The following is a 144,179-nucleotide window of genomic DNA, read 5'->3' as shown; positions in this document are numbered from 1 at the left end:
CTATAGCCCAAAAATTTGAATCCTTTGACTCAACTCAGATTTCTTTGAACACCATCAGTCATAAAATTCTCTAGAGCACTCCATATAAAGTCTACAAAAACTGCTTGTTACTCCCTTTTTTGCTGCTAAAGCTTCCTAAGTATACTCTGATCCACCATTATATACCTTTACTAATTCATAAGGACCACACACTAGGTAAATGAAAGTGATATTTATTGTCTCACAGTTCTGAAGGTCAGCAGTCTAAAACTGAAGTGTCAGCATGGACATACCCTCCTGGAAGGCACTTGGGAAAGACCTGCCTTGCCTCTTCCACCTTCTGTGGCCCAAGGTGATCATTGGCTTATGGTAGCAAAACTGCAGTCTCTACCATGCCTTCACATGACATTCTCCTTGTGTCTTTTTATCATTGCCCCTCTATGCTTGCTTGTTTGTGTCCAGATTTCCTCTTAATAGGACCACCAATCATAGTGGAGTAGCATCTGTCCTAATGATGCCTTTTTAACTTGATCACCTCTCTGAGATCCTATTTCTAAATAAGGTTACATTTTGTAGGATGGGAGTTAGGACTCCAGCCTACTTTTGGAAATGGGGGTAGGATGGACATTGTTCAACCCATTATGTCATCTGAGCAAGTGAAGCTCTTATATCTACTGCTCACTGTTCAAACCATTTTTCTCACCTGAATGTTAATCTTTCCTACCTATTGCCCTCAGCTATGCCCTCTCTCCCATGCCACCAGTCCACCTGAGTCATCCTTCCCCACTCCTGAAGTCAGGTATCTTGACCAGGGATTTCATAGTTTTATAACCTGTATTTTGCTCCCCAAAATTATTAAGCATCTCCAGGGTTCTCTGTGTGGAACACAGGCCCTCAGAGCGAACATGATGACCAGTACAGAGACAGATGCATGGACACAGAATGATGCCCTCGGATGTAGTAAGATTAGACGTAGAGGCCAAGAAAATATGCTTGATGCATGTTATGGAGTGTGTGTGTGTGTGTGTGTGTGTGTGTGTGTGTGTGTAGGATGATTAAGTGCCACAAAATATTCAGGGAAAAAACTGATCCCTCTGCATCTGTGGTTTCTGCATCCATGGATTCAACCAACAGCAGATAGAAGAAAAAATTTTAATTGTACCTGTACTGAAGTTGTACAGACCTTTTTTGCAATTATTCCCTCAACAATGCAAGAGGACAATGATTTATATATTTACCTTTTATTTGGTATTATAGGTAATATGCAAATGATTTAAAATATACAGGACAATATGCATAAGTTATATGCAAATACTAAACATTTATATAAGAGATGAGCATCTGCAGATTTCAGTATTTATGGGAATTCCTGGAACCAATTCCCTATGAATATGGAAGAGCAACTGTACTGTGAATATTCACAGTGGCAGCAGAAGCTAGAGAAAGTAAACAAATAAGATTAAAAAACTTTGGTCTTAGGAAAGTTACAAATAATAGCTGTTTTGAACTTCTTACCACTTATTCAAATTGCCATGTAATACAGTGACATCATGTTTGTCCTTAAATGTGCTAGGTTATTTTTGTTGGTTTTTTTCCTCCTCTGGTTTGTAAGAGTAAAATCTGTATCTGCATCTAGTATTTATATGCTTGGTTCATGGAAGATGGTTGTTAGCTCTCCCCAAATTAAAATAATTGGAAGAATCATTATTTCAAGGGCTGGAGTGGGGGATGAAATAAACTATTCAAAAGTCTCCTTTTTTTAATCATTTTTCTTCTTGTCATGTTTACATCCTTAGTATTTCTACTTCCTTCTTTGTTCTGGCCCAGACCTGTTCTGTTGTGCAGAGAAAACTGCGTCACTGGGGAGGAGAGAAGTTGAGGCTCTGTGGAGACCAGTAGTTGCTACTGCTTGTCCCAGACCAGGGTCAGCACAGCAGAAGCTGGGGAGGCACAGGGGCTGCTCACTGAATCTCCATGTGGCTTGGAAAAGCCCTGACACTTCTACCTGAAGGTGACAGGCTCACTAAAAGGCAGGAGTACAGCCCAATAGAAAGGCCACATTAAAGAATCTTTTTCTGAACTTTTATTTTTCCTTTCCATTTTTAAAGCTGCAGTATTAAAGCTGTGCTGTTTGAAGAAAGAAGTATACATGAATGCAATTGGTGTTAATATAAACCAGGGAAAAATGGAAAACATACCAGGCAAAGAAGTTGGCTGCCAGTTGTCAGTTTTGATTTGTTTTCATTTATAAATTCTATTTCTACCAATAAGGATGAAATATTAAGGAAATTTGTAACAGTTAAAAATAAAAGATTTGGGGGTTTTTTGTATATCCTTTTATTAGTACATTTTAGGTGTACAATATAACATTCATCATTGGAGATATGGACCTTTACATACTCTCTTGGTTCTTATTTTTCTCCCTTCCCCTGCCCTCCCTTCAACCCCTCCACCCCTCCCTATTTACAAAGACTTTGTTTCCTTTTTTTCATTTTCTCATATTAATTCCATTCCCTTCTTTCCTTTCCCCTACCCCTCAAGAGTTGGTATTTTTGAGGATGTTTGAATGCTACATTTTATTCCACTACTTTCTTTCATTTCATACTTTTCATGACTTGGGACTTATTGTGAGCCTTAAAAAAAGCCCTGATGAATATGGAAAAATAATTTGGAAAACACAGAACTAAAATTAGCACATCATTCATGTGACATGAAGGACACCATTAGTTTTTTTGTTTGGTAAAATGTAAAAGGAGGCAGAAATGTTCATAAAATTCTCTTTTGCTAAAACCTTTCTGATTCATTCCCCCCTTTAAATAATTGTACAAGTAAAAATAAATGAACATAATATATCAAAATAAAACAAAACATGCACAGAATAATTTTGAATATTCTGCTATATTATAAAGATGAAAATATTTATGAGTAGAGATCATCTGTGTTACTATAATATGTGTCCTTATATTTACTTAATACATAAAAGGTATTTTTCACAATTTGAGATACTTCTTTTCTCTTTTTAGGATATTTTTTGGTTGGTTTGGTTTGGGGTTGTTTTGTTGTCTAAGTACTCAGGTTGAACCCAGAGCCTTCACACTGAACTGTATCTCCAGCCCTTTTTATTTTTTGTTTTGAGACAGAATCTCATTAAGTTGCTAATACCCCTGACTAGGCTGGAAAGATGTAAATCTTTCTGCCTTATCCCCCCAGAATGCAGGAATTAGAGGCATGTGCTGTCATCCCTAGCTTAACATATGTCTTTGTGGACCACTTTTGTGGTCCACAAAACAACTGTGCATCCAACAAATACTCAAGGGAAACCATCATAATAAGCATCCCTTTTAAGAGCTGCTGAGACTGCAGGACCCACCATCAATACTCCTTCACACTGAGTCTTTCTTACTTGGCAACTTCTGCCTGTTATTTTGTTGTTCAGGTTACCAGATCACAGGGAGAAAAGATCACTGTGCTGGTAAAAGTATTATATCCCCCATTAGATTTATTTTCTCTAAATAACTGCATTATAAGTTGTAATTTGATTTACATATCCTGATTTCTCAGAATCTTCTCCTGTAAAATGGAGCTGGTCCTAGTACTGTTAAAATCAGATTTCTGGATCTGAAAGACAAAGGCTAGACACTGCCATGAGATGAAATCATCAAAATAATGCAAGAAGCTGATTGAACCTGAGCCAGCTGGCATTCCCAAGACAACAGTGCTAGACCTTCCCAATAGCTCAGTACAAATGTGTTTTTCTGCAGACATTTTGCTATTTATTTTTCAGAGCAGGCAGATTGTCTATGAATAAACTAGTTTCAAAAGTTAAAAAATATGGTATCACCTCATTCTGCTGGCCTCTTCATTTTGAAAATGCTCTTTAAACTATGCTCCTAACCTGAGGGTAGGAGTTTTCTGCAGTCTATCAAGGACCAAGAGAGGTATAAGAGACACAGTAAGGCAATGAGGGAAGAAGTCTCTCCTTAGGGAAAGTGGTCTCCTCTTCCTGTACTTCCCCACCAGGATGTCTCCACTGGGTTTCATGTATGCTCAAAGCAGTACAACTGAATATGGATATTTCCTATTACAGAAACAGAGTTAAGATCACATAATCTCTTCACTGAGATTTTTCCCAATTTGGGAGAAGAGGGACAGCAGAAAATTTACTGAGAGAAATGACAATAGTTATATTATATTAAACAGGAAAAAGTGGAGATGTAATGAAAACAGTGTTTCTAGTTTTCCATCTCAATGAGGGGATCATTTCTCTGATCACTAGATAAAAAGGGACCAGAGATCATTCATGATTTTGTTTTCACTTTACATCTAAAATAATATTACAGTCAATTAAATGCATCACAGAAATGTAATCAGTTCAGTTCAAGGTAGTGATTATCACTGTAATGTCTACAGACATGTCCAACAATGTCCTGGCTGTCAAAGATTGGTGCTGGCAGAATATCTGACTTAGGGTAAGAGAAGATGTACTTAGTTTCTCTTTCTCTCTCTGCTGACCTCCTTCAGTGAGAAGGGCAGGAAAAAAACAGGATAGAAAATATTTTTTAATTGTGTGTGGTCCTAGGATAGCTATGGACTCAATGGGCCTTTCTCCCATGGGTTATTCTGTTAACTCTTGTGGACCCTCTGGCCACAACTTCTCAGCCAGGGACTGTCTTTTCTGCTAGCCACTTTCTTCTATCCATTCCCAAGCATGGAGGGGTCTTATGAGGCCAGTTACCTGCCTTATTTTCCCTGGTGTTGGTGGTAGCATAGTTAGGTCCATTCTCTAACTCTACTCTTTGACAGTTCCAAAATAAGTAAGTGGGCACAAGAGTCATAGAGCTGGTCCTTGAATAATCAACTCTAAAGCTTCTTTCAGAGTTGTTAGGCTTGCAATCACTTCAATACCACCTTTGTTGAAACTTGATTTAACATTCTGTTACATGTTTACTCCATATTTTAATACTTAATTTAATAAACACTTATTGACAACTATTTATGTGCCAGGCTACCTAAGCGATAAGGTAAAAAATTAAACATGGTACCTATCTTTCCTTGAAAGCACTCAGTCTTTGGAGGATGAAAGTATTGGAAGGATGGGTCAAAGCATATTCATTAATAATTAAATATGACCTTTAAGTGCTGTAGAAAGAGAATGAGCATGCCCACCAGCTTCTAGCTTGGCCATGAGCACGGGCAGAGCAGGCGTGGGCTGAGTGCGTGCTGCTCAGTCCGGCTAGCTCTGCCCATTTTTGACCAAGAGACCAAGCTGGTGAGGACCCCCAGGCATGCCCACCAGCCTCCAGCTTGGCCCCATGGGCACCTGCAACAATCCCCCCCGTCTTTCTTGGCTGAATAGCTACTTGGATCCACATTACACAGGCACAGGGGAGCATAGAGGACACTGTCCTGAGCTGTAAAAGTGAACAACAGAGAGAGGCCCTCTCTCAGGCTCCCTGATGAAAACTGAAGCCCACTGGGAAACTGAAGAGAATCTCTGCAATAAAGGCACACCAGACCATTGTGCTTGGTAAGTTGGAGAGATCATCACGTCCCATTGGAACCTGGACTATTTTCAGGGGAAAGGCACCTGGAACCTGCACTAGAAATTTGCAGAGTTCAACCCTGCACGAGGACAGGGAGTTCAACTTGGGACTTGCAGCCAGAAATATGATTGAATCTCATGGGTCTGTGACTGGACTACAGGGACTCATTGACTTATAACTGCATACTGCTGCCCACATTGTCTATTGTGACAGCAGAGACATACCCTGAAGGAGGTCCTTCATTTTTATCTTTTATTTGTTATTTTCAAAATTATTACTTTTTTTGCTCTTATTTTTAATTTTTTTCTTCTTTTTCTACTCTTAAAATTGTATTTTTCTCTTTCTTCTTTCTTTTCTTTTTTTTTCTCTCTCTCTCCCTCACTCCCTTTCTGTCCCACGTTGTGCATCATCTCCCTTTGTGTTCCTATAATGCACCTAATTCATATTTCTTCTTTATTTTTGTTTCTTCTCTTTTTCTTTCTCTAGTCTGTGTCTGCTGGCCTCACTGCTAACCTTCCCCTGTCCTTCTATTTACCTATTGTTCCCTCCCCAACTCCAACTTCCCATCCCAAAGGGTAAAGTTGCTATATTGAAGAGTTTATTCACTATAAACATATGTTGGGTTGGTCCTTGATTTTGATTTAATTCACACAGTTAAAAGTGATAGATTAATAACTACCACAAATTGTCATTTTCTAAGAGGTACTTGAGCCTATGGTGTTGCTGATTGTATCACTTGGGCTAAGGAGTTGTGATTGATCTCATCAGTTGTCCTTCCTGGTATAATGAAAATGAGACAGCCTCAGAGTCATTAGAGACTCAAAACCTAAAGACCAGCTATATCTGGACAACACCTCTGAGAAGCAATCATTCCATAAGGGTTCTAACTACAAGCAACAAAGATACTTACAATAAGCAACTTCAAAGTATCAACTCAGGAAATAAACCAAGAACAGTACCAAAAACAAAAATGAAAAGACACTTAACCAAGGCACAGACTGAGACTTCCAGCCCACAAAAGGCAAATTCTGGGGGAAACAAGGTGGAAAAGTCTGATAATCAACCACCTGGACAACCTGAACTGATAGCACAGCAAGTAACAAAACAGATGAATGAGGCTTTAGAAAAATTCAAAGCAGAAATAATCTCCCAGGTAACTACAGAGATGGTGAGCAGAGTGAAAGATATGATTAGAGGTTCTAGAACACAAAAGATTAAATAAATAGATGAGCTCAGAAATATGCTGTAAGCCATGAATGCCCGGCATAAGAAAGAAATGGAAATCATGATCACCCAACATAAGGAAGAAATGGAATCCATGAAACAGATTCAAACAAACACTCAGGAGATTAAAAATTCCATTGAAAGCATGCAAAGCACATTAAGGGAATCTGAAGATAGAATATCAGTGCAGAGCAAATTAAGAGAATGTGAAGATATTCATCAAATATAGAAGATAAGATTGAGGTTAAGGACCATTAAAATGGAGATCTCTTCAAAAAACTAAGGGACCATGAGAAATCAATCCACCAGCTGCTAGATGATGCAAAGAAGAATAACATAAGACTGAAAGGAGGCAACAAAAAAGCAGGACAAAGTACAATTGACATAAAAAATCTGTTCACAGAAGTAATAGTAGAAAACTTCCCAGACAGAGGTACAGAATAGGACATATAGATAAGTGAGGCATACAGAACTCAAAATAGCCATGATAATAAAAAAAATCTACACCTAGACATACAATAGTCAAGATACCAGAAATGTAACAGAAGAACAAAATCCTACAGGCAGTTAGAGAAAAGAAACTAATCACCTACAAAGGAAAGCCCATCAGAATCATGGCAGACTTCTCAACACAAACCCTCAAATCAAGGAGAGCCTGGAGTGAAGTATTTCAAGCCCTAAAAGAAAATAACTTTCAATCTACACTGTTGTATCCTGAAAAATTATCTTTCAAAATTGATGGGGAAATTAGATACTTCCATGACAAAGAACACCTGAGAAATTTCATGAACACCAAACCAGTACTCCAAACAATTCTAAGCAATATCCTAGAAAAAGACAATGAAGGTCACAACTCCATGAGGCCCAACAGAGGGAAGCCACAAGGCAAGGTACGAAACTCAGGGGAAAGGGGGAAAAAATAAGAACTAAAAGAGCCAACAACAGCAAAACATCATGACAAGGATAAATCAATATCTATCAATTATAACCAACAATGTTAATGGCCTCAATTCAACAATCAAAATAGACTGACAGAATGGATTAAGAACCAAAATCCAACAATATACTGTATACAGCAAACACACCTAACTCAAAAAGAAATTCATAGACTGAAAGAAAAAGGATAGAAAACAGTTCTCTACATGACAGGAACCCAGAAAAAATCAGAGGTAGCAATCTTATTTGCAAACAAAGTAGATTTCAAACCAAAACTAATTAACAGAGACAAAGATGATCACTACATCCTTGTGAAGGGAACAATCCAACAGGAAGAGATGACAATCCTAAATATATATGCACCAAACACAAGTGCCCACAACTATACAAAACAAATATTAATGGACATGAAACACTAAATAAGCACTAATACAATTGTATTGGGGGACCTCAATAACTCACTACCACAAATAGATAGATCATCTAGAAAAAAATTAACAACGAAATTCTAGAACTGAACCAAGCTATTGAACAAATGGGCTTAATAGATGTTTACACAGGGTTCTACACCACAAAATCAGAATACACATTCTTCTTGGCTGCACATGGGTCATTCTCCAAATTAGACCACATGCTAGCTCATAGGACATGTCTAAGTAAATGTAAAAGAATTGAAGTTACCCCCTGTATATTATCAGACCATAGTGCAATAAAATTGGAGATCAATAACATAAGAAACTGCAAAACTCTCACAAACACATGGAAATTGAAAAACACCCTCCAGAAAAACCAATGGGTCACAGAGGAAATTAAATAAGAAATTAAACAGTTTCTACAAGTAAATAATAATGCCAGCACAACATACAGGAATCTATGGGACATAATGAAAGCAGTTCTACTGTGGAAATTCATAGCAGTGAATGCCCATATTAGGAAAACAGAGAGATCTCAGATAAATAATCTAATGCAGAATCTCAAGTTCCTAGAAAAAGAAGAGCATAAAAAACCCAAAGCTCATAAAAGAGAGGAAATTATAAAGATCAGAGCAGAAATCAATTCAATGGAGGCTAAGAGAATGATACAAAAAATTAATGCATCAAAGAGTTGGTTTTTCGAAAGAATAAATAAAATCAATAAAACTTTAGACAACCTTATCAAAAAAAGAAAAGACTCAAATACATGAAATTAAGAACGAAAAAGGGGAAGTCACAACAGATCCAGCAGAAATCCAGAGGATCATCAATATCTAGTTTGAGAACCTGTACTCTAATAAAAAGGAAAACACAGAAGAAATGGGCAGATTCCTAGATACATATGAATTGCCAAAGTTAAATGAAGAAAATATAGAAATTCTAAATACCCCAATTACAATGAGTGAAATTGAAAATGTAATAAAAAATTTAAAAACAAAGAAAATCCCAGGTCTTGATGGCTTCACTGCTGAATTCTACAAGACATTTATAGATGAACTATCAACATTAGTCTTTAAACTCATCAACGAAGTTGAAAGGGACGCAAAGCTTCCAAATTCATTCCTGGAAGCAAGTGTTACTTTGATTCCAAAACCAGGGAAAGACCCAACCCAAAAAGAGAACTACAGGCCAATCTCCCTAATGAACATAGAGGCAAAAGTCCTCAACAAGATATTGGCAAAAGGAATACAGAGGGTCATCAAGAAGATCATACACCCTGACTAAGTTGGATTTATCCCAGGGATGCAAGGATGGTTCAACATTCGTAAATCAATAAATGTAATACACTGTATCAACAGAGTCAAGGACAAAAACCATATGATCATCTCTATAGATGCAGAAAAGGCATTTGACAAAGTCAAACACCCATTCATGATAAAAATGCTAAAATAAAATTGGAATAGAAGGTCTTTATCTCAACCAATTAAGGCTGTTTATAAAAAAGCAACAAGAGCCAACATCATAAGAAATGGTCGAAAACTGAAAACTTTCATGCTAAAATCAGGAACAAGACAAGGATGCCCACTATCACCACTCCTGTTCAATATAGTTCTGGAAATATTGGCCACAGCAATTAGAAAAGAGAAAGAAATAAAAGGAATAAAGATAGGAAAGGAAGGAGTTTAACTGTCATTATTTGCAATGATATGATACTTTACATAGAAGACCCAAAAAACTCAGCCAAATGACTTCTAGACCTAATTGAAAGATTCAGTAGAGTAGCTGTATACAAGGTCAACACTCAAAAAACAATAGCCTTCTTATACACAAATACCAGACTCACAGAGAAAAATTCAGGAAATAATTCCTTTCACAATAGCATCCACAAAAATGAAATATCTAGGAATCAACCTAACAAAGGAAGCAAAAGACCTCTACACTGAAAACTACAGCACTCTGAAAAAGGATATCAAGGAAGATATAAGAAAATGGAAGGACATTCCTTGTTCCTGGTTAGGAAGAACCAATATAGTGAAAATGGCCATACTTCCAAAACTACTATATAGATTTAATGCAATGTCAATTGAAATTCCAACAATATACTTCACAGAACTAGAGAAAACAACGCAAAAATTCATTTGGAACCAGAAGAGACCTGAAATAGCAAAAGCAATTCTAGGCAACAGAGACATGGCTGGGGGTATCACAACCCCCAACTTGAAACTATACTACAAAGCTACTGTGATAAAAACAGCATGGTACTGGCAAAGAAACACATCCGAGGATCAGTGAAATAGATTAGAAGATACAGAAACAACTTCAGACACACTCTGCCACCTCATGTTTGACAAAGGAGCCAACCGCCCTCATTGGAGGAAAGATAGCCTATTTAATAAATGGTGTTGGAAAAACTGGATTTCAATCTGCCAAAGATTAAAACTAGACCCATACCTATCATCATGCACTAAACTAAGATCAAAGTGGATTAAAGATCTAAATATTAAGACAGAAACATTAAACTTGCCAGAAGATAAGTTAGGTAGAACTCTTGAAGAGATTGGCATAGGAAAAGACTTTCTGAAGAAAACCTCAGTAGCACAGGAACTAGCACAAAGAATCAACAACTGGGATCTCATCTCATTAAAAAGCTTCTGCACTGCAAGAGAACCCACCAACAGAGGTAAGAGACAACCTACAATATGGGAAAAAAATTTTAGCAATTCTAACTCGGACAAAGGTCTACTATCTAGAATATATAAAGAATTTTTAAAAATCAGACCCTTCAAATTGAAAGACCCAATTCAAAAATGGGCATCTGAAATAAACAGACATTTCTCAGACAAAGAAGTAAAAGCAGCAAACAAATATATGAAAAAATGTTCAACATCACTGGTCATTCAAGAGATGTAGATGAAAACAACACTGAGATTCCACCTCACCCCAGAAAGAATGGCTGCTATCAAGAAATCAACAAATAACAAATTCTGGAGGGAGTGTGGGGAGAAAGGAACCCTTCTCCATTGTTGGTGAGAGTGCAGACTGGTGCAACCACTATGGGAATCAGTATGGAGATACCTCAAAGAACTAGGGCTAGAGGTCCCACCCATTTCACCCAGCTATTCCCCTGCTGGGGATCTTCCCAAAAGAATTAAAAGAATCATACCACAGTGATATATGTGCATCCATGTTTATAGCAGCACAGTTTGTAATAGCTAAAGCTTGGAAACAGCCCAAGTGCCTATCAACTGGAAACTGGATAAAGAAGATGTGCTTTTTTTTTTTTAATAAAATGGAGTACTACTCAGCCATAAAGAACAAGAAAGTAGAGACATTTATAGCTGAATGGATGCAGATTGAGGCCATACTCTTAAGTGAAATAAATAGGACACACATGTGTAAATACCGAATAGTTTCTCTAGTGTGAGAAACTGAAAGTGTAAATAAAGATTAAAATGATTGAAATGAATAATTGATCATTTGAAATAGGAAGAAAAGGTCCAAAGGAGTAGGGGTGTTGGGAGGGGAAGGGGAAAGGAAAGAAGGGAAATGAAAAATTATGAGAAAAGAGAAAACAATGGAAACAAAATATATGTAAATAGGGAAGGGTGAGGGGGTGAAGGGCACACAGGTAATGGGGAAAAAATAACCAAGATATATCATGTACAGGTACAAGCACCCAATGATAAAGGTAAACATATTGTGTACCTAAAATGTACCAATAAAAGAATTTTTTAAAAAAAGAAAATGAATCATATGGTATTGGAGCACTAAGAAAAAAACAATACATTCTTAGAGAATAATATTGTTGTCTTCTGTAATTTTTCCATTATGGCATTATTATTCCTCCTTAAAATAAAAGAAAAGCTTGTCTTACATGTAGTGAACTCTAAGTTAGAGTTCATTTATAAAATGCACAAGTCTAGCTTTTTTGTATATGCAGAAACCTCTCTGCATTTCTAAATACCTCAGCTCTCAAATTCTAGATAAACCTCTTTCTAAAAAGGTCTGTTAAGAATACTGAAAAGCCAACACAAATGGGGCAAATAAACATATTTGTCAGACCGTTTCAAATTTGGGCCCAGAAAATGTCACTCACTGTATACATGAATTACCTGATAATTTAACACTTCTTTCACATTTGTTCTCTCAGTAATAGTTCAAAACCTAACATTTTGGAAAAATCCAGGTTATCCCCTAGTATCAATTATAAATGTGTTTTGGGAGGTCTTATTTTGTAATGCTTTATTCAAATTAAATATATCACCAATCAAATGGAGTAAAGTCTGTGCTCAGAATAAGATTTAACAAACATGAGAGTTCATTGATAATATTTCACTTTTTCCTACAATGGAGTATTCTTTTGAATCTACAGACATAGTTTTCTTGTCAGTTCAGGAGAATATCTCAATACACTTGAGTACATTTACTATCCCAGCTGTTGAACTCTCTGCATTAGGGACACCATTTATCCTTTTGTTGGAACATCTTTATTACTTCTTTGTCTCTATTAAGGTCTCTTTAATTGCTTCTCTTTCCATTAAATTTTCTTGTACTTTTAGTTTAACTAAGTCTTTTTACTTAAGTCTTTTGTTGTGATAATAAACTTCCAGCCATTACTAGCCTATATGATATTTTTACTAGTTCCATAATTGTGATTCTTTATCTCCAATTTGTTTCCTTTCCTGTGCAATCTTTTATGTTTCTATTCTCAGTCTGATTTTTATATTCTTATTTTGCTAAATTCTGATTTTTTTGTAAATTCTTCAGTGATAAGATGCTTTCATGCCAATATTTCTTCTTTTCTCCGGGTTACTTTTTTCCCCAGTACTGGGACTAGAATTCAAGTCCTTATGCTTGCCAGACACGCATGGCACCACTGAGCTACAATCCCTGGTCTCTCTGGATGATTACTTTCATACTTTCTTAAAATTTTTAATTTGCCCACAATTATTTTTTCTTTCTTTTCCTCCCATTTGTTCTCTAATATATAGAGAGAATTTATTTACATAAATGCAGACTCATTTTTGTTTGTCTCACTTATACAATGTGATTGAGGAGCTAAAGGGGTGATTGAGGAACTAAGCCAAGAGAGCCTGTTTAATCTGATAGAGTTAATGAATAATTCTTAACTCTTGTTTGATGGGCAGTTTCTTTGGGGCGGGGCAGGGGCCAACAGGATCTTGCTATGTAGCCTAGCCTGGCCTCAAGCTCATAGTTATCCTCCTGCCTCAACATTCCCAGTGCTGGAAAATCAGGCATGCACCACCACATCCAGCTCACACTGAAGTTTCATAGTTCCATTACAATAGCCTCTAACCTTATTACTGAGGTTTGAAGAAAAGTAAGTTTCTGCTGAGACCATGAGCTCATGGGATTCAGGAGACCCTGGGTTCACGCCCTAATACCAAAAATAAAAGAGAGACCTCATATTAGACTTCCTCTTCTTCCTGTTTTATCTCCTGATCTCTGTTAATTCCTGAATTACTAGGTATTTATTATTTTAGGATACTTTTGTCTTCTTTCTTCCTTTTTAATCCCAACAGAGAGCTCATAAAATGGTTAAACTCTTATTTTTCCAGACATTGGAAGGTGAAATGAAAAACAAGAAGAAAGTTATTAATTTAAAGCACTAAATGGTGCTTTGGACTTTTCAAAATTGTGCTTGTCCACAGCCCTCTCTCTGCTTCCATTTCCATGCTGACCTTCACAGCCAATGCCTGTGAGAAACTTAGGAACTGCTCTGAGGTTCCCCAAGAAATGCCTCACTCTCAGAAACTCTGTTCTTTTTCAGGCCATAAGCCTTTTCTTTGCATTAACTCATGCTAGCATTTTTTGTACCAGGTTCCTTTTCATGATTTTTTATTTATATTCATAGGTTTTGGAAGGGGGAGATTTTTCAATAAAATTTTACTATCATAAGTATGAAGTCATTTATTATGATATAATGTATCATAACAGAATGTAGATGATGAGTCCCTGCTCCTTGAAAATACATACATGGGTTGGAAAACTAGCAAGAAGTTTGAAAAACATTGCATACATCTCAAAGAGTCCAAAAATGAATTTACAATTATAAGCTTTCTGAAGTATGTGTTCTGAGAAAGGGGAGTTCAGGGACCTAGAATTAAGAAGTTTTTGTCAGTTTTAATCAAGCTGAGAAGAACCATGAAAATGATTTGATTATCTTATCTGGAACCACCTGTAGTATCCTATGATGTAAAGACCTCTAAATCCCTGTTCTAGTCTTAATTTGTTTACTTTGTATAATTTAATACACAACTGAATGATCTTTAAGGCCACAAAATAATAAAATGATCAAAAAATAATTTCAGTAGTTTATATAATTATGTAGTGACTGTAGATAGCACAACAAAGATAAAAAGAAAAGTAAAATTGCATTAAAGGAAGAAAATGTTTCAAATTTTCATTTGAAAATAAGTTTGCTACCTCAGACTGTCATAGTCAATATAACCAAATATTCCCATTTTCTCCCCTGAGATCTGATTAAACCCTGACTTGTTCAGAAAATAGGCAAACACAGAAAAGCATTTATAAGTAATAAAGTTTTTTACATCTTTTTTCTCCTTATGTAAAGTACTTTCTTAGATGAGAACAAAAGTTTAAAACCCATCTCAGGTTGTCAAGCCTAAGCAGCAGAATTACTCTCTAATGCTCAAAAAATTAGACATTCTTTTACATGTTTTTAAAGTATGTTCTTATCTTTTAATCTCAAGTATATGAAACTAATTTTTCTTGAATACTTATACTAATAAACAAGAGAAAATGTAATATATATATAGTATATATAAAGTATTTTAATTACCTTCAAAATTGTTTTCTAAACATACACTGAAGAAAAGATAGTGGCTTTAACAAATGGTGCTACAAAAACTGGCTATACATTGCAAAAGATTGACTCTAGACCATATCTCTCACCATGTACTAAAATAAAAGAGAAATGGAACAAAGATCTAAATATTAAAATAGAAACACTTAATCTGCTGGAAATAAAATAGGTAAAATTCTTGAAGACATAGACATAGGCAAAGAGTTTCTAAACAGAACTCCAATTACACAAGAAATAACATCAGGAATCAACAAATGAGTTTTATATCAAAGTTAAAAGCTTCTGCACAGCAAAGGAAACATTCAACAGAGAAAAAGGGATAACCTACAAAATGAGGAAAAATTTTTGTCAGCTACTCATCAGACAGAGAACTAATATCTAGACTCTATGAATAACTCAAGTATATTAGAATCCACAAAATAAAAGACCCAGTTAAAAATGGGCAACTAAAATGAATAGACACTTCTCAGAAGAATCACGAATATCCAATAAATATGTGAATGTTCAATATCTCTGAACATTAGAGAAATACAAATTAAAACACTGAGGTTCCATTTTACTCCAAAAAGAATGGCTATCATCAGGAAATTAAATAATAACAAATGCTGGAGAGGCTGTAGGAAAAAGAAGCCCTCCACATTGTTGATGGGAATGTAAACTAGTACAACCACAGTGGAAATCAGTATGGAGATCCCTCAAAAAACTGAATATAGAAATTCCATTTGACCCAGCTATTCTCCTGTTAGATATCTTCCTGAAAGAGTTAAAGTCATCATGTCACTGTGATATATGGATACTCATGTTTAGAGCACCACAACTCCTGATAGCTAAATCTTGAAAGTGGCTTATATGTCCATCAACAGATGAATGGGTAAAGAAAATGTGATATTTATATACAATGAAGTACTAATATGTCATAAAGAAGGATAAATGAGGCATTTTTAGGAAAATGGATGCACCTTGGGACCACATAGTAAGTGAAATAAATCAGACACCAAAGCTTAACTGTCATATGGTTTCTCTTATATGAGAAATCCAAAATATAAATAAATTAAAAACCAAAACCAAAGATAGATAATATGAAACAGGGAGATAAATCTTTTGCAAATGGGAAAGATACCCAAAAAATGGAAGAAGGGTAGAGAATGGAGGGGAATAGAACATAAGAAGCTTTAAGATGTATTATGTACCTGTACCAACTCCCCATGATGAATGTAATCATTATGTACTATAAACATATACTAAAATAATTGTGAGCACTGAGAAGCAGAGCCCCCTCCCCAGCATAGAAGCGGTGGGCCTCCTCTCAGGCCACTGTACCACTGCCCCAGCGCACCAAGGAGCAGAGCCTCCCCCAGAGCAGAGGAGGTGAGCCACATGGGTGCCAGCACACACACACACACACACACACACACACACACACACACGCCGGGGCTGTGCCCAGCCATTACTTGGATCCACACCCCAGAATTGCAGGGGTCATAAAGGACATTGTTCTGAGCTTGAGAAGATAGAGCAGAGGTGATCAACAGAAAGAGGGCCTCTCTGAGGCTGGTTGATGAAAAGTAAATCACACCAGAAAAGTGAAGAAAATCTCTGCAATAAAGGCACAGCAGATCACCTTAGTTGGGGGAGCAGCAGTGTGGACCAGAGTGGCGCAGCTGCAAGCAGACCCCATCCAGGAGTCTGCCCCAACCCAAGAGGCTGGGGCACACTGGCTCAAGCCAAGGTCCCACCTATAAAAGAGCTGCACAAGTACACAAGCCACAGCCAGAGGTTCACCCTGATAGCATCACTAAGTGTGAGAAACCCTAGCCAGAAGCTTGCTTACACAACAGGAACTGGGGTGCACAGCCCTCAGCCAAAGGCCCTCCCAGACAATAGCTACATAGGAGCCCTAGCCAGAGGCACACCTAGATACCATCACAAGTGTGCACAGACCCTAGCTAGAAGCCCACCCACACAACAGGTCAGCTGAGGGATCCAGAAGGCCAACTTTCTGAACCCAGGAATTAGTGTACTGGTGAGCAACAGAGAAAAGGCTGTGCAGTGTCTTGCTGAGAATTAAAGACCACAGAATAAGGAAAAAGTTGCCCCAACAAAGGCACAGTGGTCTGCATCTGTTCAAATGAGAAGAAATGTAAACAAGTCTTAAAACCAGACTTCCAGATCACCTAAGGCAACCCCAAAGGGAAAAGATGGAACAATCTATTATTCAACCACCTGGACTCCCTGAACTGGCAACAAAAGATGCTTTGGAAAAAATGAAATAAGAAATAATTTCTCAGATAACAGCAGAGATTGAGCTCATAGTACAAGACATGATTAATAAATCTAGAATAGACACAGATAAAAAAAATAGAGGAGCTGAGGAACATGATGGAATCCCAACATAGGAAATAAATGGAATTCCTAAAGCAAATGCAAACAGATTTCCAGGAGATTAAAAACTCCATTGAAAGTTTACACAGCAGAATGAGCCACTGCGAGTACAGAAGTGCAGATAAAGAAGATAAGATTGCAATTAGTGATCAGGGAAAGAAACATTGCTTCAAAATTGTAAGGGACCATGAGAAATCAATTCAGCAGATGCTAGATGATACAAAGAAGAATAACATCAGACTGATTGGAGTCAACGAGGAAACAGGAGAGAGTGCAGATGACATAAAAAAAAAAAAAAAAAAAAAAACTCTTCACAGAAGTGATGGCAGAAAACTTCCCAAGCAGAGGAAAAGAACTTGACATACATATAAGTGAGGCATATAGGACTCCAACGAGCCTTGATCAAAAAATAAACCTACACATAGGCATATAATTGTTAAGATTCCAGAAACCCAACAGAAGAACAAAATTCTACAAGCAGTTAGAGAAAGAAACAAATCACATACAAAGGAAAGCCCTTTAGAATTACAGCAGACTTCTCGATGCAAACCCTCAAGGCAACAAAAACTTGGAGTTATATATTTCAAGCCTTAAAGGAAAATAGCCTCCAACCCAGATTGATGTACCCTGCAAAACTATCCTTCAAACTCGATGGTGAAATAAGATACTTTCATTACAAAGAGCACCTTAGGAACTTCATGAATACCATCAAGCACTCCAAAACATTTTAGACAATATCCTAGGAAAAGACAATGAAGATCAAAACCCCAGGAAGCCCAGAAGAATGAATCCACTGGGTACAACAAGAAATTAAATGCAAAGGGGAAGAATCCAACAAAAAGAAAGTCATGACAAGGATAATTCAATACATATCAGTTAAAACCATCAATGTTAATGGTCTCAATTCACCAATCAAAAGAAATAGACTGGCAGAAGAATAGACTGGTCAAGAAGCAACCTCCAAAAATATGCTGCATACAAGAAACACACTTAATACAAAAAGAAACTCATAGATTGAAAGTTAAAGGGTGGAAAACAATACTCCATGTGACAGGAACCCGAAAAAAAGCAGGAGTAGCTATCCTCTTTGCAGATCAAGTGGATCTCAAACCAAAATCTGAAACACTTCTTGTCTCAAGAATGTCTAAGGGAAAGTCAACTTGTAAGGACAAATCTATTGTGAACATGTGTTTTCCTTCCTCTTAAGTAAAAACTTAAGAACAGAACTGTTGGTTCTTAACAATAATACAAGAAATTTCTAAATTGTTTTCCAAAATGGTTTTATTATTTTACATTAATATTAGCAGTTTTAGAAAGTTCTAACTGGTTCACACCTAAGTTGACATTCGTTCTTTTAAAAACTTTTAACTTCAACTCCCTAATGAGTATGTAATACAATCTTGTTATTGTACTGATTAGCGTTTTTCTGATTCTAGTGTTGCACGGGTTTCCTTGTGTTGTACTGGCTATTTATCATCCTCTTGTATCTACTTTTTAATTGGGTTGTCTATTAATGAGCTGTAAGAGTTCTTTATATATTCTGGCCATAGGTTATATTTATTATAAATATGTACTCTTTAAGGACTACTTTTCATTTTCTTAATGATGTCTTTTAGAGTTGTAAATTTTGATGGAATCTCATCATTTTTTTTCTTTTATACATCATGTTTTTTATATCTGAGGAAATTCTTCCCTACCCTAAATTAATGAATATTTTCCCTTATAATTTCTTCTTAAAGTTTTATAGTTTTAGTCTTTCATATTTAGGTTCATAGATCCTTTCAAGTTATTTTTATGTATGGAAATAAAGGGTTGAGGTTAATTTTTTACATACGGATACCAGGTGTTCTACTACCATTTGCTGAAAACACTATCTTTCCCTCTGCTCTTGAGTTGAGTTTATGTTCCATAAAATGTTAATGTTAAATAATCTTTCAAAACTCAGTGGACCATATATGTGTGGTTCTATTTCTAGATTCTCTGTTTTATTGTATTGATCTATATGTCTTTCCTTATGCCAACATTGCCTTGATTACTGTAGCTTTATAATAAGTCTTAAAATTAGGTGCTAAATGTCTTCCAACACTTTTTTTTCTTTTTACTTTTCTAGGTTCTTTGTACTCCTACATAACTTTCAAATTTCAATGTCCAATTCTTCATTTATAGCAAGTATACACAGACCTGAATTTTATATGGACCTTGTATTTTCTAATCCTGATAAATTCAAATACAAGTTCTAGGGCCTCCTAGAGATTTCTTAGTATTTTCTCTGTAGATGATCATTTCATCTACATATAAAGATTTTGCTTCTACCTTGCCAATCCTATGCTAATTGTGTCTTTTTATTGCCAGACTATTTTGGTTTGGGCCTATGTTTCAAAGTTTAATGAACAGATGAAGAGTAGGCATATCTGCCCTTGTTCCCCACCTTAGGGAGAAAGGCTTGTATCTTTTCTATTCATATAAGGCATTTTTGCTGGAAGTATGGAGTACATGTCTTATCTGTTGAGAAGCTTCTGTTCTACTTCTAGTCTCCTGATAGCTTTTACCATGAACAGCTGTATAATTTAGTCCAATACTTTTTCTGCAACTACTGACAGGATCATATGGCTTTTTCCTTTCCTCGGTTAAAATGATGACTTATGGGGGAGAATCTTCCAATGCTGAACCAACACTGTCATCCGTATAAGAAAACCACTTTCTACCTACTGCCAGATCTGACTTCTAGTCATTTGTTTTGTTAAACAAATATTTATCTATGTTCATACTTTTTTTCTTGTATTATCTTTATCCAGTTTTAGTCTTAACACAATGTTGATTTCCTAAAATGAGGGGAATACTTCTCCTTTAAACATTTGATATAATTTTTCAGTTAAAATGTATATGAGCCTGTTGTCATATAGGTTGGTTTTCAAGCTAAGAATATACTTTCTTTAATAAGTGCTATTCAAATTTTATATTTCCTCCAGAGAGTTTTCTGAGGTACTTCATAGAAGTTGTCAACTTTATCTCAAAAAAGATTTTTGTAATATGCTTTCTATAACCTTTTATATTCTGTAAACTCTGTGGTAATGTCTTCTAAATCTTGACATTATAATTTTTAAAATGTATAATTGATATTGTGTAATAGGAAGAAAATGTCTCAAGAAGTAGGGGAAGGGGGGGTAAGGGAAAGGAAAGAAGGGAAAAGAAAAATATGAGAAAAGGAAAAAAATAGAAACAAAGTCTTTGAAAATAGGGAAGGGTGGATGGGGTGAAGGGAAGGCAACGGAAGGAGAAAATAATATGAATGAAGATATATTATGTAAAGGTACAAGATCCCAATGATGAATGTAACTGTATTGTATTCCTAAAATGTACCAATAAACTTAATGAAAACAAGTCATTAAAACAGCAGCTGTCAGAGGCAGCTTATCAAACGCCTAAGCATTCAGTAAGAACTTGGCAAGTCATGCAAAGAAATGCCCGTGGGTAGAACCACAAGTTCATCAGAAAGACTCCCGCACAATGGAATAAATGGAGTAAGTTCCTATGTAAAGAACACCAAATACATGTGTCATCTATGATAATCAAAACTTTGAGAAACACAGTTATGTGATACTCATTAATTTACTATGGCTTCAGTGTATTAAACGTTTTAAGAGCATCTAAAGAATAAAATGTACCAGGTAGTACACTGATGTCACATAATTAACACCACTATCACTTAGCCATATTACTTCTTAAAGAGAACTATTTATACATTCTTAAAGGTTTATTTTAAATTTAATTTTAAGGTACTCTAAAATGTTAAACTTTCATCTGCGTTAACGCTATAGATAATGAAATAATTACAGTTATATGGAAGATTAACAATATAACATGGTATTTATGAAGATAAATGAAGCTTTGAAATATCAGTGGGTTCCAGCACCAACTCAAAATGTGCAGAAAACCCTATGAGAATGGGAAAAGCTTAAATATATACCTGGACTGTGTGACAAAAGATGCAGTCATTTTGTATTTTCTTTTTGCAGATTAAGTGATACAGTATGGTTTATTCTAAAAGCTTTTCTAAAACATTTTAAAGATTTATGTGTTCCTAAATAGATATTAAAATGTTCTGGACTAATTCTTTTCTTCTGTCTCTCCATAGGAAATTGAAAGCAAAAAATCTTTTTAAACATTTCAAGTTGTTCTTTGAAAATTAACAGAAAACAACAGGTTTAAACATCACTAAGACAGCCTGGATACAGAGAGAATTTACTCATTCTCAAATACTAGATAAGAAATGTTAATAATTTTAGCTGACAAAAGAGCAGACCTAGAAAGATGAATTGAGCACTTACCAACATAAAAATGAGGAAGAAAATTTAAGCACAGTGTGACAATTTTTACAATGAAATAAGAAAAAATTGAAAAACAAAAACTGAAACCTGCCCAGACATAGGTAGAAAATAGATTTTAAGAGAGAGAGACTGACCACCCATAGAATTGAAGTTAGTGGAATGAGAACTTGCCTCATGGTACTTCCAAAAAGCACAATTTCACAAGATTCTATCTGATATTCTGTAAAGGGTTTCAAAGTTTAGGAAATAAGACAGAAAGATACCTTTTGTTTTTTATAAATTAATTAAATGTTTGTTATAAATTTTCAATGGAAAGATACAGAAATGCATTCCCCAAACTCCTTTGGTCATAAAATGCTAGAAAATTTCAATCACATGGCTTACATCTGAATGATACGTCATGTTAAAATTAACTAATCATGGATTCTGCTTCTATATAAAAGAACTTTATATCTTAAATGACAAATAAAATAGGGATAATTATGATGAATTTTAAATTACTTTCACACTATACCAAAGAACTTTCATGTATCTGAATGTTTAATCCCCACTATGACCAATCTCTATATTGATCTCTGCCCTGCTGGAGACCCTGTAGTCAGGTTCCATACCCATCTGCCCAGTATATGGTGCAGGCCTGAGAAAAAAATACACTAAGAAACAGAACTAGGAGAGAAAAAGTGGGGTGCCAGGATGACCAATGTCAGGACAACCAACAAAGGCCCTGGACAGTTCCAGACATGGACTTTTATTGACAATCAAGTGGGTTAAAGGTGAGCTATGAGTGGTTTCTATGGAAATTAATACAAACAAGGCTCATAAAGGACAAAACAAAGCAATCTCAAATTAGGAACAGAACAGACAAAATATATGGTTCCAATTAGAACATCATCCTTCTAGTCAGAAGGTTTTAGTTGTGGGAAGGGAATTTGGGTGCAAGTTACTCTGACCTTGGCATGTAGGCTTCTCAAAACAAGCCAATTGTGGGGTTAACTCTTTATAGCCTGCTTTGGGTATGATCAGTATTATAGTCTTCTGCAAAGTATTGAAAAATAAAATATTTATGAATGTTTTGTTTCCATTTTCTCATATTTTTTTTCTTTCCCTTCTTTCCTTTCCCCCCACCCCCACCCCCCATAGGGAGGGAAGGGGAATGAGAAAAAACAAGAACTAAGATATATCATGTACAGGTACAAATTCCCAATGATGAATGTGATCATAATGTGTAGGGAACAGGGAAAGCGACATTACTAGAACCTCTTCAGTAAGTCCTAGTCTCCTGCAAGCCACAGCACCACAAGGCGAATTACAGGAAAGATAGAAAAATGAGACTTTGAGAAGAACCTGAGCTTTGGGTCTGATCAGTGCTGCTCTGGGCAGCAAAGACGAAAGCCCCCAGTTTACCGCACCTTTTATTCAGTACATCGGGAGAAACAAATGTAACAAATGACTTGCAGAGAGTTCAGTACATCCGCGTAAACAAGATGTAACAATCCAAGAACAATGAGGAACTGAGTAGATGAAGATTTTGTTCCTCCCAGGATGTCTACAGCTGGTGTAATCTTGTCCTGGAGAATCACAGCATCACTGGATCATTGAGGTCTCAGTTGTGACGAGAGGCCAAAATGGAATTATGTCTCGGAATTCCATAGCTGGGCTGTAGGCAGGAGAACTAGGCTAACCAAATGATTTTTCCCTAAAATTATGTAGCACTGCTCCTGACAATAATGTATACCTAAAATGTACCAATAACGTTAATTTTTTTAAAAAAAGAAAATATTAAAATCACGTTTCAATCTCTACATGTATATAAAGAGATTATATATATATATAAAGCTTTCAAGTTCTAAATGTCTCCCCTAAATGTTTAAATTATTTTCCCAACTCTTGTTTTTTACAAAGGAAAAATTGAAATCCAATGCTTCAACTAATTGCCAAAATTTTACAGTTTTCACAGAACTGGCAAAAGAAAAATAACACAAATATTTAAAAATATGTTTATTTTTATACTCATATTTCAAAAGTCAAACATGCTTATTGCAAAATAAAGGATAAAACACATTTTTAAAGTGAAAAAAATTAAAAATCACCAATTATTTCATTAGCATTTAGTCACTACTGACACTAATCTTTTTTGTAATTATATTCATAATACTGAAAATGCTGTGTATCCTTTTGCAGACTAGCATAAACATTTTACAACAAACTTTTAAAACTAAAATTATTCATGCATTAAAATTTGATTAAAAACATAATAGTCCATACAATACACAGTGCCCTCAAATATATCTGTAATGATAAACATTTAGGTTCTCTCTTGTGAAATAAATGCAATTAATTAGGGCATAGGAACTGTTTTGAGATTACTAATTTGTATTGCCAAAATGATTTCCAAAAAGTTAGAAAAATTCCCACAGGACTCTGCAAAAGCCTGTTTCATCACAACCTCATCAATACAAGGGAAACTCATCTTTTTCCAAAGTTTGAAAATTAAATTCCCCTATGTGACAATTGTTTAATAATGATGTTAACTTTTTAAAAAGCTATCATCAATTTTCTTTTTTACTAAGGTGCCCCATTTATATAAAAAATACAAATTTTTGTACATTATAAAGGAAATTAAGAAAAAGCTATTTTATCACATTTGTTTATTTTAATACCTTTTCTTTTCATATATTTTAGGTGAAAGGCAAAACTTTGAGTATTCAGCCATTTGTCTATTTCACATCCTTGTATATCTCTTCCCCTCCATCAGTGGAAAACCCAACCTATGTGAAAAATGGTCTAGAGCCTTCCAAAATAAATGTAATGTTCATGCCAAGTTTTTAGAATTGGGGTGATCTATTATATTCTCATATACAGTAGAAATTATTCAGAGAATGATGGTCCAGAATTATAACTTGTAAGAAATTGTCAGAATGCTATCATAATTAAGGTTCCTTTAAATAGAACACACACCATGACATGATACAAGTCAGGTAATTCCATACCTTAACTCCACACCACCTATGTGGAAAATCTTCACTTTCTTTCTCCAAATCCTTACTCCTTGTTGCTCTGTCTCTCCAAAAGGCTGACTGGTGTGGAAAAACTCCAAAAGGGTTCCACATCATTGGGCTTCTTGTTGGATTCAGCCAATGAAGAGACTAGCCAGGTGATTGGCAGAAGAAAGGAAGGTCAATCAGAGGATTTTCATGGGTGTATCCCTTTAAGTTCACTGTGCTGCTCAAAACTGCCATCTCTACACAACTTCCTCCTGGATTCCTCCTCTTATTGTCTCCACAGTAGAAGCGATTAGCTTTCTACTCCAGGTAATACACTATTCCCATGGCACCCTTACACTCTGTCCAAACTTTTAAAAATAGCTGCTACTTTGTAAGTTGGAACCTCACTGTCCCATCTGCTAATGTAGATACCAAATAACAGAAGCAAGAATGAAATACCTTCCAAGCTGAAATAAGTTGTTTATTAGAAATATCTCTTTAATTATTGAACCAAATACTTTTAACCTTAAACTCACTGGCTTCTTTTTACTCATTTTAAATGTAGCAGCATCTGGAAACTGGCTCCAAGAAAAGAATAGAGTACCCAACATGTTTTCACAAATATTTAACAATTAAACCAGATGAGTGATCTCAAATTGATAAAAAGAAATGCTAAGACACTAAAAATTCAACAGAAAAAGGACATGAAAACAATTTCAAAAAGGAGAAAGGACATTAAAATGCTACAGAAAATTGGAATAGGAGGTATTTATCTCAACCCAATTAAGGCCATCTATGAAAAACCAACAGCCAACATCATACTAAATGGTCAAAAAACTAAAACTTTCACACTAAAATCAGGAACAGGACAAGGATGCCCACTATCACCACTCCTGTTCAATATTGTTCTGGAAACATCAGCCATAGCAATTAGACAAGAGAAAGAAATAAAAGGAATAAAGATAGGAAAGGAAGAAGTGAAACTGTCATTATTTGCTGATGATATGATACTTTACATAGAAGACCCAAAAAAACTCAGTCAAAGGTCTTCTAGACCTAATTGCCAGATTCAGTAGAGTAGTTGGATACAAGGTCAACACTCAAAAAACAATAGCCTTTTTATATGCAAATAGCAGACCCATTGACAGAGAAATTCAGGAAATAATTCCTTTTACAATAGCATCTAAAAAAATGAAATATCTAGGAATCAGCCTAACAAAGGAAGCAAAAGACCTCTACACTGAAAATTACAGCACTCTGAAAAAGGAGATTGAAGAGGATATAAGAAAATAGATAAAAAGATATCCCTTGTTCCTGGGTAGGAAGAACCAATATAGTGAAAATGGCCATACTTCCAAAACTACTATATAGATTCAATGCGATGCTAATTGAAATTTCAACAATATACTTCACAGAACTGGAGAAAATAATCCAAAACTTCATTTGGAAATAGAAGAAACCTAGAATAGCAAAAGCAATTCTAGGCAACGGAGACATGGCTGGGGGCATCACAATCCCCAACTTGAAACTATACTACAAAGCTACTGTGATAAAAACAGCATGATGCTGGCAAAGAAACAGACCCAAAGATCAGTGGAATAGATTAGAAGATGCAGAAACAACTTCAGACATACTCAGTCAGCTCATCTTTGACAAAGGAGCCAACCACCCTCATTGGAGGAAAGATATCCTATTTAATAAATGGTGTTGGAAAAACTGGATTTCAACCTGTCAGAAATTAAAACTAGACCCACACCTATCACTGCACACTAAACTAAGATCGAAGTGGATTAAAGATCTAAAGTCAGAAACACTAAACTTGCTGGAAGATAAGTTATGTAGAACTCTTGACGACATTGGCATAGGAAAAGACTTTATGAACAAATCTTCAGTAGCAGGGGATCTAGCATGAAGAATCCACAACTGGGATCTCATCATATTAAAAAGCTTCTGCACTGCAAGAGAAATGACCAACAGCGTTAACAGACAACCTAAAATGTGGGAAAAAATATTTAGCAGCTGTAGCTCAGACAAAGGTCTACTATCAAGAATACATAAAGAACTGAAAAAAATCAGACCTCCCAAATTCAAAGACCCAATTCAAAACTGGGCATCTGAAATGAACAGACATTTCCCAGACAAAGAAGTAAAAACAGCAAGTAAATATATGAAAAAATGTTCAACATCACTGGTCATTTGAGAGATGCAGATGAAAACAACACTGAGACTCCACCTCACCCCACAAAGAATGGCTGCTATCAAGAAATCAACCAATAACAAATGCTGGCAGGGGTGTGGAGAGAAAGGAACCCTTCTCCATTGTTGGTGGGAGTGCAGATTGGTGCAACCACTGTGGAAATCAGTATGGAGATACCTCAAAGAACTAGGACTACAGGTCCCATTTGACTCAGCTATTCCCCTACTGCGAATCTTCCCCAAAGAATTAAAAGAATCATACCACAGTGATATATGTGCACCTATGTTTATAGCGGCACAATTTGTAATAGCTAAAGCTTGAAAACAGCCCAATTGCCCATCAACTGGAAACTGGATAAGGAAGATGTGGTTTTTTTATAAAATGGAGTACTACTCAGACATAAAGAATGAGAAACTAGAGACATTTATAGCTAAATGGATGCACATTGAGGCCATACTCTTAAGTGAAATAAATAGGATACACATGTGTAAATACCAAATAGTATCTCTAGTGTGAGAAATTGAAAGTGTAAATAAGGATGAAAATTATTAAAATGAATAATTGATAATTTGAAATAAGAAAAGGTCCAAGGGTTTGGGGATTGTGGAAGGGAAAGGGGAAGGGGAAGAAGGGAGAGAAAAAAATTATGAGAAAAAAAAATGGAATCAAACTCTGTGTAAATAGGGAAGGGTGGAGGGGGTGAAGGGTGCACAGGTAATGGGAGAAAAAATAAAAACTAAGATGCATCATGTTCTGGTACAAACACCCAATGATAAATGTAAATGTATTTTATACCTAAAATGTACCAATAAATATATATATTAAAAAAAAAGAAAAGAAAAGAAAAACAAAAGCCTGGAATGAAAAAGAGAAAGGCCACTATTTCTTATATATGAGAGGTGGTGTAAAAATACCATTTTGTGGAAGTTTGGCAATGCATGTCAATATAATTAATGTCCACTAACTTTATAAACTATACTTGATAAAATAATGTTAATACCAACAAAAGTTTTTAAACATTATATTTAGAAAACTGAAAATTGTCTAAATAATTAGTGATACAGAAATAAGTAAATTATAGGCCTGCCCTCAATGATTATCCAGGTATTTTATTTAATGACTTAAGAAGTCCATGTAATAACATAAAAAACAATTTTGTCTAATTGAAGAAAGTTATTTAATACTTATGTAACACGATTTTGTAAAAAAAATTTATGCACAGAAGAAAATGACTAAAGAGATAGTTGAACAATATGTTATTTGGCCAGGATCAATATATGATGATTTGTATCTAACTTCTCCTAATTTCTAAAAGTTTTTCTAAGCATCTACATTTGAATTATGACATTTGTTTCAATAAGTACATCAAATAAATATCAATAGCCTCTTCCATCTAAATTCTTCCAGGACCAATAATACTACAAAGATGTATTATCATCAGACTGAACTACCAAAACATAAAATTATATAAATTAATCATTGTATAGTAATCAACATTTCATTCCATCATAATTCATCCATATTGCAATAAAGCTTCTGATTTTATTATTTCAATAACACATAAAAATATTTTCCAGTTGAAAGTTGTGATTGAACACTGCAGTTCACAGATACTGAGTACATGTGGGGAAATAATATGTGTGTTTTAAAAAAATTTCTCTTTAAATGATAATACAAACATAGATGATCTACTTAAGTATTAGAACATACAATGCATGCACCCACTCATAGCAATATAAAGTCATGATGTAAACAGGAAATCTAGCCAATGATATTCATATCACACATATGTTAAGAATAGACTGCAAGCTTTCAGATTATGGCTACAGTTTTTATAAACCTTGCTAAGCCTTCTTGGTATATTGTTCTCTGTTATCATTTTTCCATAGCTTATCATACAGTGAGCACTCAGTAAGCACTTGCTGAGTGAATAAACAAATGAGCATTCATTTTTCTCATTATTTACATACATATAAAAACCACACTCAATTCTAAAGATATACTTAAGCAGCAAATTTTTCAAGTAAAATTGATCACAATACAAATATTATTAAAATGGACACTATAATGTATGCAAATTGTGGAAAATTAGAATTAGTGTAAATATTTTCTATGTACGAACATGCATTAAAATAATTAATAAAAGTTGGGCATGGTGGCACATACCTATATTCCCAGCTACTCTAGAGACTGAAACAGAAGGATTTTTTGACCTCATGAGTTCAAGACTGGACTGGACAACAAACAGAATGAGACCCCATTCTCAAAAAAAAGTTTCTGGCAGGCCAGGGATTTAACTCAGTGGTTCCACTGCCTGCCTCTCAAGCTCAAGGTCCCAAGTTCAATTCCTGGTACCAAAAAGAAAGGTCTTGGATTCTGTTCTGGGGGCCCAAATGACTATGCTGCAACCTCTATTGTCCTCCAGTGGTGGTAGATCCAAAGGGAAAACACTGGAAACTCTGGAAATCAAAAATGCTATACTTCCAAAATCCTTTATGTGATTCCAAGAGCAAAGAAATTTATCCATCTGTGGAGCGCTAGAAGCTGAACCTAGGATCCAGAAAATTCCAAGTGAAAACTCATATGGAAACATAACCACAATCCAGGGCACATCACAAAAGGAAAGTCACTTAGCAGAAAGATCTCTGCATCAAAGCATAAGGATATCCTTTCCAACTGAGCTGCAAACCTCAACACAGATACACAACTAAAATGAGAAAACAAGGCAAAAAGATGCCTCCAAAAATACACAGCACCCCAGAAGCTAATATCATACATATGAAGTTGAAATTTCAGATGACTTTCTAAAAACTGACAAAATGATGAAAAAAGACAAGTAATCTACTGAATGAACTAATAACTAAATTAATCAATGAGCACAAAGAAGAAGCAAGTAATCAGCTGGATGAATTAAGGAAGACAGTGCAGGATATGAAAGATCACTTAAGTAAAGATAGAAGTTCTGAAAAAGAACCAAGTAGAAATCCTGGAAATGAAAATCTCAATGAGTAAAATAAAAAATCAATTGAAATTCTATGCACTAGAAAAGATCAATCAGAAAAAGATAATCAGGAGTTGAAGAAAGCATGAAAGTACTACATCATTCAGCCAGGAACAAGGAACAAAGTGAGAACCACTGAACAGACCATGCCAGAATTTCTGGGCAAATACAAATGAAAGAATTTACAGCTCATTGCCTTAGAAGATGGCATTAAAATACAGGGTAATGGTTATAAAAATATATCCACTGAAATTATAGCAGAAAATTTCCTGAAACTGTGGAATGAGATGGATAATTAGATATTACTCTTGATCTTAGCCAAAAGGCTGAGAAGTGATAGATGGATGATTAGATAAAGGGGGTATTTAGAACCCCAACTGGACAAAACAAGAAAAGAAGCTGGCCATGACATAATAGTCAAAATTCCAGAAATTCAGAAAAAATAAACAATATTAAAAGCTGGTAGAGGGAAGGGACAAATCATTTATAAGGGCAAATCCATCAGAAAAACATGAAATTTCTCAGCAGAAACCTTAAGGCAGAAGAGTTTGGAATGAAGTCATTCAAAGCCTGAAGGAAAATAATTTCCAACCCAGATTTACCACATTCTACAAAGCTATCTTTCAAAATTGAAGGAGAAATAAAGACCTTCCATGATAAGTATAAACTTGAGAAATCCATAACCACTAAGTAAACATTACAGAGAATATGTAAGGGAATCTTAAACACAGACCAAGAAAGCAACAACTACAAGACAAGGGAAAAAAGTAAAGCTCACTGAGAGAGATTAAGAAGTAAAAGAAAAGAAGCAAACATCAGAAAAATAACAAAACAAAAAAATAAAAATAACAAAAAAATAAGAATTACCACACACCTTTCAATAATAACACTTAATGTAAACAATCTCAACTGTCCAACTAAAAGACATAGATTGGTAGAATGGAACAAAATACAAGACCTATCTTTATGTGTAAGAAACACACCTCATCTGCAAAGACATATTCAGACTGAAAATGAAACAATGGAAAATGATTTTCCAGGCAACTGGTGCTCCAAAACAAGCAAGAGTAGCTATATTAATTTCTGACAAGATAAACTCTAAAGCAAAACTGATCAGAAAAGACAAAGAAGGCCACTGTATATTGCTAAAAGAAAGAATCCACTAAGAAAGATAACAATTGTAAATGTATATCCACCTAACATTTATGCACACAAAATTTTATTTTAAAAATGCTACTTTTCATAAAAGGACAGATAGACACCAATACAATTATAGTTAAGGATTTCAATACTCAACTATCATAAATGGATAGTTAAACTAGAGAAAAAAGTCAATAAGGAGACATCAGTACAATAAATTCAATAAGTCCCCAACTTACAAACATTCTAGTTGTGAACTTTCACAGATATGAATGAATTTTGCATTATTAACATTTGTAGATGTAAACCAGTAACAGTAAAAGTAAAAATTGTTTATTTACAGTTCTACTGTATAGTACGACCATTTTAAGATAATTTCAAAAGGAAAAATAGTTTAGAGTATTTGTGTCTGTGTTTGGTTTTTTATGCTTTACATTGTGTTTTTTGTGTCAAATGTGTATAAAACTTACTTTGTTGGACTTACAAACAAATCTGACTTAGAAACATTTTTCCAGAACAGAACTCATTTATAAGTTGAAGGTGTATACTACAGAATAAATTGAATTAACCAATATCTACAGAGTGTTTTATTCAACATCAGCAGAATATACTTTCTTTTCAGCATGTAACAGAATATTCTCCAAATTAGACCATACTTTAGGCCATAAAGCAGGTCTGAATGAATAGAAAAAAATTGAAATAATCTCATGCACCCTATCAGGTCACAATGAAACTAGAATCTCAGACTGCAACTAGAAATCAATACCAAAAGAAACCACAGGAATACATGGACAAATAGGCATTGAAAAATACACTCATAAACAATTGAGGAAAAAAATTAAAATTCCTAGAATTGAATAATATTGAAAACACTACAGATGAGCATCCTTGGGGCACAGTGGAATCAGTTCTAAGAGGTAAGTTTATAATCCATGAGAGCCTACATTTAAAAAGAGTGGGCTGCGTCTCAATATCCTAGAAAAATAAGAACAAATTAAACCTAAGATCAGAAGAAGGAAACAAAAATAAATATCAGAGAAGAATTAATGAAATTGAAACATAAAAACTACAAATGTTTAACAAATCAAAGAGTTGGTACAATAATACCTTGGTTCTTGAACACTTCTGTTTGTGAAAAATTTGGTTCAAGAAGAGAGGAGTCCAGCAAAATTTTGCTTCTTTTGTTGAACTCCACATCAGGTGATGAACACAACCGTAGTCATCTTCCCCACACTAACATGAGGTCTGGCTTCCTCTAGTTGAGATTATGGTCACAGACATACCTGTGCATGCTTGCTAAGAGGCTTCTTTTTGTCCTTTTTAGCACATATGGTACTGCACAGTATTATTCAACCCAGCATGGCTCCAAAGAAAGTTCAGACCAAACATAGTGGTAAAAAGAAAGTAAAGAGCAATAATGAATGTGACAAGAATATGCAGAATGGTAATGAAGGTAACCAGAATGTGGAGAGGAATAATAAAGGCAACAAGAAAATGCAGAGGAAGAATGGTAAGAAGATGGTTTTGAATTGAAGAAGGAAATTGTAAAAAAGCATGAGTGTGGTATTCAAGTGACTGATCTGGTCTCAGAGTACAAGATGGCAAAGTCAACAATCACAACTATTTTGATGAATAAAGATGCCATTAAAGGAGCTGATGTGGCAAAAGGAGTAATGATGTTAACCAAGCAGAGGACACAAGTGCTAGAAGATTTGGAAAACTTTTTTAGTGTTTTTGAATGAGAAACCGATGGCAGGTGATAGCATCAATGAAGTTATGATCTGTAAAAAAACCAGGAAATTGCAGTCATTTACTGTAAGAAAACCACGTCCAGCAGATTATGCAGCACAGGAAAAAAACAAGTGACATTAGATAGATTTTTCATCAAATTGACCCTGCAGCTAAAAGACAAAGAAGAGAGGAAATCCCTGAAGGCAAGTTCCTTGATATCCTTAGGAAGGGGACTCTGTCCAAACAACAAACTCTTCCTGACCCAGCTTTCTGTCCTCCACACTAGAAGTTATGATAAGCAAGGTTAGTGTTTTCTCTCTTTATACTCTACAGTACTGCACTTTGTTTCATATTTTGTGGTTAAAAAATATGTTGGCTCAAAATGGATATACTTTATTTACATTGAACCTTATGGGAAAATTTGATTCCGTTTGTGACCAATTCAGTTTGAGACCAGAATTACAGGGTGAATTAAGTTCATGAACCAAGATACTACTGAACCTTGAAAAGATAAACAAGATTGGTGAGCCTTTAGCCAAATTTAAAAGAAAGAGAGAAAAGCCTCAAAATTAATAAAAGTATAAATTAAAAATTTAAAATTACAACAGATACAACTGAAATAGAGGATCATCAAAAATTATTTTCAAAATTCATATTTGAAGAAACTGGAGAACTTAGAAGAAATGTTTAAAATCCTAGACACTTATGACCTACCTAATTTGATCTAAGAAGATAATACAAAATCTCAACATATCAATAACAAGCAAGCCCAGAGGAGACTTTCAGGTCAGCACACCGTGGCTCCCAGGCAGGAGGAGGCTTCTGGGTGGGCGTGGCCCAGCTCTCAGAAGAAAGCAGGCTGCCTGGTAGGCATGCAGTGGCTCCCAGCACAGGGGAGGTGAGGCATGTGGTGCCAGGAACACCACCCCGCTGTGTCAAAATGAGAAGACAAGTAAACAAGCTACAGAACCAGACTTTCAGATCACCTACAGCAACCCCAAAGGGAAATGAGATGGAACACGCTTATACTCAACCACCTGGACTCCCTGAACTAGCAACGAAAGAGGATCTGGAAAAAATGAAATCAGAAATAATTTCTCGCATAGCAGCAAAGATTGTGCCCATACAGCAAGACATAGTTAATAAATCTAGAGAGGATACAGATTAAAAAAAAGAGTAGCTGAGAACATGATGGAATCCCAACATAGGAAACAAATGGAATCCATAAAACAGATGTAAACAGGTTTCCAGGAGTTTAACAACTCCATTGAAAGTCTATGAAGCAGAATGAGCCAATGTGAAGACAGAATTTCAGATATAGAAGATAAGATTTCAATTAGTAACCAGGAAAATAAAAAATTCCTTAAAATTTTTAGGGACCATGAGAAATCAATCCATCACCTGCTGGATGATGCAAAGAAAAACAACATAAGACTGATTGGAGTCAATGAAGAAACAGGAGAGAGTGCAGATGACATAAAAAATGTTTACAGAAGTGATGGAAGAAAACCTCCCAAGCAGGGGAAAAGAATTTGACATACAGACAAGTGAGACATGTAGGACTCCAACTAGTCTTGATCAAAAAAAATCTACACATGGGCATATAATGGTTAAGATTCCAGAAGCCTAACAGAAGAACAAAATTCTACAAGTAGTAAGAGAAAAGAAACAAATCACATACAAAAGAAAGCCCATCAGAATCACAGCACACTTCTCAGTGCAAACCCTCAAGGCAAGAAGAGCATGGAATGATGTGTTTCAAGCCCTAAAGGAAAACAACCTCCAACCCAGATTGATGGAACCAGCAAAACTATATTTCAAAGTTGACAGTGAAATAAGATACTTACATGACAAAGTGCACCTTAGGAACTTCCTGAATACCAAATCAACACTCAAAAAAAATTTAGACAAAATCCTAGGAAAAGACAATGAGGATCACAACCTCAGGAAGCCCAGCAGAATGAATAAACCAGGCATAACAAGAAATTAAAAGCAAATGGGGAGGATCAAATGAAAAGAAAAAGTCATGACAATCATAACTCAATACATATCAGTTTTAACCATCAATGTTAATGGTCTCAAGTAACCAATAAAAAGAAAGAGACTAGCAGAATAGGTCAAGAAGCAAGATCCAACAATATGCTGCATACAAGAAACACACTTAATTTCAAAAGAAACTCGTAGACTGAAAGTTAAAGAGTGGAAAACAATACTCCACGTGACAGGAACCCAAAAAGAAGCAGGAGTAGCTATCCTCTTTGAAGACCAAGTGGATTTCAAACCCACACTGATTAAGAGAGACAAAGAAGGACATTATGTCCTTGTAAAGGGAACAATCCAAGAGGAAGAGATGACAATCATAAATATCTATGCACCAAACACTAGTGCAGCCAACTATATAAAACAAATACTAATGGACATGAAAAACCATATAAGCACTAATACAATAGTAGTGGGGGACCTCAATACTCCATTGTCATAAATAGATCAACTAGACAAACAACAAGCAATGAAATACTAGAACTCAATTAAACTCTTGAACATATGAACTTAAGAGATGTTTACAGAGTGTTTCACCCCACAAAATCAGAATACACATTCTTTTCAGCTGCACATGGGTCATTCTCCAAAATAGATTACATAATAGTTCATAGAACATATTTAGGTATGTGCAAAGGAATTGAAGTTATCCCCTGTATATTATCACACCATAGTGTTATGCAATTGGAGATCAACAGCAAAAGAAACTGCAAAATCTTCATAAACACATGGAAATTGAACAACACACTTCTGAATAACCAATGGGCCACAGAGGGAATTAAAAAAGAATTCAAACAGTTCCTTCAAATGAATTACAATGACAATACAACATATCAGAATCTATGGGACACAATGAAAGCAGTCTTAGGAGGGGAATTCATAGCACTGAATAATCACATTAGGAAAACCAAGCAAGCCCAATTAAACAAGCTGATGCTGAACTTCAAGCTTCTAGAAAAAGAAGACCAGGACAAACCCAAAGCTCATACAAGGGAGGAAATTATAAAGATCAGGGCAGAAATCAATGCAATGGAGACTAAAAAAAATACAAAATATCAATGAAACCAAGAGTTGGTTCTTGGAAAGAATAAACAAAATGGACAAAACCTTAGCCAATCTTATGAGAAAAAGGAAAGAAAAGGCCAAAATCCATGCAATTAGGAATGAAAAGGGTGAAATTACAACAGACCCAGCAGAAATCCAGAGGATCATCAATAGCTACGTCCAGAACCTATATGCCAATAAGATGGAAAACACAGAAGAAATGGACAGATTCCTAGACATGTATGAGTTATCAAATTTGAATGAAGAAGACCTAAAAGTTCTAAACAACCCAAAATCAATCAATGAAATTGAAAGCATAATTAAAACTTACCAACCAAGAAAAGGCAAGCTCCTGATGGCTTCACCAATGAATTCTACAAGACATTTATAGAGGAGCTACTGTCACTACTCTTTAAACTCTTCAACGAACTTGAAAGGGAAGCAATATTCCCCAAATAATTCTGGAAGCAAACATCATCTTGATCCCCAAAGCAGAGAAAGATACAACCAAAAGAGAGAACTATAGGCCAATCTCACTAATGAACATAGATGCAAAAATCCTGAAGCCACTGGCAAATAGAATGCAGAAAAACATCAAGAAAATCATACACCCTGATCAAGTGGGATTCATCCCAGAGATGAAAGGATGATTGAACATACACAAATCAATCAATGTAATACACTATATCAATAGACCCAAGGACAAAAACCATATGATCATCTCAATAGATGCAGAAAAAGCATTCAACAAAATCCAACATACATTTATGATAAAAACCCTACAAAAAATCAGAATAGATGGTCTCTACCTCAATCTGATAAAAGCCATCTATGAAAAACCAACAGCCAGTATCATACTAAATGGTCAAGACCTGAAATCCTTCACACTAAAATCAGGAATAAGACAAAGATGTCCCCTATCAACACTCCTGTTTGATATAGCTTTGGAAACATTAGCCACTGCAATTAGACAAGAGAAAGAAATAAAAGGAAAAAAGATAGGAAATGAAGAAGTCAAATTGTCATTATTTGCAAATGACATGATACTCTACATAAAAGACCCCAAGAACTCCACAAAAAGTCTTCTAGACTTATGCAAATTCAGTAAAGTAGCTGAATACAAGGTCAACACACAAAAATCAATAGCTTTCCTCTACATGAACAACAGACTCACTGAGAGAGAAATAGGGCCAACTATTCCTTTCACAATAGCATCAAAAAAAAACTGAAATACCAAGGAATCAACTTAATAAAAGAAATCAAAGACCTCTTCTCTGAAAACTATAGCACTTTGAAAAAAGATATTGAAGGGGATATCAGAAAATGGGAAGACATTCCTTGCTCCTGGGAAGGAAGGATCAACACAGTGAAAATGGCTATACTTCCAAAATTGCTATATAGATTCAATGCAATCCCAATTGAGATCCCAGCAGCATTCTTCATAGACCTTGAGAAAGCAATCCAAAAATTCATTTGGAACAAGAGACTCAGAATAGCAAAAGCAATTCTAGGCAACAGAGACATGCCAGGGGGTATCATAACTCCCAACCTGAAACTATACTATAAAGCTACTGTGATAAAAACAACATGGTACTGGCAAAGAAACAGACCCGAGGAACAGTGGAACAGATGAGAAGATGCAGAAACAACTCCAGACACACTCAGCCACCTCATCTTTGACAAAGGAGCCAAACACCCTCACTGGAGGAAAGATAGCCTCTTTAATAAATGGTGCTGGAGAAATTGAGTTTCAACTTGCCAAAGATTAAAACTAGACCTATATCTCTCACCCTGCACTAAACTAAAATCAAAATGGATTAAAGATCTAAATATTAAAATAGAAACGCTGAACCGGCTGGAACAATGGTTAGGTAGTACTCTTGAAGACATCGGTGTAGGAAAAGACTTTATGAACAAAACCTCAGTTGCCCATGAACTAGCACAAACAATCAACAAGTGGGATCTCTTTTTACTATAAAGCTTCTGCACAGCAAGAGAAACCATCAGCAGTGTGAAGAGACAACCCAAAATGTGGGAAAAAATTTTCACCAGCAGTCTCTCAGATGAAGGTCTACTATCTTGAATCTATAAAGAACTTTAAAAAATCAGACCTCCCAAATTTAAAGACCCAGTCCAAAAATGGGCATCTGAAATGAACAGACATTTCTCACACAAAGAAGTAAACATGGCAAATAAACATATGAAAAAAATGTTCAACATCACTCATCATTTGAGAGATGCAAATGAAAATAACACTGAGATTCCACCTCACTACAGAAAGAATGGCTGCTACCATGAAATCAACCAACAACAAATGCTGGTGGGGCTGTGTGGAAAAACGAACACTGTTCCACTGCTGGTGCGAGTGTAGACTGGAGCAACCACTGTGGAAATCAGTTTGGAGATACCTCAAAGAACTAGGACTGGATGTCCCATTTGACCCCGCTATTCCACTGCTGGGGATCTTACCCAAAGAATTAAAGAATCATACCACAATGATATATGTGCACCCATGTTCATAACAGCACAGTTTGTAATAGCTAAAACTTGGAAACAGCCCAAATGCCCATCAACTGGAGACTGGATAAAGAAAATGTGAGGTTTTTTAATAAAATGGAGTACTACTCGCCATCAAAAATGAGAAATTAGAGACATTTGTAGCTAAGTGGATGCACATTGAGGTGATACTCTTAAGTGAAATAAACAGCAGATACATGTGTAAATACCCAATAGTTTCTCTAGAGTGAGAAACTGGAAGTATAAATAAGGACTAAAAGGTATAATAGATGATGTGAAATAGGAAGAAAAGGGGCAAAGGGAAAGGGGGAGTGGGTCTGTAGGGGAAAGGAAAGCAGGGAATGGAATTAATATGAGAAAATGAAAAAATGGAAACAAAAGGAAACAAAGTCTTTGTAAATAGGGAGAAGTGGAGGGGTTGAAGGGAGGACAGGGGAAGGGGGAAAAAATAAGAACCAAGATAGTATGTAAAGGTGCATTTCTTCAATGATGAATGTCATTATATTGTACATCTAAAATGTACCAATAAAAACATATACAAAAAAAATAACAAGCAGAGAGATTGAAGCAGTAATTAAAACTTTTCTGAATAGGAAAAGCCCAGAACCATATGGATTTACTGAAGCTATCAGACCTTTAGAGAAGAACTAATATCAATACTCTTGAAACATTTCCTTTGAAAGAAAAGGAAGGTATTCTCACAAATTCATTTTATGAAACCAGCATTACACTGATAGCAAAACTAGATAAGTACTCAACTTTTATTTTCTAAGGAAAATAAAAGACCAATATTCTTGACAAATATAGATACAAAAATCCTCTATAAGATCCTCACTAAATAATAGAACATCACATTAAGAAGTTCATACATCATAAAATCCATATATCACAAACTCACAGCCAATATAATATTAAATGGGGAAAAATGGAAAGAATTCCTTCTAAAGTGTGGAATGAGACAAAGGTGTCCACTATCACCACTTATGTTCAGTATAGAACTCAAATTTTAACTAGAACCATCATGCTAAAGAAAAATAGAAGAGAAATTTGAAAGGGAGTAGTCAAATCATCCTCATTTGCAGACAATATGCTTCTTTACAAAGATGACACCAAAAACTCCATCAGAAGTCTTTTAGATCTGATGAACAAATTCATCAATTGCAGAATACAAAATTAGTACACAAAAATCAGTTGCATTCCTATACACCAATAATAAATCCAACAAGAAAGATATCATGAAAACAATTCCAGTTACAATAACTTCAAATAATTAAACTGAGGAATCAAGGAGGTAAAAGCTTTCAATAATAAAAATTATAATAATAAATTGAAAAGAATATGAGAAAATGGAAAGACATCTCTTGTTCTTGTATTAGCAGAAATAATACTGTTAAAATGGCTGTACTAAAGCACCCAGTTTATAGGGAAGCAGTTTAAACCTTCATTTTAATCCCTATTAAAATACAAACAATATTTTTCACAGAACTAGAAAAGAAATCCTGATCTTCATTTGCGATTTAAAAATACTCAGAATAGCCAAAGCTACCCTGAGCAAAAAGCAGTGCTAGAGTCATCTCTATAATGGACTTCACCTATACTATAGAGCCATAATAACGAAAATAATATGGCACTGGGAGAAACAGAAATATAGATCAATGAGATAAAACAGAACACACAGAAAAAGAATCCAAGTGCTTATATCCTGCTAATGTTTTATAAAAAATCAAAAATATTTATGCTTGACAAAAGACAGTTTCTTTAACAAATGGTGCTAGGAAAACTGGGGAGCTACTACCACAGAAAAAATTGAAACTAGATCCCCACCTCTCTACTAAAACTAAATAAAAATGGATCAAAGACCTAGAGATAAAACTGGAAACATTTAAACTGCTGGAAAACAACATAGGGAAAACACTAGAAGCTATAGACACAGGCAAAGACTTCAAGAACAGGTCACCAAAAGCACAGAAAATGGTATCAAAAATCAGTGATCTTTATCAAACTAAAAACTTCTGCACAACAGGAAAAATAATCAACAAAATGAAAAGGCAAAGTAGAGAATGGAAGAAAATTTTGGCTAGCTACTCTTCTAATAGAGGAATAATATCTAGAATATATAAAGAATTTATATTAACACTCATAAAACAATCCAATTAAAAAGTGGGCAAATGAATGAAATAGATACCTCTCAAAATATCAAATAGCCAAAAAGTATTAAAAAAATTCACCAGTTCTAGCCATCAGAGAAATGCAAATTAAAACTACATTGAGAAATCGCCCCCAGTGCCAAGGAGCAGAGCTTCCCCCAGTGTAGAAGAGGTGAAACTTCCTGGCCACTGTACCACTGCCCCAAGCACCAAGGTGCAAAGCAGCTCACAACCCAGAGGAGATGAACCTTCCAGGCCATCATACCACTTCTCAAGTGCCAAGGAGCAAAGCTGCCCACAGTGCAAAGGAGATGTACTTTCTGGGCAGCAGTATAATTACCCCAGTCCCAAGGAGGTGAGCCATGTGGGTGCCTGCAGCACACAGCCCTCCCCTTACCTGGAAATGAGAAGACAAGTAAACAAGTCTCAAAACCAGAATTCCAGATCACCTAAAGCAACCCAAAAGGGAAACAAGATGGAACAATCTAATACTTAAACAACAGGACAAAACAGGACCTGGAAAAGATGAAATCAGAAATAATTTCTCAGATAGCAGACATTTTGCCCATAGTGCAAAATATGATTACAAAATCTAGAACAGACACAGATAAAAAAAAAATAGAGGAGCTGAGGAACATAATGGAATCCCAACATAGAAAACAAATGGAATCCATAAAACAGATGCAAACAGATTTCCAGGACATTAAAACCTCCACTGAAAGTCTAGGCAGCAGAATGAGCCAATGTGAGGTCAGAATTTAAGATATACAAGAAAAGATAGCAATTAGTGACCAGGAAAAAGAAAATTATTTTCAAAATAGTAAGGGACTACAAGAAATCAATCCAGCAGCAGCAGAATGATGCAAAGAAGAATACAATAAGACTGATTTGAGTCAATGAAGAAACAGAAGACAGTGCAGATGAAATTAAAAAACTGTTCACAGAAGTTATGGCAGAAAACTCCCCAAGCAAGGGAAAAGAACATGATATACAGACAAATGAAGCATATAGGACTCCAACTAGCAATGATATAAAAAAACTACATGTAGTCATGTAATTGTTAACATTCGAGAAACCCAACCAAAGAACAAGATTCTACAAGCAGTTAGAGAAAGGAAACAAACCACATACAAAGGAAATCCCATCAGAATCACAGCAGATTTCTCAATGCAAACCCTCAAGGCAAGAAGAGCTTGCAGTGATGAATTTCAACCCCTAAAGGAAAACAGCCTCCAACCCAGACTGACGTACCCTGCAAAACTATCTTTCAAAATTGTTGAAGAAATAAGATACTTTCAAAGAGCTATGTAGACTAAGAGAACAATACAAAAAAATCAATGAAGCCGAGTTCATCCTTTGAAAGAATAAACAAAATTGACACACCCTTAGCTAACCTTATCAGAAAAAGGAAAGAAAAGGCCCAAATCCATGCAATTAGGAATGAAAGGGGTGAAATTACAATTGACCATGCAGAAATCCAGAGGATCATCAGTACCTACTTTGAGAACCTATATGCCAATGAGATGGAAAACACAGAAGAAATGGTCAGAATCCTAGATATGTATGAATTACCAAAGTTGAATGAAGACCTAAAAATTCTAAACGACCCAATCTCACACTAAAATCAGGAACAAGACAAAGATGTCCACTATCACCACTTTTGTTAGGTATAGTTTTGGAAACGTTAGCCATGGCAATTAGACAAGAGAAAGAAATAAGGCACACCCTACCGAGGTCACAAGTTGCACAGAACATGCCAAATCAGCCCACTGCAGACAGGCAGGTCTGCACATGCCCTACTGAGGTCTCCAGTCCCACGGAACACACTGAATCATCCTGCTGCAGAAAGACAGCCACCTGGTTCCACATAACAAAGATGCAGAGGACACCAGACCACCAGACCATGGTACTGAGTCCACCACTCCCAGCCCGGAGGTAGGGGCTTCTGAGCAGCCATCCCACTGCTCCTGGTCCAAAGGAAGGGGCTTACCGGCCACCATCCCTCCTGCTGCTTCCAGCCAAGAGGAAAAGGCCTTTGGGCCACCTATTGTCCCACCACTCCTGGCCCAGAGGAAGGGACTTCAGGGCAGCCATCCCTCCCGCTGCTCCCAGCCCAGAGGTGGGGCTTCTGAGCCCCAGTCACACTGCTCCTGATCCAGAGGAAGGGCCTTCCCAGCCTCCATTCCTCCCACTGTTCCCAGCCCAGAGGAAAGGGCTTTTGGGCCACCATCCCTACCACTAGTCCTGGCCCCTGTCCCACCTCTCCCAGCTCAGAGGAGGTAATCCATGCAGGCGCAAAGAGCTCCCCCCGCCCAGTTGAAATGAGAAAACACATAAATAAGTCTCAAAACCAGACTTCCAGATCACCTACAGCAACCCCAAAGGGAAATGAGATGGAACACTATGATACTCAACCACCTGGACCCACTGAACTGGCAACAAAAGGGGATCTGGAAAAAAAGAAATCAGAAATAATTTCTCAGATAACAGGAGAAATTTGCTCCTAGTGCAAGACATGATTAATAAATCTAGAGAGGAGCTCAGGAACATGATGGAATCCCAACATAGGAAACAAATGGAATCCATAAAACAGATGCAAATAGATTTCCAGGACATGAAAAACTCAATTGAAAGTCTAGACAGCAGAATGAGCCAATGTGAGGACAGAATTTCAGATATAGAAGATAAGATTGCAATTAGTGACAAGGAAAAGAAAAATTGCTTCAAAATTAGAAGGGAACATGAGAAATCAATCCAGCAGCTGCTAGATGATGCAAAGAAGAATAACATAAGACTGATTGGAGTCAATGAAGAAACAGGAGAGAATGGAGATGACATAAAAAATCTCTTCACAGAAATAATGACAGAAAACTTCACAAGCAGGGGAAAAGAGCTTGAAATACAGATAAGTGAGGCATATAGGACACCAAACAGGCTTGATCAAAAAAATCTACACATAGGCATATAATTGTTAAGATTCCAGAAACTCAACAGGAAAACAAAGTTCTAGAAGCAGTTAGACAAAAGAAATAGATCACATACAAAGGAAAGCCCATAAGAATAACAGCAGACTTCTCAACACAAACCATCAAGGCAAGAAGAGCTTGGAGTGACATATTCCAAGCCCTAAAAGAAAACAGACTCCAACCCAGATTGATGTACCCTGCAAAACTATCTTTCAAATTGATGGAGAAATAAGATACTTTCATGACAAAGAGCACCTTAGGAACTTGGTGAATACCAAACCAGCAATCCAAAGAATTTTACACAATATCCTAGGAACAGACATTGAGGATCACAACCTCAGGGAGCAAAGCAGAATGAACCCATCTGGCATGACAAGAAATTAAATGTAAAGGGAGAGAACCCAACAGAAAGAAAAAGTCATGGCAATGACAAGTCAATATGTTCCAGTTATGACAATCAACGTTAATGGTCTCAATTCACCAATCAAAAGAAATGGACTGGCAGAATAGATTAAGAAGCAAAATCCAACAATATGCTGCATACAAGAAACACACTTAATTCAAAAGGAAACTCATACACTGAAAGTTAAAGGGTAGAAAACAATACTCCATGCGACGGGAAGCTGAAAAAAAGCAGGAGTAGCTATCCTCTTTGCAGATCAACAAGATTTCAAATCAACACTGATTAAGAGAGATGAAGAAGGACACTACATCCTTTTAAAGGGAAGAATCTAAGAGGAAGAGTTGAAAATCATAAATATCTATGCACCAAACACTAGTGCCCCCACATAAATAAAACAAATACTAACGGACATGAAAAGTCATATATGCACTAATACAATTGTAGTGGGGAACCTCAACACCCCACTGTCACAAATAGATAGATCAACTAGACTAAAAATAAGTAATGAAATACTAGAACTCAATTGAACTCTTGAACAAATGAACTTAACAGATGTTTACAGAGTGTTCCACCCCACAAAATCAGAATACACATTCTTCTCACCTGCACATGGGCCATTCTCCAAAATAAACCACATACTCACACATAGAACATGTTTAAGTAAGTGCAAAGGAATTGAAGTTATCCCCTGCATATTATCAGACCATAGTGTGATGAAATTGGAGATCCATAGCAAAAGAAACTCAAAAAATTTCATAAACACGTGGAAATTGAACAACACACTTCTGAGTAACCAGTGGGTCACAGAGGAAATTAAAGAAGAAATCAGACAGTTCCTTCAATTAAATGACAATGACAATATAACATATCAGAATCTATGGGACACAATGAAAGTAGTCTTATGAGGGAAATTCATAGCAGTGAATGTGCATATTAGGAAAACAGAACGAGCCCAATTAAGCAAACTGATGCTGCACCTCAATCTTCTAGAAAAAGAAGAGCAGGACAACCTCAAAGCTCATACAAGGGAGGAAATTATAAAGATCAGAGGAGAAATCAATGCAATGGAGACTAAGAAAACAATACAAAAAAATCAATGAAGCCAAGAGTTGGTTCTTTGAAAGAATCAACAAAATTGACAAACCCTTAGCCAACCTTATCAGAAAAAGGAAAGAACAGGCCCAATCCATGCAATTAGGAATGAAAAGGGTGAAATTACAACAGACCCAGCAGAAATCCAGAGGATCATCAATACCTACTTCCAGAACCTATATGCCAATAAGATGGACAACACAGAAGAAATGGACAGATTCCTAGATACATATGAATTACCAAAGTTGAACGAAGAAGACCTAAAAATTCTGAACAACCCAATATCAACCGATGAAATTGAAAAGGTAATTAAAAACTTATCAACTAAGAAAAGCCTGGCCCTGATAGCTTCACTGCTGAATTTTACAAGACATTTAGAGAGGAACTGCTGCCACTACTGTTTGACTTCTTCAGTGAAATTGAAAGGGAAGCAACACTCCCAAATTCATTCCTGGAAGCAAGCATCACCTTGATCTCCAAAGCAGAGAAAGACCCAACCGAAAAGGAGAACTACAGGCCAATCTTACTAATGAACATAGATGCAAAAATCCTTAATAAGATAATGGCAAACAGAATGCAGAAGATCATCAAGAAGATCAAACAGCCTGATCAAGTGGAATTCATCCCAGGGATGCAGGCATGGTTCAATATATGCAAATCAATCAATGTAATACACTATATCAATAGAGCCAAGGACAAAAACCATATGATTATCTCCATAGATGCAGAAAAAGCATTTGACAAAATCCAACATGCATTTATGATAAAAACCCTACAAAACTTGGAATAGATGGCCTCTAACTTAAACTGATAGAAGCCATCTATGAAAAACCAACAGCCAATATCATACTAAATGATCAAAAACTGAAATCCTTCACAGTAAAATCAGGAACAAGACAAGAATGTTCACTATCACCACTCTTGTTCAATAAAGTTCTGGAAACATTAGCCACAGCAATTACACAAGAGAAAGAAATAAAAGGAATAAAGATAGGAAATGAAGAAGTCAAATTGTCATTATTTGCAGATGACATGATACTCTATACAGAAGACTCAAAGAACTCCACCAAAAGTCTTCTAGACTTAATAACCAAATTCAGTCAAGTAGCTGCTTATAAAGTCAACACAGAAAAATCAATAGCTTTCCTCTACACCAATGACAGACTCACTGAGAGAGAAATAGGGCAAATAATTCCTTTCACAATAGCATCCAAAAAACTGAAATACCTAGGAATCATCCTAATGAAAGAAATAAAAGACCTCTTCTCTGAAAATTATGGCACTCTGAAAAGAATGATTGAAGATGATATCAGAAAATGGACAGACATCCCCTGCTCCTGGGTAGGAAGGATTAATATAATGAAAATGGCCATACTTCCAAAACTGCTATATAGATTCAATGCAATTCCAACTGAGATCCCAGCAGCATACTTCACAGACATTGAGAAAAAAATCCAAAACTTCATTTGGAACAAGAAGAGACCCAGAATAGCAAAAGAAATTCTAGGTAACAGAGACATGGCAGGGGTATCACAATCCCCAACCTGCAACAATACTACAAAGCTATTGTGATAAAAACAGCATGGTACTGGCAAAGAAACAGACCTGAGGACCAGTGGAATGGATGAGAAGATGCAGAAACAACACCAGACACATTCAGCCATCCTATCTTCGATAAAGGAGCCAAACACCCTCACTGGAAGAAAAATAGCCTCTTTAATAAATGGTGCTGGAAAAATTGGGCTTCAACTTGCCAACAATTAAAACTAGACCTATATCTCTCACCAAGCACTAAACTAAAATCAAAATGGATTAAAGATCTAAATATTAAAATAGAAACTCTGAACCAGTTTGAACAGAGGTTAGGTAGAACTCTTGAAATCATTGGGGTAGGAAAATATTTTATGAACAAAACCTCAGTTGCCCGTGAACTAGCACAATCAACAAGTGGGATCTCTTCTTATTAAAAAGCTTCTGCACAGCAAGAGAAACCACCAGCAGTGTGAAGAGACAACCCACAATGTGGGAAAAAATCTTCACCTGCTCTTCCTCAGACAAAGGTCTACTATCTCGAATCTATGAAGAACTTAACAAGATCAGACCTCCCAAATTTAAAGACCTAATCCAAAAATGGACAACTGAAATGAACAGACATTTCTCAGACAAAGAAGTAGAAATAGCAAATAAACACATGAAAAAATGTTGAACGCCACTGGTCATTCAAGAGATGCAAATGAAAACAACACTGAGATTCCACCTCACTCCAGAAAGAATGGCTGATATCATGAAATCAGCCAATAACAAATGCTGTCAGGGCTGTGGGGAAAGAGGAACCCTGCTCCACTGCTGCTGGGAGTGTAGACTGTTGCAACCACTGTGCAAATCAGTATGGAGATACCTCAAAGAACTAGGACTGGAAGTCCCATTTGACCCAGCTATTCCACTGCTGGGGATCTTCCCCCAAAGAATTAAAAGAATCATACCACAGTGATATATGTGCGCCCATGTTCATAGCAGCACAGTTTGTGATAGCTAAAATTTGGAAATGGCCCAAATGCCCATCAACTGGAGACTGGATAAGGAAAATGTGGATTTTTTGTGTTGTTTTGTTTTTTTGTTTTCTTTTTTTTTATAAAATGGAGTACTACTCAGTCATAAAAAATGAGAAATTAGAGACATTTATAGCTAACTGGATGCACATTGAGGCGATACTCTTAAGTGAAATAAATAGGACACACATGAATAAATACCAAATAGTTTCTCTGCTGTGAGAAACTGAAAGTGTAAATAAGGACTAAATGTATAATAGGTCATGTGAAATAGGAAGAAAAGGGGCAAAGGGGAAGGAAGTGGGAGGGCTAGGGGAAAGGGTAGAAGGGAATGGGATTAATATGAGAAAAAGGAAAAATAGGAACAAAATCTTTGTAAAGAGGGAGGAATGGAGGGGTTGAAGGGAGGACTGGGCAAGAGTGAAAAATAAGAACTAAGAGAGATTATGTAAGGGTGCAAATTTCCAATGATGAATGTCATTATACTGTATACCTAAAATGTACCAATGATTAGAATGAATAATCAATAATGCAAAATAGGAAGAAAAGGTCCAAAGGGGTAGGGGTAGTGGGAGGGGCAGGGGAAAGGAAAGAAGGGAAAGGAAAAATGATGAGAAATGGAAAAACTGGAAATAAAGTCTTTGTAAATAGGGAAGCGTGGAGGGGTTGAAGGGAGGACTAGGAATGGGGAAAAAATAAGAAACAAGATGCATTATGTAAAGGTCCAATTCCCAATGAGAAATGTAGTTGTGTTGTATACCTACAATGTACCAATAAAAGAATTTAACAAAAAGAGAAAGAAATAAAAGGAATAAAGATAGGAAATGAAGAAGTCAAATTGTCAATATTTGTAGATGACATGATACTCTATATAGAAGACCCCAAGAACACCACCAAAAGTCTTCTAGAGTTAATACCAAAATTCAATAAAGTAGCTGGATACAAGGAAACATCCAAAAATCGATTTGGAACAAGAAGAGACCTAGAATAGCAAAACCAATTCTAGGAAACCAAGACATAGCAGGGGGTATCATAACCCCAAACTTGAAATTATACTACCAAGCTACTGTGATAAAAATAGCATGGTACTGTCAAAGAAACAGACCTGAGGAACAGTGGAACAGATGAGAAGATGCAGAAACAACTCCAGACATACTCAGCCACCTCTTCTTTGACAAAGGAATCAAACACCCTCAATGGAGCAAAGATAGCCTCTTTAATAAATGGTGCTCGAAAATTTGTGTTTCAACTTGTGAAAGATTCAAACTAGACCTATATCTCTCACCATGCACTAAACTAAAATCAAAATGGATTAAAGATCTAAATATTAAAACAGAAACACTGAACCGGCTAGAACTGAGGTTAGGTAAAACTCTTGAAGATATTGGTATAGAAAAAGATTTTGTGAAGAAAACCTCAGTTGCCCAAGAACTAGCACAAAGAATCCACAAGTGGGATCTCTTATTAAAAAGCTTCTGCACAGCAAGAGAAACCACCAACTGTGTGAACAGACAACCCACACTATGGGAAAAAATTTTCACCTGCTCTTCTTCAGACAAAGGTCTACTCTCTAGAATATGTAAAGAACTTTAAAATATCAGACCTCTCAAATTCAAAGACCCAATCCTAAAATGGGCATCTGAAATGAACAGACATTTCTCAGACAAAGAAGTAGAAATAGCAAATAAAGATATGAAAAAATGTTCAACATCACTGGTTCTTTGAGAGACGCAAATGAAAACAACACTGAGATTCCACCTCACCCCAGAAAGAATGGCTGCTATCATGAAATCAATGAATAGCTAATGCTAGCAGGGCTGTGGGGAAAGAGGAACACTGTTCCACTGGTGATGGGAGTGTACACTGGTGCAAGCACTGTGGGAATCAGTATGGAGATACCTCAAAGAACTAGGAATGGAAGTCCTATTTGACCCAGCTCTTCCTCTGCTGGGTATCTTCCCCAAAGAATTAAAAGTATCATGCCACAGTCATATATATGCACCCATGTTCATAGTAGCACAATTTGTAATAGCTAAAACTTGGAAGCAGCCCAAATGCCCATCAACTGGAGACTGGATAAAGAAAATGTGGGTTTTTTATAGAATGGAGTACTACTCAGCCATCAAAAATGAGAAATTAGAGACATTTATAGCTAAATGGATGCACATTGAGGTGATACTCTTAAGTGAAATAAATAGTACACATGTGTGTAAATATCCAATAGTTTCTCTAGTGTGAGAAACAAAGTGTAAATAAGGACTAAAAGATATAATAGATAATGTGAAATAGGAAAAAAAAAAAGGGGGCAAAGGGGAAAGGGAAGTGGGAAGGGGAGGGGAAAGGAAAAAGGGAATGGAATTAATATGAGAAAATGGAAAAATGGAAACAAAGTCTTTGTAAATAGGGATGGATGAAGTGGTTGAAGGGAGGGCAGGCGAAGGGGGAAAAATAAGAACCAAGAGAGATTATGTAAAGGTGCAAATTTCCAATGATGAATGTCATTATATTGTATACCTAAAATGTACCAATAAAATTAATTTTTTAAAAAACTAATTGAGATTTTATCTCAAAAAATGAATGCTGACAAAGTTGTGGGGAAAATTTTCCTACATTTTGGGTGGCAATGTAAACTAGTAAAACCACTATAGACATCATTATGGAGAGTCAACACAGAAATATTGTTTGACCTAGATATGTCACTCTTGAACATATTCTCAAAGAATTAAAGAGTTCATTCTCTAGTGATGCATACAAATCCATAATCCAGTTCAATTCACAGTATCTAAGCTGCAGAAACATCCTAGATGCCCATCAATATATGAGTGGAAAAAGAAAATATGTTATATATACTCAATGGACTATTATTCAACTCTAAAGAAAAATAAAATCATGTCATTTGCAAGAAAATGGATGAAATTTGAAAAAATTATGTTGAATGAAATAGGTCAAACTCAGAATGTTAAATATCATATGTTTCCTCTTATATTAGAAAACTAAAAGCTAATTAATTAATTATGTAAGTAATTAATTAAAATAAAGGACAGAGGACAGGAAACCAGGAGGTAGACTTTTGGAAACAGGAAAGTGTTAAGGAAAAGAAGAGAGGAGCAAGGAGATTAAAATATGTTAAAAGCATGTACCAACTGCCCAAAATAAAGCCCATCATCATGTAATGTTAACATGCACTAATAAAATAGATTAATTAATTTTCACTAAAATGTTTCTCAAAAGAAAGTTTTCTTTATCTTAGGAATTATGTCATAAAAGTGGTAAGCACATGTCACTAAAGCCCATGTGTTTAGTTTCAACTCAATAATACTTAACATTTTTATGTTGGTGACAGTGTTTTATTACAGCTTTAAAGAAAAACAATTTACATGTCATGTTATGTACCCATTCTGCATGTATAGTTCAATAATGTTTTAGTTAATTTCTGGAATTGTGCAGCTAATACCACAATACTGGAACATTTTCATTTAATTTAATTTCTGTTCCCATCCCAGGTCCAAGCAATCACTGGCCTGCTTTTTTTGCCTATAAATTTCTTTATCTAGTCCAGTGATGCAAACCTTTTAGACACAGAGTGCCCAAACTGCAACCCAAGACCCACTTATTTATTGCAAAGTGTCAACACTGCAATTAAACCTGAATATTGAGGTTTTAGTTTAGAAAAACCCATCTCACATACTTCATGAACTCATCGCAGAGAAAGCTGTGTGTGTTCACTGTGGCATGCATGCCATAGGTTCACCACCACGGATCTAGGGAGTTTATGCAAATGAAATCACCCAACATATGATATTTTGCATCTGCCTTCTTTTACTTGGTATATTGAGGCTTACCCACATTGTATTATGCTCTATTTCATTCTTTCTGATTGATAAATAGCATTCTGTTTGGATAAAGTACATTTTGTTTATCCAGTCACTAGTTGGACAATTCAAATGGACCATTATCAATTTTTCCCTTAATAATGGTGCTGTGATTTGTATGGAAGTTTTTTGGTGGATGTAATTTTCCATTTCATTTCAGTATAGAAATGAAGTGGAATTGCTAGAATGTATGATAAATTTATGTATAACTATTTAACAAGCTGTCAAACTTTTTCAAAGTGGCTATTCCACTTTACATTTCCACCAACAGTGTATAAGTGTTGCAATTTCTCCACATTCTCAACAAAACTTTGTATTATCTGCATTTTTTTTATTATACCCATTCTCTTGGGTGTATGGTGGTATCTCATTGTCACTTTAATTTGCATTTCCTTAATGGCTAGCAATGTTAAACCCCTTTTCATATGTTTTTCAATATTCATATGTATTCTTTGGTAAAATGCCTACTCAAGTCTTTTGTCATTTTCAGATGGGTTATCTTCTTATTCTTGATTTTGATAGTTTATATATTCTGAATGTAACCCTTTTTTCAGATATATTATTTGAAAATATTTTCCCCCAAGTTGAGGGGGTTTTTTTCTTTTTCTTATTGGCATATTTTGAAGCACAAAAGTTTTAATTTTGAGAAAGTTCATTTTGTAATTTTGAAATATATGAGAGTTACCCTGATTTTCTTATAGTTGTGGAGCCACAAACTAATTCCATGGCAGTCAGAAGACATATTTATGATATCAATATTTTTAATTGATCCTTGTTTTGTGGCCTAGAATATGACATATTTTGGAGAATTTTACATGTACATTTGAAAAGAGTATGTATTCTGGAGTCATTGTGAACTTAGATCAGTTAAATTGAGCTGTTTTATAATGTTTCTCATGTCTGTAGCCTTTCTGATTTTCTTTCTAGTTGCCCTGTTAGTTACTGAAAATAAATGAGTTAGATCTCCAACAGTTCAAGTTTATTTTATTTTTATGGCTCAGGCTTTTGATCTTATATATAAAAAAAATCTTTGCCTTATTTGAGAGCACAAAAATACTTCACATGCTACTGCACTTGGTTAGTTAATATCTTGTTACAAATTTTTATACTTTTGTTCATATACTTTTCTTGAGCTACCTCTGTCTGAATCCAGTATCAGGACAGTACTGGTTTCCTAAAATGACTGGAGACTTGTTCCTTCCTCTGCTGTTTCCTGAAACAGTTTATATTTGGTATTATCCTTTATTCAAGAATTTGATGATTCATTAGGGAAGCCGTCTGGGACTCAACATTTCCTTGTGGGAAGACTTTTAAGGACTAATTCAATACGTGTATTTCTTAAAGACCTGCAAAGACTTTTCACTTTCCAACTGAGTCCATTCGGTATTTACAGTTTTTTTAGAAATTTCAGTTTCATCTAAGCTGACAAATTTGTTGCTGTGGTGTTATTTATATTTCTTTTAAGTCTTTTAAACTCATATATAAACAATAGTGATGCCATATCTTTCATTTTTTATTTTAATAATTTGTGATTTCTTATTTTCATAACCATTCTAGCTAAGAGATTTTCAATTTTTTTAGTCTTTGAAAGAACCAATGTTTGGTTTCCTTGATAATCTCTATTGTTCTATTCTCTATTTCACTGATTCTCAGAATAATTATTATTTTTTCCTTCTGTTAGTTTTGAACTTTGTTTTGTTTTTCTAGGTTCCTAATTTAGAAGAATAGAATACTTATTTGGGAAATTTCTTCTTATCTGATGCAAGTATAGAAAAGTTTCCCTATAAGAATTGCCTCTATTGCAGCCTGTAAGTTTTGATATGTTGTATTTTTATTTCACGTGTTTTAAATGTTTTTTTAATTTCTGTTATTTCATTTTTTCCCTTAAATTCTTTTATTGGTACATTTTAGGTAAACAATATATTTACATTTATCATTGGGTGCTTGTACCTGTACATGATGTATCTTGGTTCTTATTTTTTTCCCCATTGCCTGTGTGCCCTTTACCCCCTCCACCCTTCCCTGTTTACATAGACTTTGTTTCCATTTTTTTTCTTTTCTCATAATGTTTCCTTTCCCTCCTTTCCTTTCCTCTTTCCCTCCCACCACCCCTACCCCTTTGGAACTTTTCTTCCTATTTCAAATTATCAATTATTCGTTTTAATCATTTTAATTATTATTTATACTTTCAGTTTCTCACACTATAGAAACTATTCAGTATTTACACTATCTAGAATATATAAAGAACTGAAAAAAATCAGACCCCCCAAATTAAAAAAACCAATTCAAAACTGGGCATCTGAAATGAACAGACATTTCCCAGACAAAGAATTAAAAGTAGCAAATAAATACATGAAAAAATGTTCACTATCACTGCTTGTTCAAGAAATGCAGATGAAAATAACATTGAGATTCCACCTCACCCCAGAAAGAATGACTGCTATCAAGAAATCAACCAATAACAAATGCTGGTGGGGGTGTGGGGAGAAAGGAACCCTTTTCCATTGTTGGTGGGAGTGCAGACTGGTGCAACCACTGTGGAAATCAGTATGGAGATACCTCAAAGAACTAGGACTAGAGGTCCCATTTGACCCAGCTATTCCCCTGATGGGGATCTTCCCAAAAGAATTAAAGGAATCATACCACAGCAATATATGTGCACCCATGTTTATTGCAGTACAGTTTGTAATAGCTACTATTTCATCTTTAACTTATGGGTTGTTGTCTTAGTTACTTTTCTCTCATTGCTGAGACAAAATAACTTTCTCAAAGTTAAAGGAAGAAAGGTTTATTTAGCTCACATTTTGTGAGAGGTTTCAGTCCATAATCAACTGACTCTAAGGCAGGGTGGCATAGCAGAGGAGAAATAGTTCGCAGTGCCCACATGGTAGCAAAAGCAACAAGGGACCTTAACAGCATCTTCCTGCCCCTTTTATCTTATTCAGACTACTTAGGGAGGGTAGAACTCACACCTTAATCCTAGTGCTCTGGGGCCTAATATTGCACCATGAATTACACACTCTAGATTCAGCTGCCTCCAAAATAGCCCCACCTCATTCACATGAGGCTTTGGGGAGACCCAAACACAAGCCGGAGCAGTTGTCTAAAAGCGTGTTGTTTTATTTTGAAATATATGAGAGTTTCTCTGATTTTCTTACAGTTGTGGAGGTACAAACTAATTCCATGGCAGTCAGAAAACATATTTATGATTTCAATTTTTTAATTGATCCTTGTTTTGTGGCCTAGCATATGACATATTTTGGAGAATTTTACATGCACATTTGAAAAGAGTATGTATTCTGGAGTCATTGAGAAGTTAAGTCAATTAAATTGAGCTGTTTTATAATGTTTCTCAAGTCTGTAACCTTTCTGATTTTCTTTCTAGTTGCCCTATTAGTTATTGAGAATAAATGATTTAGATCTCCAATAGTTTTTCTTTAAGTATCTATTTATCTCTTAATTCTCTTACATTTTTCTTAATTTAGGGCTATATTGATGGCTATGAGTACATACATTTTATCTTCCTGATTATGTTATCCTTTTCATAATATCCTTTGCCTTTAGTAAAATTTCTCATTGAAATCTATTTTGTCCATAATTTAACTGCTCCAGTGCTATTCTGATTATTGTTTTCATGATAAATCTTTTTCTAACCTTTTTCTTACAACATATTCCTGTTTTGTATCTACAGTGTGTCCTTTACATATGGCTTATTGTTATGTCATGTGTTTTTATTCAGTCCAATAATCTCTTCTTTTGAATGGTTTGTTTGGTCTGTTCACATTTAATACATTTATTTATGTGTTTGGACTTATGCCTGCATTTTATTTATTTTCTATATGTCCTATAATTTTTTACTCAATATTCTTCATTTAATGCCAAATTTTATATATATAAATACATATAAATTGTATGTTTGTGCTAATGTATATATAGCCATTTTAATTTCTCTATTAATTTTTTTACTATGTATTTTAGCTATTTTCTTACTGATTGCTCTGAGATTTAAAAATGCACTTTAGGGGCCGGGGATTTAGCTCAGTGGTTTTGCTGCCTGCTGTGCAAGCGCAAGGACCCTAGTTCAATCCCCAGTATAAAAAAAAAAATTCATTTTAGCTTATCACAATCTACTTCAGAATAACAATAATTTTATTCTGGTAAAATATAGAAGCTTTGCTCCAATATATCTCCTTTTCCTCTCCCATTCATTGTGTTAATATGTTATATGTATTATCACTATATATGCTGTAAACTCAACAATAGTTCAGTTATAATTAATGTTTCATATAATCTTATTCCTTTTAAAGGGTTTAAAAAAGAAAGAGAAAAATGTTAGTAGAATTTTCAATCTTTATACACATATTTACCATTTCTGTAACATTTTCCTGGTAAATTTGAGTTACTCTCTGATATCACTTCCTTTTAGACTGAAAGACTTTCTGTTTTTGTTTCTTATAGAACATTTGTAGGATAAAAAGTACCCCATTATAAAATGGGACTAACTGTAACAGTGTCTAAAAGATTGAAGTAAAGATTAAAAAGCTTTAAATTGGGAAAAAAATAAGAACCAAGATACATCATGTGAAGGTATGAGATCCCAATAATGAACGGAACTGTATTGTATACCTACAATGTACAAATAAACTTAATAAAAAAAATCTATGGTCATCTAGAATATCAAAAGCAATTCTAGGTAACAAAGACATGACAGGGAGTATCACAATCCCCAACATAAAACTATAGTACAAAGCCACTGTGATAAAAAGAGCATGTCACTGGCAAAGAAACAGACCCAAGGATCAGTGGAATAGATTAGAAGATGCAGGCACAACTCCAGACATACTCAGCCACCCTCACTGGAGGAAAGATAGCCTCTTTAATAAATGCTGCTGGAAAAACTGGACTTCAACCTACCAAAGATTAAAACTAGTCCTATATCTTTCACCATGCACTAAACTAAAATCAAAGTGGATCAAAGATCTAAATATTAAAATAGAAACAATAAGCTTGCTGGAAGATAGGTTAGGTAGAACACTTGAGGACATTGGAATAGGAAAAGACTTTATGAACAAAACCTCAGTAGCATGGGAACTAGCACAAAGGATCAACAACTTGGATCATCTTATTAAGAAGTTTTTGCACAGCAAGAGAAACCACTAACAGAGCTAAAAGACAACCTACAGTGTAGGAAAAATTTTTTACCAGCTGCTCCTCAAAGGACTTGAAGGGAGGGCAGGATATGGGGAAAAATAAGAATGAAGATATATTATATAAAGGTACAAATCTCCAATGATGAATATCATTATATTGTATAGCAATAAATTTTTTTTAAATATACAAAGAATTTTTAAAAATTTGACCCAGGTATTCCCCTGCTGAGGATCTTCCCAAAAGAATTAAAACCATCATACCACAGCAATATATGTGCACCCATATTTATAGCAGCACAATTTGCAATAGTTAAAATTTGGAAACAGTCCAATTGCCCATCAACTGGAGACTGGATAAAGAAAATGTGGTTATATTTTTTTATATAAAATGGAGTACTACTCAGCCATAAAGAACGAGAAACTACCCTTTCCCCTTCCCCTCCCTCCAGGAAAGGAAAAATTATGAGAAAGAAAAAAAAATGGAAATTAAATCTATGTAAATAGGGAAGGGTGGTGGGGGTGAAGGGCATATAGGTAATGGGGAAAAAAATTAGAACTAAGATACATCATGTTCAGGTACAAACACCCAATGATAAATGTAAATGTATTGTATACCTAAAATGTACCAATTAATATATAAATTTTAAAAAAGAACGAGAAACTAGAGACATTTATAGCTAAATGGATGCACATTGAGGTGATACTCTTAAGTGAAATAAATAGGACACACATATGTAAATACTGAATAGTTTCTTTGATATGAGAAACTGAAAGTATAAATAAGGATCAAAATGTATAATAGATAATGTAAAATAGGAAGAAAAGGTTTAAAGGAGAAGGAGAAGTGGAAGGGGTAGGGAAAAGAAAAGAAGGGAAAGGAATAAATATGAAAAAGAAAACAGTGAAAACAAAATCTTTGTAAATAGGGAGGGGTGGAGGGGTTGAAGGAAGGGCAGGAGAATGGGAAAAAATAAGAACCAAGATATATCATGTAAAAGTACAAATTCCCAGTGATGAATGTCATCATATTGTATATCTAAAATGTACCAATAAACTTAATGAAAAAAAAGCTTTGGTTGTGAATAATTTCAATCATGTTATGCCCATGGTCCTGGTCTTCCTCTCCCTTCATTGTCCCAGCAGTTTACAGCCTGCATCAATATTTTGCTTTAGGGGGATTTTGTTTTCCCCATGCTTATTCCCACTGGAAAGTCTGTTTTCCTGATACTAATACTAATATAACAATTCAAAAAAAAATAGAAATTTGTATGTGTGATTGTTCAAACTTCAATGAACAAAGTATGGGTTTCATGCCTAACCTATATGTAGTCCATCAATTATATTTTGCCACTTTTATGGCAATATTTCTTCTCTGTCTAGAATGTCTTGCTATGATATGCAAAGTCCAAGAACTACAGAAGTTCAGACTGTCTGGTACAAACTCTGTGAATGTTTGTAACTGTCTCCTGTGCTCTGCCCCTGAAGATGGAGTAACTCTTCGGTGAATATACTCTTGCCTATTCTGAGGGATTTTTTGGAGACTCTCTTCCATTCTTTTTTTCCATAAAACTCATTCCTTCATGATTATTTCTTCCCTCGGGATCCAAATATTTATTTGTTTCAGGGTCCATTTTCTCTTGGAGCTGAGCCTAGTCTGTCTAATAGAGGGCTTTGCTATTTAACTGTTTCAGATTTAGTACATGTGTGTTTACTTATATTTGCTAGTGGTATTCAACCACTTGCCATAGTACTGGATAGTGAAATTCAAAAAATAAAACATGGTTAATTCAAATTTAAAATCTAATTATTTGGAAATATTTGACCATAGGAGTGTCTCTTAGAATCTGGGCAAATGGAATTAAGTATGTACATGTCTTCTGTATGCTCCTGTGGAGTTTATAATCCAACACAGCTGCTATTAATAATAATAACAGGTTGTATTTTGACAATGATTACATACATGAGGCATTGTTCTAGGTGCTTTTAATATATTATCTCATTTAAACTTAAAACAACCTTATACTTTGATACCTTTATTATATCAATTTTACAAGTGAGAGAAATAGGACTCAGTCCTATTTGCCCCCAGGAAGAATTAGGAAACAATCAAGCAAGTTTGACTCCAGAGCCTCAACTCTTACCTGCAATGATGTACTCCATTCCATAACAATAGTTAACATTGGCAGGGTACTTACTGTCTGTCAAACACTTCTCTAAGTATCATACACATATAATTCTTTTAATTCTAACTACAGGCCTAATAAGTTATAATGTTATAACTAAGAAGTTATAATGTTATTTTACAGATGAGAAAAAATGAGGACAAAAAAATTCAATAATCCCACAGAGCCATATGGTGGTAATAGGTGGATCCAGGCTTATAAACCAAGTACTTACATTAAATCTAGTAAAATAGAAACATCTCAAAGCAACTGATTGTTGTAAGTAGTTGGTTAAATAAGATAAATTCAAGAGAGTTTTGTAGTTTTCTTCTACCAGTTCATCAGAGCATCTTATCAGATATGGGAGGGGACCTAATAAGATTTTCATCTCAGGTGCTGTCTCCTATTACTCAATAAGTTATCCAGGCAGATGCCAGTCACTTGTTGCTGGTTTGCACTCAGAAGCTAGCCAAACCAAACCAAAATGAATCAAAGGCCTTCCTCATCCACTTTATTCTTAATGGAACAATTGGATGAATGCAACTCAAAGAAGTTGAAAAAAAGAAGAAACAGTACATCTTCATAAAAAGAGAAATAATGGTCAACTGAACTCTTTATTCATGAACTTATTCACAAATTTAATGTAATGAAAAAGCATTAATTACTGTGTGAGACTACAAAATCAAACCACAAATCTATCCCCATAAAATACCAAAAACTTTCTGCTGTATTTTAAAAGTACCAGGAGAAAAGTACCATCAATAATGATCTAATAACCTTGTTTTCTTTCAGTAAAGCCTATTAGGAATTACAGTGTATTGAAATAGTAGAGGTTCCAGACCTTCTTTACAAAACAGAACTCTCTAACTTTATCATTGGAAACTGTAGAGTATAAGAATATGTGAAATAATAGTATACAAGCTTTAAAATGATTTTTTATTTTTTACTGGTAGAAATGATACAACAAATTTAGGGAGCTATTCTATGAAAAAAAAATTTAGCCACATTCAGATAAAAATGTTAAGTTTTAATTTTCTGTATTTAATATTAGTATTAATAATATTAGCATAAATGAAATTAACTGGAGAAAAATACAAACTCACTCATATTATGTAGATAAAACATTGAAGAACATATCTGCATCAGCTAAAGCTTTACATATTTAGACATTATCCTAAGTAGCCATGGAGAAGTGCTTAAGCATAAGTGAAACTTTATCTTAAAAAAGAGTTTTAAGAGCTAATACTGGCATACGTATGTATAAATCTTCCCGACAAAGCTAAAAATAAGAATGTGCTCAACAGAATGCACAGAGGCATACATGATGACTTGGTAAGCTCTCCCAGCTAGGAAAATGTGACTTTCCCAACATCATTCAATAAAAAACAGATGGGGGAAAATTTGCTGCCAGAAAGAAAGGAAAGATATACAGCATGTTATAATTATGAGATTCAGATAAACAAGAGGAAGGAGGAAAATATTTTAAAACAAAAAGGCAGTTTCTTCCATGAAAACTATCTCACTGGAGCAGAACAAAGTAGGGAGACTATGACATCTTCTCAGAAACATGAAATGCCCCTGGAATGGACTTTTTTCCCATCCAGACCTTACTCCCTTTGTTGTAGTCATAAGACCCCAGGTCCTTTGCCATTCCCGCTACTTGTGACTCATCAGTCCTATGCAAGGTCTGAGAATGGACAATGTGATTCATTTTGACTCTCTCTTTAGCCTTGCTATCAGAGAAGATCATGTCAGAAATGAGTATGTCATTCAAATAAGTCCAATTTACACTAAATCCTAGAGTTTATACGTAAACTACCCTAAACAAATATGTTTTTCATCTTTTGCCATGGGTGACTTATAGGCCTAAAGCTGCTGTCAATCATACTGATATTACATGAAGGTAAAATGAAACCACTATGCAAGAGAGCAGACAAAAGAAACAGACAATGGTACTTGATGAGAGCATTTCAGCTTCTTGATCAAACTGTTCCTGAAGTACATGACCTGGATTTTTTTAGTCATATGAACCAATAAACTTCCCTTTCGTGTATAAGTTTGAGCTTCACATATGATGAATTTAATCATCTCAATATGGTGAGATTACCCTGGATTATCTGAGTGGGTCAATGTAATCACCAGGGTCTTTATAAAAGAAAGGAAGTTCAATGTGAGAGATGTGACTACAAAACCTAAGATCAAAACAATAAGACCACAAGCCAAGGAAGGCACTTAGCCTCTAGAAGCTGAAAAACACAAGGAAATCAATCCTCCCCTAAAGCCTCTGCAATAGGGATCTATCAACCTATTTTAGACTTCTGGACTCAAGCACTATAAGATAATACATTTATGTTATTTTATATTACTAAAATTGGTACTAAATTATTATAAAGCAGTAGGAAACTAATATAGAAGAACTGCATTTTCTTAGTGTGACACTTTCTAAAAACATAAAAATGTCAATTTTGAAATATTGAGAGAAACAGAAGGATTCTCTACTGTGTAAGATTCCTGGAATCCAGACTCAGTTGCTTGGTATTCTGTTCCATTACCTCATTCATTTTTTGCTGGGACATCATTTCCCAATCAACATTCAAAAATCTACTTCATTTCTGTATGACACAAAAAATTTCAATGGTCAGAAAAGTACAGGTTGCTAAACATACTTTTACAAAAGCATTAAAAATATCAAATACAAGTCCAGTAAGATATGTGTATGACTACATATGAGACTCTAAAACAACATTGAAATAAATTAAAGAAAACCTAAGTACATAGGTAAGCTCTAACTATAGTTTAGAATACTGAGATTATCATGATGTTATTTATCCAAAATAGTTTTAACACAAAAATGCCAAGGAAGTTTACCAGTTTATTTTTAAATTTCTACAGAAATATAAATGCCTAACAAGGCCAAGACAGTTTTAGAGTAGAAGGAAAATGCCAAGGGATTACTGTTTTGAAATTAAGACATACAAATAGCACAATGAAATAAATAGAAGCCCAGACGCGGATCCACACATACATGGACTCGTGATTTATGGCAATGGTGACATACAGATAGATACAGCCTTCCTAATAGAAGGTACTACAACAGTCATGCATACAAAAAATGAGCATCTTGATCCTGTCTCATGTACAATGAATAAATTAAAGGAAGACAGGTTTATTTATTAAATCAAAAACATTGGACATTTTAGAAAATAATCTAGAATAATCCATGTCCTTTTAAAAATTGAAAAACTGGGCTCTATTACAATTAAGAATTATTGTTCATCAAATGATCCCCTAAGAAAGTGAAAAGACAAACCAAAATGAGAATATGTATGCATATATATATATTAATATATACAATCTAACAAAGGATTTATTCACAATATATAAAGAGTGTCTCCAAATTAATATGTAAAGGAAAAATAGTTCAATTTAGTATATTCAAAATTCTTGAGCAGGCATTTCACAAGAGAGGAAATTTAAGGGCAATTAACAAAAGAAATTTTTTAATTGATTATTTATCAATTGATTATTTATCAACCATTACATACCCGTGAGACTGGGAAACATTTATAAGCCTGAGAATAATAAGTGTTGACAAACATGTGGAGTGTAAAATATATATATAAAAGCCTAGTAGATGTATAAATTGATGCATTTTGAAAAACAAACTTCAAAGGTACATATATTCTATGAACCAATAATTCCACTCCTAGACATATGGCCAATAGAAATGTGTATCTATACTTACCAGGTGATGTGTGCAAAATTTTTCTTCCTGTTATTTACAGTAGTCAGAACTATGAAACAAAATAAAACTCTAGCTATAGTTCTGTATATAAAAACTTGAGATATATGCATGCAATAAAATATTTCATCAAAAATGAACAAATTGCAGCTATTTAAAAGAAGGCTAAATCTCACAAACATAATGTTGAACAAAATAAGCAATTCATAGAAGAATATATATAATAAAATTTCATTTATATAAAATCCATTTATATAAAATCCAAAAACAATCTATGAATTTATATTCCACCTTTATTTCTGCTTATAAATATGGAGGTTCTTTTTTGTGCTTATCTCATTTCTTGCCAAAAGCAGCCAATATCAACCCATTTAAAGAACCAACATTCCATTTTTCTGCTGATCTTCCTAAGACTACGACTACCACAGGCTAATTTTGTCCAGATGTTTCACAAACTTCCCAGCATCCAATAGCAATTTCTTTGCTGTCCAAATATTGCCCACTTTGGCAATGGCACCTACTTTAGGTTTCTACTAAGCACACTTTCAGGAACTAATTTCAGTATCAGATGGATAGACAAGCTCATGGGCAGTAACAAACAGTTCTCAAATCTTAATGGCTTAACCAAGTAAAAATGAAGCTCTTACTAACTTTACACACCAAATAGGAGCCAGCAAGGAAAGTCTGCACATAATGACCTCACACCCCCAACAAATGCTTCTTGACCACCATGGCAGGAAGAAGCGAACACTGAAGAATCACAAACTCAATATACAAATAAAACTTTAGGAAACAGTTTTCCTATCCTTTTCTATTTCAGGAATAAACAAGAATGATACAAAATGTGAAGTTTAAAAATAATAGGGCATTCTCATGCCCTTGTTTTATTGGCAAAACCCCCAAAATTTGTAAATTCAACTGTATGTACTAAAACTGTCTCAATAACCACTAAAAAAGAGATAGATTGAATAATTTACAAACTAGTAAAGAAACAAGGAAAATAAAGAAAAGCCAATGAACCAAATAAAAGTTAGAAAATGAAACAGGAAAAAAAGAAAAATATAGTATTGACAAAAAATGAAATGGCATTAACTATAAGATGAAATAAATTTAAAAATTCCCAAACATGTCATTAAGTATAATTAATGTTTAAAATATCATGCTAATTTATTAAAATACATATCCTTTCATATTATACTTTAGTGTTTTTTATTATTATTTACATTGTAAATTTGTCAGGGTACAGTATAATTTGAAATATATATAATGAGTAATAATAAAATCAGTATAGTTAACATTTCTATCTCCTTAAAATTTTTTTCAAATATTTTATTCACACAAAATACTTATTTACAAGGTATAAGTAATATTTCAATACATGTATATAATATGTACTGATTAAATCAGGTTAAATAACATTTCCAACTCTTTATCATTTCTTTGTGTTTGGAGTCTTTGAGCATCTCTCTTCTTCTCGTTATTGACAGATTATCAAAAATAATAGTTGCCCTTCTGTGCTGCAGAACCTTAGAACTGATTACCTCTATCTGTCTTTTGGTATTTGTTATCAAACCTCCTGTTATTTTCCTTCTCTCCCATCTTCTCCAGCCTGGAATAGTCACTATTATATTTTCAGACAGATTTTTTAAACATCTTCATACGAGAGAAAACATGATAATATTTGACTTTCTATGTCCTACTTATTTCATTTAACATAATGTCTTCCATTTCCATCCACTTTGCTACAAATGATAGAATATTCTTTTTTGGCCAAATAATATTTTATTGTGCATACACATATTTTCTTTATCCATTCCTCTACTGCTGACTGTCTAGTTGGACAAATAATATTTTTTAAATCTAATGATAAGAAACAACTGTACAATGAACAAAACCTCAGTTGCCCGTGAACTAGCACAATCAACAAGTGGGAACTCTTCTTATTAGAAGGCTTCTGCACAGCAACAGAAACCACCAGCAGTGTGAAGAGACAACCCACAATGTGGGAAAAAATCTTCACCTGCTCTTCCTCAGACAAAGGTCTACTATCTCGAATCTATAAAGAACTTAAAAAAATCAGACCTCCCAAGTTTAAAGACCCAATCCAAACATGGGCATCTGAAATGAACAGACATTTCTCAGACAAAGAAGTAGAAATAGCAAATAAATACATGAAAAAATGCTCAACATCACTGGTCATTTGAGAGATGCAAATGAAAACAATGCTGAGATTTCACCTCACTCCAGAAAGAATGGCTGCTATCATGAAATCAACCAATAACAAATGCTGATGGGGCTGTGGGGAAAGAGCAACCCTGCTCCACTGCTGGTGGGAGTGTAAACTGGTTCAACCCCTGTGGAAATCAGTATGGAGATACCTCAAAGAGCTAGGACTGCAAATCCCATTTGACCCCGCTATTCCACTGCTGGGGATCTTCCCCAAAGAATTAAAAGAATCATACCACAGTGATATATGTGTGCCCATGTTCATAGCAGCACAGTTTGTGATAGCTAAAACTTGGAAATAGCCCAAATGCCCATCAACTGGAGACTGGATAAAGAAAATGTGGCATTTTTATAAAATGGAGTACTACTCAGCCATAAAAAATGAGAAATTAGAGACATAGCTAAGTGGATGCACATTGAGGCAATACTCTTAAGTGAAATAAATAGGACACACATGAATAAATACCAAATAGTTTCTCTGCTGTGAGAAACTGAAAGTGTGAATAAGGACTAAATGTATAATAGGTAATGTGAAATAGGAAGAAAAGGGGCAAAGGGGAAGGAAGTGGGAGGGCTAGAGGAAAAGATAGAAGGGAATGGGATTAATATGAGAAAATGGAAAAATAGGAACAAAATCTTTGTAAAGAGTGGGGAATGGAGGGGTTGAAGGGAGGGCTGGGCAAGGGTGAAAAATAAGAACCAAGAGAGACTATGTAAAGGTGCAAATTTCCAATGATGAATGTCATTATACTGTATACCTAAAATGTACCAATGATTAGAATGAATAATCGAAAATGTAAAATAGGAAGAAAAGGTCCAAAGGGGTAGGGGTAGTGGGAGGGGCAGGGGAAAGGAAAGAAGGGAAAGGAAAAATGCTGAGAAATGGAAAAACTGGAAATAAAGTCTTTGTAAATAGGGGAGGGTGGAGGGTGTGAAGGGAGGGCTAGGAATGGGGAAAAAAATAAGAACCAAGATGCATTATGTAAAGGTCCAATTCCCAATGAGAAATGTAATTGTGTTGTATACCTACAATGTACCAATAAAAGAATTTAATTTAAAAAAAGAAAAGAAACAACTGTACAACATAAAACTAATTATATGAAACTATTCTAAAACACCTGCTGGTTATAGTATTCCTTACTTATGAAGTAACGCAAACATTTTCCAAGGGCTCTTAATTCTTCATGATCTTGCTCTGTTATCCATTACCTTTTAAAACTGGACAAGGCAGTATACTCTAGTCACTCAAAAGATCTCTTGGGTTCCAGCCATATTCCCAAGAGCCCACATTCAGAAGTAATATCTTTATACTCCTAATTATATTTTGATAAGCAGAGTCAATCACTAACAGTCAACATCCCAATATCTTTGTTGGTGATCTGCTTCATTCAACCAAGAAACAGAATCATTAGCACTTCACTTCTAATTAATAACTCCCAGGACTGCTTCACAAAATCAGCCTGCGTAAAGATCTGCCACTGTTTCTGAAGACACAGTTCATCCATTCAAAGAAGAAAAGAAAAAAACAGAAATCTTTACTGGTGTTTGCCTTCCAAATTCTCTAACACTTCTAAATCATAGGCTGCTATCTCTCCACATTTATGGAACCTAAAAGAGATTTGTTTGAAATGCCAAATAGTAGATTGAAAATTGTTTCAAGCGGACTCAAATTTGAAATTAAATAAACTGAGTTCCAGTTTCTGGTGAGATATGTCAGAAGCTTGGAAATCATCACTCCATTCTAACAATAAGTAAAAAGCTGAACAACTAAAAACAATTACTCTTTGTAGATATTCAAGACAGTTGAGTTCACAGAACAAGCTGCTATCACATCCCAACCCCAACACACACACACACACACACACACACACTCTCCTTTGGAGAAAATAATGGACTAATACAGACTATCATAACTTGCCAGAACAGAAACCCAGGAGCTGAACTTCAGCAGGCAACAGTGCCAGGGTAGAAAAGTAACTGACAAATAGTTGAAGTGTGGACAAGTTGAAAGTTAAAACCTCCAGGGGGCCCAGTGACAGAGAGGCTCCACCCTTTTCTAACTTTTACTTCTAGGTGCTTCACAGAGTTCTCACAGTGAATAATGGAGAAAAAAAAAATAACTCGTGTTTGCAGCAGAAGAAGAAAAGGAACCATTTTTTTTCCTTAAATTCTTTTATTGGTACATTTTAGATATACAATGTGTTTACATTTGTCATTGGGTGCTTGTACCTGTACATGATGTATCTTGGTTCTTATTTTTTTCCCATTACCTGTGTGCCCTTCACCCCTCCACCCTTCCCTATTTACATAGACATCATTTCCAATTTTTTTTCTTTTCTCATAATTTTTTCCTTTTCATTCTTTAAAGGAACCATTTTTAAATATACCATAGCATATTGTTCTTAAGATCTGCCCTCAGGAAAAATTTCAGTCACAGCCTAGCCTCCCAGGGTTTTATCTGAGCCCAGCTGACATGGGAGAACCCAATTCCAGCTGAAGCTGATCCTGTCCCACCTAAGGAGGTGGAAAGGGACTGAGAAGCATGTGTAAACTTCACAATCCACAGGCACATGCTCATTGGATGACTGAGAGCCAATCATAGGAAAACAGACTGCTTCCTCTCCCACTCACCCTGTACTGCATTGCTAAAAGCCTATTCACCAGCAGTTCCTTTTATCCTGTACTTTATGTCCTCCGTTAAAGAAAAAAAGTTACAGGATAAATTAAAAGACAAAGGGGAATAAAGAAAAACATTTTGAAGAGACAGAGAATTTAACAGCACCATCAATCAAGTAATCAACTGGTTAATAATGAACATCTATAGACTACTTTATCCAACAACATATTACACATTCTTCTCAAGCTCACACTGAACACTCACCAAGGCAGATCATGTTCTGGGCCATAAAACAAACATTAACAAATGAAAGAATAGAAAACATTCAGTGTTTGTTTCCAGACCACAGTGGAATTAGACTAGAAAATCAATAACAGAAATATAGCTTGATAGGCCCAAAATGTGGAGATTAAATAACACACTTCTAAATAACAAATAGACCATGGAATAAATTGCAATAAATAAATAAATGAATATTTTTCACTAAATAAAAAAAATCAAAACTTTTAGGATGTGGTCAAGGCAGAGCTTGAAAGGAAATGTATTTCATTGAATGCATATGTTAAAAAAGAAAGACTTTAAATCAATGTAAATTACTACTTAGGAAACCAAAACAAAGAAGCCAGACACAGTAGCACATGCTTATAATTCTAGCACTCTGCGAAGCTGACACAAGAAGATCCTAAGTTTAAACACAGCCAGTGCAATTTAGAGATTCAGCAAGACCCTGGCTCATAATTTTAAAATCTTCAAAAATCTGGAAATGTAGCTCAATCCAGAGGCCATAGGTTCAATTCCCAGTAACTAACACACACAAAAAGCCAGGCATGGTGGTACACACCTATAATCCCAGCACTCAGGAGGCTGAGGCAAAAGGATTGCTGCTAGCTCAAGGCCACCCTGAGCTACATAGTGAGTTCAGGGCCAGCCTGACTGCAAAGGGAGACCCTGCCTCAAAAAATACAAAAACAAACAAATGAAAAAGGAAACTAAGACAGAGAGAAAGAGAGAAGGAAGGAAAAGAGGAGAAGAGAAAGGAAAAGAGGAGGGAGAAGACAAGGGCAAATTAAATCCAAAGTACAGGAAAAATAAAGAACTAACTTTAAAATAAATTTAAAATTAATGAAATTAAAAATAGGAAGTGAATAGAAAAGCATCAATAAAACCAGAAAACAAGCACTTTGAAAGGATTTATAAAATCAATAATAGTCCAATCAGCTTAACTAAGGAAAACAACAGGACAAATTGGGAATATCAGAAATAAAAGAAAAAACATTACTGTAGATCCCATGAACATAAAAATGATAACCAAAAAATATTATGAACAACTATATTCTCATAAATTTGATACCCTAGATGAAATGCACTAATTCCTTGAAAGTTATAATCTTCCAAAAATTATACAATAAAAACCAGAAAATTGGATATTAAGTCTAGAAGACTTTTGGTGAAGTTCTTGGAGTCTTCTTGACTATTATCTCATCTAAGGACAATTTAACTTCTTTGTTTTCTATCTTTATTCCTTTTATTTCTTTCTCTTGTTGAATTGCTATGGCTAATGTTTCCAGAGCTATATTGAACAGGAGTGGTGAGAGTGGACATCCTTGTCTTGTTTCTGATTTTAGCATGAAGGATTTCAGGTTTTGACCATTTAATATGATGTTGTCTGTTGGTTTCTCATAGATGGCTTCTATCAGGTTGAGATAAAGACCATCTATTCCAATTTTCTGTAGGGTTTTTATCATGAATGGGTGTTAGGTTTTGTCAAAGGCGTTTTCTGCATCTATTGAGAGGATCATATCATTTTTCTCCTTGGTTCTGTTAATATAGTGTATTACATTTATTGATTTGTGTATGTTGAACCATCCCTGCAACCCTGGGATGAATCCCACTTAGTCAGCATATATGATCTTCTTGAAGATCTTTTGCATTCTGTTTGCCAGTATCTTATTAAGGATTTTTGTATCTATGTTCTTTAGTGAGATTGACTTATAGTTCTCTTTCTGTTGGGTCTTTCTCTGCTTTGGGGATCAAGGTGATGCAATGAATGAATTTGAGAGTATTGCTTCCCTTTCAATTTCATTGAAGAGTTCAAACTGTAGTGGCAGTAGTTCCTCTGTAAATGGCTTGTAGAATTCAGCAGTGAAACCATCAGGACACAGGCTTTTCTTCTTTGGTAAGTTTTTAATTATGTTTTCAATTTTGTTGATTGATATTAGGTTGTTTAGAATTTTTAGGTCTCCTTCATTCAACTTTGGTAATTCATGTGTTTATCTATAAATCTGTCCATTTCTTCTGTGTTTTCCATCTTATTGACATATAGGTTCTCAAAGTAGGTATTGATCTTCTGGATTTCTGCTGGGTTCATTATAATTTCACCCTTTTCATTTCTAAGTGCATGGATTTGAGCCTTTTCTTTTCTTTTTTTGATGAGGTTAGCTAAGGGTTTGTCAGTTTTGTTTATTCTTTTGAAGAACCAACTCTTTGCTTCATTGATTTTTTTTTGTATTGTTCTCCTAGTCGCCATTGCGACTACTCAGTCATAAAAAATGAGAAACTAGAGACATTTATAGCTAATTGAATACACATTGAGGCCATACTTTTAAGTGAAATAAATAGGACACACATGTGTAATCACCAAATAGTTTCTCTGGTGTGAGAAACTGAAAGTGTGAAGATCAAAATGTATAATTGACAATGTGAAATAGGAAGTAAAGATCCAAAGGGGAAGTGGAAGGGATAGGGGAAAGGAAACAATATGAGAAAAGGAAATACAAAAAAATGGAAACAAAGTCTTTGCAATTAGGGAGGGATGCAGGGGATGAAGGGAGGGCAGGGGAATGGGGAAAAAAATAAGAACTAAGATACATCATGTAAAGGTACAAATTCCAAATGATGAATGTCATTATATTGTATACCGAAAATGTACCAATAAACTTAATGAATAAAAAAAACCCAGAACATTGGAATGGGCCTGAGGTAGGGTAGAAGAAATGAAAGATAGGTAGAAAGGAAACAAAGAAATCATAACTAAAACCTGTACTTTGTAAGAAGACTGCGACTTCCAGGAGGACACAGCTGGAGTCACCCAGGGCCGTAAACTGGCTCATTTAAGAAAGTAAGGTGTAAGCACCTGGCCCCAAGATAAGGACAGCCCCAATGTCAACAGTCCTTGGCTAGAATTACACTGCTTCCCTTCCAGACCCATCATTACAAGTCCATAAATTGGCTCAATTAAGAAAGTAACCAAAAGGTTGAGCAAATCCAGAGAATGTTTAAATCACCTATTCAAAAAAAAAATGCCTGCTAATGGGCTGATACCCTTCTGAGGCGGGCAGGAATGGGTGGGCACTTTTTTCCCCAGCTTTTCACCTCAAGAAAAGTATAAATATACTCAGTTCCAAACTGTGTGGCCTTTCATTTTTCTGACCACCAGCACTTCCCTCTTGAGTGTGTACTTACTCTCTAATAAACCCTACTCCTGTCTCCTTCTGGTGCATCCTAAAAATTCTTTTTCTGTGACAGAAGTAACTAAGGCCGCTACAGAAAGGTGGGTTAAGTTTGGGAATCTCTCAGACCTAGCCCAGTGACAGGCCCCCAAAAAAGTGAAACTGAAGGGTGAGTGAGGCAAGAGGTAGGACAGGAAACTATCAAAGTACGGTATGTGTGTGTACAAATCTGCCAAAATAAATTCCATTAAATCCGTATAACCGAAATGCACTAACAATAAAAAACGGAGGGGGAAGAAACTTTGGTTACTCAAACACCTTGATGTGGAGGAATTTTATGGCATCATTTTTCTTTTCCATTGTTTGTTTTTGGGGGGTTTTATTTTTCCTTTTTCTTTCATTCTTTTTTCTCCTTTTTTCTTTCTTTTTCTTTTCTTTTCTTGTTTGTTGTTTTTTCTGCTACTTTTACCTAATGTCATTTTGATTACCTGGATTTTTCTAACCGCATTTTCCCCCTCATACTCATCCTTCTTTTTTAAAAAATTTACTTCTTCCATTTTTTGTTTCCCTATCCCCTCAACTTTTTCTTATTACTTTATTAATAAACCTTTTGTTTTACTCTACATTATTATTGCTGCTTTCTTTTGTATTGTTAGTGGTGACAGAGTTGATTCTTCTAATTGCTTTTTACTGTTTGTTAATATCTGGTTTGTCTTTCTGCCATCATTATTACTGAAGTTTGTTTTCTCCTCACTGAGCAGTGCTTGGGGATCAAGCCCTCAAAAGAAGATTGGACCCTAAGAAGACTCTCACATAAAAGTGGAGGAGACACCCATTTCGATAAATAAATGAATCCTAATATAGAAACACAAAAAGTGTGAAAAAACAAGGTAACAGGACTCCTCCAAAGATGTATAGCTAATCAGTAACTGCATGTAAAGATATCAACGCATATGAAATGCTGAACAAAGAATTCAAATGACTGCTTTTGAAAATTATTAATGACTTCAAGATAATAAAAATAAACAGCTGAATGAGCTAAAGAAAACAATGCAGAATATGAAGGACGAATTCAATAAAGAGATACAGCCTCAAAAAAAGAAAAGTACCTAGGGATCAAGCTAACCAAGGAGATAAAAGACGTCTACAATGAAAATTACAGAATATTAAAGAAAATAATTGAAGAACATGCTAGAAGATGGAAAGACCTCCCATGTTCACAGATCAGCAGAATTAATATTACCAAACATGACCTACTAATTAAATACAATCCCCCTCAAAATTCCAATAATATTTTTCATATAAATAGAAAAACAATCCTAGCCAGGCATAGTAGCACACACCTATAATCAAAACACTCTGGTAGGCTGACAGAATGCTTGCAAGTTCAAGCCCAGCCTTAGCAATTTAGCAACTTAGTGAAACCCTGTCTCAAAATAAAAAATGGCTGAGAATGCAGCTCTGTGTGAAAGCCTTGAGTTCAACCCCTAGTACTGCAACAAAAAAAAAAAAGAAAAGTAAAAACCTAACATTTATATAGTAAAAGAAAAGACTCAGAATAACCAAAATAATCCTAAGTGAAAAGATCAGGCAAGAGGCATCACAATACTGACTTCATGTTGTACTGCAAACCAATGGTAAAAATAACAGCATGGTATGGCACAAAAATAGACACACAGACCAGTAGAATAGAGGACACAGAAATGTTGGGGTCTCCTTAGTGGGAGACTGGAACCTGAAGACAGTATCCAACAAAACTTATAAAATGAAGGAGCACGGGGGACCAGAACTCTGTGTGGAGTTAAGGCCAGGTTTATTGGTAGTATTCTTCTTTTATACATTTTTCTGTAGGATACATCAATCATTAACAATTTACAGTGCTAGTCAACTAACCACCAGTTTTATCTGTGAGTACATAAAGCATCTAAAGAACCATCTATGCTCCTTTAATCTTAGTGTATCTTATTTAAATCATCTCGGTTACTTAAAGCTTCTAAAGAATTAGCTACTCTTATCTATTCTTATACCAAGCAAATATTTGAGAGTCTCAAGGGACCACAGTGGAACAAACACTGTGGAAACGACAAACAGCCTTCTGAAGTTATCTTTAACTTCTCTATCTGGGCCTGCCACAGACATTAGGACAATCTGTCTTCCCAAGGCTGTCCGAGGGCCCGAGAACTTCTCATATCCTCCACACAGAAACAATCCCAGATGTATTGGTTAAGTTTCGTGTCACTGTGGCCTGATGTTCAATACCTACAACTCAAAGAAGGAAAGGTTTATTTAGCTCACAGCTTCAGGAGATTCAGTCCATGGTTGGCAGGCTCTAGCAAAATTATCATGACAGAACTGCATTGCAGAGCGAATTTGCTTAGTTCATGGTAACCTAGAAGTAGAGCAGGAGAATGGTGCTGGAGAGGAATGAACTAGGGACCATATTTACTACCTAATGTCACACCTTCATGACCCATCAAGACATGCCCAGGAATGTGCTTTTCAAACCTACCAGGTGTTTCTTGATCCAACGAGGTTTATGAATCAGGCTCAATGGTCACACCATCCAACTACAGCCATCTTATCCTTGATGAAAGAACCAGAGAGATATATTGGAGTAAAGACAGCCTCTTTTACAAATGGTGCTTGAAAAATTGATATACATTTATAGAAGATTCAACCAGGTTCCTATCTCTCACCCTGTACAAAAATCAATTAAAAATGAACCAGAAACCTAAGTATGAGACCTAAAACTTTGAAGCTGTTAGGAAAAACATAGGAGAAAGACTTCAAGGTGTAGGAACAGGCAAAGACTTCCTGAATAAAACTCCAAAAGCACAGGAAATAATAGCAAGATTCAAAAAGTGTGACTACATCCAATTAAAAAGTTTATGTGCAGTAAAGGAAATAATCAGAGTGAAGAGGCAGCCTAGAGAATGGGAGAAAATCTTTTCCAGCTACCCTTCCATTAAGAGATTAATACCTAGAATATATAAAGAAGTCAAAAAATTTAACACCAAAATGCAAATACCCAATCAATGAATGGGCAAATGAATTGAACACTTCTCAAAAGAAGAAAAAATGGCCAATAAGTATATGAAAAATGTTCACATATTTAGCCATTGGAGAAATGTAAATCAAAATCACAATGATATTCCATCTCACCCAGCCAGAATGTCTGTCATGATGAATACAAGAAAATAATAAATAATGACAAAGATGAATGGAAAAGGAACAATTCTACAATGCTAGAGGGAATTATTGCAGACACTATGGAAATCACTATGGAGGTTCTTCAAATAACTAACAATAGAGCTACCATTTGATCCATCAGTACCACACCTTGCTATTTACCCAAAGGAATTAAAGTGAGCATACCTAAGTTTATTGCAGCACAATACACAATAACCAAGATATGGAACCAACCCAGGTGCCCATCAACAGATGAATGGATAAATAAAATGTGGTATTTATACACAATAGAGTATTTTTCATCTACTCTTTTTTTTTTTTTTTTTGTACCGGGGATTGAACTCGGGTCCTTGCGCTTGCACAGCAGGCGACAAAACCACTGAGCTAAATCCCTGGCCCATTTTTCTTCTACGAAGAAAAAAGAAATTATGATGTCATTTGCAGGAAAATTAATGGAATATGAGATCGTGTTAAGTGAAATAACCCAGACTCAGACAAATATCAAAAAGGGAAACTATTTTTTGATGCCTTCACAAAATTTTATTTAAAATCCTAGGGAGTTCAGAAAACAAACAACAAACTACAGATAGGACACACCACTTCCATCACTAAATCCCCCCACAACCAGGGATCGAACTCAGGACCTTGTGCTTACCAAGCAGGAGTGCTGCCACTGAGCTACATCCCCAACATACTAACTTCTTTTTCATTTTCATTTTCATTTTATATTTTTATTGGTACATATTTGCAGTACTTACTGTTTATATTCCCCAAGTGGAGTTTGTACATGTACACAATACATCTTAATTCTTTTTTTCATTTCCCTCCCCTTCCATCACTCCCTCCTCCCTCCATCTCTTGGTCCCCTTTATTTTTGCAAAAGATCTATCTGAGGGAGATTTTTATTAAACAAGAGGAAGGGAATACGAGGGAGAGGTCTAAGAGAGGATAATAGAGGAGATAAATATGATCAAACTATATACATTTAAACCCAGGCTAGGCATGGTGATGCATGCCTATAATCCCAGCACTCAGAAAGCCGAGGCAGGAGAATGGTGAGTTTGAGGCTAGCCTCAAATGGCAAAATTCTGTCTCAAAACACAAACAAAAAGACCCCAAATATTTTGTAAAATTAATAAGCACTAAATTAATTAGAGATTAATTTAATATCTTTAAACTTTTTAAATCTATTTAAAATGATGAGTTAACTAAATCTTAGAAGCAACCTACATCCCCATTAACCAATGACTAGATAAAGGAAATGCACAATGGATTACTATTCTGAACAAAGAAGTATAAATTTGAGGCATTTACAAGAAAACAGACACAATTTGAGACCATAATTCTAAGTGAAATACAGAAAGGTAAATATTGCCTGGTTTTACTTATGAGAAACCCAAAGTATAAATAATTTGAAGACTAGAATAAAGATAGCTTATAGGAAACAAGGAGGTAGACTTTGTAGAGAGGATAACAGGACCTGGGACTAGCGGAGACTGGGGAGAGGGGAAGGAGAAGTAAAGAATATGGAGATGTGATGTGTATATGTGCTAATTCCCCCCCAATAAATGTATTTATTATGAATCACAAACAAAGTAGTAAAAAATATCTAACACTAAATAAAATTTTAAAAAGAAAATGTCTGGAGAAAAATAGGCTAATCAAAATCAACTATTTCAAATTACAGTTTAAGTAATAACAGAGTTCTTTGTATTAAGTAATAACATAGAGTTTTTTTGTATGATTCCATTTATTTGAACTGTCCAGAATTGGCAGTTTCCAGAAACTGAAACCATTGCCAGGGGATGGAGGGTAGAGGGTGGTTGAGGAGAAATAGGGAGAAACTGTTAATTGGTGCTTTTGTTTTCATTTGGGCGGTGAAAGTGCTGTGGAAATAGGCAGTGGTGATGGCTCGAAGCATTAGGAATATACTAACGACGACTAAATCTTACACTTAGAAATTGCTAAACTAATAGCTTCTGTAAATTGTGTCAGTGAAAATTTTTAAATGCTGCCATGATTATCACAATATAAAAAATCTAGAGGAATAATGTTTCACCAACATAGTTTTGTTTTGCTTTTTTGTACCAGGGATTGAACTCGGGACCTTGCACTTGCGAAGCAGGCAGCTGAACCACTGAGCTAAATCCCTGGCCCCTAACATAGAGTTCTTAAAACACAGAATTATGAGACATGTGTCCTGGTTCCAGTCTGGACTCAGTCATATACTGCCTTGTAGCCCTGTGAACTTTTCTGTCTCATTTTTCTCATCTAAAAAAATATAATACTACTATCTGCCTCACAATGTCACTGTCAAGACTAAATGACTAAATACATATAAATAGCTATGAACAATTTCTAGTATATAGAAAGTATTTAATAATTAATATTTTCATTACAGCATTGGATTAGATGCTAGAAGTTGGGAAGATAATAGGTTCAAGTTAAAAGAAGTAAAACTATAAAATATTGTGAATTCTACTCTTTCCAAAGATATCAAAACATACTACTAGTTTGAGTTTATTAGAAACAAATGTTCACATGCAGATGCTCTGCATGATAAAGTACAGCATATGTATATACACACAAACACACACGCACACTTCTAAGACTTATAAAACTGAATATTCCATTTTTTAACAGCCAAGAGAGCCTTTGAATTTATTTTAATTTTTTACTTGTTTCAGTCTAGAAAGTCTAAATTTCTTGCCCAAGTAAATATGCCCCATGACACATGAATGATAAATACATTTTATACTGTGGAATATTTTCTTTCCAAAACCAAGTTATTGACTACTTAAATAATTTCCCAAAGGGAAGAAGAAACACCATGCACATGGTCAAGTTCAGTGTTCCTCATTTCAGTCATTTAATTACTCTGTACTTGTATCTGGCTTTTCCACAGGAAAGTTTGATGCATGGAATTTGCTTTCAAAGCTGAAGACAATAAACTCTCTTTCAGAATTAGTCTATACAGTATAATTTTCCGAGGAAAAAATGTGTAAAAGTGCTTTTTGGCAATATATATGGAATGGGGAAAAATATGTTAAAAAGAAAACATTCTCCAAAGGAAACTGGTTTGAAACCCTTTGCCCAATAAATTTAACTTTATTTAAAGGCCACATATTACATAATCTTTATAATTTTTCAGAGTCTAAAAGTGAGACAACAAAAAGTGAAATCAATTAGTTGTAATATTTAAAGTTCATGTATACTTGTGTTAAGATTTGAGGAAACATTCATTCTAAGCCCCACATTCCATTGGCTGCTTGTCATATTTTTGAATTTTAGATCTATTTTGTGTGTTTCTCCTATATCTCCTTAGGAATGTGTATGTTTTTAAACTAAAGGTACAGAATGACATAAATCATTTAGTTTTAGAATTGAAATGTAAATAGTAGGGGCTTATTTCTCACTCCACCAAGAACTAATATGAAATCTTTATTGCTGTTTATTTAAATGTACTGTAAGTCCCTATTGTGCCAGAATGTCTCCCTAGTTTTTTAAATATCTGACTGTTCTTCAAATCTAAAAGACAAGTGGACACTGCCCAAAGGTAGCTCAGGTATCTTGAGGAGACTGGTTCAACAAAGATGTACTATTAAGACTAGAAATTCCACCATTTAAAAATGAAGAAATACCAAATAGGATTGGGTTTCGGAAGATATTACAATAATTTAGCCATAAACTACACTACATACATCAGGAACTTATATAGTGTAGAAATCAGGGATAGAAAGGAGGGTACTAAGAAAAAACTCCTAATATATCACACTGAAAAGACAGCATTTGAACTCAAAATTCAGATAATGCAAGTTAAAGAAGAAGAAACCTCTGCTAAATGAACAGTGCTATACCTTTTTTCCTAACCCTCGTTTTTTTTTTGTTTTGTTTCATTTTTTTTACTAAACTCTGTACATACAAGAAGACGAGGAAACCAATATTGCTGGAGTTTGAGATGTGTGCAAAGAGAAGACATCTTTAAGTATTGAGATAAAAAGTTCTTTGTAGCCTTGACTAGACTTCTAGTATGTTCCTTAAAATCAAAAAAAAAAATCTCAGAGCTTAAAGTCATTGAGAGGTTGTGGGATCTTCCTGAGCCATAATCCAAGGGCAGAGAAGGGAGATGTACAGAGCATTTTTTAAGCTGGCTAGGGTGAGGGAATGAGGGAGCCATTTCCAATCTCTACACCGAGTCCAGACCATTCAATAAATAAGTTACATTTAGAATAGACCTTCATTCATTGACATAATGTGTCTTTATTCACTGGAAACTAAAAGAAGCCAAACAAAAGAGTGTTCATGCTTTTATTTAGTCTCTCTCTCTTACGCAGCCAACTCCTTAGGTAAATAAGAGGTAACACTTTGTTATAATTTTCTCCTCTCTGCCTTTTAAAAAAATCAGACTCTAATCTAAAGAAAGCACTGGGAGATTATCTATTGCACCTTTCATCAGTTATTTTTTGAAGTAGAGCAACTAAAAGAAATTCCAAATTTATTTTTTAAATAATTGAAAGCAGTACTATTCAAGATACTACCCAAACTTTAGGTATTTTATTTACAGTTCATTATTGCTGTTATATAAGGCTATCATGGTTGGCTTTGGAATATTTTCTTATTCAAGTCACAGTAAATGAATACTTTTCTGTTCACTGTTACCCAGAATAAAATACAACTTGAATAAAAAAGTTGTGTTAGTAAAATTCAGGTACAATAAAATACTTTTGATAACTTTCAAGTGAGTTTTAAGTTCTTGTCTCCCTCAGCCAAAGAATAAAAAAATTTCCTGCATCAACAGTAGATTATGCCTCACCACATATTGTGAAGGGGTTGGAATCTACAGTCAATACACTCAGACATGCAAAAATATGATTTTCTGTGTTTTAAATTACTTACCTCATCTTGGCTCTCAAATTTGCCAACTAAATGTATCCTAGTGGCTTTATTTGGAAATAGTCTGTGTAGAATAATTACTCATTTCCAGATTTTTTCTTTCTTTCCAACTTCTTTCCAATATGAAGTCTGGGTATGATAAACCTAAATTTCCAATTAGAAAGGGGCAAGAAGTGTCTAGTCTTTGTGATTTCCTCTGGGTACGGTGACGCATCCATTTTGGTCAGAAAACTGATCTCTTTCTTCACTTTATCTGCTCAAATCTAATCTCAAATCCCGATCTACTGCATCACTGCATTTCCTGAAGTAATATCCACAAAGATGTGACTGCTCCTACTTGCACTGTTTAGTGTTAAGCTCTGTATAAGCTGCTGATAATCATGGAACTTCACTTTGCTTGCAGTCCTGAAATGTCTACACACACTGAGACCTCTATGCCAGCCACAGTCTTGTTACAAACCAGTGATTCTATCAACAGTTTTTGTTTCCCATCCTCAACCTCCACTGGAGTAATCCAGGTTCTTTGTTACAAGCCACAAAAGCAGATTCTGCCTGAACACAGAGGTGGTAAGAGTTATAAGAAAATTTTAAGTGTGGCTTAGAAAAACACTGAAAAGGCTAAAGAAACAGATTTAAATTTAAGTCTTCAGAAACATAACTTAAAACTGTGGCATAGGGCTTCCACTTCTGAGTAAAATGTATTAGGTAACAGTAGGTCAATCCTCTAACCATATCAGCTAGGAAAAACAAATAAGATGAATTACAATAATCACATTCTTAAACACATTAGAGAGCCATCAAAATAAAGAGAATTAGAAAGACTAAAATTCTAGTACTCTCTAAGTGGCTGATAATCTTCAGATATTTTTGTCCCTGAAGGAATTTGCTCATTAAAAGAGCAGGCTGAGAATCCAGATTGGATTAGGTAGAGGAATTCCACTGAGGAAAGAATATTAGTGAAGACTTTGAAGTTCACATAGAACGATGTATTAGAAGTAACTTTGAACTCATCATCTTTTTTCATCCAAGGAATCTTGAGTTCTTGAGCCTGTTTCTAGGATCAAAACAAAATAAACCCTCCCACAGTCCTCTGGTACACAGAAGACAACACGACTTGTGGCAGGGAACCTGCTTCAAACATTCCATTGAATCCCTCTGAGGACTTTGCCAGATTTTGAAGTTTGTTGAGATAGGAGATCAATAAATTACTCCTTAAAAAGATGAAAGGTACAACTGAATCTCACAGTTAGATTGTAGTGTGCAAGGATTGGTGTCAAAACACCATTTGGCTGAGTCTCTAAAATTGCAGCCCAAAAAGAGAACGCAAGTGAATCTCAAATTGGATTGAGATGTGATCCATTCCTCCTATTCTAACAGAGTAAGGAAGATCCATCTCTGGGTGAAGCAACACCATCAAATTGACATTCTGGATATGAAAAACATATCTGAAAATATGAAGTAATCAGAGATGCTTGGCACCAAATTAGACACAGCAAAATACAGAATTACTGAATTCAAAGACACATCAATATAAAATATACAATCTGAAGCACACAGAGCAAATAACACAGCTAAGAGACAGGTGAGACACAGTCAAAAGCTAGCATACATATAAAATGAAGTACAGAAGGAGGGAAAAGAAGGAAACTGAGGCATAAGCTATTTCTCAAGGGATAATATCCAAGGGTTTTCCAAAACCAATAAAACACACAAATTAAGGGTCTGGGGATGTAGCTCAGTGGTGCTGCACTATCCTGGCAAGCACAAGGTCCTGAACTCGATTCTCCATACCAGAAAATTAATTAATTAATTAATTTAATTAAACACACAAATTTAAGAAGGTCAGCAAGCTTCAGCCAAGAAAAACTACTCCAAGGCTAATGATAATCCAACTTCTGAAAATCTGAGACAGGAAAATACCTTTAAAACATCAAACCAAAAAAAGACACTATAGCACAATAGTGACAGTAGGATAAATAGCTAAGTTTTCAATGACACAAGGGAATCTGGAAGACAATGGAATAGCATGTTCAAACTGATGAAAAGCACTGTAATTCCATATCTAGCAGAAATATCCTCCAAAAAATAAAACCAAGAGAATTTGTCTCCAAAAGACCCACTGAAAAAATACTATTATGAGATTTTAAATTTTCAAAGAACATTTTTTAATTTACTTGGAGTTTGCTAGGAAATTATTCTATTTTTTTAACTGTATGTATAAAAGGTTGGATATGAGATTGACTGTACCTTCAGTCCATTATTTCTTTTTAAATGGATAAAAATGAATCACAGAGCCTATTTCCCACTTGAAATCACAAGCACAGCTTTCTATACACAAAAATACTGAGAAATGTCTACTATTTTATTTAGATATGACAACAGTAACATATTTTATACTTTCACTTTAGGCACTAAATAAATATATAAGGAATATATATTAATCTCTTGGGTTTTAGTCTAGGGACATTAAAAGTAGAAATCAAAGGAAATGCAAATATCTGTCAATAGAGCTTTTTAGATTTTATAAAGAATTTCTGGATACATCATGATATTTATTTCTTTAAAAATTCTAAATAAATTATTAATAGCATTCAAGTTTTATGTATAAGAACACTGAGTCAGCTGGGCATGGCACACATTCCTGTAATACCAGCACTCAGGAGGCTGAGACAGGAGGATCACTGTGAGTTCAAGGCCAGCCTGAGCTACATAGCAAGACCCTGTCTCAAAAAAAAAAGAAACCATTAAGTCTCCAAATTATTGAGGTCACAATTGGATCTTTTCTCAAGTTAGGTTGAAGAAAAGCTTGGGAAGACAAGTTTCACAACAAGAGATTAAATACCTGTATTCACACTCAGATTTTATTTTTTTTGGAAAATTATCAACTCTGACTAAGTAAACAATAGAAGCAACAAATGTATATGTGTATGTATGTCATAAGTTTTACTTGTATATAATTTACATATAATAAGCATATATATATTCTTAAATTACTATGATTTAATTAATATAATCTTCAAGTAGAGAATAATGATAAAGATAAAATCACCAGAGTGAGTTTCTGTCTATTAATAGAAACACTTTAGAGTTTTAATAATGAATTTAACATCACTGATCCACTTGAGCTAAAGTACCTAACCAGTTTTATTAAGTCCTAATTTTAAGATCTTTTTTTTTTTTCGTACCGGGGATCGAACTCCGGTCCTTGCGCGCTTGCACAGCAGGTGGCGAAACCACTGAGCTAAATGCCTGGCCTTTTAAGATATTTTAAAAATGAAAAGTACCATAACAAATATGTTTACTCACAGTGACATTTAAACCAACATCAACATTTGATCATTTTGCATTTCATCTCCTTTTTCATTTTTAAACAATAAATAAATATTTTCCCCATGATTGTCATCCTTTCCTCCCGAAAGCAGCCATATTTGGAGATGGGTATTTTTATATGCTAACTGCATATAAATATATGTATAAATAATTTACATAATTGTTTAACATATTTTTAATTTTTATATAAATAATAGGCTTCGGCAAACCTTTTGTAAATTAACTTAAAAAACAGTAAGTTTCAGTATTTATCCACTTTGAGTACACTGTGCTCTAACTTCATTTTATTTTGGTAAAGTAGTCTACTATAATGATAAACTACAGTTTTCAGTTCTTTGACTAATGGGCAGTTAAATTATTTTTCATTATTTCATTTACAGAAGCATCCACAGTGAGTTTTCTTATGCTTGTCTCCTTCTGCAATATATTAGCATTTTCTTAGGTAGAAACACTTGGAGTAAGTACAATTGATGAATGTGGAGAATGTATATCTTCAACTTTATTAAGTTTTGATTAATGGCTCTCCAGTCATGGTATGCTAATCTATTTTCTCAAAAAGTAATGTTTAACTGAATTCCATTTCTCACAATGTTACCAACTCTTAGAGGTATCTGACATTACAAAATATTTGCTAATATGGAGGATAGAGGGAAAAAAGAGAATAGAATAAAAATAGAAACAAAGCTTTTGTAAATAAGGAGGGGAAGAGAGGTTGAAGGGAAGGGAGGGGATTGGGGAAAAAACAAGAATCAATATATATTATGTACACGTACAAATTCTCTATAATGAATGGGATCATTTTATATATATATATATATAGTGTACTGATAAATTAATTTTTAAAAAGATAATCTCATTTTTATAATTTTAGTACATTTATTTGTTATTTGGGGGTTTTCTGTGAATTGTATATATTACAATTACCTTCTCCCAATCAAAATGAATAAAACTGTGCCACAGGCTTAGACTGAAAAGGAAATCTTTACCTTCACCACCAAGCACTAAATTCTACAATTTTTAGTGCTGTAACTTCTCTGAAGAATACATAATTTTATTACTGTTGTTAATGTCACCAGCCTTGCTGCCCATTCTATGCTAGAAAGTAGACATTACAAAACATCTATTGTCACTGTGACCAAAAAGAGTTCAACATCACTCCTGTCTTGACTCTATTTCCTCAAGGTCTTTCACAGGTGGGTGCAACAGTGGAGCTATGAGAAAAAAATGGGTAATCTAACCTTTCAATTTTTATAGGAAAGATAGTCTCCATCCCACTGAAAAGGAGGAAGCACTTTTAAGTGGAAAATAGTTCAGATGCTGCATGGAGTGAACAAGTAACAAACATCAACACACTGCTTTCATTGGGTTAATGCTCAGAAGCACCCACAAGGAAGAAAAACTACTTATAACCTGTTTCACTATAGCTTTTGCCCTGGAATAAGTCCTCTTTTAAACACAGCAAAGGTAAATGAAATAATTTACCTATGATTGCAATGACTTTTCCAAAGACAAGAGATGAGGTGTTAAACTTTGTATTCCAAAAGATGAGTTACAAATCATCCATAAAATTACAACCAAAAAAGTTCAATCCCTGGTATAAAAAATAAAAATTAAAAATAATTTATAACCAAAAAAGTTTTCAAAGTACACTGAAAACCAGCCACAGCATAGAATTCCTATTCTTTCCACAAACACATTAATAGACTCCTTCTTAAAATTTACCACCTGCTGTTCAGACCTTTGCATTTCTGGTTCATAAAGTCTGATCAAGAAAAGAAAATAGAATTGCTGAAAAGAAAAGAGGCTTTGGTTGAGCATAAGCCTGGATATAAATATTAGTTTAATTTTTTTTGGCTTTGGCCTGGGGAAAATCACACAGTCTCTCCAGTCTTCAGGTATTTGTATTACAATAAGAATATTAATATTTTCTTTGCATGAAGTTCTAAAGATTGAACATTGCATATGTTAAAATACTTATTTCATAAGAATCCATTTTAAATGTCATAAATATTAAGGAGATTTGAAATATTTTCAGTGAAATTCAGAAAGGTACATTTTTCCTTAGGAAATATGAGGAAATAAAGAAGATTAATAAATTCTGATGTGGAATTAAGTATGCCTAGGAATAAACACAGAGAGACTATTCTCTTCTCAGAGCTTCTACAGCCAAGATGCAACTTACCAAAAATTTTATAAATTCAATTTTTAGATGGAAAAACTAAAATAAGAAAATAAATTATTTCTCTGAACTCTTAGAGGTAGAAAGGAAACAGTGCATAGACATAATTTGAGCTTTATATAACATATTTCTTTGAAATGATTCTCCATTATTCTGTCCTAGAACATCAAGCTCTACTCTTATGACCATATTCTGAGGAGAAAGTTGATTAAGACTAGTTACTCTGAATGTAAAAGCAGCTTCCAGGAGCTTATGCCCGTTAACAATTTCCCATTGAAAATTGTCAGACTTGAATCTCAACTGGAAGATGAAAATGTATAGACAACTCCAAGTAGTTAAGAATTTATTTCAGCCAGCAAGAAGTCATTTATAAATGGAAACTTAAGTATGAGAACTTGGTATATCTGACTACATTATGTTCTCTTAGATTCCAAAATAACTTCTCAGTTTCTTTGTTTACCTACTGAAGAGTTTGCCATGAGTTTCACAAGGCCAGGGCATTTTTTTATGTACTGACTATCCAGAGCATCTCCAGGGCAGGTGTCATTTCAACCAGTCGATTCTTGTATTGAATAAACTAGATAAAATTATCTTTTTTTATTTCCTGTTATATTATCTTATAAAAATTAATGAAAAATATGCAAATGTTGGCCATTCTGTATTTAAATAATTGAACTGGTAAGTGGTTAGGCAGAAAGAAGCAAGAGTAAAGTGTTTTTCTCTGGGATAGCATTATGAAATCACTTGGCCGGTAGAAAGTAGGAAGGAATTTCTCAAAATAAATAAATAATACCTTTAAGTTCCTAACCTTGTTGGATTCTATATTTGTATTGGCATATCTGTAAATTACACTACCAAGAGAACTGGGGACAGAAATTAGACAATCTAAACAATTGTCATGTTACAGAATATAATACCAGAGATGAAATATGAAATACTATATCTCCCAAGCTGTTAGCTGTATGATACGCCAAGTTCTTGTTCTCTAGAAATTGAAGAATGAGTCCTAGGAACAATGGAGGTTAAGAGTAGGAAAATATTTATTGACAGAAAAGCTCCTGAGGGGCAGGAGGGGGACACAAGTGGGTAGCCTGGGGACTCCTGCTTTACAGAGTTTTATAGGGTGAAACCCACGTGGATATAACATGAGCCACAGCCGTGAACATCCAATAAGTTTACAAGTATAGTCACTTAGGCAACGGTGGGCCAATTGGGAAATAAGTCACATAACAAACATGGACGGAAAGAACAAAGATTCTCCTAGGAAGTGGTGGGTCCAGAGGTCTCTGGTCAACCACTGGGGTGGTTGATGTCTATCTAGACTTCATTAGGCCCAGTGTTTGCTTTTTGAGGAAGTATGTAGGTCTGGTCATCTTGTCTTATCTTGAGGCCTGGTTTTCAGCTGATGTGTCTTTGGTGTGGCTGTGGTGTGTTTCACCTTTGTCCTGACCACCTAGCCCTATCTGACTGCCTAAATATTTCCACCTAGCTAATCTATCTATAATACTCTCATATACACTCTTTTTTGCTTGGAAAATATGTGTTATGCCCAGGTATTTCTTTAAAACATTAGAAATAGAGAATTATTTTAAAAGATCAATTAAATGTTTTATACTATTAAAAATGTCTTATACTATTAAAACCATTTATTGATATAAGAAATACTGAAGTGGGTCGCGAGTCCTGCGGAACACGCCGAATCAGCCCACTGCAGACAGGCAGGTCTGTGGACACCCTACCGAGGTCCCGAGTCATGCAGGAGACACCAAATCAGCCAACTCCCCAGCAACAATCCACTGGACCCCCCCACACACTCCTCTCTACAGCCACCTGGTTCCACACTACAGAGACACAGAGGACACCAGACCACCAGGCCACGGTACTGAGTCCCAGTGCTCCCGGCCCAGAGGTAGGGGCTTCTGAGCTACCGTCCCACTGCTCTTGGTCCAGAGGAAGGGGCTTCCTGGCCACCAGCCCTCCTACTGTTCCGAGACCAGAGGAAAGGGCTTTTGGGCCACCATCCCTACCTCTGTTACTGACCCCTATCCCACCTCTCCCAGCTCAGAGGAGGTAATCTGTGCAGGTGCCAACAACCCCTCCATTCAAAATGAGAAAGCACATAAATAAGTCTCAAAACCAGACTTCCAGATCACCTACAGCAACCCCAAAGGGAAATGAGATGGAACACTATGATACTCAACCACCTGGACCCACTGAACTGGCAACAAAAGGGGATCTGGAAAAAGTGAAATCAGAAATAATTTCTCAGATAACAGGAGAAATTGTGCCCCTAGTGCAAGACATGATTAATAAATCTAGAGAGGAGCTCAGGAACATGATGGAATCCCAACATAGGAAACAAATGGAATCCATAAAACAGATGCAAATAGATTTCCAGGACATGAAAAACTCCATTGAAAGTCTAGACAGCAGAATGAGCCAATGTGAGGACAGAATTTCAGATATAGAAGATAAGATTGCAATTAATGACCAGGAAAAGAAAAATTGCTTCAAAATTATAAGGAAACATGAGAATCACTCCAGCAGCTGCTAGACGATGCAAAGAAGAATAACACAAGACTGATTGGAGTCAATGAAGAAACAGGAGAGAGGGCAGATGACATAAAAAATCTCTTCACAGAAATAATGACAGAAAATTTCTGAAGCAGGGAAAAAGAGCTCGACATACAGATAAGTGAGGCATATAGAACTCCAAATAGCCTTGATCAAAAAAAATCTACACATAGGCATACAATTGTTAAGATTCCAGAAACTCAGCACAAGAACAAAGTTCTACAAGCAGTTAGAGAAAAGAAACAAATCACATGCAAAGGAAAACCCATCAGAATCACAGCAGACTTCTCAACACAAACCATCAATGCAAGAAGAGCTTGGAGTGACATATTCCAAGCCCTAAAAGAAAACAGTCTCCAAACCAGATTGATGTACCCTGCAGAACTATCTTTCAAATTGATGGAGAAATAAGATACTTTCATGACAAAGAGCACCTTAGGAACTTCGTGAATACCAAACCAGCACTCCAAAGAATTTTACACAATATCCTAGGAACAGACATTGAGGATCACAACCCCAGGAAGCAAAGCAGAATGAAACCATCTGGCATGACAAGAAATTAAATGTGAAGGAGGAGAACCCAACAAAAAGAAAAAGTCATGGCAATGGCAAGTCAATGTGTTTCAGTTATAACCATCAATGTTAATGGTCTCAATTCAACAATCAAAAGAAATAGACTGCCAGAATGGGTCAAGAAGCAAAATCCAACAATATGCTGCATACAAGAAACACACTTAATTCAAAAGGAAACTCAGACTGAAAGTTAAGGGTGGAAAACAATACTCCATGCAACAGGAACCTAAAAAAAACCAGGAGTAGCTATCCTCTTTGCAGATCAAGTAGATTTCAAACAAGCACTGATTAAGACAGACAAAGAAGGACACTACATCCTTGTAAAGGGAACAATCCAAGAGGAAGAGATGACAATCATAACTATCTGTGCACCAAACACTAGTGCACCCAACTATGTAAAACAAAAACCAACGGACATGAAAAGTCATATATGCACTAATACAATTGTAGTGGGGGACCTCAACACCCCACTATCAAAAATAAATCAACTAGACAAAAAATAAGTCATGAAATACTAGAACTCAATTGAACTGATGAACAAATGAACTTCACAGATGTTTACAGAGTCTACCACCCCACAAAATCAGAATACACATTCTGCTCAGCTGCACATGGGTCATTTTCCAAAATAGACCACATACTCACATATAGAACATGTTTAAGTAAGTGTAAAGGAATTGAAGTTATCCCCTGTATATTATCAGACCATAGTGTGATGAAATTGGAGATCCATAGCAAAAGAAAGTCAAATAATTTCATAAACATGTGGAAATTGAACAAAACACTTCTGAATAAGCAATGGGTCACAGAGGAAATTAAAGAAGAAACCAGACAGTTTCTTCAATTAAATGACAATGACAATACAACATATCGGAATCTATGGGACACAATGAAAGCAGTCTTACGAGAGAAATTCATAACAGTGAATATGCATATTAGGAAAACAGAACGAGCCCAATTAAACAACCTGATGCAGCACCTCAAGCTTCTAGGAAAACAACAACAGGACAACCCCAGAGCTCATACAAGAGAGGAAATTATAAAGATCAGAGGAGAAATCAATGCAATGGAGACTAAGAGAAGGACACAAAAAATCAATGAACCCAAGAGTTGGTTCTTCGAAAGAATCAACAAAATTGACAAACTCTTAGCCGACCTTGTCAGAAAAAGGAAAGAAAAGGCCCAAATCCATGCAATTAGGAATGAAAAGGGTGAAATTACAACAGACCCAGCAGAAATCCAGAGGATCATCAATACCTACTTCCAGAACCTATATACCAATAAGATGGACAACACAGAAGAAATGGACAGATTCCTAGATACATATGAATTACCAAAGTTGAACGAAGAAGACCTAAAAATTCTGAACAACCCAATATCAACCAATGAAATTGAAAAGGTAATTAAAAACTTATCAACTAAGAAAAGCCCAGGCCCTGATAGCTTCACTGCTGAATTTTACATGACATTTAGAGAGGAACTGCTGCCACTACTGTTTGACTTCTTCAGTGAAATTGAAAAGGGAGCAATACTCCCAAATTTCTTCCTGGAAGCAAGCATCAACTTGACCACTGAAGCAGAGAAAGATGCAACCAAAAAGGAGAACTATAGGCCAATCTCACTAATGAACATAGATGCAAAAATCCTTAATAAGATAATGGCAAATAGAATGCAGAAGATCATCAAGAAGATCATACACCCTGATCAAGTGGGATTCATCCCAGGGATGCAGGGATGGTTCGATATACACAAATCAATCAATGTAATACACTATATCAATAGAGCCAAGGACAAAAACCATATGATTATCTCCATAGATGCAGAAAAAGCATTCAACAAAATCCAACATGCATTTATGATAAAAACCCTACAAAAAATTGGAATAGATGGTCTCTACCTCAAACTGATAGAAGCCATCTATGAAAAACCAACAGCCAATATCATACTAAATGGTCAAAAACTGAAATCCTTCACACTAAAATCAGGAACAAGACAAGGATTTCCATTATCACCACTCTTGTTCAATATAGTTCTGGAAACACTAGCCAGGGCAATTAGACAAGAGAAAGAAAAAAAAGGAATAAAGATAGGAAGTGAAGAAGTCAAATTGTCATTATTTGCAGATGACATGATACTCTATATAGAAGACTCAAAGAACTCCACCAAAAGTCTTCTAGACTTAATAACCAAATTCATTCAAGTAGCTGGTTACAAGGTCAACACACAAAAATCAATGGCTTTCCTCTACACAAATGACAGACTCACTGAGAGAGAAATAGGGCAAATCATTCCTTTCACAATAGCATCCAAAAAACTGAAATACCTAGGAATCAACCTAACAAAAGAAATCAAAGACCTCTTCTCTGAAAACTACAGCACTCTGAAAAGAGAGATTGAGGATGATATCAGGAAATGGACAGATATCCCCTGCTCCTGGGTAGGAAGGAATAATATAGTGAAAATGGCCATTCTTCCAAAACTGCTATAGAGATTTAATGTAATTCCTATTGAGATCCCAGCAGCATACTTCATGGACCTTGAGAAAACAATCCAAAAATTCATTTGGAACAAGAAGAGACCCAGAATAGCAAAAGCAATTCTAGGTAACAGAGACATGGTAGGGGGTATCACAATCCCCAACCTACAACTCTACTACAAAGCTACTGTGATAAAAAGAGCATGGTACTGGCAAAGAAACAGACCTGAGGAACGGTGGAACAGATTAGAAGATGCAGAAACAACACCAGACACACTCAGCCATCCCATCTTCGATAAAGGATCCAAACACCCTCACTGGAGGAAAGATAGCCTCTTTAATAGATGGTGCTGGAAAAATTGGGTTTCAACTTGCCAAAGATTAAAACTAGACCTATATCTCTCACCATGCACTAAACTAAAATCAAAATGGATTAAAGATCTAAATATTAAAATAGAAACTCTGAACCAGTTGGAACAGAGGTTAGGTAGAACCCTTGAAGACATCAGTGTAGGAAAAGATTTTATGAACAAAACCTCAGTTGCCTGTGAACTAGCACAAACAATCAACAAGTGGAATCTCTTCTTATTAAAAGGCTTCTGCACAGCAAGAGAAACCACCAGCAGTGTGAAGAGACAACCCACAATGTGGGAAAAAATCTTCACCTGCTCTTCCTCAGACAAAAGTCTACTATTTTGAATCTATAAACAACTTAAAAAGATCAGACCTCCCAAATTTAAAGACCTAATCCAAAAATGGGCATCTGAAATGAACAGACATTTCTCAGACAAAGAAGTAGAAATAGCAAATAAATACATGAAAAAATGTTCAACATCACTGGTCATTCGAGAGATGCAAATGAAAACAACACTGAGATTCCACTTCACTCCAGAAAGAATGGCTGCTATCATGAAATCAACCAATAACAAATGCTGGCAGGGCTGTGGGGAAAGAGGAACCCTGCTCCACTGCTGGTGGGAGTGTAGACTGGTTCAACCCCTGTGGAAATCAGTATGGAGACACCTCAAAGAACTAGGAGTGGAAGTCCTATTTGACCCCACTATTCCACTGCTGGGGATCTTCCCCCAAAGAATTAAAAGAATCATACCACAGAGATATATGTGTGCCCATGTTCATAACAGCACAGTTTGTAATAGCTAAAACTTGGAAACAGCCCAAATGCCCATCAAATGGAGACTGGATAAAGAAAATGTGGTTTTTGTATAAAATGGAGTACTACTCAGCCATAAAAAAATGAGAAATTAGAGGCATTTATAGCTAAGTGGATCCACATTGAGGCAATACTCTTAAGTGAAATAAATAGGACACACATATATAAATACCGAATAGTTTCTCTGGTATGAGAAACTGAAAGTGTAAATAAGGACTAAAATATATAATAAGTAATGTGAAATAGGAAGAAAAGGGGCAAAGGGGAAGGAAGTGGGAGGGCTAGGGGAAAGGATAGAAGGGAATGGGATTAATATGAGAAAATGGAAAATAGGAACAAAATCTTTGTAAATAGGGAGAAATGGCGGGGTTGAAGGGAGGGCTGGGCAAGGGTGAAAAATAAGAACCAAGAGAGACTATGTAAAGGTGCAAATTTCCAATGATGAATGTCATTATATTGTATACCTAAAATGTATCAATGATTAGAATGAATAATCGATTATGCAAAATAGGAAAAAAAGGTCCAAAGGGGTAGGGGTAGTGGGAGGGGCAGGGGAAAGGAAAAATGATGAGAAATGGAAAAACTGGAAATCAAGTCTTTTTAAATAGGGAAGGGTGGAGGGAGTGAAGGGAGGGCTAGGAATGGGGAAAAAATAAGAACCAAGATGCATTATGTAAAGGTCCAATTCCCAATGAGAAATGTAATTGTGTTGTATACCTACAATGTACCAATAAAAGAATTCAATAAAAAAAGAAATACTGAAGTTTTTCTAGTATATAAACTATTCTGAAATTAATTATACAAAGCATGAGAAGTTCACTGTCTAGTAAACATTAAATAGCCCCACAATATATATTATAAATGATAAAAATGTTACAGTAAATAATAAGACAGATTTGATGGTCTCTATATAAAGTAATAACCTGAGATCAAAACTTATTAGTACAATTTATATAGTTTAAGAAAAAAGGAGGATAATTTCATACAGAATTCAACATATGCAAGGGCCAAAGTAGAAAGAACTCCCCATATTTAAGAACTAGAAAAGCAGCTGATGGATCAGAAGCACTTTGAATAAAGAAGATTACCAAAAAGTTTAAAAGCAAATCAAGGATCAGATTATTTGTGATCTTGTAAGCCAACATAAGAGATTTTTATTTTATCCTAATTAAATATGACAGTGTCTGTAAACAGGAAAAAGGTTGTCTGATTTTCATTTATAAAAGATTATTTTGGCTGCTACCTGAGGAATAGACTGAGAGGAAATGAAAGTAGAAATTGACACAAGTAAAAGGGTTACTGCAAGCTAGACTGATTAAGAAAAAAGACTCAGCACATTGAGGCAGCCACCAAAGTGTAACAAAAGACATTCACTGACTAAAAAGAACTTCCAGAACTGCTTCAGAAAGTGGCAAGAATGATGGAATAAGTGTTTGAAGTGAGGGGATCTATTTGGAGTGGTTTAATGGCAATGGCTTTCTACTATAAGAATTTTTTAATTTAAACATTTGCCATATTTGTCGATCACACTTTGTATATGTCAATAATTATAATTTAAATGATCTATGTAAAGATCAAATATATTTCTACACATTAGTAATAAACAATCCAAAATTGAAATTAAGGAAAAAGTTAAGAAAAGTCATGCTGATGAGCACCTGTATGTAATCCCAGCTACTTACAAGGTTGTGGCAGGAGGATTACAAGTTTGAAGTCAACCTGGACAATGTAGTAAGACCCTGTCTCAAAATTTTTTTTAAGTTTTTAAATGTGCTAAGGATGTAGCTCACTGGTAGTGTACCCTTATGTAGGGTCATTCAGTGCTAGAGTGCACCTAAGTTTGATCCTCAGTACTACCAAAAACATACTACTTATAATAAATTAAGAAGAACATACTTAATAAACTTTAAAAAGTAAAACTTGTGCACTGAAAATATATTTTTGAAATAAGACCTCTGCAAATGAAAAAGTGCCCTGTGTTCATGGAGCAGAAGATTTACTATTGTTAAAATGACAATGGTCTCTAAATTTGTCCACAATTAACACATCTCTATCACAATCTCAATCATCTGGTTTTCTCATTCGTTTGTTTGTTTTGGAGGAGTTGGGGTTTTATCCCAGACATTGATACACTTGTCCCAAACTAACATTAGGACTTCAAGAACAGACCCATACACTTATGGTCAATTGATGTTTGAAAAGGGCACCAAGATAACTTCAGAATGGTCTTTTCAACAAATGATGTCGAGACAAACAAATGTCCACATGAAGAAGGAAGGAAGTTGTAACCTTTTATATTAAAACAAGTGTTATTTTAAATGTGTCATAGATCTAAATGTAAGAGCTAAAACTATAAAACTTTTATAGGGAACAGGAATAAATAATAGTGACCATGAGTTAGACAGTGGTTTCTTGAACATGACACCAAGAACAGTAGTAATAAAAGGAAATTAAACTAGGCTCAGTGGTGCATGGCTATAATTCCAACACTCGGGAGGCTAAAGCAGCAAAATCCCAAGCTCTAAGCCAGCCTGTGCTACACAGCAAGACACTGTCTCAGAACAAAACAAAAGGGAGGAGAAGATGAAGAGGAAGAAGAGGAGGGAAGGAAAAGAAATTAGATAAATTAAACAATTTTAATTTTTAACTTTTGTGTTTGTTGTAGTGAGGTTTTGCAAAGGAATAGATTTAATACAGGACATGTAATTAATAGGATTATTTTATAATATTCACTCAAAAAGTCAAATGCAGAAGAGTGCAAGAGATCTCTCCACATGGTAGAGACCCAAAGAATCTAGCCAAGGGCAAGGATCCCATGGCAAAGTCCCACATAAGACCAGCTAAAGGCCTAGAGCCCACAGCAATGTCTCACGTAAATACATATCTAGGATCTTTACTGAGAAGGCCCAAAGGCAAATGGTAGAAGCTAGGAAGACTGTGCCACCAAGGTGCAGGATCTGTGCCACCAGGCTGAGGAATCTGCACTGGAGCCAGGAAGTGATTCTCAAGAAGACCAGAGCTACCCTGAAGAGAACAGTAGCCATTCCCAGTAACAGAGAGGACCCAAGCTCCTCTGAGGAAGAAAACAGCCAAGTTCATATCAGGAAAACCAACCTTGGCAATCTTCTCCAGGAAAATCAACTGCATACAATCTACCCCTCCAGTTCTCCTTTTATACCATTGGCAAAAACTCTCAGGTGGATCTTTGATACCCACAACCACACTGACTCAGTTCAGCTGGGCATTCCAAGTTGACTATTAGTTTATCCACCACATGTTTCAAAGAAAACCATCAAGAAAGCAAAAAGATAACCCACAGAATAGGAGAAAATATTTGCAAATAGTATTTATAACAGTGTATTTGTATCCAGAATACAAAAAGAACTTTTATTACTTAATAATAAAAAGACCAATAATCCAATTAAAACATGAGCCAAGGGCCAGGGATTTAGCTCAGTGGTTTTGCCAGCTACTGCACAAGCACAAGGACCCGAGTCCGGTCCCTGGTACAAAAAAAAAAAAAAAAAGTGCCAGAATAGACATTTCTCCAAAGAAAATATACAAATCCACATGAAATGAGCACACGAAAAATGGTCAACATCACAAGTCATTAGGTTAATCCAAATCAAAACCACACTGAGGGGTCCAGAAGTACATGAAGAATAAATGCTGATACTCTACACTACAAAAAGTTAATTCTAGTTGATAACAAAATTTATTTAAAAAAATAAGAATGAACTACACAGTGGTCATTTTTCAGAAATGAAATTTTTTGAAATGAAAAAAGTATATACTGAATATCTGATACATTTATGTGGAGAAAAGCAAAAGCGAAGCATCAGAGATCACTTCTTTTCCTATCATTGTCAACAATGTGTAGAGAAATGCGAAATACTAGGACAGGAAAAGCCACTGGGGATGCAGAGGGGGAAATGATAATTCCTAGGTCTGTTTTCTGCACCTGAAATTAGAGCCACTTGGAAGGCAAGCCAGTGGAAATAACAAGTAGGTGGTACAAATTTGGTACTATCTAGCAGATATGTGGCACATAAGGAAATAAATTAGATCAACCAAGGCAAGATTGTAAAGATGAAAGTAACACAGGTGAAGTCCTCATAAGCTCCCAAATTTATAAATTGAATGAAATAAAACTCAGAAAAGGCAATCAATATTTTCAAAAACTGAATATCTTTTCTATATGTCATTAATGACCAAGCTGAAAAAGAAATCAAGAAAACAATTTTACTCAAAATTGCTTTAAAAAAAAGTTATCTACAGATTAACCTAATCAAGGAAGTGAAGGACATCTACAATGAAAATTTCAGAGCACTGAAGAAAGAAACTGGAGACAAATGTAGATGAAAAGACCTCTTATACTTGTGAATTGGCAGAAGTAATATTGTTAAAGTGGCCATATTGTCAAAAATGACCTACAGATTAAATGTAACAGCCATCAAAATTCTAATGACATTTTTCACAGAAATAGAAAAAAAATCCTAAAATCCATATAGAAACACAAAACACCAGAATAACCAAAGCAAAAAAAGCAAAGTTGGAGGCATAACAATACTTGATTTTCAATTATACCACAAAGCCATAGTAACCAAAAAAAGCTAGATACAGAGACACAAAAATGGATATGTAGATTAATGGAATAGGATACAAGACACAAAAACATATCCATGAGACTACAACCATCTGATTCTTGATTTAAAAAAAAATATGTGATAGAAAAAAGACAGTACTTTTTACAAATTATGTGGGAAAATTGATAGACATATGTAGAAGATGGAAACTAGATCCTTGTATAAGAATCAACTCAAAACGTATTGAAGCATAAGGTCTGAGTCTTACAAACTGATAGAAAAAAACATAAGGGAAACACTTGAAATCATAGGAATAGGCCAAGACTTCCTAAATAGGACTGCGAAAATGCAAATAATATTACATCAAATTTAAAAGTTTCTGCACAGTGAGAAAAAATTAACAAAGTGAAGAGACAACTTACAGAAGAGGAAAAGATCTTTACTAGCTATACTTCTGACAGAGAATATCTAGGCTATATAAAGAACTCAAATGATCAAATAGCCAATCAACAAATGGACAAATGAACAGACATTTCTCAAAAGTACAAATAACCAATAAGTATTTGAAAAATGTTCATACCGTTAGCCATTAGGGAAATGTAAATCAAAACTACATTAAGATTCCATCTCAACCAAATCAGAACGGCTGTCATCAAGAATATAAAAAATAACAAGTGCTGACAAAGATGCAGGGGAAAAGGGGCACTTCTATGGTGCTGCTGGGATTGTAAAATAGAGCCCCCAGTGCCAAGAAGCAAAGCCCCACCCCCCAGAGCTGAGGAGCTGAGCCTTTTGGGCCTCCATACCACCACCCCCAGCACTGAGGAGCAGACCCCCCAAACATAAGAGGTGATCCACAGGGGTGCTAACAGCACACACATACACACACACCACTGTTGAAATGAGAAGACACATAAACAAGTCTTGAAACCAGAATTCCACATCACCTACGGCAACCACAAAGGGTAACAAGATGGAACAATCTGATACTCAACCACCTGGACTCCTTGAACTGGCAATAAAAGAGGATTTGGAAGAAATGAAATCAGAAATAATTTCTTAGCTAACAGCAGAGATTGTGCCCATACTACAAGACATGATTAATAAATCTAGTGTGGACACAGATAAAAAAAATAGAAGAACTAAGAAACATAATGGAATCCCAACACAGGAAAAAAATGGAATTCATAAAGCAGATGCAAACAGATTTCCAGGAGATTAAAAACTCCATTGAAAGTTTATGCAGGACAATAAGCTGATGTGAGGACAGAATTTCAGATATACAAAATAACATTGCAATTAGTGACCAGGAAAAGGAAAATTTCTTTAAAATAGTAAGGGACAATGAGAAATCAATCCAGCAGCTGCTAGATTATGCAAAGAAAAATAACATAAGACTGATCAGAGTGAGTAAAGAAACAGGAGAGAGTGCAGATGACATAAAAAAAACTGTTCACAGAAGTGATAGCAGAAAACTTCCCAAGCAGGGAAAAAGAACTCAACATACAGATAAGTGAGGCATATAGGACACCAACTAGCTTTGATCAAAAAAAATCTACACTTAGGAATATAATAGTTAAGATTCCAGAAACCCAAAAGAAGAACAATATTCTACAAGCAGTTAGAGGAAAGAAACAAATCACATACAAAAGAAAGTGCATCAAAATCACAGCAGACTTCTCAACACAAATTGCCAAGGCAAGAAGAGCTTGGAGTGACATATTTCAAGCCCTAAAGTAAAACAGCCTCCAACCCAGATTGATGTACCCTGCAAAACTATCTTTCACAATTGATGGAGGAATAAGATACTTTCATGACAAAGAGCACCTTAGGAACTTCATGAATACCAAAGAACCACTCAAAAAAATTTAGACAACATCCTAGGAAAAGACAAGAAGGATCATGATCCCAAGAGGCCTAGCAGAATGAATCTATTGGGCACAATGAGAAATTAAACACAAAAGGGAAGAATCCAACAAAAAGAAAACATCAGGACAAGGATAAGTCAATACATATCAGCTGTAACCATCAATGTTAATGGTCTCAATTTACCAATCAAAAGAAATAGTCTGGCACAATGGGTCAAGAAGCAAGATCCAACAATATGCTTCATACAAGAAACACACTTAATTCAAAAAGAAACTCAGAGGACTGGGAATTCAGCTCATTGTTTTTGCAGCCTGCTGTGCAAGTGCAAGGACTCGAGTTCGATCCCCAGTACCAAAAACCAAAAAACAAAACAAAACAAAAAAGAACTCAGAGGCTGAAAGTTAAAGGGTGGAAAACAATACTCCAACTGTCAAGAACCTCCAAAAATGTAGGAGTAGCCTAGCCCAGAGGAAAGGGCTTTTGAGCCGCCATCTGTCCCACTGCTCCCAGCCCAGAGGTAGGGGCTTCTGAGCCACTGTTACACTGCTCCTGGTCAGAGGAAGGAGCTTCCTGGACACCATCCATCCCGCCATTCCTGGCCCAGAGGAAAGGGCTTTTGGGCTGCCTTAGGTACCCCAGCTCCCAGCCCAGAGGAAGGGGCTTCCCAGCCAGCATCAGTCCTGCCACTCAGAGCCCAGAAGAAAGCACTTTTGGGCTACTATCTGTCCCCCTGCTACTGGTACAGAGGAAGGGGTTTCTGGGCAGCCATCCATCCTGCCACTACCGGCCAAGAGGTAGGGGTTTCTGAGCCTCCATCCCACTGCTCCTGGTCCAGAGGAAGGGGCTTTCCAGCCACCATTCCTCCTGCCACTCCCGGCCCAGAGGAAGGGGCTTCTAGGCCACCATCCCTACTGCCACTCATGGCCCCTGTCCCACCTCTCCCAGCTGAGAGGAGGTGAGTCATGCAGGCACCAACAGCACCCACACTGTCCTCCCCCAGTTGAAATGAGAAAGCATGTAAATAAGTCTCAAAAACAGACTTCTAGATCACCTACAGCAACCCCAAAGGGAAATGAGATGGAACACTATGATACTCAACCACCTGGACCCACTGAACTGGCAACAAAAGGGGATCTGGAAAAAATGAAATCAGAAATAATTTCTCAGATAGCAGGAGAAATTGTGCCCCTAGTGCAAAGCATGATTGATAAATCTAGAGAGGAGCTCAGGAACATGATGGAATCCCAACTTAGGAAACAAATGGAATCCATAAAACAGATGCAAATAGATTTCCAGGACATGAAAAACTCCATTGAAAGTCTACAGAGCAGAATGAGCCAATGTGAGGACAGAATTTCAGATATAGAAGATAAGATTGCAATTAATGACCAGGAAAAGAAAAATTGCTTCAAAATTAGAAGGGAACATGAGAAATCAATCCAGCAGCTGCTAGATGATGCAAAGAAGAATAATATAAGATTGATTGGAATCAATGAAGAAACAGGAGAGAGTGCAGATGACATTAAAAAACCTCTTCGCAGAAATAATGGCAGAAAACTTCTGAAGCAGGGGAAAAGAGCTTGACATACAGATAAGTGAGGCATATAGGACTCCAAATAGCCTTGATCAAAAAAAATCTACACATAGGCATATAATTGTTAGGATTCCAGAAACTCAACAGAAGAACAAAGTTCTAGAAGCAGTTAGACAAAAGAAACAAGTCTTTCAATCTCTGGAAACAAACAAAAAAAAAAAAGGAAACACATCACATACAAAGGAAAGCCCATCAGAATCACAGCAGACATCTTAACACAAACCATCAAGGCAAGAAGAGCTTGGAGTGACATATTCTAAGCCCTAAAAGAAACAGCCTCCAACCCAGATTGATGTACCCTGCAAAACTATCTTTCAAAATTGATGGAGAAATAAGATACTTTCATGACAAAGAGCACCTTAGGAACTTCGTGAATACCAAACCAGGATTCCAAAAAATTTTAAATAATATCCTAGGAACAGACATTGAGGATCACAACCCCAGGAAGGAAAGCAGAATGAACCCATCTGGCATGACAAGAAATTAAATGTAAAGGGGGAGAACCCAACAAAAAAAAGAGCCATGGCAATGACAAGTCAATATGTTTTAGTTATAACCATCAATGTTAATGGTCTCAATTCAACAATCAAAAGAAATAGACTGGCAAAATGGGTCAAGAAGAAAACTCCAACAATATGCTGCATACAAGAAACATGCTTAATTCAAAAGGAAACTAATAGGCTGAAAGTTAAAGGGTGGAAAACAATACTCCATGTGACAGGAACCTGAAAAAAAGCATGAGTAGCTATCCTCTTTGCAGATCAAGTAGATTTCAAACCAAGGCTGATTAAGACAGACAAAGAAGGACACTACATCCTTGTAAAGGGAACAATCCAAGAGGAAGAGATGACAATCATAAATATCTATGCACCAAACACTAGTGTGCCCAACTATGTAAAACAAATACTAACGGACATGAAAAGTTATATATGCACTAATACAATTCTAGTAGGGGACTTCAACACCCCACTGTCAAAAATAGATAGATCAACTAGACAAAAAAACAAGTAATGAAATACTAGAACTCAATCGAACTCTTGAACCAAAGAACTTAACAGATGTTTACATAGTCTTCCACCCCACAAAATCAGAATACACATCCTTCTCAGCTGCACATGGGTCATTCTCCAAAATAGACCACATAATCACACATAGAACATGTTTAAGTAAGAGCAAAGGAATTGAACTTATAGCCTGTATATTTTCAGGTCATAGTGCAATGAAATTGGAGATTCATAGCAAAAGAAACTCAAAAAATTTCATAAACATGTGGAAATTGAACAGCGTACTTCTGAATAACCAATGAGTCACAGAGGAAATTAAAGAAAAAATCAGACAGTTCCTTCAATTAAATGACAATGACAATACAACACATCAGAATCTATAGGACACAATGAAAGTAGTCTTACGAGGGAAATTCATAGCAGTAAATATGTATTTTGGGAAAACAGAATGAGCCCAATTAAAGAACCTGATGCTGCACCTCAAGCTTCTAGAAAAAGAAGAGCAGAACAACACCAAAGCTCATACAAGGGAGGAAATTATAAAGATCAGAGCAGAAATCAATGCAATGGAGACTAAGAGAATGATACAAAAAAATCAGTGAAGCCAAGAGTTGGTTCTTCGAATAAATCAGCAAAATTGACAAACCCTTAGCCAACCTTATCAGAAAAAGGAAAGAAAAGGCTCAAGTCCATGCAATTAGGAATGAAAAGGGTGAAATTACAACAGACCCAGCAGAAATCCAGAGGATTATCAATACCTACTTCCAGAACCTATATGCCAATAAGATGGGCAACACAGAAGAAATGGACAGATTCCTAGATACATATGAATTACCAATGTTGAACGAAGAAGACCTAAAAATTCTGAACAACCCAATATCAACCAATGAAATTGAAAAGGTAATTAAAAACTTATCAACTAAGAAAAGCCCAGGCCCTGATGGCTTCACTGCTGAATTCTACAAGTCATTTAGAGAGGAAATACTGCCACTACTGTTTAAACTCTTCAATGAAAGTGAAAGGGAAGCAATACTCCCAAATTCATTCCTAGAAGCAAGCATCACCTTGATAGCCAAAGCAGAGAAAGACCCAACCGAAAAGGAGAACTATAGGCCAATCTTACTAATGAACATAGATACAAAAATCCTTAATAAGATAATGGCAAACAGATTTCAGAAGATCATCAAGAAGATCATACACCCTGATCAAGTGGGATTCATCCCGGCCTGTATGGATGGCTCAACATACACAAATCAATCAATGTAATACACTATATCAATAGAGCCAAGGGAAAAAACCATAGGATTATCTCCATAGAAGCAGAAAAAGCATTTGACAAAATCCAACATGCATTTATGATAAAAACCCTACAAAAATTGGAATAGATGGTCTCTACCTCAATCTGAGAAAAGCCATCTATGAAAAACCAACAGCCAATATCATACTAAATGGTCAAAAATTGAAATCCTTCACACTAAAATCAATAACAAGACAAGGATGTCCACTATTACCACTCTTGTTCAATATAGTTCTGGAAACATTAGCCATGGCAATTAGACAAGAGAAAGAAATAAAAGGAATAAAGATAGGAAATGCAGAAGTCAATTTGTCATTATTTGCAGATGACATGATACTCTATATAGAAGACCCCAAGAACTCCACCAAAAGTCTTCTAGACTTAATAAATTCAGTCAAGTAGCTGGTTAAAAGGTCAACACACAAAAATCAATAGCTTTCCTCTACACAAACAACAGACTCACTGAGAGAGAAATAGGGCAAATAATTCCTTTTATAATAGCATCCAAAAAACTGAAATACCTAGAAATCAACCTAAAAAAGGAAATTATAAACCTCTTCTCTGAAAACTATGGCACTCTGAAAAGAGAGACTGAAGATGATATCAGAAAATGAACAGACATCCCCTGCTCCTGGGTAGGAAGGATTAACATAGTGAAAATGGCCATTCTTCCAAAACTGCTATATACATTCTATGCAATTCCAATTGAGATCCCAGCAACATACTTCACAGACCTTGAGAAAACAATCCAAAAATTCATTTGGAAGAATAAGAGACCCAGAATATTAAAAGCAATTATAGGTAACAGAGACATGGCAAGGGGTATCACAATCCCCAACCTGCAACTATACTACAAAGCTACTGTGATAGAAACAGCATGGTGCTTGCAAAGAAACAGACCTGAGGACCAGTGGAACAGATTAGAAGATGCAGAAAAAATCCCAGACAAGCTCAGCCATCTCATCTTCAATAAAAGAGCAAAACACCCTCACTGGAGGAAAGATAGCCTCTTTAATAAATGGTGCTGGAAAAATTGGGTTTCAACTTGCCAGAGATTAAAACTAGACCTACATCTCTCGCCATGCACTAAAATAAATTCAAGTGGATTAAAGATCTAAATATTAAAATAGAAATGCTGAGCCAGTTGGAACAGAGGTTAGGTAGAACCCTTGAAGACACCAGTGTAGGAAAAGATTTTATGAACAAAATCTCAGTTGTCCATGAACTACCACAAATAATCAGCAACTGGGATCTCTTCTTCTTAAAAAGCTTTTTCACAGCAAGAGAAACCACCAGCAGTGTGAAGAGACAACCCACAATGTGGGAAAAAATCTTCACACTCTTTTCCTCAGACAAAGTTCTACTATCTTGAATCTATGAAGAACTTAAAAGGATCAGACCTCCCAAATTTAAAGACCTAATCCAAAAATGGACATCTGAAATGAACAGACATTTCTCTGACAAAGAAGTAGAAATAGCAAATAAATACGTGAAAAAATGTTCAACATGACGGGTCATTTGAGAGACGCAAATGAAAACAATGCTGAGATTTCACCTCACTCCAGAAAGAATGGCTGCTATCATGAAATCAACAAATAACAAATGCTGACGGGGCTGCGGAAAAAGAGGAACCCTGCTCCACTGCTGGTGGGAGTGTAGACCGGTGTAACCACTGTGGAAATCAGTATGGAGAAACCTCAAAGAACTAGGACTGGAAGTCCCATTTGACTCCACTATTTCACGGCTGGGTATCCTCCCCAAAGAATTAAAAGAATCATACCACAGTGATATATGTGTGCCCATGTTTATAGCAGCACAGTTTGTGATAGCTAAAACTTGGAAACAGCCCAAATGCCCATCAACTGGAGACTGGATGAAGAAAATATGGGGTTTTTTAATAAAATGGAGTACTACTCAGCCATAAAAAAATGAGAAATTAGAGACATTTATAGCTAAGTGGATCCACATTGAGGCGATACTCTTAAGTGAAATAAATAGGACACACATATATAAATACCAAATAGTTTCTCTGGTGTGAGAAACTGAAAGTGTAAATAAGGACTAAAATGTATAATAGGTAATGTGAAATAGGAAGAAAAAGGGCAAAGGGGAAGGAAGTGGGAGGGCTAGGGGAAAGGAAGGAAGGGAGTGGAATTAATATGAGAAAATGGAAAACTAGGAACAAAATCTTTGTAAATAGGGAGGAACAGAGGTGCTGAAGGGAGGGTTGGGCAAGAGTGAAAAATAAAAACCAAAAGAGATTATGTAAAGGTAAAAATTTCCAATGATGATTGTCATTATATTGTATACCTAAAATGTACCAATGATTAGAATAAATAATCAATAATGCAAAATAAGAAGAAAAGGTCCAAAGAGGTAGGGGTAGTGGGAGGTGTAGGGGAAAGGAAAAATGATGAGAAATGGAAAAAATGGAAATAATGTCTTTGTAAATATTTAAGGTTGGAGGAGGTGAATTGAGGGCTAGGAATGGGGAAAAAATAAGAACCAAGATGCATCATGTAAAGGTACAAGAGCCCAATGAGAAATGTAAATGTGTTGTATACCTAAAATGTTCCAATAAAAGAATTTAAGGGAAAAAAAAGCAGGAGTAGCTGTCCTCTTTGCAGATCAAGTGGATTTCAAACCGACCCTGATTAAGAGAGACAAAAAAGGACACTACATCCTTGTAAAGGGAACAATCCAACAGGAAGAGATGACAATCATAAATATATATGCAGCAAACATGAGTGCGCCCATCTATATAAAACAAATACTACCAGACATGAAAAATCATATAAGCACTGATGTGATAGAACTGGGGGACCTCAAAATGCCACTGTCACAAATAGATAGATCAACTAGACAGAAAATAAGCAAGAAAATACTAGAACTCAATCAAACTCTTGAACAAATTAACTTAACAGATGTTTGCAGAGTTTTCCACCCCACAAAATCAGAATAGACATTCTTTTCAGCTGCACAATGGTTGTTCTCCAAAATAAACCACATACTTGCTCATAGAACATATTTAAGTAAGTGCAAATATATTGAAATTATCCCCGGTATAGTATCAGACCATAGTGCAATGAAATCAGAGATCAATAGCAAAATAACTGTAAGAATTTCATTAACACAAGGAAATTGAACAACACACTTCTGAATAACCAATGGGATTGTAAAATAGTACAATCAATATGGAAATAAGTATATAGGTTCTTCAAAAAACCTAAAAATAGAACTATCGTATGTCCCAGCTATACCACTGCTTAGTATATACTTGAAGGAATTAAAGTCAGCACACAACTGAGATACATATCTTTATTGTGGCACAATTCACAACAGCCAATATATGGAACCAGCCTATGTCCCTGTCAATAGAGGAGTGGATAAAGAAAACTGAGTATTTTTTAACCAAAAAGAAGAGTGAAACTGTGTCATTTGCAGGAGCATAGATGGAACTGGAGATGATGTTAAACAAAATGCAAAGAAGAATAACGTAAGACTGATCAGAGTCAATGAAGAAACAGGAGACAGTGTAGATGACATGAAAAAAACTCTTCACAGAAGTGATGGCAGAAAACTTCCTAAGCAGGGGAAAAGAACTTGACATACAGATAATTGAGGTATATATAACTCCAAGTACCATGATCAAAAAACATCTACACATAGGCATATGGTAGTTAAGATTCCAGAAACCTTACAGAAGAACAAAATTCTACAAGCAGTTAGACAAAAGAAGCAAATCACATACAAAGGAAAGCCCATCAGAATCACAGCAGACTTCTCAACACAAGCTCTCAAGAGCTTTGAGTGACATATTTCAAGCCCTAAAGGAAAACAGCGTCCAACTCAGATTGATATACCCTGAAAAACTATCCTTCAAAATTGATGGAGAAATAAGATTCTTTCATGACAAAGAACACCTTAGGAACTTCATGAATACCAAACCAGCACTCCAAAAAATTTTAAATAATATCCTAGGACAAGACAATGAGGATCACAACCCCAGGAAGCCCAGCAGAATGAATGCACTGGATGCAACAAGAAATTAAACACAAATGGGGAGAATCCAACAAACAGAAAAAGTCATGACAATGATAAGTCAATATGTATCAGTTATAACCATCAGTGTTAATGGTCTCAATTCACCAATCCAAAGAAATAGACTGCCAGAATGGGTCAAGAAGCAAGATACAAAAATATGCTGCATACAAGAAACACATTTAATTCCAAAAGAAACTCACAGACTGAAGGTTAAAGGGTGGAAAACAATACTCCATGTGACAGGAACCCCCCAAAAAAGCAGGAGTAGCTATCTCTTTGCAGATCAAGTGGATTTCAAACCAAAATTTGAAACACTTCTCATCCCAAGAATTTCAGATAAGCCATAGTCAACTTGTATGTACAAATCTATTGTGAACATGTGTTTTCATTCCTAAGTAAAAACTTAAGAACAGAACTGTTAGTTCTTAACAGTAATACAAGAAATTTCTATATCATTTTCCAAAATGGTTTTATCATTTTACATTAACATTAGCACTATTAGAAAGTTCTAACTGGTTCACACCTAAGCTGACATTTGTTCTTTTAAAAACTTTTAACTTCATCTCCCTAATGAGTGTATAATATGATCTTGTTATTGTACTGATTAGTATTTTTCTGATTCTAGTATTGCACACACTTTCTTGTACTGTACTCACTATTTATCATCTTCTTCTGTCTACTTTTTAATTGAGTTTCAAATTAATGAGCTGTAAGTGTTCTTTACATATTCTGGTCATAGGTCATATGTATTATAAATATGGTCTAAGGACTACTTTTTCATTTTCTTAACGATGTCATTTAAAGTTCTAAATTTTGATGGAATCTCATAAACTTTTTTCATTTATACATCATGTTTTTTGTATCCTAGGAAATTCTTGCCTACCCTAAATTCATAAACATTTTCCCTTATAATTTATTCTTAAAGTTTTATAGTTTCAGTCTTTCATATTTAGGTTCATAGATCCTTTCAAGTTATTTTTATGTATGGAAATAAAGGGTTGAGATTAATTTTTTACATACGGATACCAGGTGTTCTACTACCATTTGCTGAAAACACTATCTTTTCCTCTGCTCTTGAGTTGAGTTTATGTTCTATAAAATGTTAATGTTAAATACTCTTTCAAAACTCAGTGGACCATATATGTGTGATTCTATTTCTAGATTCTCTGTTTTATTCTTAGAAATTGTCTAGTTTATTTCAAAAAAGATTTTTGTAATGTGCTTTCTGTGTCCTTTTAAACTCTGTAAAATCTGTGGTAATGTCCTCTAAATTTTGATATTGTAATTTAAAAATATATAATTGATATTATGCAATAGGAAGAAAAGGTCTAAAGGGGTAGAAGTGGGAGCAGTCGGGGAAAGGAAAGGGAAAAGAAAAATATGAGGAAAGAAAAAAATGGAAACAAGTCTTTGCAAATGGGGAATGCTGGAGGGAGTGAAGGAAGGGCAGGGGAAAGGGAAAAATATATACACCTTTACATGTTGTATCTCAGTTCTTATTTTTTCCCCACTACCTTGCCCTCCCTTCACCCTCTCCACCTTTTTCTATTTACAAAGACTTTATTTCCATTTTTTCTTTTCTCATATTTTTTCTTTTCTCATATTTTTTCTTTTCCCTTTCCTTTCCCCTACCCCTCCCACTTCTACTCCTTTAGACCTTTTCTTCCTATTACACAATATCAATTATACATTTTGATCCTTATTTACACTTTTAGTTCTTCAAACCATAGAAACTGGTATTTACATGTTTGTCCTATTTATTTCACTTAAGAGTATGGCCTCAATGTGCATCCACTTAGCTACAAATAAATGTTTCTAGTTTCTCATTCTTTGTGGCTGGGTAGTACTCCATTTAATTTTTAAAAATATCACATCTACTTTATCCAGTCTTCAGTTGATGGGCAATTGGCCTGTTTCCAAGTTTGAGCTATTACAAACTATGCCACTATAAACATGGGTGAGCATATATCACTTTGGTATGCTGCTTTAAATTCTTTTGGGAAGATACCCAGCAGTGGAACAGCTGGGTCAAATGAGACTTCTAATCCTAGTTGTTTGAGGTATCTCCATATTGATTTCCACAGTGGTTGCACCAGTGTGCAATCCCACCAACAATGGAGAAGGGTTTCTTGCTCCCCAAAACCCCACCAACATTTGTTATTGGTTGATTTCTTGACAGCAGCCATTCTTTCTGGGGTGAAGTGGAATCTCAGTGTTGTTTTCATCTGAATCTCTCAAATGACCAGTGATGTTGAACATTTTTTCATATGTTTATTTGCTGCTTTTGCTTCTTTGTCTGAGAAATGTCTGTTCATTTCAAATGCCCATTTTTGAATTGGGTTTTTATATTTGGGAGGGTCTGGTTTTTTATTCTTTATATATTCTAGAGAATAGACCTTTGTCTGAGGAACTGCTAGTAAAAACTGTTTTCGCACACTGTAGTTTGTCTCTTAGCTCTATTGGAGGTTTCTCTTGCAGTGCAGAAGCTTTTTAATAGGATGAAATCCCACTTGTTGATTCTTTGTGCTAGTTCCCATGCTCCTGAGGATTTGTTCATAAAGCCCTTTCCAATGCCAATGTCTTCAAGAGCTCTATCTAACTTGTCTTCCAGAAAGTTCAGTGTTTCTGTTTTAATATTTAGTTCTTTAATCCACTTTGATTTTAGGTTAGTGCATGGTCAAAGATAGGGGTCTAGTTTTAATCTTTGGCAAGTTGAAATCTATTTTTTCACACCATTTATTAAAGAGGCTATTTTCCTCCAGTGAGGAAAGATGACACCTTTGTCAATCATGAGGTAGCTGAGTATATCTGCAGTTGTGTCTGCATCTTCTAATCTATTCCACTGATCCTCAGCTCTATTTCTTTGCCAGTACCATGCTGTTTTCATTACAGTAGCATTGTAGTATAGTTTCAAGTTGGGGATTGTCATACCCTCTGCCATGTCTCTGTTGCCTAGAATTGCTTTTGCTATTCTCAGTCTCTACTGGTTCCAAATGAATTTTTGATTTGTTTTCTCTAGTTCTGTGAAATATACTGTTGGAATTTCAATTGGGGTTGCACTGAATCTGTATAGCTGTTTTGGGAGTATGGCCATTTTCACTATATTGTTTCTTCCTACCCAGGAACAGGGGCTGTCTTTGCATTTTCTTATATCCTCTTTGATCTCTTTTTTCAGAGTGCTATAGTTCTCAATGTAAAGGTCTTTTGCTTCCTTGGTTAGATTGATTCCTAGATATTTCATTTTTGTTGGATGCTATTGTGAAAGGGATTGTTTCCCTAATTTCTCTTCCACTGAGTCTCTTCTTTGTGTATAAGAAGGCTATTGATCCTGTTGTTGTCATATAGGTAGGTTTTCAAGCTAGGAATATACTTTCTTTAGTAGGTGCTATTCAAATTTTATATTTCTTCCAGAGTTAGTTTCATTAATTTGTCTTTCAAGGTACTTCTTAGAAGTTGTCAAATTTATTTCAAAACATTTTTGAAATATGCTTTCTATATCCTTTTAAATTCTGTAAAATCTGTGGTAATGTCTCCTACGTCTTGATATTTTAATTTTAAAAATGTGTAATTGATATTGTGTAATAGGAAGTAAAGGTCTAGGGGGGCAGGGGAGGGGGGAGGGGAGAAAGGGGAAAAATATGAGAAAGGGAAAAAAATGGAAATGGGATCTTTGCAAGTGGCGAGGGGATGAGGGGAGGGTAGGGGAAGGGGAAAAAAATAAGAACCAAGATACTCATGTAATGGTACAAGGTCCCAACGATGTATGTAAATGCATTTTATACCTAAAATGTACCAATAAACTTAATGGTGGAAAAAATAAAAATAAAAAAATAAAACCAAGAAGGCTATTGAGTTTTGAGTGTTGACCTTGTATCCAGCTACTCTATTGAATCTGTCAATTAAGTCTAGAAGTCTTTTGGCAGAATTTTTTGGGTCTTCTATGTAGAGTATCATATCATCAGCAAATAAAGACAGTTTAACTTCTTCCTTTCCTATCTTTATTCCTTTTATTTCTTTCTCTTCTCTAATTGCTGTGGCTAATGCTTTCCAAAACTATATTGAACTGGAGTGGTGATAGTGGACATCCTTGTCTTGTTCCTGATTTAATGTGAAGGTTTTCATTTTTTGACCATTTAGTATGATATTGGCTGTTTTTTCATAGCCTTTATCAAGTTGAGATAAATACCATCTATTCCAATTTTCTGCAGGGTTTTTATCATGAATAAGTGTTGAATTTTGTTGAATGCCTCTTCTGCATTTATTGAGATGATCATACGTTTTTTGTCCATGACTCTGATAATATAGAGTATTAAATTTGTTGATTTATGTATCAAAATATTATTTTATATCATTATACTATGCTATCTTTTGGTGTATGAGTTTATTAACTATTTCTCAACTAACAATATTAGTTCTATGAATTCAGAAATTTTCATATTCCATTGTGATTTTAGCAGAAAGCACTTTAAGAAAATTGGAAGTTAAAACAGTGGTAGGTTTAGTTTGGCTCTGTTGTATACCTTCTGTCTAGGAATTCTTGGGTATACTTAAATTGCAAGCATCAGGAGTAGACAATATAGTGATTCCTGATTACTTCATTCTTTAAAAATACTATTTCAAGTTAAAACAGAACTTTGGTGGCAACACTTATTATGCAAGTTCATGTTTTTACTGTAGGAGCCTGTTGCTATTACTGGTGTTAAGCATACTCTATACCAGCATCTTAGTGCTATATTTTATTATTTGTCTGTATATTTCATTTCAATGTAAGCTTATTGAGGACAAAAAATAATATTTTTCCTTTCATACTTCCAAAGCCAAGTACATAATTAATGTTTATGAAAAAAATGAGTGAAGAAATATCTGACACTGGCCTACGTATTAGAAATTAGCATCAAATCTGAACCCAGGCCAATCACTTAGTAGCTAAACAAATTTAGTTTAGATACCTTACTAAAATTATGTTAACAGGCATGGGATCTCTCCATTTTGCATAACTCTAAAATTCTAACTCCAAATGGAACTTTAAGATGTATTTAGATCTTTCTGTCCACCAATCATTGATTTGTTCATGGGCTTTTACATTAGCTGTCTATTGCTGAGTAGCCAATTACCTCAACACCTAGCAACTAAAAGAAAAAAATTTTTAAAGACCACTTCTTGTCTCACAGTTTCTGGGAATCAGGGCTATGGGTACAGCTAGATTTCATTGTTTCATGTTCTATCACAAAATTACAATCAAGATGTTGGCTATATCTGCAGTTATATTAGGGTAGATTAGAGGTAGAGGCAGTTTTAAGGCCAATCACTGTGCATTATCAAGTCTCAGGAAATCCACAGATTTTCCCAAAGTTATCCACACAGTTGGCAAACAGAAGCCTCACCACATGGCCTCTCCACATGACAGCTCATAACATGACAGGGGGCTTCACTAGATTGAATGATGGGGAACAATAGAAAGCACCCAAGATAGAAAGAAATCTAATCTCAGAAACTACTGTACATCAATTTTGTCTTATTTATTGGTTAGAAGTGAATTACTAGGTCACACATTTAAGGAGAAATAATTACAGATGTTATAAATACCAGGTAGTCTGATTATACTGATTAGCTCATCACATTCTTGAAATTCAAGAAAAGTACACAAGTGCATCTGCTTTAAAGTTACTGATTTAACTGAGTGAAATATAAGGTTTGATATATATCTCTTATTTTCCTCCTAAATTCAATTTTGTCTGTCAATTGCCAATGAAAAACTTCACCTACAGCTCCAAACATGCATAATAAAGTACAAAGCTTCAGAACAAGATTCCCACCATCTGTTTGTCATTTTTCACTCAAGTTCCCAGGAACTGAGTGTGATTTTTCTCCAGAAAAATAAAATGTCAAGAGAAATAAGATCCACATCTCCATCCCTGGTAAGAACCAATTAGCCTCTGGGGTTTCTGGTACAAAGGAATCTCTCCCCAAATGTTGTGTGCTTCTGAAAGAGGACCTGCTTCTGCAAAGGATTTAATTCTGAAACATCATCATCTAAGCCCTAAACATTCATTCTGAATCTTATAAAAAGGCAAAAACAAAATTACAACACAGAAAGTTAAGCCTGTTGAAAAAGCTTTTCCAGACTAAGGCATCTTTAACTTTGCTGATGGGTCTATAACTCCTCCCAAATAGCTCATCCTTTGTATCCTCTTTGCCTTCATATTGAAATGGAAGAATGGAGAAAATTCAGCCACTAAAAAGGAAATATATCAAATATAAACAACTATAAATTATGTCTGAGGGTTGATTTTCTTCTGTTGTTTTCTTGAATGTCAATATCTATAGCTTGTGTATTGATATTTTATGCTATAATACAGTCATTTTTCCATTAGGAGTCTTGACTTGCCTCACAGGGAGGAGACAAAAACACCACTTCCACTAAATAATGTCAGATAATCTCTACCAATATGTTTTTAGGGAAATGGTGAAATTATTTCCCAAACCTCACATGATACTGTCATTCATTATATTTTATGTCAATACAATTAATTGTAATAATTAACTTAATAATCTACAACTGCCTATTAATGCATCACTCACTTAATGAAGCAGCAGAACCTCCTTTCCTGATCTTGAACTGTCCTGGGGTTTCCTTCCATGGTGTCTTTTCTTTTCATAAATTGAAAGAGAACATATGTGGGAGGTATGAAAGACTGCAATACATAATGCTTAAAACTATCTGATACATGAGTCAGAAACCCCATCCCTAGTTTTGTCAATAAACATGATTTCTGTCTAACATGGCCCTCTCCAACATGAATGGAATGAAAGGAAAGGGCACAGACCCACATGCAATCAGAAGCAAACAACACGATTATGGTTAGAAATGAACTACAGATTTTAAACATCTGTTTTATAATGATATAGCTTGTAGAGATGTCACCAAATAAATCTTTTTCTCTGGATGTACATAAAAAGAAAATAAATGAGGGAGGAGGGAGAAAAGAAGGAAAGAAGATATTGATACTTATTATTAGACTAAGGAAATAAAATAGACTGTCATCTTTGTCCTCTATTAAAATTTCCTGCTTAAAAGATAAAAGACCGTTTTTCCTATTGATTAGTGGCTATTCCTACCATAAAAGAAATGTTTCCCTTACATATTAGCCTGAAACGAATAAAAACTCTATATTTTTTCTGTTGCTCTCTTTTCCAAAAGTCCTTGGTGGAATGTGGTAAAGGGTAATAGTTTGATGTTCTCTAAATATGATTCTGAATAGTGACAAATATGCCTCTCTTTTTTAAAAATATATTTTTATATTTTTAAAAAATATATTATGGAGGTGGAGGTGGAAAACAGACTCAACCCTTAAGGAGTAATTTTCAGAAAAAGTTCATATAATGCTGAAGAACTGGAAGTTGAAGTTGCTAAAACAAACAACTCATTTCAGGATGCTTTCATATTTTATTTGGTTTTTGACTCATGTATCAAATGCAATCATTGATGTGACTTATTAAAGTACCTGGCCTTCTTTAAAAACTGCTAATAGGTCAGAAAATATTACCACCAAAACAAAATCAATACACATCAGATACAGTAACTCATCTTCATCCCTAATTTCTAAAACACATGGAAAATGAGAATGATTATAGTGAAAGAATTGATGGAAGATTACATTTAAGGTAGAGAAAGTCAAATCATCTCCTACCACCTCCCACCAAGGACTTTGAGAAAAGACCAGAGAAAAAATATGGAGTCTTATTGCTTTTATATTTTTAAAAATATATCATTACCAGACAAAGGTACAACTTGAAATCTTGGTGAGAGAACTGAAAAGAAATGATATTAACAACTGCATGCAAACATTTTTGCAAAGCAACTTGTTTCAAGACCTTCACTTTTCTCAAAATTAAAGGGTCTGACTGAGTTGTTAGCTAATGAATCATTAAAAACTAATTTTCATCATAGATCACTATGTGATTTTTGGCATATAACTGTAAAGAATTTTATTTCAGATACTTATAAACAGCCCAAAATTTTGTGGCTTAACATAACAATTTAATATTTCTCATAATCTTATAGCATAAGAATTTGGAGTAGGCTTATTTAGCTGAACAGTTCTTCTGCTGCTCTTTGTGATATTAACTAGGGTCATTTACTCAGATGCTTTCATTTGGTGAGCAGACTAAGATAGTCCAAAGAGGATTCACTCACACGTCTGGTGCCTCTGACCTTTCCATATGACTCCACTAAATTTAGTTGATTAAAGAAACTTAAAAGGTCACCCTAGAGATTGGGGGTAAAAGAAACAGATTTGACCTCTTACTGGATGAAACAGTATGCACATAGCTTCCGGGAAGAAGTTGATAGTAAGCATCTTTAGAGACTACCTACCTACCATGAAGTTCAAAGAATTTAGTGACATACCCTACTATAACAACACTTTTTCCATTGCCTTATACTATATACATTAGTTAGCTTTCCTATTATTGGGATCAAATACTCAACACCCACAATCTAAAGGCAGAGAGATTTCATTTGGTTTCTGGAAATCTCATCCATAATTGGCTGGCTGCAAGGCAGAAGCATCATGGTAGAAGATTGTGGCAGAGCAAAGATTATTAGCTCATGGAAGCCAAGATGCAGAGCAGGAGAGCAGTGCCAAAGTGGAAGAGATCCTATACACTACCCAAAGTCATGCATCTGTGACCCACATAGACACTGCTGGAAGTGTGCTTTACTAATTTCTTAGGTGTCTCCCAAGATAATCTATTTAACAATCCACCTTAACCACCACACTATATATTTTATGGATTTATTTAAGAATATTGAGTGCTTACTACATGTCTGGAACTGCTCAAAAAATAAAAAATAATAGTAAACAAAACCTTACTCATTTTAAATGACAGGAAAGAGAACCATATCATGAAATAAAAGATATAAGTGTCAGCAATTACTGTTGACTTTGAAGTGACAATTTAAAAGAATATATCAATCATTTAACTAAACTTAACAGCATACCCAAGCTTAAGGACACTATTGACTCTTAGAAAAGAACTTTCTGTATTACTTTAGGTTCGTGTCCTTAAATAAAAGACTTTTTTCAGTGTTTTTATAGGAAAGCATAGAACCACAGGTTGATATTTAGCTCATTATTCCAATAAAAGCATGCGGTTTTATATAGAATATTTCTGCTGTTTGAGAACTGAGAAATGACAGGACCTTTAAAATATGGGCAATATCTCAGAGTGGTTTTTAGAGATTGATGCTGAGGAAGTTCCTGTACCATCTAAGGTGGAAACAGTAGGATGATGTCTGGGTCATTAAAGGACAAGTACTCTTTTCTTATAACTAAAAATGAATCTTCTTGTTATAATACTCCTTGTCTTAGTTACTTGTCTCATTGCTGAGACAAAATACTCAACACTCAAATTAAAGGAGGAATGGTTTATTGTAGCTCACAGTTTGTAGAGCTTTCAGTTCATGGTTGGCAGGATCCAAGACAGGGTGGCATGGCAGAGAAAAAATAGTTTATGGCAGGCAGGAGGCAGAAAAGTAACAAAGGAGCAGAGAAGCAGCAAGCAACAAGCATGACACTCTTTCTGTCCTTTATATATCCTATCCAGGCTACCCACCCTCAAGGTGGTAACAGTCACACCCAAGGTGGCGCAGTCTTAATTCTAGCATCACATCCTTGATCCCAGCACATCCTAGATCCAGCCATCTCCAAAAAGCCCACCTATGAGTGCATGAGGCTTTGGGAGAACATCTAGACACAAGCCATAACACTCCTACTGTAAAGTATATAATTCTCCTAAAACTATATCATATATACATATATAATGATTACTCATCATTACTAAGATTTTAATTGTAGGAAATTTGCCTAAGTAGCAATTGATAACTAAGTACAGAAGATTCAAGATATGATAGTGATGATCTGCTGTGTTGTCAGTATAACATTATCCTCAAATCACAGAATCTTTCTCTCTCTCTCTCTCTCTCCTCTCTCTCTCTCTCTCTCTCTCTCTCTCTTTTATTAATATGTCCACATATAGAGTTCTAATGAGTCATGACTGTCCAATAAGACCATTGCATTTCACTGCTGGTTGGAGCAGGCTTAGGCACTTTACCCAATCTAATACCATGAGGAAAGTAAGTCTTTTGATGTAACTAGACTTAATATAGATATATACAGTTTGGGTGCTATGATTTGGCATCTTCTTTCCACCTCCTGCAAAGCAGAGATCTAATCTTCAAAGACAAAGAAGAATATCACAGTTATACAGATTCTAATGAATGCTATTAGTCAGCTTTATTTTGTTGCAGGAAAGAATATCTGACATCCATAATTTAAAATACCTGCTGTCCATAACTTAAAGGAGGAGAGGTTTATTTTAGCTCAGTTTCAGAGGTTACACAGCAATATTTGCCTGGCTCCAAGGTAGAAATATCATGGCATAAGGGTGTGGTGGAGAAAAGCTGCTCACATCATGACATTCAGGAGGCAGAGAGCAACAGAAGAGCACTAGAGATGAAATGGCCAGGGAACAGATATAGCACCCAGTGACTCTCTCAGACACACTAATGTGCTAGAATTTCACAAGCCAAACCAATCCACAATCAAAAGAAACCATCACAGTGAATGGCCTCCTGACATTTTAGCCCTGCCCAACCTTGAGTTTTATGAGACAACCTTTGAGTGTTCAGGAGTGAGTTACTGGAATCAGCCCATTGCATACAGGCAGGTCTGCACACCCCCAGCCAAGGTCATGAGTCACTGGGAACACATCAAATCAGCCCCCTGAAGACAGGCAGCCACCTGGTTCCACATTAAAAAGATGCAGAGGACACCGGACCAACAGACCACAATACTGAGTCCTGCTGCTCCTGGCCCAGAGGAAGGGGCTTCTGAGCTGCCATCCCACTGCTCCTGGACAAGAGCAAAGGGCTTTTGGGCCACTATCCCTACCAGTGCTCCTGGCCCCTGGCCCCTGTCCCACCTTTCCCAGGTCAGAGGAGGTAATCCGTGCAGGCGGCAACAGCACCCACCCTGCCCCAACAGTCAAAATGAGAAAACATATAAATAAGTCTCAAAATCAGACTTCCAGATCACCTACAGCAACCCAAAAGGGAAATGAGATGGAACACTATGATACTCAACCACCTGGACCACTGAACTGGCAACAAAAGGGGATCTGGAAAAAATGAAATCAGAAATAATTTCTCAGATAACAGGAGAAATTGTGCTCCTAGTGCAAGGTATGATTAATAAATCTAGAGAGGAGCTGAGGAACATGATGGAATCCCAACATAGGAAACAAATGGAATCCATAAAACAGATGCAAATACATTTCCAGGACATGAATAACTCCACTGAAAGTCTACACAGCAGAATGAGCCAATGTGAGGACAGAATTTCAGATATAGAAGATAAGATTGCAATTAATGACCAGGAAAAGAAAAATTGCTTCAAAATTAGAAGGGAACATGAGAAATCCAGCAGCTGCTAGACGATGCAAAGAAGAATAACAAAAGACTGATTAGAGTCAATGAAGAAACAGGAGAGAGTGGAGATGACATAAAAAATCTCTTCACAGAAATAATGGCAGAAAACTTCTGAAGCAGGAGAAAAGAGCTTGACATACAGATAAATGAGGCATATAGGACTCCAAATAGCCTTGATCAAAAAAAATCTACAAATAGGTATATAATTGTTAAGATACCAGAAACTCAACAGGAAAACAAAGTTCTCCAAGCAGTTAGAGAAAAGAAACAAATCACATACAAAGGAAAGCCCATCAGAATCACAGCAGACTTCTCAACACAAACCATCAAGGCAAGAAGAGCTTGGAGTGACATATTCCAAGCCCTAAAAGAAAACAGCCTCCAACCTAGATTGATGTACCCTGCAAAACTATCTTTCAAAATGGATGGAGAAATAAGATACTTTCATGACAAAGAGCACCTTAGGAACTTCGTGAATACCAAACCAGCACTCCAAAGAATTTTACACAATATCCTAGTAACAGACATTGAGGATCACAACCCCAGGAAGCAAAGCAGAATGAACCAATCTGGCATGACAAGAAGTTAAATGTAAAGGGGGAGAACCCAACAAAAAGAAAAAGTCATGGCAATGACAAGTCAATATGTTTCAGTTATAAGCATCAACGTTAATGGTCTCAATTCACCAATCAAAAGAAATAGACTGGCAGAATGGGTCAAGAAGAAAAATCCAACAATATGCTGCACACAAGAAACACACTTAATTCAAGAGGAAACATAGACTGAAAGTTAAAGGGTGGAAAACAATACTCCATGAGGTGGGACCCTGAAAAAAAGCATAAGTAGCTATCCTCTTTGCAGATCAAGTAGATTTCAAACCAACACTGATTAAGAGAGACTAGGAAGGACACTACATCCTTGTAAAGAGAAGAATCCAAGAGGAAGAGATGACAATCATAAATACCTATGCACCAAACACTAGTGCCCCCAACTATATAAAACAAATAGTAATGGACATGAAAAGTCATATATGCACTAATACAATTGTAGTAGGGGATTTCAACACCCCACTGTCACAAATAGATAGACTAACTAGACTAAAAAGAAGTAATGAAATACTAGAACTCAATCGAACTCTTGAACCAATGAACTTAACAGATGTTTACAGAGTCTTCCACCCCACAAAATCAGAATACACATCCTTTTCAGCTGCACATGGGTCATTCTCCAAAATAGACCACATACTCACACATAGAATATGTTTAAGTAAGTGCAAAGGAATTGAACTTATCCTCTGTATATTATCAGACCATAGTGTGATGAAATTGGAGATCCATAGCAAAAGAAAAAAAAAATTTCATAAACATGTGGAAATTGAACAACACACTTCTGAATAACCAATGGGTCACAGAGGAAATTAAAGAAGAAATCAGACAGTTCTTTCAATTAAATGACAATGACAATACAACATATCAGAATCTATGGGACACAATGAAAGCAGTCTTATGAGGGAAATTCATAGCAGTGAATATGCATATTAGGAAAACAGAATGAGCCCAATTAAACAACCTGATGCTGAACCTCAAGCTTCTAGAAAAAAGAAGATGAGGGCAACCCCAAAGCTCATACAAGGGAGGAAATTATAAAGGTCAGAGGAGAAATCAATGCAATGGAGACTAAGAGAATGATACAAAAAATCAATGAAGCCAAGAGTTGGTTCTTCAAAAGAATCAACAAAATTGACAAACCTTTAGCCAACCTTGTCAGAAAAAGGAAAGAAAAGGCCCAAATCCATGCAATTAGGAATGAAAAGGGTGAAATTACAACAGACCCAGCAGAAATCCAGAGGATCATCAATACCTACTTCCAAAACCTATATGCCAATAAGATGGACAACACAGAAGAAATGGACAGATTCCTAGATACATATGAATTACCAAAGTTGAACGAAGAAGACCTAAAAATTCTGAACAACCCAATATCAACCAATGAAATTGAAAAGGTAATTAAAAACTTATCAACTAAGAAAAGCCCAGGCCCTGACAGCTTCAGGGCTGAATTCTACAAGACATTTAGAGAGGAAATACTGCCACTACTGTTTAAACTCTTCAATGAAATTGAAAGGGAAGCAATACACCCACATTCATTCCTGGAAGCAAGCATCGCCTTGATCCCCAAAGCAGAGAAAGACCAAACTGAAAAAGAGAACTATAGGCCAATCTCACTAATGAACATAGATGCAAAAATCCTTAATAAGATACTGGCCAACAGAATGCAGAAGATCATCAAGAAGATCATACACCCTGATCAAGTGGGATTCATCCCAGGGATGCAAGGATGGTTCAATATATAAAAATCAATTAATGTAATACACTATATCAATAGAGCCAAGGACAAAAACCATATGATTATCTCCATAGATTCAGAAAAAGCATTTGACAAAATCCAACGTGCATTTATGATAAAAACCCGACAAAAAATTGGAATAGATAGTCTCTACCTCAATCTGAGAAAAGCCATCTATGAAAAACCAACAGCCAATATCATACTAGATGGCCAAAAACTGAAATCCTTCACACTAAAATCAGGGACAAGACAAGGATGTCCACTATCACCACTCTTGTGCAATATAGTTCTGGAAACATTAGCTACAGCAATTAGACAAGAGAAAGAAATAAAAGGAATAAAGATAGGTAATGAAGAAGTCAAATTGTCATTATTTGCAGATGACATGATACTCTATATAGAAGACCCCAAGAACTCCACCAAAAGTCTTCTAGACTTAATAACCAAATTCAGTAAAGTAGCTGGTTACAAAGTCAACACACAAAAATCAGTGGCTTTCCTCTACACCAATGACAGACTCACTGAGAGAGAAATAGGGCAAATAATTCCTTTCACAATAGCATCCAAAAAACTGAAATACCTAGGAATCATCATAATGATAGAAATCAAAGACCTCTTCTCTGAAAACTATGGCACTCTGAACAGAGAGACTGAAGATGATATCAGAAAATGGACAGACATCCCCTGCTCCTGGGTAGGAAGGATTAATATAGTGAAAATGGTCATACTTCCAAAACTGCTATATAGCTTTAATGCAATTCCAATTGAGATCCCTGCAGCATACTTCATAGACCTTGAGAAAACAATCCAAAACTTCATTTGGAACAATAAGAGACCCAGAATAGCAAAAGCAATTCTAGGTAACAGAGACATGGCAGAGGGTATAACAATCCCAAACCTGCAACTCTACTACAAAGCTACTGTGATAAAAAGAGCATGGTACTGGCAAAGAAACAGACTTGAGGACCAGTGGAACAGATTAGAAGATGCAGAAACAAAGCCAGACACACTCAGTCATCTCATCTTTGACAAAGGTGCCAAATACCCTCACTGGAGGAAAGATAGCCTCTTTAATAAATGGTGCTGGAAAAATTGGGCTTCAACTTGCCAAAGATTAAAACTAGACCTATATCTCTCACCATGCACTAAACTAAAATCAAAATGGATTAAAGATCTAAATATTAAAATAGTAACTCTGAACCAGTTGGAACAGAGGTTAGGTAGAACCCTTGAAGACATTGGTGTAGGAAAAGATTTTATGAACAAAACCTCAGTTGCCTGTGAACTAGCACCAACAATCAACAAGTGGGATCTCTTCTTATTAAAAGGCTTCTGCACAGCAAGAGAAACCACCAGCAGTGTGAAGAGACAACCCACAATGTGGGAAAAAATCTTCACCTGCTCTTCCTCAGAAAAAGGTCTACTATCTTGAATCTATAAAGAACTTAAAAAGATCAGGCCTCCCAAATTTAAAGACCCAATTGGAAAATGGGCATCTGAAATGAACAGAAATTTCTCAGACAAAGAAGTAGAAATAGCAAATAAATACATGAAAACATGTTCAACATCACTGGTCATTCGAGAGATGCAAATGAAAACAATGCTGAGATTCCACCTTACTCCAGAAAGAATGGCTGCTATCATGAAATCAACAAATAACAAATGCTTGCTGGGCTGTAAGGAAAGAGGAACCCTGCTCCACTGCTAGTGGGAGTGTAGACTGGTGCAAGCACTGTGGAAATCAGTATGGAGATACCTCAAAGAACTAGGACTGGAAGTCCCATTTGACCCCACTATTCCACGGCTGGGGATCTTCCACAAAGAGTTAAAAGAATATTACCACAGTGATATATGTGCACCCATGTTCATAGCAGCACAGTTTGTAATAGCTAAAACTTGGAAACAGCCCAAATGCCCATCAAATGGAGACTGGATAAAGAAAATATGGGGATTTTTTTATAAAATGGTGTACTACTCAGCCATAAAAAATGAGATATTAGAGACATTTATAGCTAAGTGGATGCACATTGAGGCAATACTCTTAAGTGAAATAAATAGGACACACATGTATAAATACCAAATAGTTTCTCTGGTGTGAGAAACTGAAAGTGTAAATAAGGACTAAAATGTATAATAGGTAATGTGAAATAGGAAGAAAAGGGGCAAAGGGGAAGGAAGTGGGAGGGCTAAGGGAAAGGATAGAAGGGAATGGGATTAATATGAGAAAATGGAAAACTAGGAACAAAATCTTTGTAAAGAGGTAGGAATGGAGGGGTTGAAGGGAGGACTGGGCAAGGGTGAAAAATAAGAACCAAGAGAGACTATGTAAAGGTGCAAATTTCCAATGATGAATGTCATTATATTGTATACCTAAAATGCACCAATGATTAGAATGAAAAATCAATAATGCAAAATAGGAAGAAAAGGTCCAAAGGGGTAGGGGTAGTGGGAGGGGCAGGGGAAAGGAACGAAGGAAAAAGAAAAATGATGAGAAATGGAAAAACTGGAAATAAAGTCTTTGTAAATAGGGAAGGGTGGAGAGGGTGAAGGGAGGGTTAGGAATGGGGAAAAAATATGAAGCATTATGTAAAGGTACAATTCCCAATGAGAAATGTAATTGTGTTATATACCTAAAATGTACCAATAAAAGAATTAACAAAAAAAAGAAAGTGTGAATTACTAAGTTTCCAGGTGTTTCTAGATTTTCTTTTTTTAATATTGTTTTATTGGTACATTTTAGTTATACAATCTAATGACATTCATGATTGGAAATTTGCACCTTTACACAATCTCTCTTGTTTCTTCTTTTTTCCCCCTTCCCCTGCCCTGCCTTCAACCCCTCCATCCCTCCCTATTTACAAAGATTTTGTTTCCATTTTTTCATATTCTCATATTAATTCCATTCCCTTCTTTCTGTTCCCCTACCCTTCCCACTTCCCCTTTGGCCCTTTACTTCCTACTTCACATTATCTATTATGCCTTTTAGTCCATATTTACACTTTCAGTTTCTCACACTAGAGACACTATTCAGTATTTGCAGATGTGTGTTCTATTTATTTCACTTTCGCCTCAATGTGCATCCACTTAGATATAAATGACTCTAATTTCTCATTTTTTATGGCTGAGTAGTACTCCATTTTATTTTTTTTTTAAACCCCATATTTTCTTTATCCAGTCTCCAGTTGATCAGTATTTGGGCAATTTCCAAGTTTTAGCTATCACAAACTATGCTGCTATGAACATGGGCGCACATATATCACTGTGCCATGATTCTTTTAATTCTTTGGGGGAGATGCCCAGCAAGGGAATAGCTGGGTCAAATGGGACTTCCACTCCTAGTTCTTGGAGGTATCTCCATACTGATTTCCACAGTGGTTGTACCTGTCTACACTCCAACCAGCAGTGGAACAGGGTTCCTCTTCCCCCACAGCCCCACCAACATTTGTTATTGGTTGATTTCATGATAGCAGCCATTCTTTCTGGAGTGAAGTGGAATCTCAGAATTGTTTTCATTTGCAACCCTCAAATAGCCAGTGAGTTGAGCATTTTTTCATGTATTTATTTAGTATTTCTACATCTTTGTCTGAGAAATGTTTGTTCATTTCAGATGCCCATTTTTGGATTGTGTCATTAAATTTCAAATGTCTGATTTTTTTAAAGTTCTCTATAGATTCTAGATAATAGATCTTTGTCTGAGGAATAGCAGGTGAAAATTTTTCCCACATTGTGGGTTGTCTCTTCACACTGCTGGTGGTTTCTCTTGCTGGGCAGAAGCTTTTTAGTAAGAAGAGATCCCACTTTTTGATTCTTTGTGCTAGTTCATGGGCAACTGAGGTTTTGTTCATAAAATCTTTTCCTACACCAATGTCTTCAAGAGTTCTACCTAACCTCTGTTCTAATTGGTTCAGAGTTTCTATTTTAATATTTAGGTCTTTAATCCATTTCAATGTTAGTTTAATGCATGGTGAGAAATATAGGTCTAGTTTTACCTTTGGCAAGTTGAAACCCAATTTTTCCAGCACCGTTTATTAAAGAGGCTATCTTTCCTCCAGTGAGGGTGTTTGGCCCCTTCATCAAACATGAGATGACTGAGTGTGTCTGGAGTTGTTTCTGCATCTTCTAATCTATTCCACTGTTCCTCAGGTTTGTTTCTTTGCCATTACCATGCTCTTTTTAATCACAGTAGCTTTGTAGTATAGTTTCAAGTTGGGGATTTTGATACCCCCTGTCATATCTCTGTTGCCTAGAATTGCTTTTGTTATTCTGGGTCTCTTCTTGCTTCAAATGAATTTTTGGGTGGTTTTCTCAAGGCACGTGAAGAATGCCACTGGGATTTGAATTTGAATTGCATTGAATCTATATAGCAGTTTTGGAAGTATGGCCATTTTCACTGTGTTGATACTTCCTATCCAGGAGCAGGGGATGTCTGTCCATTTTCTGATATCATCTTCAATCTCTCTTTTCAGAGTGTTATAGTTTTCAGAGAAGAGGCTTTGATTTCTTTTGTTAGGTTGATTCCTAAATATTTCAGTGTTTTGCATGCTATTGTTAAAGGAATCCTTTGCCCTATTTCTATTTCAGTGAGTCTGTTGTTCGTGTAGAGGAAATCTATTGATTTTTGTGTGTTGACCTTGTATCCAGCTACTTGAAAGAATTTGGTTATTAAGTCTAGACAACTTTTGGTGGTGTTCTTGGGGTCTTCTATATAGAGTATCATGTCATCTGCAAATGATGACAATTTGATTCTTCATTTCCTATCTTTATTCCTTTTATTTCTTTCTCTTGTCTAATTGCTGTAGCTAATGTTTCCAGAACTATATTGCACAAGAGTGGTGATAGTGGACATCCTTGTCTTGTTCCTGGTTTTAGTGTGAAGGATTTCAGTTTTGACCATTTAGTACGATATTGGCTGTTGGTTTTTCATAGATGGCTTTTGTCAGATTGAGGTAGAGATCGTCTATTCCAATTTTTTGTAGGGTTTTTATCATAAATGCATGTTAGATTTTGTCAAATGCTTTTTCTTCATCTACTGAGATGATCATATGGTTTTTGTCCTTGGCTCTATTGATATAGTGTATTACATTAATTGATTTGTGTATGTTGAACCATCCCTCCATCCCTGGGATGAATCCCACTTGGTCAGGGTATATGATCTTCTTGATAATCTTCCGAATTCTATTTGCCAGTATCTTATTAAGGATTTTTGCATCTATGTTCATTAGTGAGATTGGCCTATAGTTCTCCTTTTCGGTTGAGTCTTTCTCTGCTTTGGGGATCAAGGTGATCCTTGCTTCTAGGAATGAATTTGGGAATATTACTTCCCTTTCAATTTCATTGAAGCATTTAAAGAGTAGTGGCAGTAGTTCCTCTCTAAATGTCTTGTATCAAGACCTAGGCTTTTCTTCATTGGTAAGTTTTTAATTACATTTTCAATTTCATTAATTGATATTAGGTTGTTCAGCATTTTTAGGTTTTCTTCATTCAACTTTGGTAATTCATACGTATCTAGGAATCTGTCCAATTCTCTGTGTTTTCCATCTTATTGGCATATAGGTTCTCAAAGTAGGTATTGATAGATCTTCTGGATTTCTGCTGGGCCATTGGAATTTCGGCCTTTTCATTCCTAATTGCATGGATTTGGGTCTTTTCTTTCCTTTTTCTGATAAGGTTGGGTGTATCAATTTTGTTTATTCTTTCAAAGAAACAACTCTTGGCTTCATTGATTTTTTGTATCATTCTCTTTGTCTCCATTGAATTGATTTGTTCTCTAATCTTTGTAATTTCCTCCCCTGTATCCACTTTGGGTTTTTACTACTCTTTTTCTAAAGCTTGAGGTTCAGCATCAAGTTGTGCTCGCTCTGTTTTCCTAATATGAGTATTCACCACTATGAATTTCCCACATAAGACTGATTTCATTGTGTCCCACAGATTCTGATATGTTGTATTATCATTATCATTTAATTGATGTAACTGATTTATTCTTTAATTTCCTCTGTGACTCATTGGTTATTCAGAAGTGTGTTGTTCAATTTATATGGGTTTATGAAATTTTTGTGGTTTCTTTTGATATTGATCTCCAATTTCATCACACTGTGGTCTGATAATATACAGGGAATAATTTCAGTTCCTTTGCACTTACTTAAACATGTTCTATGAGAAAGTATGTGGTGTATTTTGGAGAACAACCATTGTTCAGCTGAGAAGAATGTGTATTCTGATTTTGTGGGGTGGAAGACTCTGTAAACATCTTTTAAGTTCATTTGTTCAAGAGTTTAATTGTGTTCTAGTATTTCATTGATTATTTTTTGTCTAGTTGATCTATATATTTGTGACAGTGGGGTATTAAGTTCCCCCACTATTATTATATTAGTGTATATATGACTTTTCATGTCCATTAGAATTTGTTTTATATATTTGTGGGCACTAGTGTTTGGTGCATAGATATTTATGATTGTCATCTCTTCCTCTTGAAATTGTTCCCTTTACAAGTATGTAATGTCCTTCTTTGTCTCTCTTAATCAGTGTTGGTTTGAAATCTACTTGATCTGCAAAGAGGATAGCTACTCCTGCTTTTTTTCAGGTTCCTGTTACATGGAGTATTGTTTTCCACTCTTTAACTTTCAGTCTATGAGTTTATTTTTGAATTAAGTGTGTTTCTTTTATGCAGCATATTGTTGGATCTTGCTTCTTGACCCATTCTGCCAATCTCTTTCTTTTGATTGGTGAATTGAGACCACTAACATTGATGATTATAACTGATACATATTGACTTATCATTGTCACTACTTTTTCTTTTTGTTAGATTTTACCCCTTTGCATTTAATTTCTTGTTGTGCCCAATAGATTCATTCTGTTGTGTTTCCTCGGGTTGTGGTCCTCATTATCTTTTCCTAGGATTTTTTCTAAAAGTTTTTGGAGTGCTGATTTGGTATTCACAAAGTTCCTAAGATGCTCTTTGTCATGAAAGTATCGTATTTCTCCATCAAGTTTGAAAGATAGTTTTGCAGGGTACTTCAATCTGGGTTGGAGGCTGTTTTCTTTTAGGGTTTGGAATATGTCACTCCAAGCTCTTCTTGCCTTGGTGGTTTGTGTTGAGAAGTCTGCTGTGATTCTGATGGGCTTTCCTTTGTATGTGATTTGTTTCTTTTCTCTAACTGCTTATAGAACTTTGTTCTTCTGTTGTGTTTCTGGAATCTTAACAATTATATGCCTACGTGTAAATTTTTTTGATCATGGCTATTTGGAGTCCCACATGCCTCACTTATCTGTATATCAATATATTTTCCCCTGCTTGGAAGTTTTCTGCCATCACTTCTGTGATCAGTATTTTTATGTCATCTGCTCTGTCTCCTGTTTCTTCATTGACTCCAATCAGTCTTATGGTATTCTTCTTTGCATCATCTAGCAGATGCTGGATTGATTTCTCATGTTTCCTTATAATTTTGAAGCAATTTTTCTTTTCCTGGTCATTAATTGCAATCTTATCTTCTATATCTGAAATTCTGTCCTCACACTGGCTCATTCTGCTGTGTAGACTTAAAGTGGACTTTTTCATCTCCTGGAAATCTATTTCATTTGTTTTATGGATTCAATTTGTTTCCTATGTTGGGATTCTATCATGTTCCTCAGCTCCTCTCTAGATTTATTAATCATGTCTTGCAGTATGGGCACAATCTCTGCTGTTATTTGAGAAATTTTTCTCATTATGTCTTTTCCAGATCCTCTTTTGTTGCCAATTCAGGGAGTCTAGGTGGTTGAGTATCAGAGTGTTCCATCTTGTTTCCCTTTGGAGCTGCCTTAGGTGATCTGGAAGTCTGATTTTGAGACTTGTTTACGTGTCTTCTTATTTCAATGGGGGGGTGGAGGGATGTTGCTGGCACCCACACGGCTCACCCCCTTTGCACTGGGAGCAGTGGTACCAGAGACTGGAAGCCTCCTCTGCTCTGGGAGAGATGGTATGACAACCCAGAAGCCTCCTCTGTAGTGGTAGCAGTGCTATGGCAGACCAGAAGCCTCCTCTGTACTGGCAGAGGTGATACAGTGGCCCAGAAGCCTCCTCTGTGCTGGGAGTGTTGCTACTGTGGCCCAGAACATGTTTCTACATTTTCTGTGGTTTCTTTTGTGATTGTTTTCTGATGATTATAGGCTTTGTGGACTAGTATGTGGTTTATTTTGAGGAAATTTGATATGCCACAGAGAAGAATATGTATTCTGATGGAGTAGGATAGAACACTTTGGGCAAGTGTCTATTAAGTCTATTTATTGAAAGGTGTGGTTCAGTTCTGATATTTCTATGTTGATTGTTTTTCTTTAGTTGATCTCTTTATGAAAGTGGGATATAGAAGTCACCCATTGCCTTAGTTACTTTTCTTGTTACTGAGACAATACCCAACACTCAAAGTTAGCAGAGGAAAGATTGATTTCTCCTCACATTTTGTAGAGATTTCAGTCCATAGTCAGCTAGTTCTAAGGCTGGGTGGCATGGTAGAAGGCCATTGCAGAAGGCAGCAAGCAGAAGCAGCAAGCCACCAGGCTGCCTTCTCACTGTCCCTTTATATTCCATCAAGGCTACAAGCCTACTGAATCATGCCATCCACACCCAGAGTGAGGTTTCCCATTACACATACACAGAACAAACCGATGTATAGAGTGATCCAATTATCACACCCTTAATCCACATTCACACACCCTGGATCTGGCCACCTATAAGAAGCCCCACCTATGAGTGCATGAGGCTTTGGGTGAACATCTAGATACAAGCCATAACACCTACTAAGATTGTGTTGGTGTGTACTTGATCTCTTATGTCCATCAGTATTCATTTTATAAAATTTGGTGTTCCAGTATTCAGTGCATATGTATTTACAAATGTTATCTCTTTTTGTGGGATTGCCCCCTTACCTCATGTATTGTGACCTTCTTTGCTTCTTCTCATAAGTATTGGCTTGAAGTTTAGCTTGAGAATAAAGTTGCTATCCCTTTTGCTTTCCTGGTCCTAGTGCATAAAATATTGTTTTTCATCTTTTGATTTTTAGTCTATCAATACCTCATTCAATTAGATGAGTTTCTTGAATTCAACAGACTCTTGGATTCTGTTTTTTGATCCACTCTCCCAATCTATGTGTTTTAACTGGGGAGTTGAGACCGTTTACATTGAGAATTATTACTTAGAGGTATTGATTGACTCCTGTCATTCTGTTCTTTTTCTGTTGATGACTCCTTTATTTTTCTTTTTTTTTGTTTAATAATTTTCTTTGATTGATGTATTCACTCCACGTGAATTTTTGGTTTGCTAGTTTCATTGTCTCTGTCTAGGATATTCTGGAGTATTTTTTGGTGTACCAATTTAGTGTACATGTAAATTTTAAGGTGTTCTTTGTTGTAGAATATCCTTATCTTTCCATCTATTTTGAAAGAAAATTTTGCAGGGTATATTAGTCAGGGTTGGAATTTGTTTGCTTTAAGGGCTTGAAACACTTCATTCCAGGCTCTTCTGGTACTTAAATTTCTGTTGAAAAGTGTGCTGTAATTCTAAAGAGTTACCTTTATAATGTGATTATTTTGTTTTTCTCTGACAGTTTTTAAGGTTCTGTCTTTTTTTTGGACATCTGCTACTTTGCCCACCATGTGTTGTAAGGGGCTTCTTTTTTCATCATATTTAATTGGTGCTCTGTAACCCTCACTTACCTGTGTATCGAAATGTGTCCTTGTGGTTGGAAAGGTTTTTATTATGATTTTGTAAACAGATACTCTATTCCATTTGTGCTATCTTCTGTAATCTCAATTAGCCTTAACTTGGTCTTCCTGATGTTATCAACTGTTAGACAAATTTTTCTTGTTCTCTTATCTTTTTAAGACTTCTCTGAGTAATTCATCATGATTTACCACTTCATCTTCAATTTCAGAAACCCTGTCTTCATATTGGTCATTTTTGCAATTTATGAATTCTATACATTTTTTTATTTCCAGTATTTTTGTCTGACACCTTTTCATGAAGTCTAAAACTCTGGGAAATTTATCATTCATGTTTTAAACAGTTTTGCTCAGTTCTTCCATTTTTTATTTGTTTCTCCCATATTCACATTGTCAGTTTGAATAATAATTCCATGCCCTCTTTGAACTTGCCAAGTCTCTGTACTTATTCTTTAATCAGTTCATAAAGCTCACTACCTACTGTTTGCTCTTCTCTCCATCATTGTCTCCTGAATCTGCATTGGGAGAATTGGGAGACCTTGGGACTTTTAGTTGCCATATATATAATATATAATATAATTATTATGTATTATATATGATTATATAATATTATTATATATGATTATATAATTTATTATATATGATTATATAATAAATTATATAATACATTATATTATTTTATAGTTATATATTATACATTATAATGTATGTTAAATATTATATTGTTGATTTTAGTATTTTATCATATTATATATTATTTTATTATATAATATATTGTTTTATATATTATGTTATATGTTATGATATATTATATGTATTATAATTATATATAGTTATATAAAATATATTTCTTAATTTGGTCAACAAAACTATCGTCAATATAATCCCAAATTATTTTTTCAAATTTTGTCTTTCACTAAATCCTCCACATATATTATTACATTGTTGTTGTGGACTGAATGATTTTGTTCCCTCAATGAGAAAGTCTCTTTCTCTCTCCCTCTCTCTGTAATTAATAGTTACACTTATGGGAGAATACAAAAGCATGTAGGCATTGTTCTGAACACAATTCCTATTTCTCTCTCCCTCTCTCTCTCTCTCTCTTTCTCTCTCTCTCTCTGTCATGTGAGCATACCTACAAGCCATAAAAACACTAACCATAAAGCCACTAAGCCATAAAACACTAACTCACCATACACTCAGCCTGACAGTTCCTTGATCTCATATTTCCTACCCTCAGAATTGTGAGAAGCAAATGTCCATTGCTTATGGTATTGTTACAGCAGTCTGATTTGAAAAAGATAAATACCCTACATTATGATGACATAACCACAAATACACCATTTTTCATGCTTTTATGTTTGTATACATTACTCCCTTTGCCTAAAATGCTTTTCTCACTACATACCATATTTCCATTCTGTGCTTCGTGAGTTTCTTAAATTTTTCCTCTGTGAAATTTTAATTGTAGTTTTAGCTGATGCTTTTGCTTATAATATATATATTTGCTTGTGACACTAAGCAGCTCCTGGGCCAGGGATTTAGCTCAGTGTTCCGGCATCTGCCTTGCAAGTGCAAGGTCCCAAGTTTGATCCCTGGTACCAAAAAAAAAAAAAAAAAAACAAGACACTACGCAGCTCCTACTGAACTGCAATCCTGGAAACCAGAGATAACATATTATTGTTTATATTTTCATTGCCTAGAAATTTCACTTATATGTTTTTAAAAATGGCATTTATTTTTGTATATTGACATGGAAATATTCATTTTAAATAACAAGCCAACAAAGTCATTTACTTATTCTAAGGTTCATTCTCTTCCTCAAAAGTATATCAGTTTATAAGTAATTTGTGCACCAGTACTTTCAAACAACTTAATACTATAATTTTTAAATAAAGAATGAATAAAAGTTTCAGAGTCAGCAGTAGTCAGTAGCCCTAGCTAAGTATCCCTACTCAAATGGAAATTACAATACCTAAGCAAAATAACAAATCTGATATTATTAAAATATATTCACTTTATTTTAAACTGCACATGTTTTACAAACAAAACATTAACTAAATATGCTACGTTTTTTAAATCCAAAAGTGTATAAGCTTACTACAGAACATAAATTTAAACATAAATTTTTGGTTTCGTTTTTTTTTCCAGTACCAGGAATTGAACTCAGGACCTTGTGCTTGCAAGGCAGGCATGGTGCCACTGAGCTAAATCCCTGGCCCTAAACATAAATTTTTAAAACACATATTTACTACCAGATAAAATTAATAAAATTAAATACTACATTAAGATGAAAAAGTATCCCTCAAATTTAGTGTTATGTAATGGTTGTATTATTCATATTATAAAACAAATTAGCCAGAATTGTTAGAAAGATTCAAAGCTTAGTGAGTAAGACTTTGCTCCAAATAATTTCCTTTTTCAAATGTATGAATGCAGAAGGAAACAATCTAAGACAGTAGATTTTTATACCTAAATGATTTTCCACCTTGAGAAATTGTCACTTTCTTCCATTTTGTGATCTCTTGAATTCTTTCAGCTGCTTCTTAGGTTCAAGTTGTCTGGAATAATAATCTGATTGTTAACAGTTGTATGAAGTTTGTATAGCTTTAATGCTTCTGCCAAATGTCATCACTTCATCTCTCAAACTGTGCTATGAAAATAGATGGAATTATGTTATTACAAACTTCTGATGACCTCAAATGTAGAAATGAGGAAAGCAAAGATATGATAGCTGATGAAATTCTTCTATGCCTTGTGATTCTGTTTATACAAATATGACTGACCAAATCTACCAACACTTGCTTAATGTGAGATGTAAATCTATATTATGAATAAGTAAATGATTAGATGTTACATCACCTCAGATTTTGTAGCTTTGTTACCCAATTCATTTATTTTAACCCATAAAAAGTCAACTAGCTATATATAATACATAATCATGACATAAAGCAGAGTTCTTAAAATGATAAGAGAATCTCACTAGTGTCCACTTTAAAGTCAGAATGAAATAAGTTCAGTAACCATTTCTTAGTGTCATCCTGCCAGTCCATCTTCCCCCAGATTCCAAAGTTGCATGTGACTTCATGGAAATACATATGTGCTTTTAAGGTCTTATGTATATAGTTCATTCTTGTTATTCACAGATGCCATAACCGTGAATTCAACTACTTGCTAAGTTTTATTTGTAGTCCCAAAATCAATATTTCTGAAGATTTTTCCATAGTTTGTGAACATATGCAGAAGAGCAAAGAATTTGAGTTGCAGAAAGGGCTGAGTCCCTGCTGTGGTCAACCAAGGCAATACTCGGCCTCCTCATTTCTGCTTCACACAGATGACCAGAGGACAGGAAGAATTGAAGCAGGGCAGTGTTATTTGAGAAGCTCCAGCTTTGGGGCTAGATGGATGAGGTTTGAGTCAAACTCCTGTACTGTTGATGTGGTAGGCTCAGGCAAGTCATTAACAGTTTGGGCTGGGGATTTAGCCCAGTGGTTTCATCACCTGCTGCGCAAGCGCAAGGACCCGAGTTCAATCCCTGGTACCAAAAAAATAAAATAAAATAAAAAATAAGTCATTAACAGTTCTCAATCTTGTGTTCTCTTTTATAAAATAAAGAGCATAGCACTTACTAGGATGAGTTGTTTCTTAAGATTAAAAACTGCCGTATGTTGACATATATACATTTTTCATTGAAGTTAGTTCAGTGTTTTTACACTTATGTAGCATTTTCAGTGATGTTGTAGAACATTAGTACCCTAAACACCAAGAATCTACTGTGTCTAGGCAGTAGGTGATGAGAATCTAAGATATCAAGGTGACTTATGTTTGCCCTCTGAAAGAATTGAGGGGAAATCATTCCGATCCCACATTGATGTTCACCTACTTTGACATGCTCTTTAACACATTGTTTGCCAATTTAACTGTAGAAATTCAGACAATACTAGCTCTTATAATTAGTCAAACTCCATTTCTAATTGTGGTACAAGATTGTTCATTGAATCATTCAAAGGTGCTAGAGAGCTCGTTTGGGTAAGCTGCTCATTGACTGCTATATTTCTCTTGATAAGATTGCTATGTAATATTTATCACAGGTTTAGAACTTATGTAAAAATAATACACAAGTTCAAGAGCCAGTTTATGAGAATTGTTTGTCTTTTGACAGATTTTCCAGTTAACTCATTGGTATGCTTGAATTAAATATAAACAACAATATAGAAACTGTTAAATTAAATCAAAGACCTAACTACCTCAGTATAATGGAAAAATAGCACTTTTAAATTATAAACAAATTATATCTTGCCATTATATAAAGAATTTGATAAATCATAAAAGATTATTAAATTAATTTTCAATGAACAAAAAATTGAAATGGGGCACTTGAAAAGGTATATATAAATGGCCAATGTGCACATGAAAAGATGCTCAGCATCATTAGCCATCAGAGAAATGCAGAATAAAATTACCATGAAGTACCACTACATATTCACTATAATGACTAAAACTGTAGTTGACAATACCAAGTATTGACAGGGCTGTGGAAAAACTAGAATACACTGCCATTGGGAATTAAAAGTTGTACAACTATTTTGGAAAAAAAAGCTTGGCAATTTCTGATAAGGTTAAGTATAAACCTATCCAAGCAACAAATCAATTCCCAGGTAACTAACTGAAAAAAAAAAAAGAACATATATGTCGAAAGACTTAGATACAAGTCTTCATAACAACTTTATTCATAACAGTCTAAATCTGAAAGAATCAAATGTGAACAATGGGTGGAAGAATAAAGAAATTGAAATATGTCCATAAAATAGAGCACTACACAATAAAGATTCAACTATTAATACATACAACAATATGAATGAACCTTAGAAGCGTAGTGCTAAGTGATAGATGCAAACAAAAAGGAGTACAACTATATTATTCCACTTATATGAAATTCTAGAAAAGACAAAATCCATCTATGACAACTGAAAACAAATTAGTGTTAAGCAAGGGCTGAGGAGTGGGAAAGCAGAATGATGCAGAAGACCATAAGGGCAGTAGTTACAGAAATGTCCTCTAGAAAGGTTATGGTGCTTGTTACACAGACATACAAAGTAGTCAAAACTCATCAAACTATGCTTTAAGATACATGAGTTTTACTTTATGACAAGTTTACTTCAATAAAGTAGATTAAAATATATATGGTTGTGAAATATTACCCTGTAAGAAGAAATTGAGGAAACAAGAAAGAACTATAGAATGGGGAAAAAGAGAAAATGAAATAATCTGTGTAGGAGGAATGAAAAAAAAGACAAAAGATGAAGTTGAAGTAATATTGTTTATAGTCTTTGTAACACCCCCATAATCCAATCACCTTCTGAAAGCCCCACCATGAGTCTTTTGGGAAACATTCTAGATCTAAACCATAAAATGGTAGCAGTGGTAACTGTCAAAGCCAGATAGGAGAGAGCTGTAGTTAAATTAGTTAATTAAGATCCTATTTTGAGGTTTTGGTCTTACTAGACTGGCTGAAGATCACAGAGTTCCTCAACTTTTCTTATCATTAATGATTTTTGTGTTTCTTACTCTATGTGTCCAATCCAAGGGAAGTCATTTGGTAGGCATCCAGTAGAAATAGGCTCAGACTCAATGGTGAAATGCAAATCAAACTACACTGAGATTCCATCTTACCCCAGTCAGAATGACTACAATCAGAATACAAAAACAATAAATGATGATGTGTGTGCATGGTAAAAGAAACTTTTCTACACTACTGGTGAGAATGTAAAGTACCAGGTGACTAGTACATGACTCAGACATACCACTTCTTGATATATACCCAAAGGACTTAAAGTCAGCATATTGTAGGGATACCTACCTATGTTTATTGTGACTCAATTCACAATAGCCAAGATATGACTGGGTGCTCATCAATAGATAAATGCATAAAAAATATGGTATGTACACTCAATGGAGCATTCTTCAACCATAAAAAGAACAAAATTTTACTTGCAGGAAAATGAATGAAACTGGAAATTTTGGTGTTAAATTAAGTGGGATAAGTGTAAGAAAAGGCAATAGGGTATGGGTACAATCAAAATATGTTATATGCATATGTGAAAAATGGCCCCAAAATCAATAGATTATATTGATTTACAAAAAAAGCTAGGATTTTTGGAGGGGTTGTTCCTAAGATAGGGCCTCTCTTTGTAGTTTAGGCTGGCCTTGATCTGACTATGGAGGCCTCAAATTTGTAACAGTCCTACCATCTCAGCCTCCCAAATGCTGGGATAACAGGCATGAACCACTGTGCCTGGCTAAAAAAATATTTTTAAAGATGAAAAAGAAAAAAAATATCTTCAGGCACATTTGTTTATTTTTTAAACTTTTATTAAACTACTTAACTTAACCTCCTATTCCATTTCTCCAAGATTCTCAAACTTTTGCTCAACCTTTTGTTCTGCACCTCTATTTTAATCATGAATCTAGATGGTTTAGTCATCTCTCTTGAGTGTGGGGAGTGGTGTCAGCCAAAAAGCTTCATTTTAATTTTACCCTTTGTTATAAATGGCCAGGAGACTATGTAATGGGGAACCGTGTCTCTCCACTAACTCCAATGTTTCCCTTTGGAGTTTGCCCTAGCAACAAGGTGAACCTTCTGTAACCCCAGGAAACAAAGTAGCCCATGAGGGCGAGGAGTGTCTAGAAAACTAGCAACAAATGAAGCAGGTGTTTTGGATAAAGGTCATGGTTAATGACCTAACTCACCGAGTGTATAAAAGAGAGGTGAAAATAAACTTGCTTGCTCGTCTTTGTGAGCCCTCCCGTCTCTCTGTTTCTTCTTTCTCAATCCTCACGTCCCCACTCAGGTCTTGTTCGACAGGTTGCGGCCGGACCGCGACACTTGAGCAAATTTTGTCCTCAGCCTTTGCTGTCTCCATTCCTATCCCTCTGTGCCCTAGGTCACTTCAGTGCACCCTGGCAGTCACTTTCACCAACAGATCTGTATCTCCTGCTCCTGAGAGGGTCTGGACATCTAGATCACTAGAACTAGAAACTCTTTTAAATTTGAAGGTATAAATCTTTGGAAACACACAAACCTGTTATTTTCTTTGATTACTATATTCTATGTAGTAAATTATTAAGTTTTAAGTAAAGGAAGCACTACATATATCTCATTGAAAGGCATTTATTTTGTCTGAGTTCATTATAATTAATTTAAAACAGACTGCATTTTATGATCCTTTGGACTATCTAGAAAAAAAGTATATTGACCTCAATGGAAGATGTGGCAAAAAATACACACAAGATAGGTGCTTTATAGGTTTTCCTAGTCCATGTAATGTTGACTAATAGTTTGTTTGGAGGATTTATGAAGAATTTTTATTTTGTCTTATTTTGCTTTGTTTTGTGGAGTTTCATCATTTTAAGAGAGTATACCATAAATGTGTGCTATTGTTATAGTGGTAGATGACAGAAAACATATCCTATGGACTAATGGCTAATGTCTAAAGCAGTTTTATGAGGTGTATGGATTTATGAGAGTATAAATTTGGTATGAAAAAGTATTAGGTTATTGTTCCTGAAATTTACTAAATACCTGAAGGTATATCAATTTCTGACTTGTAATTTCAGAGTATTCTATCAGTCCCTCATCTTTCTTGCTCTTGACCTTAAGTCCTTTAAAAAAGCCTTTTCACACTTCCATTTCTACCTAAAGTTAATCCCTTCTCTGAAATTCTCTAATGCCTTTATTTATACCTCTTTTTTCTTTTCACATTATGACTTCTAACTTAAAATTCTAAATTAGAAGAATATCGAAACAGGAACACAAGCACACAGAAAACTTCAGATCCCACATAAAAACAACTGGGATAAGGCATCACAAATGAATCATTTAAACACCCAAACAGAAGCTCTTGATTCTTATACATGGAAAGAGGGACTGTGCCCATCCTTTTCTGACAAAAATGTTCCTCTAGTGATCAGCTTTCTAGATAGAATAGTTTTGTTTGTTTTGTTTTCTTTTCTTTAATGGCTTATGTAACAAGCATTCACTGAAACTTACAAAGTACCAGGGTTGCCCTGCAAACCATAAAATGTAACACATGCCGGTTTTGCTGATTTAAAGTCAGAAAGAAGGGAAAAACATAGACTCTCCAACTGAAGAATGGGCTGGAATGGTCACTGCATGGCAGGCAGGTTGGCCACCCTCCCAGGGGCAGAGACACCAGGGAGACATGGTGGGGGCCTGGCTCTTGGTCGTTGAGCCTGGGGTGCTGCCTTGTGTGAAAGGCCACATAGAAGTGGCAAAGAGTCAAAATTGTTTCAATCCCAGAATACTATGAAGGAAAGAATGTTCTTCTGACAGGAGCTACTGGCATTCTAGGAAAGGTGCTTCTGGAAAAGTTGCTGAAGTCCGGTCTTAAGGTGAAGTCAGTGTAAGTTTTGGTGTGGCAGAAAGCTGGACAGATATTACAGGAGCGAGTGGAAGAAGTCCTTAGTGGCAAGCTTTTTGACAAATTGAGAGATGAAAATCCAGATTTTAGAGAGAAAATCATAGCAATCAACAGTGAACTCAACCAACCTAAACTGGCTCTTAGTGAAGAAGATAAAGAGGTCATCATAGATTCTACCAATGTTATATTCCACTGTGCAGCTTCAGTATGGTTTAATGAAAATTTAGGAAATGCTGTTCAGTTAAATGTGATTGCTACATGACAGCTTATTCTCCTTGCACAACAAATGAAGAATCTTCAAATGGTCATACATGTCTCAATAGCATTTGCCCTCTGCAATCCAAAGCATATTGATGAAGTAGTCTATCCATCCCTTGTAGATCCCAAGAAGCTGACTAATTCTTTAGAATGGATGGATGATGGCCAAGTAAATGATATCACACCAAAATTAATTGGAGACAGACCTAATGCATATACACAAAAGTGCTGGCAGGATATGTTGTATAGCAAGAAGAAGCAAAGCTAAATGTGGCAATTGTAAAACCGTCAATTGTGGTTGCCAGTTAGAAAGAACTTTTCCTGGATGGATTGATAACTTTAATGGACTAAGTGGTTTCTTCGTTGTGACAGGGAAAGGAATTCTTTGAACAATGCATACCTCCAACAATGCCCTTACAGATTTTGTTCCTGTAGATGTAGTTATCAACACAAGTCTTGCAGCAGCCTGGTAATAGACGAAAAACCATCATGGTGTATAATTGTACAAAAGGCAGTACTAATCCTTTCCACTGGGGTGAAGTTGAATACCATGTAATCTCCACTTTCAACAGGAGTCCTCTCCAACAGGTCTTCAGACAGCCCAATGTAAATCTAACCTCCAATAACCTTTATGTCATTACTGGATTGCTGTAAGCCATAAGGCCCCAGCATTCTTGTATGATATCTACCTCAGGATGGCTAGAAGAAGCCCAAGGATGATGAAAACAAAGCTGTGGTGTTTCTTGAATATTTCACAAATAATTCTTGGGTTTGGAATACTGATAATGTCAATGTTTTAATGAGTCAACTAAACCCTGAAGATAAAAGACCTTCAATATTAATGTACGACAATTGCACTGGATAGAGTATATAACCACTATATGGGAACTGAGAAATATGTTTTGAATGAAGAAACGTCTGGCCTTCCTGCAGCTAGGAAACATTTGAACAAGTTGTGGGACATATGTTATGGTTTCCATACTATCCTTGTGATCCTGATCTGGTGCAATTTTTATTGTAAGGTCACAAATGGCAAGAAATATCTGGTACTTTGTTGTTAGTCTGTGTTAAAAGTTTCTGTCATACTTCAGAGCATCCAGCACTATGAGATACTGAAGACCAAGAATTTTGCATTAAAACATCTATGCACTTAGTGGTCTAAATGCACAAAATGTAAAATGTACTTAAATCACCTCACCTTCTGTCAAGACATTAAATATATGTGTAGAATAAAACATGGCACATTGTATGTAACATTTTAATGTTTATGCCCATAAAACCTAGTGAACACACTGTTGTATGCCAGCTCAAATATGTCTACAACAACCACCAATAAATGCTATGATTTTATATTTTGATCCATGGAAAGAAAGGGGTAGGATAAAGACAAGAATAGGAAAATAAGAACACTGACCAGTCTAACTGTGCAATTCTGGAACATATTAAAATGCCTTAATATATAGTTCTAATCTTCAGTGCAATAAAGAATTTATTTTGACAGAATACTAGCTAAGCTGGTAGATACTATGTCCTTAAATGTTTGATTTTTTCATCAGTTGTAATGGGTTTTAGTTTTATTAAAACTATAACCAAACTATTTTTACTTCCTTCTATAACTTATTGAGTAGTATCAAACATGAAAAATATGTCCTCACTTTTCTTTTTTTTTTTTTTTTGTTTGGGGTTTTTTGGTACCAAGGATCAAACTCGGGACCTTCACTTACAAGGCAGGCACCAGAACCACTGAGCTAAATCCCCGGCCCTCTCACTTTTCTTTTTCTGATTAAATACTTGGTACATACCATTTTTCTTAAATATAGTCAGTTGCTTTTTATAGTCAGAAGGCTGTATATTCTCTCTTTTTTTTTTTTTAATGTATGGGGATTGAACTCAGGACCTTGCGCTTGTGAGGCAGGTACTGGAACCACTGAGCTAAATCCCAGGCCCAGAAGGCTGTGTATTAAAGACCCTATTGGATCTAAACGAGTTTAAAAATCCATATCAAAAAAACTATGTTAGCATCAAAAAGAGTAGGAATAAACTTCTCTTGTCCAAATTTTGATCAAATAAAAATCCTGTGAGATTGTGTTCATGTTTTTAAACAAGAGTAACTTGTTAAAGAGAAACTTTAAAAGGGCTTATACTGTCTTTCAAATGAAATCTGAAAGTGCATTATTATGGAAGAATGTATTGGCAACTAGTTATAACATCAAGAAAATGTCCTCAGATGTGTAAACATGTACTAATTTTGACATTGAAAGTTGAATTCCTTCAAGAAAAATATAATAATGCATAATATGTATAAAATTAAATAAAGGACTTTATTGACATACCAAATAAAGTAGTAAACTTTTAAGTTTGAAGCTATCACTTATTCTTTCTGCATGTGGTTTTACCTTTAGAAAGAAATGCATTATAGAAACAAGTTATAGTAAGAAAATTGCATATTTCAATGATACATTATAATTCACTTTAAAACTCAATAAATAGTAGTTTACTATTTTAACATAACATTTGTCTTAACAGATCATTGAGCATACCACTGTTCTAATAAAGCTGAAGTTGTTCTATATTTTTTTTCTTAAATTATTTTATTGGTACATTTTAAGTATATAATATGTTTACATTTATCATTGGGTGCTTGTACCTGTACATGATGTATCTTGGTTCTTATTTTCTTCCCCATTACCTGTGCGCCCTTCAGCCCCTCCACCCTGCCCTATTTACATAGACTTCATTTCCATTTTTTTCTTTTCTCATAATTTTTTCTTTCCCTTCTTTCCTTTCCCCTTTCCCTCCCATCACCCCTACACCTTTAGACCTGTTCTTCCTATTTCAAATTATCAATTATTCATTTTAATCATTTTAATCCTTATTTACACTTTCAGTTTCTCACACTAGAGAAACTATTCAGTATTTACATGTTTGTCCTATTTATTTCACTTAAGAGTATGGCCTCAATATGCATCCATTTACCTATAAATGTCTCTAGTTTCTGGTTCTTCATAGCTGAGTAGTACTCCATTTTATTTTAAAAAAAGAAAGAAAGAAAAAAACACCCCATCTTCATTGTCCAGTTTCCAGTTGATGGGCACTTGGGCTGTTTCCAAGCTTTAGCTATTACAAACTGTGCTGCTATAAACACAGGTGCACATATGTCACTGTAGTAGCACATATATCACTGTGGTATGATTCTTTTAATTCTTTTGGGAAGATACCCAACAGAGGAATAGCAGGGTCAAATGGGACCTCTAGCCCTAGTTCTTTGAGGTATCTCCATACTGATTCCCATAGTGGTTGCACCAGTCTGCACTCCCACCAACAATGGAGAAGGGTTCCTTTCTCCCCACAACCCCACCAGCATTTATTATTGGTTGATTTCATGATAGCAGCCATTCTTTCTGGGGTGAGGTACAATCTCAGTGTTGTTTTCATTTGCATCTCTCAAATGGCCAATGATGTTGAACATTTTTTCATATATTTATTTGCTGCTTTTAATTCTTTGTCTGAGAAATATCTGTTCATTTCAGATAACCATTTGTGAATTGGGTCTTTGAATTTGGGGGATCTGACTTTTTTTTCACTTCTTTATGTATTCTAGATAGTATTCCTTTGTCTAAGGTACAGAACTGAAAATTTTTTCCCACGCTATAGGTTGTCTCTTACCTCTGTTGGTGGTTTCTCTTGCAGTGCAGAAGCTTTTTAATAAGAGGAGATCCCAGTTGTTGATTCTTTGTGCTAGTTCCTGTGCTACTGAGGTTTTGTTCATAAAGTCTTTCCTATGCCAATGTCTTCAAGAGTTCTACCTAACTTATCTTTCAGCAAGTTTAGTGTTTCTATCTTAATATTTAGATCTTTAATCCACTTTGATCTTAGTTTACTGCATGATGATTGGTATGGGTCTAGTTTCAATATTTGGCAGGTTGAAATCCAGTTTTTCCAACACCATTTATTAAATAAGCTATCTTTCCTCCAATGAGGGTGGTTGGCTTCTTTGTCAAAGATGAGGTGGCTTAGTATGTCTGGAATTGTTTCTGCACTTTCTATTCTATTCCACTGATCCTCAGGTCTGTTTCTTTGCCAGTTCCATGCTGTTTTAATCACAGTAGCTTTGGAGTATAGTTTCAAATTGGGTATTGTGATACCCCCAGCCATGTCTCTGTTCCCTAGAATTGCGTATGCTATTCTAGGTCTCCTCTGGTTCCAAATGAATTTTTGGATTGTTTTCTCAAGTTCTGTGAAGTATATTGTTGGATTTTCAATTGGCATTGCATTGAATCTATATAGTAGTTTTGGAAGTATGGCCATTTTCACCATATTGGTTCTTCCTACAAAGGAACAAAGATATCTTTCCATTTTCTTATATCATCCTCGATCTCCTTTTTCAGAGTGCTGTAGTTTTCAAAGTAGAGGTCTTTTCCTTCCTTTGTTAGATTGATTCCTAGATATTTCATTTTTTTGGATGCTATTACAAAAGGAATTGTTTCCCTAATTTCTCTCTCAGCAAACCTGCTATTTGTGTATAAGAAGGCTATTGTTTTTTGATTGTTGACCTTATATCCAGCTACTCTACTGAATCTGTCAATTAAGTCTAGAAGTCTTTTGGTGGAGTTTTTTGGGGCTTCTAGGTAAAGTATTATATCATCAGCAAATAATGACAGTTTCACTTCTTCTTTTCCTATTTTTATTCCTTTTATTTCTTTCTTTTTTCTAATTGCTGTGGCTAATGTTTCCAGAATTATATTGAACAGGAATGGTGATAGCGGGTATCCTTGTCTTGTTCCTGATTTTAGCATGAAAGTTTTCAGTTTTTGAGCATTTAGTATGATGTTGACTGTTGGTTTTTCATAGATAGCTTTTATCAGGTAGAGATAAAGACCTTCTATTCCAATTTTCTGTAGGGTTTTTATCATGAATGTGTGTTGAATTTTGTCGAATGCCTTTTCTGCATCTATTGAGATGATCATATGGTTTTTGTCCTTGACTCTGTTAATATAGTGTATTACATTTATTAATTTATGAATGTTGAACCATCCTTGCATCCTTGGAATAAATCCTACTTGGTCATGGTGTATGATCTTCTTGATGACCCTCTGTATTCTGTTTGCCAGTATCTTGTTGAGGATTTTTGCATCTATGTTCATTAGGGAGATTGGCCTGTAGTTCTCTTTTTGGGTTGGGCCTTTCCCTGGTTTTGGAATCAAAGTCACACTTGCTTACAGGAATGAATTTGGAAACCTTGCTTCCCTTTCAATTTCCTTGATGACTTTAAAGAGTAATGGAGATAGTTCTTTTTTAAATGTCTTGTAGAATTCAGCAGTGAAGCCATCAGGACCTGGGATTTTGTTTTTAAATTTTTTATTACATTTTTAATTTCAGTCATTATAATTGGGGTGTTTAGAATTTCTATATCTTCTTCATTTAACTTTGGCAATTCATATGTATCTAGGAATCTGTCCATTTCTTCTGTGTTTTTCCATCTTATTAGAGTACAGGTTCTGAAAGTAGGCATGGATGATCCTCTGGATTTCTGTTGGATCTGCTGTGACTTCACCTTTTTCATTCTTAATTGCATGGATTTGAGCCTTTTCTTTCCATTTTTTGATAAGGTTGGATAAAGGTTTATTGATTTTATTTATTCCTTTGAAAAACCAACTCTTTGATTCATTAATTTTTTGTATCATTCTCTTAGTCTCCATTGCATTGATTTGTGCTCAGATCTTTATAATTTCCTCTCTTATATGAGCTTTGGCTTTGTCATGCTCTTCTTTTTCTAGGAGCTTGAGGTCTGCATTAGGTTATTTATCTGAATTTTCACTGTTTTCTTAATATGAGCATTCACTGCTATGAATTTCCCTCGTGGAACTGCTTTCATTGGGTCCCATAGATTCCTGTATGTTGTACTGGCATTATCATTTACTTGTAGAAACTGTCCAATTTCTTCTTCAATTTCCTCTGTGACCCATTGGTTGTTCAGGAGGGACTTGTTCAATTTCCATGTTTTTGCAGGAGTTTTGCAGTTTCTTATGTTATTGATCTCCAATATCATTGCACTGTGGTCTGATAATATACAGGGGGTAACTTCAATTCTTTTACATTTACTTAGACATGTCCTATGAGCTAGCATGTGGTCTGTTTTGGAGAATGACCTGTGTGCAGCTGAAAAGAATGTGTATTCTGATTTTGTGGGGTGGAACCCTCTGTAAACATCTGTTAAGTCCATTTCTTCAAAAGCTTGGTTGAATTCTAGAATTTCGTTGTTAATTTTTTTCTAGATGATCTGTCTATTTGTGATAGTGGAGTTTTGAGGTCTCCCAATACAATTGTATTAGTGCTTATTTGGTTTTTCATGTCCATTAATATTTGTTTTGTATAGTTGGGGGTATATGTATTTGGTGCATATATATTTAGGATTGTCATCTCTTCCTCTTGGATTGTTCCCTTCACAAGGATGTAGTGATCATCTTTGTCTCTCTTAATTAGCTTTGGT

At 35.4% G+C, this 144,179-nt stretch overlaps 1 pseudogene; it reads left to right on the top strand.

Annotated features, from left to right (window-relative positions):
- Positions 1-32,333: 32,333 nt before the first annotated feature.
- Positions 32,334-138,805, top strand: LOC101718586 (fatty acyl-CoA reductase 1-like; annotated as a pseudogene).
- The last annotated feature ends 5,374 nt before the right edge of the window (positions 138,806-144,179 follow it).

Source organism: Heterocephalus glaber, unplaced genomic scaffold (genome assembly GCF_053883595.1).
Source record: "Heterocephalus glaber isolate CG9 unplaced genomic scaffold, H.glaber_assembly_v1.0 deba00001720, whole genome shotgun sequence".
Classification (NCBI taxonomy): domain Eukaryota; kingdom Metazoa; phylum Chordata; class Mammalia; order Rodentia; family Bathyergidae; genus Heterocephalus; species Heterocephalus glaber.
Note: the sequence above shows the minus strand (reverse complement) of the source record. Positions and strands in the feature narration are given on the sequence as shown.